This window comes from Eubalaena glacialis, unplaced genomic scaffold, assembly GCF_028564815.1.
Source record: "Eubalaena glacialis isolate mEubGla1 unplaced genomic scaffold, mEubGla1.1.hap2.+ XY H_3, whole genome shotgun sequence".
Taxonomy (NCBI): domain Eukaryota; kingdom Metazoa; phylum Chordata; class Mammalia; order Artiodactyla; family Balaenidae; genus Eubalaena; species Eubalaena glacialis.
Window position 1 is genome coordinate 779,120 of NW_026871157.1, and position 144,179 is coordinate 923,298.

Genomic DNA, 144,179 nt, shown 5'->3' on the forward strand with positions numbered 1-144,179 from the left:
GGAACTGGATTGGATCACATTCAGGATAGTAAGTTAGACAGAGAAAGACATGTCATAGGATATCACTTATCAGGGGGCTTTAAAACATGGTACAAATGAACTATACTTAACAAAACACAGACCAAGTCACAGATTTAGAAACGAAAGCATTTTTACCAAATGGAGAAAGTTGGGGGGAGGCATAAACTAGGAGGTTGGGATTAACATATGCACACTAATATGTATAAAACAGACTATCAGACAGGACTTAAGTTGAACTTAGGCAACTGTTCCCAACACTCTGGAATAACCTAAATGGAAACAGAATCAAAAAGAGAATAGATATATATACATATATAACGGAATCAAGAGGCTGTACAGCTAAAAACAGACCAGTCAGAATGGCCGTGGTCAAAATGTCTACAGTGAAAACATGCGGGAGAGGGCTTGGAGAAATCAGAATCCCTCTAAGCCGTTCGCAGGACTGCACATTGGAAACTGGCATTATGGAAAACAGTATGGACGTTCCCTAAATAAATACACCAAGAACTACCCAATGATTAGACAATGGCCCTCCTGGACGTATATGCGTAGAACACCATCCCTGCAAGTCACACAGGCATTTCTCATGTAAAACATTGGCAAGCAGAAGGAACTAGGATAATATATTTCAATTGCTGAAAGAGAAAAAAACAAAACAAAACTGTCAATTGAGAATTCTATATTCACCAAAATTTCCCTTTTAAAATGAACGAGAATTTAGACATTCCCAGATACACAAAAGCTGAGAGTGTTTATTTAATAGACCTTTCCTAAGAATTACTAAAGGAAAAATCTACAGGTTAAACTAAAATAATTCTATAGAGTAATTAAAATAATTCTAGAGAGTAATTAAAATAATTATTTAATTCTAGAGAGTAATTAAAAAATAATTTAAAATAATTCTAGAGAGCAATTAAAAATAATAATAATTCTAGAGAGTAAGAATGTAAATATCTCCGTTAAAGAAAAAATATGTGGGCAAATATTAAAGTCAGTATTTTGCATTTTTGGTTTCTAACCTCACTTTTTCTTTGTACAGGATTTAAAATGCAAATGTATATAAATAATTAGAAATCTTTGTCATTGGGCATAAAATGTAGAAAGATAGTTTTTGATATTGGTAAAATAAAGGAGGGTAAAAATAGTTGCATCATTGTATAGGGTAGAGATTTAGTACGGAATTTAAGTTAAATTGGTAACAATTTAAATTATATTATTATAGCTTTAGAATATTTGATGCAATCCCCATAATGATCATAACTACAATTTCTATAGAATGTACACAAAAGCAACTGAGAAGTTAACAATCTACTACAGAAATTTAACAAAACATAAAGAAATGTAGTAGAGAAAATAAAGGACAAAAACTACATGTATAAGAAACAAACAACAAAATATGTGGAGTACGTTCTCCCTTATCATTAATTTCTTTAAATGTAAATAGATTAAAGTCTGTAATCAAAGGAACATATTGGCAGAATAAAATTTGTTAAGAACACAATCTAACTATATGTTTCCCGTAAAGTGAGTCTTACCTAGAGCAAAAGACACAGATAGGTTGAAAATAAAGGGTTAGAAAAAAATTCATTTAATTACCAATCAAATACTTGGGGTGGTTATATTATTACCAGACAAAATATACTTTAAGTCTAAAACTATTACAAGCAACAAAAAAGGAAGATTTTATACATGTATATGTACCAAAGAACAAAAACCAATAGAGAAAAGAAGTATGCACGGAATTAAAGGAGAAATGGATAATTCTATAATAACAGTTGAAACCTTCAAAACACAACTTTGAAACAAACAAATAGAGATTAAGAAGGAAATATAGGACTTGGACAACACTATAAACCAATTGGACATAATAGATATTTATATTAAGTCTCTACCAACAAAAGCAAAATACACATTTTAAAAAGTGCACTTGTAAGATTCTCCATGAGGGAGCACATGTTAAGCCACCAAACAACTATTAATAAATTTTATAAGGCAAAAATTGTAAAATGTGTTTTCTCAGATTACAACAAACTAAAACTAGGCATCAATAATAGAAGGTAAGCTTGGAAACTTATAGATATGAGGAAATTGTATAATATACTCTAGCAACACATTAAAATATACAAGTGGAATTAGAACATACCTTAAGAAAATTTAAAATAAAATAAAATATTCCAAAATTGATGGGATATAGCAAAGGCAGATTGAAAAACAAAATTATAGCTGTAATTGCATACTTTAAAGAAGAAGAAACTCAAATCAATTACCCAATCTGCACATTAAGAAAATAGAAAGAGAGAGAAAACTGAACCCAATGTTAATGAAAAGAAGGATTCAATATAATTTAGAATGGAGATAAAAAACAGAGAGAACAGAAAATCAACATAAAAAATTAACAAAATCAAAAGTTGGCTCTTGCAGAAGATTGACTAAATTGACTAGCTTTAGCTAATTTAACTAATGAAAAAGAGAAGACACAAATTACTGTATCAGAAATGAAAGTTTGGAAATTACCCTTGATTTGATTAAAAAAATAACCAATAATCAATTCTATGTGTACAAATTGGATAACCTAGATGGAATGGACAAGTTCCTAGAAACAAAATTGAGAAAAATGAGTCATGATAGTGTTACTGCCCAGGGTTCTTGACCTCCTTAATCAATAGATATTGATCAGAGGCCAGACAAGAAATTCAGGCAAGGCTTTATTGGGGCCTCTGCTGCAGCAGGGGAGAGTGAGAACAAGTAACGGGTGCTCTTGCTTGCTCGCTCCCTGAGAGGGGCAAGCTGGTTCTTTACATGGGGTGAGGCTAGGGGTGTGTCCAGGGGTAGGGACGGAGTTGTGGCTTAGGTGGTTTGCCCACCGCTTAGGTGGTGTTGTGTGCAAGCAGCACACTCATTACTCTGCTTTTGCTCCCCGACCCCCTGTTTTTGCTCCAGGCTCTTCAGAAGTGGCAGTTGAGGTGTTTTTTGGTCTCTGTATCTTTGGTCCAGAATTTATCCTAACTGCACATTCACGCAGTTATTTTTAGTCCCATAGAGTTTCTTTGTATTTTGTTGCTAAAGGAGAGGTGCGTCCAGATGCAAGCATTGCAGCAAAGGGTCCCAGGTCCCAGCCTGTCTCAGTAGAGCTAATAAATAATTTTCACATTTGAAAACTTAGCTTTAAACTACAGTAATGAAAACAATGTAGTACTGGTACAAAGACAAATATATAGAGGACCTGAGGAGAAAACCCCAACTCTTGTCTTGCTAAATTGATTTTCATCAGAGGTGAAATGTGCCAAGACCATTCAATTTGGATGTTTACCTTATACCATATACAAAATTTACTCCAATTGTTAAAAACCCTATACATGGAAGCCAGAACTGCAAATGCTTAGAAGTAAATATACAGGAAAAGCTTCATGGCATTGGATTTGCCAATGATTCCTTAGATATAACACAAAAAGTTCAGGTGACAAACAAAAGTTAGAATACATTAGACTTCGTTAAAATCTAAATCTTTTCTTCATCACAGGCTACTATCAGAAAGACGAATATATACTTTAAACATATCATGGCACTCCCTTCTACAAAGTTTCTGGAAAAAAAATAAGCTAATAGCCTTATGGAAGTTCTGTTGTTTTTTCCCTTCTGCCTTTAAAATTCTTTCTTTACTTTAATTTTGCCATTTTTATTGTATGTCCTGGTGTGAGTCTGTTTGTGTTCATCTTTTTGGGACTCCTTGTGATTCTTATTACTGGAAATCTGTTCCCTTGTTCAGTTTGTGAAGTTTTCAGTCATAATTTCATCAAATACATTTTCTACCCCTTTCTCTTTAAAAATTTTTTTTTTACTTTCGGCCGTGTTGGGCCTTCGTTGCTGCGCGCGGGCTTTCTCTAGTTGTGGCGAGCGGGGGCTACTCTTCGTTGCGGTGGCTTCCCTAATTGCAGAGCACGGGCTCTAGGTGCATGGGCTCAGTAGTTGTGGCACACGGGCCCTAGAGCACACAGGCTTCAGTAATTGCGGAGCATGGGCTCAGTAGTTGTGGCACATGGGCTTAGCTGCTCCGCAGCATGTGGGATCTTCCCGGACCAGGGATCAAACTGATGTCCCCTGCATTGGCAGGCAGATTCTCAACCACTGCGCCACCAGGGAAGTCCCTACCCCTTTCTCTTTTTTTTCACCTTTTGGAACTCTTAAAATGTGAAAGTTAGTATACTTGAAGTTGTTCCAGAGTTCCCTTAAACTGTCCTCATTTCTAAAAATTTGGTTTTCTCTTTATTGTTCTGATTGAGCGGTTTCCATTATTTTATCTTTCAGATAACTAATACATTCTTCCGTATCACCTAGTCTGCTATTAATTCCTTCTAGTGTACTTTTCATTTCAGTTATTGTATTCTTCACCTCTGACTGGTTCTTCTTTATATTTTCTAGTTTGTTGTTAACATTCTCACTGTGTTCATGTATTATCTTTCCAGTTCGATTATCATTGTCATTACTATTACTTTGAACTCTATCTGATATATTATTTATCTGTTTCATTAGATTTCTCTCCCAGATGTTTTTGTTGTTGTTATTTCATTTGAAACATATTCCTCCATCTTCTCATGTTGGTTAACTTTTTCTGTCCTTATGAAATTAGGTGCAACAGTTACCTATCCTGGTTTTGAAGTGATGTCTTTGTGCAGCGATGTTCCCTCACAGTAGCTTTAGTGGGAGAGCTGGATTGGAAGTGAGAATAGGTTATGTTTTTCCCTAGGGTTTGCTGGCAGTTACCACCTTGGTGGGAAATAGGGCTGGAGATGGACAGGGTAGAGTCAGAGCTAGGTATAAGCTAGGGTTTCTCTTATGCTCAGTGGGAGTCACTGCCCTACCACAAGTCCATCAGGCACCATAAAGGAGTTGGGTTTCTCCCTTGTGTGTGATGTCAGCTCCATCTTGGTTGGCACAGTGGCAGGAGACTGAGGGCTTGGGGTTGCACTTCTGTACTTGTTTCACTTTTCCCCCCAGTGTGCATATATTGATTAGAGGCTGCAGTGGGGCTAGAGATATTTGTGTCACACTATTGAAATTGTTTTCTTCTTCCAGCAATGTCTTTTCCATGGAGTTAGTTTTGCTCCTCCTTAATATGGGCAGGGATGTGCATGGTCATAATGGCTGCATCCACCCTTATCAGAGGCAAAGTCAGGTCTCAGCTGGCTCCATTTTCTCTAAGTGTGCACACTCTGGTTGACAATGGCAGCCTCTGTCTTAGTGGAGAGTAGTGCTGGGACAAGAGGGGATAGAGCAGGTTTGGTGTGGGCTGGGGTGAACTCTGGGCATGTCCTGGCAAGCCAGCCATAATCCCAGGCAGTTTTCAATCTCCTACCTTCATGCTGCGACTGGGAGTAAGCAAGAATGCCCTTGCGCTCTTGAGGAGTGGAGTCTTCGCTTCTTACAGCCTTCCAGTAGGCCCCACTGGGTTTCAGACCAGTAAGGGGACTCATCTTCCTAGTGTCTGACCCCAGAACTGGGATGCCTAATAAGTGGTTCAAACCCCTCACTCCCCAGGGATGATCCCTGAGCCTGTGACATCTTCCTCTTCTTCTGGGTCCCTTGGCAGGGGTGCAGGTCCTGACCAGATGGCTTTCTTTCCGTTTCTCTAAGACTGGATTTTGCTCTACAGCCTTGGTTATAGAAGAGGCTTAATGTCAGTCTTCAGGTTGTTTTCAGGGGGGATTATTTCACATTTAGAGAGAGAATATATATATATATATATATATATATATAATTTTTTTTTTCTTTTGGTCACACCACATGGCATGTTGGATCTTAGTTTCCCAACCAGGGATTGAACCCACACCCCCTGCAATGGAAGTACAGAGTCTTAACCACTGGACCACCAGGGAAGTCCCTACATTTAGGTATATTTTTGATGTGTTCATGGGGGGAGGTGAGCTCAGTGTCCTCCTACCCTGCTACCATAATCTCTCCTCTGGCTATTCCTTTTTTAAATGGGAGAAAAATACCAATACAAATGTTCATCAAGATTTGCAGAAATTCATACACTGCTGCATTGCTGGTGGAAACGTAAAGTTGTGCAGCTGCCGTGGAAAATAGTATACCATATAATCTAGCAACTCTACTTCTAGGTATGTACATAAAATATTTGAAAACACAGACTCAAATATATATTTGAACACCAGTGATTGAATCAGCTTTATTTGAAATGCCCACAACTTAGAAATGACCCAAACGTTCACCAACAGATGAATTGATATTGGGAAGACATAAAGATGGTAGAGGAAGAGGATGAGGACCTCACCTCTCTCAACAAACCCATCAAAAATACTTCACTACGAGGAATAATTCTAATGGAAAAGTAACTGGGCACTGATGAAGGACTCCTATACAACCAAGGCTATAAGAATGATACACATGTAATTGAGTAGAATGGGAAGAAAAACATCAGGTCAGGACTTATGCCACTGGGAAGGGACTAAGAAAAAGAGGGAGATCACATGGATGGATGCTTGCACTGGGGAGTGAGCAGGTTGAGCAACAGACTGTGAGTATCAGTCTTGGGGTTCTTTGTACAGGAGACAACCCCTTTTGGCTGCTTGGAAAACTGCTGGGACAGATAGAAACACTAGAGAAGCATAGACTACACTGCAGAAGTGTGCAGGTGCTGGCTTGCCCCTAGGCAAGGGAGAGAGAAGTCTGCACTAGAAGTCTGCTAGCACCGTATTACACTCCCTAGTCTGAGCCAAGTGAACACCCCGACCTTACTCACGCCATACCACAGCTTGGCACTGGATCTAGAGTGTCCAGGACCTGGGAAAAAACTCGACCTAGGGAATCAGAGGCTACCCGGAGACCTGAGGCATAGCCCAGGTGGGGTGGCATTAGCCATTGTTAGCACTTACTCTAGCTAAACCCAGAAAGAGCCAAGATTTCTGACTTCAGTGCAGCTGCCTGAATTCCCACAACTACCTCACTGCATGCCTTAGCACAAGCTGAGTGAACACTCTAGGCTCACCCGCTCTATGCCATAACCTAGCATTGGATGTGGGCCAGCTGCAACAGGGGGAAAATGTGACCATGGGCTGCATCTGAGCAGAGCCTTTGACAACTACACAGGCAGAGCATCAGACCTCTGTAAGTGCATGAGCCCCATTTGCTTCAGCACTCCCCTCCTTTGGGGTAAAAACCTCAGTGGTGGGGAGAAGGAAAAACACACACTTAAATGGAACACAGCCAGCTTGAGCCCAACCCTGATGACTTCTTCTTGAGTAAGTTGGGAGAAGACCTTGCTCCTGAAAAGGCCTGCCTCACACCCTGCATAGGCTCTAGCTCCTCTATTACTAGCCACACTCACTACCAGGGGGTGACAGCTTCCAGCACACCCTGAGAGAAGATGTGAATGGTGTCCACATCAAATCCAGCACTGCCCCTAAAGGCATGGGGCACATGCTATCTAAACAGGAACGCTCCAACAAAGGAAGACCACTTCAACACCAACATAGATACTTGTTTCACTTAAATTCATAGACACAGAGAAAGTTAAGTAAAATGAAAAGGCAGAGGAACTACTCTCAATAGAAACAGCAAGACAAAACCCATTAAAAAATGAAAGAGATATAAGCAATTTATAAGACAAAGAATTCAAAACATTGGTAGTAAAAATGCTAACTGAATTTGGGAAGAGGATGAACTAAACACAAATTATTTTAAAAAGGAAATAGAAACCATTAAAAAAAAGACCCAATCAAAAATATGTAATTCAATACCTGAGATTAAAAACACACTAGAAGGAATAAATAGCAGACTAAATGACACAGAAAAATGCATACATGATCTGGAAGATAGAATAATGGGTATCACCCCATCAGAACAGAAGACAGAAAGACAATTTTTAAAAAAATACATTAGATCTATGGGATAATATAAAATATGTCAACTTACCCAAAATAGGGTTTCCAGAAGGAGAAGAGTTGGAGAAGATGATAAAAAATGTATTTGAACAAATTACGGAATACTTCCCAAACCTAAAGAAGGAAACAGATATCCAGCTACAGGAAGCACAGAGGGTCCAAAACAAGATGAGCATGAACAGATCCACACAAAGACATATAATTGAAATGGCAAAAATTAAAGAAAAATGCAATGAGAAAATTAAAGTGTCATATACACAGGGAATCTCCACAAGGCGATTAGCTGATTTCTCTGCAGAAACCTTGCAGGCCAGAAGAGAGCAGTATAATATACTCAAATTGCTGAAAGGAAAACCGGCAACCCAGGACTTTACCCAAAAAGATCATTATTTAGAATAGAAGGAGATATTTAAAAATGTTCAGGCAAGCAAAAATTAAAAGAATTCAGCTATGCCAAACCTACCCTAAAAGAAATGTTGAAGTATCTTCTCTAAATGATAAAGAAATCACAATGTATACGGAAGGGAAAATCACACAAGAAAGGCAAATATATAAAATAATTTTAAATGATTTAAATAAGCCAATGCGGAGATTAAAAGACAAAATAATTATAAAAGCAAATACAACTACAGGAAAGAGTAAAGGGATAATAATTAACATGTAAAATATGACATAAAAACACAAAATATGGGGAAGGGAGAAAATATAGATCTTTCAGAATGTGTTTAAACTTAAATGACTATCAATTTAAGTCAAGTAGATATAATTATGGGTCTGCATATATAGACCACGAGGCACCATGAATTAAAAACCTATGATAGATACACAAAATAAGAAGAAAAGAATCCAAGCATACTACAAAAGAAAATTATTAAACGACAAAAGGAAAAACAAAAAGAAGAAATGAACAAAGAAGAATGACAAAACACTGCCAAACAAGGAATAAAATTGTAATAAGTATATAGCTATTGATAATTACTTTAAATGTCAATGGACTAAATGCTCCCATCAAAAGACACAGGGGGGATAGGGCAAGATGGCGGAAGAGTAAGACGCGGAGATCACCTTCCTTCCCACAGATACATTAGAAATACATCTACACGTGGAACTGCTCCTACAGAACACCCACTGAACAATGGCAGAAGACGTCAGACCTCCCAAAAGGCAAGAAAATCCCCACGTACTTGGGCAGGGCAAAAGAAAAAAGAAATAACAGAGACAAAAGAATAGGGACGGGACCTGCACCAGTGGGAGGGAGCCGTGAAGGAGGAAAGGTTTCCACACACTAGGAAGCCCCTTTGTGGGCGGAGACTGTGGGAGGCAGAGGGGGGAAGCTTTGGAGCCACGGAGGAGAGCGCAGCCACAGGGGTGCGGAGGGCAAAGCGGAGAGATTCCCGCACAGAGGCTCGGCGCTGAGCAGCACTCACCAGCCCGAGAGACTTGTCTGCTCCCCCGCCGGGGCGGGCAGGGGCTGCGAGCTGAGGCTCGGGCTTCAGTTGGATCCCAGAGAGAGGACTGGGGTTGGCGGCGTGAACACAGCCTGAAGGGGTTAGCGCACCACAGCTAGCCGGTTGGGAGTCCGGGAAAAAGTCTGCAGCTGCCGAAGAGGCAAGAGACTTTTTCTTGCCTCTTTGTTTCATGGCGCGTAAGGAGAGGGGATTCAGAGCGCCGCCTAAACGAGCTCCAGAGACGGCCGCAAGCCGCGGCTGTCAGCGCGGACCCCAGATACGGGCATGAGACGCTAAGGCTGCTGCTGCAGCCACCAAAAAGCCTGTGTGCGAGCACAGGTCACTCTCCACACCGCCCCTCCTGGGAGCCAGTGCAGCCCGCCATGGCCAGGCTCCCGTGATCCGGGGACAACTTCCCCGGGATAACGCACGGCGCGTCTCAGGCTGCTGCAACGTCACGCCGGCCTCTGCCGCCGCAGGCTCGCCCCGCATCCGTATCCTTCCCTCCCACCCCCACCCCCCGCCCGAGTGAACCAGAGCCCCCGAAGGAGCTGCTCCTTTAACCCCGTTCTGTCTGGGCGGGGAACAGACGCCCTCAGGCGACCTACACGCAGAGGCGGCTCCAAATCCAAAGCTGAACCCCGGGAGCTGTGCGAACAAAGAAGAGAAAGGGAAATCTCTCCCAGCAGCCTCAGAAGCAGCGGATTAAAACTCCACAAACAACTTGATGTGCCTGCATCTGTTGAATACCTGAATAGACAACGAATCATCCCAAATTCAGAAGGTGGACTTTGGGAGCAGGATATATTAATTTTTCCCCTTTTCCTTTTTTTGTGAGTGTATATGTGTATGCTTCTGGGTGAGATTTTGTCTGTATAGCTTTGCTTTATAATAACTTTATTTTATTTCATTTTATTTTATCCTCTTTCTTTCTTTCTTTCTTTCTTTCTATTTTTTCTCCCTTTTACTCTGAGCCGTGTGGATGAAAGGCTCTTGGTGCTCCAGCCAGGCATCAGGGCTGTGCCTCTGAGGTGGGAGAGCCAACTTCAGGAGACTGGTCAACAAGAGACCTCCCAGCTCCACGTAATACCAAACGGCAAAAATCTTTCAGAGATCTCCATCTCAACATCAAGACCCAGCTTCACTCAACGACCAGCAAGCTACAGTGCTGGACACCCTATGCCAAACAACTAGCAAGACAGGAACACAGCCCCATCCATTAGCAGAGAGGCTGCCTAAAATCATAATAAGGCCACAGACACCCCAAAACACACCACTAGACGTGGACGTGCCCACCAGAAAGACAAGATCCAGCCTCATCCATCAGAACACAGGCACTAGTTCCCTCCACCAGGAAGCCTACACAACCCACTGAACCAACCTTAGCCACTGGGGACAGATACCAAAAACAACGGGAACTACGAACCTGCAGCCTGTGAAAAGGAGACCCCAAACACAGTAAGATAAGCAAAATGAGAAGACAGAAAAACACACAGCAGATGAAGGAGCAGGGTCAAAACACACCAAGCCTAACAAATGAAGAGGAAATAGGTAGTCTACCTGAAAAAGAATTCAGAATAATGATGGTAAGGATGATCCAAAATCTTGGAAATAGAATAGACAAAATGCAAGAAACATTTAACAAGGATGTAGAAGAACTAAAGAGGAATCAAGCAACGATGAAAAACACAATAAATGAAATTAAAAATACTCTAGATGGGATCAATAGCAGAATAACTGAGGCAGAAGAACGGATAAGTGACCTGGAAGATAAAATGGTGGAAATAACTACTGCAGAGCAGAATAAAGAAAAAAGAATGAAAAGAACTGAGGACAGTCTCAGAGACCTCTGGGACAACATTAAACGCACCAACATTCGAATTATAGGGGTCCCAGAAGAAGAAGAGAAAAAGAAAGGGACTGAGAAAATATTTGAAGAGATTATAGTTGAAAACTTCCCTAATATGGGAAAGGAAATAGTTAATCAAGTCCTGGAAGCACAGAGAGTCCCATACAGGATAAATCCAAGGAGAAACACGCCAAGACACATATTAATCAAACTATCCAAAATTAAATATAAAGAAAACATATTGAAAGCAGCAAGGGAAAAACAACAAATAACACACAAGGGAATCCCCATAAGGTTAACAGCTGATCTTTCAACAGAAACGCTGCAAGCCAGAAGGGAGTGGCAGGATATACTTAAAGTGATGAAGGAGAAAAACCTACAACCAAGATTACTCTACCCAGCAAGGATCTCATTCAGATTTGATGGAGAAATTAAAACCTTTACAGACAAGCAAAAGCTGAGAGAGTTCAGCACCACCAAACCAGCTTTACAACAAATGCTAAAGGAACTTCTCTAGGCAAGAAACACAAGAGAAGGAAAACACCTACAATAACAAACCCAAAACATTTAAGAAAAAGGGAATAGGAACATACATATCGATAATTATCTTAAATGTAAATGGATTAAATGCTCCCACCAAAAGACACAGACTGGCTGAATGGATACAAAAACAAGACCCATATATATGCTGTCAACAAGAGACCCACTTCAGACCTAGAGACACATACAGACTGAAAGTGAGGGGATGGAAAAAGATATTCCATGCAAATGGAAATCAAAAGAAAGCTGGAGTAGCAATTCTCATATCAGACAAAATAGACTTTAAAATAAAGACTATTACAAGAGACAAAGAAGGACACTATATAATGATCAAGGGATCGATCCAAGAGGAAGGTATAACAATTGTAAATATTTATGCACCCAACATAGGAGCACCTCAATACATAAGGCAAATATTAAGAGCCATAAAAGGGGAAATCGACAGCAACACAATCATAGTAGGGGACTTTAACACCCCACTTTCACCAATGGACAGATCATCCAAAATGAAAATAAATAAGGAAACACAAGCTTTAAATGATACATTAAACAAGATGGACTTAATTGATATTTATAGGACATTCCACCCAAAAACAACAGACTACACATTTTTCTCAAGTGCTCATGGAACATTCTCCAGGATAGATCATATCTTGGGTCACAAATCAAGCCTTGGTAAATTTAAGAAACTTGAAATCGTATCAAGTATCTTTTCCGACCACAACGCTATGAGACTAGATATCAATTACAGGAAAAGATCTGTAAAAAAATACAAACACATGGAGGCTACACAATACACTACTTAATCACGAAGTGATCACTGAAGAAATCAAAGGGGAAATCAAAAAATACCTATAAACAAATGACAATGGAGACACGACGACCCAAAACCTATGGGATGCAGCAAAAGCAGTACTAAGAGGGAAGTTTATAGCAATACAAGCCTACCTGAAGAAACAAGAAACATCTCGAATAAACAACCTAACCTTGCACCTAAAGCAATTAGAGAAAGAAGAACAAAAAAACCCCAAAGCTAGCAGAAAGAAAGAAATCATAAAGATCAGATCAGAAATAAATGAAAAAGAAATGAAGGAAACAATGGCAAAAATCAATGGAACTAAAAGCTGGTTCTTTGAGAAGATAAACAAAATTGATAAACCATTAGCCAGACTCATCAAGAGAAAAAGGGAGAAGACTCAAATCAATAGAATTAGAAATGAAAAAGGAGAAGTAACCACTGACACTGCAGAAATACAAACGATCATGAGAGATTACTACAAGCAACTCTATGCCAATAAAATGGACAACCTGGAAGAAATGGACAGATTCTTAGAAATGCACAACCTGCCGAGACTGAACCAGGAAGAAATAGAAAATATGAACAGACCAATCACAAGCACTGAAATTGAAACTGTGATTTAAAATCTTCCAACACACAAAAACCCAGGACCAGATGGCGTCACAGGCGAATTCTATCAAACATTTAGAGAAGAGCTAACACCTATGCTTCTCAAACTCTTCCAAAATGTTGCAGAGGGAGGAACACTCCCAAACTCATTCTACGAGGTCACCATCACCCTGACACCAAAACCAGACAAAGATGTCACAAAGAAAGAAAACTACAGGCCAATATCACTGATGAACATAGATGCAAAAATCCTCAACAAAATACTAGCAAACAGAATCCAGCAGCACATTAAAAGGATCATACACCATGATCAAGTGGGGTTTATTCCAGGAATGCAAGGATTCTTCAATATACGCAAATCAATCAACGTGATACATCATATTAACAAATTGAAGGAGAAAAACCATATGATCATCTCAATAGATGCAGAGAAAGCTTTTGACAAAATTCAACACCCATTTATGATAAAAGCCCTGCAGAAAGTAGGCATAGAGGGAACTTTCCTCAACATAATAAAGGCCATATATGACAAACCCACAGCCAACTTTGTCCTCAATGGTGAAAAACTGAAACCATTTCCACTAAGATCAGGAACAAGACAAGGTTGCCCACTCTCACCACTATTATTCAACATAGTTTTGGAAGTGTTAGCCACAGCAATCAGAGAAGAAAAATAAATAAAAGGAATCCAAATCGGAAAAGAAGAAGTAAAGCTGTCACTGTTTGCAGATGAACACTCCCGTTTACCACTGCAACAAAAAGAATAAAATATCTAGGAATAAACCTACCTAAGGAGACAAAAGACCTGTATGCAGAAAATTATAAGACACTGATGAAAGAAATTAAAAATGATACAAATAGATGGAGAGATATACCACGTTCTTGGATTGGAAGAATCAACATTGTGAAAATGACTCTACTACCCAAAGCAATGTACAGATTCAATGCAACCCCTATCAAACTACCACTGGAATTTTTCACAGAACTAGAACAAAAAATTTCACAATTTGTATGGAAACACAAAAGACCCCGAATAGCCAAAGCAATCTTGAGAACGAAAAATGGAGCTGGAGGAATCAGGCTCCCTGACTTCAGACTATATTACAAAGCTACAGTAATCAAGACAGTTTGGTACTGGCACAAAAACAGAAATATAGATCCATGGAACAGGATAGAAAGCCCAGAGATAAACCCACGCACATATGGTCACCTTATCTTTGATAAAGGAGGCAAGCATATACAGTGGAGAAAAGACAGCCTCTTCAATAAGTGGTGCTGGGAAACTTGGACACGTACATGTAAAAGTATGAAATTAGAACACTCCCTGACACCATACACAAAAATAAACTCAAAATGGATTAAAGACCTAAGTGTAAGGCCAGACACTATCAAACTCTTAGAGGAAAACATAGGCAGAACACTCTATGACATAAATCACAGCAAGATTCTTTTTGACCCAGCTCCTAGAGAAATGGAAATAAAAACACAAATAAACAAATGGGACCTAATGAAACTTAAAAGCTTTTGCATAGCAAAGGAAACCGTAAACAAGACCAAAAGACAACCCTCAGAATGGGAGAAAATATTTGCAAGTGAAGCAACTGACAAAGGATTCATCTCCAAGATTTACAAGCAGCTCATGCAGCTCAATAACAAAAAAACGAACAACCCAATCCAAAAATGGGCAGAAGACCTCAATAGACATTTCTCCAAAGAAGATATACAGATTGCCAACAGACACATGAAAGAATGCTCAACATCATTAATCATTAGAGAAATGCAAATCAAAACTACAATGAGGTATCATCTCACACCGGTCAGAATGACCATCATCAAAAAATCTAGAAACAATAAATGCTGGAGAGGGTGTGGAGAAAAGGGAACACTCTTGCACTGTTGTTGGGAATGTAAATTGATACAGCCACTATGGAGAACAGTATGGAGGTTCCTTAAAAAACTACAAATAGAACTACCATATGACCCAACAATCCCACTACTGGGCATATACCCTGAGAAAACCATAGTTCAAAAAGAGTCATGTACCAAAATGTTCATTGCAGCTCTATTTACAATAGCCAGGACATGGAAGCAACCTATGTGTCCATCATCGGATGAATGGATATAGAAGATATGGCACATATGTACAATGGACTATTACTCAGCCATATAAAGAAATGAAATGGAGGTATTTGTAATGAGGTGGATGGAGTTAGAGTCTGTCATACAGAGTGAAGTAAGTCAGAAAGAGAAAAACAAATAAGTATGCTAACACATATATATGTAATCTAAGGAAAAAAAAAAAAGGTCATGGATAACCTAGTGGCAAGACGGGAATAAAGACACAGACCTACTAGAGAATGGACTTGAGGATATGGGGAGGGGGAGGGGTGAGATGTGACAGGGTGAGAGAGTGTCATGGACATAAATACACTACCAAATGTAAAATAGCTAGCTAGTGGGAAGCAGCCGCATAGCACAGGGAGATCAGCTCGGTGCTTTGTGACCACCTAGAGGGGTGGGATGGGGAGGGTGGGAGGGAGGGAGATGCAAGAGGGAAGAGATATGGGAACATATGTATATGTATAACTGATTCACTTTGTTATAAAGCAGAAACTAACACACCATTGTACAGCAATTATACTCCAATAAAGATGTTAAAAAAAAAAAGTCACAGGGATGCTGATTGTATCAGAAAACAAAAAACAAAAACAAAAAAAATCAGCCTTTCAAAATACTGCCTACAAGAGACTCACCTCACTTCTAAAGACACACACAGACTGAAAGTGAAGGGATGAAGAAAGATATTTTATGCAAATGGAAATTACAAGAAAGTAGGATACAATACTCATATCACATAAAATAGACTTTAAAATAAAGGCTATATCAAAACACAAAGAAGGGCATTATATAACAATAAAAGGACCAATACAAGAAGAGGATGTTATACTCATTACCATATATGCACCCAATTCAGGTGTACCTAAATATATAAAGCCAATACCAACAGAAATAAAAGGAGAAATTGAGAATAATACAACAATAGTAGGAGACTATAACACCCCAGTGACACCAATGGACACATTATCCAGACAGAAAATCAATAAGCAACAGTGATCAATAGACCAGTTGGATTTAATAGACATCTGCAGGATGTTACAACTCCAAAACAGCAGAACACAGCAGATCTTTCTCTGGGATAGATCAAATACCAGGACACAAAACAAACCTCAACAAATTTAAGAGGTAGCAATTATATCAAGCTTTCTTTCCTGAAATCCCAAGGGTGTGAAACTAGAAATCAACTGCACAGAGAAAAATGAGAAAGAACAAACATACAGATACTGAACAACATGCTAGTAAAAAAACAATGGTTCAACGATGAAAGCAAAGAGGAAATCAGAAAATACAAGACAAACCAAAATGGAAACACCACCTTCCAAATTCTACGGAAGGCAGCAAAAACAATAGTAAGACGGAAATTTATAGCAATTCAGACCTTCCTCAAAAAACAAACAGAAAATCTCGGATAAACAACTGAAATTACCACCTAAAGAAATGGAAAAAGAACAAAGCCCAAAGTCAGGAGGAGGAAGGAAAACTAAAGATCAGAGAGGAACTAAATAAAACAGAGATATAAATAAATAAATAAGAGGAAAAAATCAATGAAACCAAGAGCTGATTTTTATGAACAGATAAACCAAATTGATAAGTGCTGAGCCAGGCTCACCAAGGGGAAAACAGAGAGGACCCAAATAAAGAAAATAAGAAACGAAAGAGAGGTAACAAATGATACCACAGAAACACAAAAAGTAATAAGGGAATACTATGAACAGTTATATGCCAACAAATTGGACAACTCTGAAGAAATGAATAGATTTCTAGAAACATATAGTCTGTTATGATGGGTCAAGGAGAAGCAGACAATTTGAACAGACTGATAACTACAAGCGAAATTGAATTTGTAATAAAAACAATACCATCAAACAAAAGTCCAAGACCAGACAACTTCACAAGGGAATTCTACCAAACATGTAAAGAAAAACTCATATCTATTCTTCTCAAAGTATTCCAAGAAATTGAAGAGGAGAGAACACTCCCAAATTCATTCTACATGGCCACCGTTACCCTGATGTAAAAGTCACAAAAAGATACTACCAAAAAAAAAAAAAAAAAAAAAAAAGACAGGCAAATATCTTTGATGAATAACAGTACTCTTCAATACAGAAGAATGAAAAGATATCCCTTGTTCTTGGACTGGAAGAAATTGTAGAGATAATTTTTTGGATTAGTCACCTAAGGTAAAAGAAAGAAAAGCAAAAGTAAACAAATGGGGTCTAATTAAACTTAAAACTCTTGCACAGCAAAGGAAATCACCCATGAAATGAAAAGATTGATTCGGCCAACAAGGGTTTGTATATCCAAAATATACATACAGCTCATACAACTCCGTATCTAACAACCCAATCAAAAAATGGGCAGAAGACCCGAATAGACATTTTTCTAAAGAAGACACGCAGATGGATTACAGGCACAAGAAAAGATGCTCAACATTGTCAATTATTAGAGAAATGCAAATCCAGGTGAGATATCACCTTACACCTGTGAGAATGGCTATAATCAAAATGCTTACAAATATCAAATGTTGGAGAGGATCGGGAGAAAGGGAAACACTTGTGCGCTGTTGGCGGGAAAATAAATTGTTGCAGCCACTATGGAAAACGGTATCACAGGTACAGAAGACAAACTTATGGCTACCAAAGTGGAGAAGGAAAGGCGGAGGGACAATTTAGGAATATTGGATTAACAGGTACAAAATACTATGTACAAAATAGATAAGCAACAGGGATATACTATACAGCACAAGGAATTACAGCCATTATGTTGTAATAACCTGTAATGGAGTACAATCTGCAAAAAATACTGAATCACTATGCTGTACACCTGAAACTAATGTATTATTATAAATCAACTATACTTTAATTTTTAAAAATGTGTATACATCTCCCCATGGCTGTTTCACTAATTTTGCATTCATTCCTTAAAGTTACATGCTCTAACTAAAGTCTAGTTAATACAGAAATCTATGTGTTAGGGAAAGTCCATCATATGTGTTTGGTATGATACCAAAGTCACACACAAAAAGTTAGGCAATATAATTTTCAATTTTTTAGCAACATTTTTTTCTTAATGAAGGAATTTTTTTTTTGGTAAATATATCTTGAATAGTATCCCTACTTAGTATTTGGCATGTAATTTGGGTTTCTGCCAAACTATATTAAGGAACTTTAAAAATCATAGTGAAGAGATTGGCAAAGAAAATTTGAGCTGGTAATTGAGGTCCCATTGGACACTTTATAGCTTTTAGACTAAATAAGTTTTTATTATTTGATTGTTTTCTAAATTCCTATTTATGATATTATGTAATTGTCACATAATTTTCTTGATTACAGTATTCACTCTCAACATATTATTTAGTAGTTTCTACAATATTATTTGGTTACTTATACTTCAGTACACATTGTTACCAAGCCATCTATCTTGCATTATTATTTACATACTGTAGCAAACATTCTTTTGGTCTTTATCAATGACTTTACTTCTGAGAGCTAACTTTTAAAAAATAATATGAAAGTAAAATGAGCAAGAAAAAATATTATTCGACTTGCCTATGAGGAATTTGCTCAAACAGATCTCTTGTCATGTTCTAGTTAGTCATTTGCATCAAGAACTTTATTCCCTGCCAGAACCTGTATTTATTCTAATTAGAGTTCAAAACCAAGACTGTTTAGAACACTGAAAAAGTGAGCCCCATGTAACCAGAAAGTATTGGAGAGAACACAGAGAGGGAGGAGGCTTATTTATAAACTTTATATTTATCACCAAGGTGTACATGTTTTGATCTGACTCTAAATAACGTATAATATACTTTAAGAACTGAGTAAATGAATAGACTATTCCCTAATTCTCAGGTTTCCAACTAAATTCTATACATTGACACAGACTCTGAAAACAGAAATGACATTTAAACCATTTCCTGAGGAAAGAAAGTGACATCAGAGAAAATGATGGAATAGAAAGTGTCAGGAATCCATCTCTACAATTGTACTGGCAGAAACTCTCTGAAGTAAATATTTTGGAACTTGAGTTTATTTGAATGTTTGCAATTTCCAGGTGACAGTTTGGCTAGATAATTATGGTTAATATTGATCATTTTTAGCTGTTAGTATAGTGGCAGCTACCCATCTTTTACCCCCAACCTCTTGATAAGATGCAAACTAAAGATTCTGGAACCACTTGCTGTTACCAGGGTGGGAAATAAGGACTTTGTCCTTGAAATATAAGGGTTGTGTTCTGATTGTGAGTTGCTCTTCTGATGACTGAAGTGTGGATATGGAGGATGGCCATCACTGTTTCAACACCCATGGGACAAAGTAGCTTCCAGGCGACTTAAAGGGGTCACATTATCTTGAACATTAAAAACAACCACATACATTAGAAAGTTTAGAAAGATGCTACATTGATCAGGGAAAGACAAGAGCATAAGCAAAAATTCTGACAAGACCTAATAAAAATTTCACCTCAGATTAATCATAAGTATGGAGACACTGTACAAAAAAATTTTTTAAAAACCTAGAAAGGGAGAGAATCTGGTTTAAGAGTCATAGTTATGAGATTTAAATGTTCAGTTTTCAATAGCAAGAAACCTGAAAGACACACATAGAAGCAGGAAAAGATTACCCATTCAAAGGAAAAAATTAATTGACAGAAAACCGACTTGAAAAAGCCAAGCTATAAAACTTACTACACAAAAACTAAAACAACTTAAAACTTTAGCAAGCCATATTCAAGAACACATGGAAAGGATTATACATCATGACCAAGTGGAATTTATCTCTGGGATTCAAGAATGCTTCACTTATGCAAATCAATATATGTAATGCGTCACATCAATAAAATTAAAGACGAAAGTCACAAGATCATCTCAATAGATGCAGAAAAAGCATTTGTCAATATGCAACATTCTTTCAAGGTTAACAACCCTCAACATATTGGGAATAGAAGGTATGTACCTCAATGTAAAGAGAGCCACATATAACATACCCACAGATAACCTTATATTCAAAGGTTAATGAGAAAAAAATGAAAGCTTTTCCTTTAAGATCAAGAACAAGACAAGAGGGCTTCCCTGGTGGCACAGTGGTTAAGAATCTGCCTGCCAGTGCAGGGGAAGTGGGGTCAAGCCCTGGTCGGGGAAGATCCCACATGCCGCGGAGCAACTAAGCCCGTGTGCCACAACTACTCAGCCTGTGAGCCTGTGCTCTAGAGCCTGCAAGCCTCAACTCCTGAAGCCCGCGTGCCTAGAGCCTGTGCTGTGCAGCAAGAGAAGCCACCGCAATGAGAAGCCCGTGCACCACAACGAAGAGTAGCCCCTGCTCGCCGCAACTAGAGAAAGCCTGTGCGCAGCAACAAAGACCCAACGCAGCCAAAAAATATATTTTTTTAGAACAGAAGAATACAAATTAAAAAAAAAAAAAAAAAGAACAAGACAAGAATGACCACTCTCACCATTCTTATTCAAAATTGTACTGGAGGTATTAGAGTAATAAGGCATGAGAAAGAAATAAAAGGCATCCAAGTTGGAAAAAAAGAAGTAAAATATTACTATTGCAGACGAAAAAATTTGGTATACAGAAAACTTCAAATACTCAACAAAAAACCTATTGGGAGTGAAGTAAGTCAGAAAGAGAAAAACAAATACCGTGTGCTAACACATATATATGGACTCTAAGAAAGAAAAAAAAAACGTTCTGATGAACCTAGGGGCAGGACAGGAATAAAGACACAGACATAGAGAATGGACTTGAGGACATGGGGAGGGGGAAGGGTAAGCTGGGACGAAGTGAGAGAGTAACATTGACATATATACACCACCCAATGTGAAATAGCTAGTGGGAAGCAACTGCATAGCATAGGGAGATCAGCTCGGTGCTTTGTGACCACCTAGAGGGGGTGGGATAGGGAGAGGTGGGAGGGAGGGAGATGCAAGAGGGAAGAGATATGGGAACATATGTATATGTATAACTGATTCACTTTGTTATAAAGCAGAAACTAACACAACATTGTAAAGCAGTTTTACTCCAATAAAGATGTTTAAAAAAACCAAACCTGTTGGAACTTAATGATTTCAATTAAGTTGAAGGATATAAATTTCACATGAGAAATCAGTTTGCATTTTATACACTAACGATGAAATGTCTGAATAAGAAATAAAGCAACCTATTGCATTATAGTAGCACAAAACAATAAAATGTTTAGACATAAATTTAATAAAGAAACTATAAGACCTGTACAGTGAAAACTAAAGACATTGTTGAAAGTAATCATAGAAGACACAATAAAAAGATATGCTGTGTTCATGAATTAGAAGAATTAATATTGTTAAAATGTCCATTCCACCGAAAGCCAATCATAGATTGAAAGGACTCTGCACCAAAATAACAAAGGCATTCTTCAAAAAATAAGAAAAAAATCCTAAAATTTGTATGGAACCACTAAAGACCCCAAATGGCAAAAACAATTGTGATGAAAAAGACAAAGCCAGAAGTATCACACTTTCTGATTTCAAACTACTACAGTAATAAAAACAGTATGGTACTGCCATAAAAATAGAGCGATAAACCAATGGAACAGACTCAAGAGTCCAGAATTAATCCCCTGAATATATGGTCAGTTAATATGCAACAAGGGAGCCAATAACCCATGAGAAAAAGACTGTGTCTTTAACAATATTGAAAAACTGGATAAACACATGCAGAACAATACAATTAGACCCCTATCCTACATCGCTCACAAATATTAACATAAAATGTATTAAAGACTTATATTTAAGACCTGACACCGTAAAACTCCTTAAAGAAACTCTATGAAAGAAGTTCCTTGACACTGATCTTAGCAATGATTATTTGGATGTGACACCAAATGGAAATACAAAACAAGCAAAAATCAAGAAATGGGACTATATTAAACTTAAAAACTGCACAACAAAAGAAACAATTAAAAATGGAATGCAATCTACTGATGGGAGGAAATTTTTTGCAAGCCATATATCAAATGAGGTGTCATTTTATCCAAAGTAGATTAAAAACAACAACAACTCAGCTTAATGACAGCAACAACAACAACCGCATTAAAAAATGGGCAGAGGAATAGAGAACAAATGTATGGACACCAAGGGGAGAAAGTGGCGGGGGGTTGGGGTGGTGGTGGTGGGATGAATTGGGCAATTGGGATTGACACACATACACTAATACGTATAAAATAGATAACTAATAAGAACCTGCTGTATAAAAAAATAAATAAAATTCAAAAAACAATAATAAAATAAAAATAAAAATAGAGGATGTATGTCAATCCTAATCTCCCAAATGACGTATAAACACTAGTATGTATAAAATAGATAACTAATGAGAACCTGCTGTGTAGCACAGGGAACTCCACTTCACTGTACAGTAGAAACTAACACAACATCGTAAAACAACTATACCCCAATTTAAAAAAAAGTACTTCTGCAGGATAGGATCTGGGTCCCAAGGCATAACAATTCAAAATTTTAAAGCTATCTCCAAAATTCCTCCTCAAAAGGTTATACTCATTTACAAATGTACAGATATCATTTGATCCAGCAATTTTACTCTTAGGAATTTATGCTGCAGATATAGTCACAGCTATGTGATACAACTTACACACAGTGTTTTTTACTGTACAGTTATAATCAACTTATATATCCATCAGTTATGTCACATCTATACAATGGAATACTACAAAGCCATAAAAAAGAACGAGAAAGCTCTCTGTGTGTTTGTGTGAAAATTAAATTGCAGAGCATTGTGTATTTGCTTGTAAATGCATAAAATAATCTTGTAAAAATTCATAGACGATTCATCAAATTAATTGCCTGTAAAAGATAAACTGTTGGCAGCGAACTGGGTGGGAACTTTTATTATATAGTCTTTTGACCCACGTGAATATACTACCTATTCAAAAGTTAAATAAAAAATATAAAAATTGAAATAAAAATAAAAATGTGCAGGGAAAATAAACAAACATTTTTTCCAAAGGAGCTATACAAATGGCCAATAGGTGCATGAAAAGATGTCCAGGATCACAAATAATCGGAAAAATGCAAATCAAAACCACAATGAGATACCACGTCACACCTCTCAGAATGGCTATCAGAGAGAAGACATGAGCTAACAAGCATTGGTCAGGATGTGAAAAAATGGGAAAATGGGAAAAACTGGGCACTGTTGTTTGCAGCACAGATTTGTTCCGTCAGTATGGGAAACAATATGTAAGTTCCTCAAAAACTTAAAAATATACCTACCATATGATCCAGAAATTCCATTTCTGAATATATACTCAAAGGACTCATCAACAGATGAGTGGAAAAATATTATATATAATACATATCAGAATCATGTGGCATGAGTCATTCCTTTTTCTCTCCCCTTTGATTTACAACTAATTACACATCCATAACTGAAAAAGAGTACATCTGCACAACATACCAGGACACCCAAGAGACCTGTGTTTCTTAAAGTCTGTGGATTAATCCTCAGAGGTAGCTGTGAAGTGAGGGGAATGGTGGCAGAGCTGACAGTGGCTGAGACAGTGGCAGCAGAGAGGTGAAAACAGGTCCAGCAGCAGGCCAGCACCGTCATTCTTTCCGGCAGAGGAAGTGGAGAGTGTAGGTGTTGAATGTGGGTCACCCAGCTGCACATATCACAGCTGGAGGGACCTGCTGCTCTCCTTGAGAAGGAACTGTGATAACTTGGGGGTGGGAAAGGAAAGGGAAGTAAGCAGACAAAGGAAACAAAGTTAAAGTGTTTCCTGCTGTCAGCTCAGGGATTCTCCTAAAAGGACCACCTGCAGACCTCTGGAAGTCCCGCACTTGAGGATCCCCCTACAAAGCCTTGGGCACACCCAAAGTCCCATGTTCTAAGCACACACCTCCCCCAACTATGATGCCACCCCTTTTTTCTCCACCATGTGCGTACGTGTGTGTGTGTGTGTGTGTGTGTGTGTGTGTGTGTGAACAACAGAGAGACAGATATCAGTCAGTGGCGAATCAGCTCTGATAAGAGAAACCAAAAACTTGTGCTATAACACCACCTTCTGGAAAAGAAAAGGAAAAATCCTAATTACCAATCTGTTGGTAAAATAAAATTAAACAAAACTTTGCTTAAGTAAGAACGGTGTTCACCACCTCAAATGCAAATGTGGCAGTGACACATTGCATCCAAAAATACAAAGAATTACAATATATTGTAGCACAAAATGATGGTTTTCCAGCAACCAAACCCAAAGACACAGAATATTGTGATCTAACTGATAAAGAAAGCAAAAGACCTGTTAGGAAAAAAATTCAGTGAGCTACAACAAAACTCAGAAAGACAACACAGTGGTATCAGAAATAAAAATGATGAACAGAAGGAGTACTTTAACAAGCCCATTGAAATTGTAAAAAAGGACTGACCAAATTCTGGAGCTGCAGAACTCAATGAATGAGATGGAGAATGCATTACATAGCATAGGAAATGGAGCATATCAGATAGAAAAGAGAGAATAAGTGAGAGAGGATATAAATATAGAAATAATTCAGGTGGAAGAGGAAAGGGAACTAAGTTTTTTTAAAATTGAGGAAAGCCTCGAAAACTATCAGACTCCATTAGGAGAGCCAACATAATATTAGTGGGTATACCAGAAGAAGAAGAGAGGAAAAAAGGAGGAGAGAGTTTATTTAAAGAAATAATAGCCAAGAACTCCCCAAACCTAGGGAAGAAACTGGGTATAAAAGTCCACAATGCTAATAGAAACTTTATCATCTCTATGAAAACAAACGTTCTCCAAGATGCATAGTATGAAAACTGTCAAAAGTCGATCATAAAAATAAGACAGATTTTTCAGCAGAAACTCTACAGGCCAGGAGAGGGTGGAATGAGATATTCAAAATATTAAAAGATAAAAATGCCAGCCAAGAATATTTTATTTGGCAAAGTTATCCTTCAGACCTAAAAAAAAAAAAAAAAAAAAAAGCTGAGGAAATTTACCATCACTAGAGAGGCCTTACAAGAAATGTTGAAAAGAGTTGTTCGAGCTGAACCAAAAAGACAGAATTAGAAAACAGTAAATCTTTTTAAGAGTAGTAAATTTTTTATGTATCAGTAACTATTCTAAATGTTAATAGATTGAACTCACCATTCAAAAGAGTGCTGATAAAAACAACAACAACAAAAACAAGATCCAACTATATGCTGCCTAAAGGAGACTTATTTCAGCTCTAAAGACACATAAACAACAACAACAACAAAACATACAAAAAAACAACAAGAACAAAAACAAGATGCAACTATATGCTGCCTAAAGGAGACTTATTTCAGCTCTAAAGACACTTACAGGCTCAAAAGTGGAAGACTGGAAGATGATATTCCAACCAAATGAAAACCAAAAGAAGGTGGTGTAGCCACACTTATATCAGAAAAATAGACTTCAAGCCATCTTTGGCTTGAGGGTAGCAAGAGACAAAAAAGATTATCATATAATAATAAAGGTGTTAGTACTACAAGAAGACATAAAAACTGTAAAGATATACACTCCCAGCACCTGAGCACTAAAATATACTAAGCAAATAACAACAGATCTGAAGGGAGAAATAGGCAACAATACAATACTTGTAGAAAACACAATACACCACTATCAACAATAGACAATCCAGACAGTAAATCAATAAGAAAACATTGGAACTGAACCACGCTTAGAACAAACAAACTTAATAGACGTTTTAAGAACAATCTATCCAACAGCAGCTGAATATACAGTCTTCTCAAGTACACATGTAACATTCTCCAGGATAGATTATATAAGAGGCCACAAAACAAAAACCTGAAATTTTTAAAAGATTGAAATCATACCAATTATCTTTTCTGACCAATATGTTATGAAACTAGAAGTTGACAAAGAGGAAAGTGAGAATATCTTAAAATATGGGGACACCAAACAGCACATTACTAAAGAACCATAAGGCGAAGAAGAAATCAAAAGGGGAATAAAAATGTAACTCAAAACAAATAAAAATGCAAATACAGCATATCGAATAGTGTGGGTTGCAGTTAAGGCAGTTCTAAGAGAAAAATTTATAGCAACAATATATACCATATATTAAGAAAATAGAAAGATCTTAAAATCTTAAATGAACAATTTAAGTTTACACCTCAGGGAACTAGAAAAAAAAGAGAACAAGTTAAGCCCAAAATTAGCAGAGGGAAGGAAATAAATGAAATAAAGATCAGAAAAATCAGTAGAAAGGATCAACAAAACTAATAGCTTTTTCTTTGAAAATATAAACAAAATGGACAATTCTTTATTTAGAGAAGAAAAAAGAGAGATTCAATTAAATAAAATTAGAAATAAAAGAGAAGACATCACAACTAATGCTACACAAATACATAGAATCATAAGACTACTATAAACAATTATATGCAAATAAATTACATAACCTAGAAGAAATAGATGTATTTCTAGAAACACACAACCTACAAAGACTGAGTCCAGAAGAAATAGAAAATCCGAACAAAGCAGTAATGAATAAAGAGTTCGAGTCAGTAATCAAAAACCTACCAGCAGGTAAAACTCCAGGACCAGATGTCTTCACTAGAGAATTCTACCACACACTTAAAGAAGAGTTTCACCAATTCTCACACTTTTCTGAAACATCAAAGAGGAGGGAATACTTCCAAATTCATCTTACGAAGCCAGCATTCCTTTCATACAAAAACCAGGTAAGAATACCACAAAAAGAAACTTATAGATCAATATTCCTCATAAATATAGATGCAAAATTTCTCAGCAGAATATAAGCAAACTGAATTCAAGAACACATTAAAAGAATTATACACCATGACCAAATGAGATTTATCCGTAGGATGCAAAGACAGTTCAACATACATAAATCAATACATGTAATGCATCATACGAATAAAATGAAAGCTAAAAATCACATGATCATCTTAACAGAGGCAGAAAAGCATTTGACAAAATACAATATTCTTTCATGATAAAACCCTTGCTAGATGGGGAATAGAAGAAATATACTTCGATATAAGAAAGGCCTTTTGGAATGAACCCACATTTAGCATTATGCTAAATAGAGGAAAACTGAAAATGTTTCTTCTAAGATCAGAAACAAGGCAAGGCTGCCCATTTTCACCACTCCCATTTATTTATTTACTTATTTATTTAATTTATTTGGCTGTGTTGGGTCTTTGTTGCTGCAGGCGGCCTTTTTCTAGTTGCAGCGAGCGGGTGCTGCTCTTTGTTGCGTGGGTGTGCTTCTCATTGCTGGGTAGCATGGGCTCCAGGCGTGCAGGCTTCAGTAGTTGTGGCTCGCAGGCTCTAAAGCACAGGCGCAGTAGGTGTGGTGCATAGGCTTAGTTGCTCCATGGCATGTGGGATCTTCCCGGACCAGGGCCTGAACCTGTGTTCCCTGTATTGCCAGGCGGATTCTTAACCACTGCACCACCAGGGAAGTCCCTCACCCCTCCTATTTATAGAGTACTGTAGGTTCTAGCTAGAGCAGTTAGGCAAAACAAAGAAATAAAATGCATCCAAATTGGAAGAAAGGAAGTGAAGTTGTCAATTTTTGCTGGTGACATAATCCTATGTATAGAAAATCCCAGTCAGTCAAAAAATTGTTGACATTAATCAACAATTTTAGTAAAGTTGCTGGATCCAAAATCAACATACAGAAATCATTGCAATGGTGAAGAATAGCAAAAAGAAATTAAATAAACTAACCAATTCACAATAGCATCAAAACAGTAAAATACTGAGGAATAAATTTTTTTTAACAGCAGGAAATATAATTTAATCACATCATACCATGTTACACTATGTAACATTCTATATTTTGCCTGTTGATATGTAACATAGTTAAGTTTATTACAAGCATTATTTCCTAAGACTTATGGTATAAGTGCTTCTTTCCAAGTATTACCACTTATTTAGTGTTTATCTGTATGTTAACATTAAGTAAATCAGTGATAAATGTATATAATGCAATATATGCATTGTGCCATTTCTCCCTAGAAAACCAAAACAACTATAAAATCTAAAACAAGGCTATCAACATCACAGATACATGTCTTGAGTAGGTTAACAGCATTTCCCCCTTAACATGAAGGTATTTTCATCAAAAATGCTTCATCATTTTTAGGCTATCATTACTTTAGCAGCAGCTGGTCTTCAGGACGAGTAGATCAGAAGCTTCAAGTGCTAAAGACACTGAATTACTCTGGGAAACATCCTTCCACACGACTAATGAAAAGAAGTGAACTGCTGGTGTCACCTTAACATAAAATTGTGCATTTTCCCTTTCAATGTGTGATTTAGTTCATTTATATGATGACAACAAAGTTTTGAAGTTCTCACGGCACACCAGTGAGATGGACTGATTTGTCAAGAAACCTCTTATTTGTTTTAATATTTACATTATAACAATACAATAACTAGAAAAAGGTCAGTTCCTTGGTGGCTTTTAACCACATCAATTTAAATATCTGTTTTTCAAAATAATGATGCAATTAAATCTATGCTTCTGCAACAATAGTGCGATACAGTATCCTTTCCTAGATAAGGGAGCTGAGGTTTATTCAAGTAGATGCTTTAAATGAGGCAGATTGTTGCCAATTACTTATCAATCTTGCATGTTTGACATAAAATATATTATGAAAAAACTTAGGAACTGAAATATCTGCACAAGAAAATCTACCAAACTTTTCTGAAAGAAATTGAAGACACAAACAAATGATAACATCTCATGTTTATAAATTGGAAGAATTAATATCCTTAACATGACCATATTCCCCAAAGCCATGTACAGATTCAAATCCCATCAAAACACCAAAGACATTCTTCACAGAAATAACAGAAACAATTCTAAAATTTGTGTGGAAACACAAGTAACCCCAAATAGCCAAAGCAATTCTGAGGAAAAAGAACAAAGCTAGAGGTATCACATTTCCAATTTCAAACTATACTGCAAAGCCATAAATACAGAATGGTACTGCCAGAAAAATAGACATATCGACCAAGGGAACAGAATAAAATGCTCAGTATTAAATACCAGTATATACAATCAATTAATATTTGACAACAGAGCCAAGAATACCCAATTCAGAATAGATAATCTCTTCAACAAATGGTTCCTTGATTAAGAGAAAAGAAAGATCTCAAGTAAAGCACGTCCTTGACTAAACGACCTCAAGGGACTGAAAAAAGAACAAACTCTGCCCAAAGTTAGCAGAAGGAAGAATATAAAGATTAGATCAGAAGTAAATGATATAGGGACTGGAAAGACAGTAGAAGAAAATCCAAAAAAATTGTGTTTTTCTTTTAAAATAAATAAAGGTGATGAATATTAGGTAGACTAACCAAAAAGAAAAATTAACAGGGATTTAAAGAAACAAAATTATAAATGAAAGGAGAACCGTTACAACTATACCAGAGAAATAGAAAGTATCATGAGTGATACCACTGAAAACTATCATGTGAAAATAAATTGAACAACTTAGAAAAAAAAATTAGAAACATACAACCAACCAAAACTGAATTGTAATGAAATGGAAAATCTGAATAGAAAATTATGGAATCAGGAGATGGAATCATTAAAAATAAATTTCCCAATAAGGAAAGATCTAGGACCAGATGGCTTCATGGATGAATTCTGCCAAACTCTGAAAGCATAATTACTGCCAATACTTCTCAATTTTTTTGAAAGAAGTAAAGAGGAGGAAACACTTCCAAACTGATTTTTGAGCAAGCATTACCCTGAAAGCATAGTCTGATATTGCACTACAAGAAAAGAAAATTACAAGAAAATGTTTCTGATAAACATAGATGCAAATATTGTCAACAAAATACTAGGTTATGGAATTTAACAGCACATAGAATGGATCAAACATATCAAGTGAGACATAATAAGATGTAAGGATGGTTTATCACACGGAAATCAATAAACATGATACACCACATTAACAAAAGAGTAAAATCACATGATTATCTCAATAGACTCAGAAAAGCACTTGACAAATTTTAATAATCTGTCATAATAAAAATACTCAACAAATTAGGTATAGAAGAAATGTACTTCAATGTAATAAACTTCCTATATGACAACACACAGCTATCATAATAATTGTGAAAAGCTGAGAGTTTTTGGGGGGTTTTTTCTCTAAAATCAGGGAAAAACAAGGGTACCCCTGTTTACCAATTGTCTTCAAGATGATATTGGAAGTCCCAGCTAGATCCATTGATTAGAGAGAAAGAAAGAAAGAAAGAGAGAGAGAGAGAGAGAGAGAGAGAGAGAGAGAGAAACAAGGAAGGAAGGATGGAAGGAAGGAAGGAAGGAAGGAAGGAAGGAAGGAAGGAAGGGAGAAAGAAAGAAACGTAGAAAAAAAGGAAGGAAAGGAAGGAAGGAAGAAAGGGAGGGAGGAAGGAAATAAGGAAGGGAGGGAGGAAGGAAGGGGAGGAGGGAGGGGTGAGTAAGGGAGAAAGGAAGGAAGAGAGAGAGAAAGATAGAGGGAAAGGATGGAAGGAAAGAAAGAAAAGAAAGGAAGGAAAGGAAGAAAGAAAGAGAAGGAAAAAGACAGAAAGAGAAACAAAGAAAAATAAATACAAACAGAAAAACAAAAGTGAAGAAAGAAAAGGCAAACAAATTTTTAAAAACGTAGTCTCTGTCTGCAGATGATGTAATCTTATATATAGAAAATATTAAACACTCCACCAAAAAGCTGTTAGAATTAATAAATTAATTCAGTAAAGTTGCAGTGTACAAAAATCAGTTACGTTTCTATACATTAATGACGAAGTATTCAAAATAGAAGTTAAACAATCCCATTTATGATATTATCAAAAACAATGAAATAATTAATAATAAATTTAACCAATGAGGTAAAAGTTCTGTAAACTGAAAACTATAAGACATGGATGAAAGAGATTGGAGAAGTACAAATAAATGGAAAGATATCCTTATTCTTGGTTTGGAAGAATTAATGTGAAAGTGTTCATAGTACTCAAAGTCATGTATAGATTTAAAGCAATCTTTATCAAAATTCCAATGGCATTTTTTTCCCCAGTGAAGTAGAACAGTTGTGGCTCAAAGCAATGGATTAAAAAAAAAAAAAAAAAAGCCACAGCATTTTTGGAAAAAAAAAAAGTAAGGAACGAAGAAGGGGGAATCACTCTTCCTGACTTCAGACTATATTGAAAGCTAATGTAAAAAAAAAAAAAAATCTATCTATCTATCTATCTATCTATCTATATATATATATGGTACTGGTATATCAATAGACTCATACCTCAGTGGAATATTATAGGGAGCCCAGAAAAAACCCACATATATATGGTCAACTGATACCTGTCAAAGGTGCTGAGAATACACAGTGGGGGCAATGAGAGTCTCTTCAATAACTGGTGTTGGGAAAACTGGCTATCTAAACATGCAAAAGAATGAAACTGGCTTTTTAGACCAATCACGCAAATCAACTCAAGACTGATTAGTGATTTAAATGTGAGACTTGAAACTGTGAAACTCCTAGAAGAAAACATAGTAAAAACTCCTTGATATCGGCCTTGGCAATGTCTTTTTGAATATACTATCAAAAGCACAGGCAACAAAAATCCCAAGTGGGACTGTATCAAACTAAAAATCTTCTGTATGTAAAGGTTGTGATCAGGCAATCAGTGAAAAGGCAACCTATGAAATGAGAGAAATATTTAGAAACCCTATATCTGATAAGTTAATATCCAAAAAACATACAAAGAGTGGGAGAAAAGACTGACTACAAATAGGCCTAAAGAGTGTTTTTGTGCTGATAGAAATATACTACTTAAAGATGGTAAAAGTTTCATTACTCTGTAAGATTACTAAATAATATAGAATTGTTTTCTTATAATATGTGAATTTTATGTTATAACACATTAATAAACATGTTTTTAAATGGGCCTTCCTGAAGACAATAGAGAAACAAAGCAGTGGATAGTTGAAGAAGGAGATGGCAGTCACAATCACAATGGCTTCTCTTCCACCATGCAATCTGCTCAGCAACTGCCCTCACTCTCCTATTCTAGTTTAGCAACAGGAGTCCCAGTAGTGTCCAACCCCAGCACTGACTCTAGACCAGCTGCCTCAAAACAAACATTGATGGCAGTTGCCCATCATAACCACTAAAAACATCCTCAGCTTTATGTCCTATGATTAAATTAGCTAGCTCTACCTCATCTGTGAAAGAATGAACTTGGTCTGCCAGAGAATGTTGAATCAGGAATTTGTGTAAATAGAGAGGTATAATATATTTCAGTAACAATTTAAAGCACAACTTGCAAGAAGAGAATCAGAAACAAACAAAAAAACTATTAATTACCTGCTCATGAAGACATCTTTACTGCTAGTGAAACAAGATTTTCAGTATTAAATATGAGTTTCCTAAAGTATGTGGATTCGAATCTCTGTTGCTTCATCTCAGAAAATGTTACTGATGAAATTATGGTGAGCTGAGAAATGTCAGTTCTACCAGATTCTCCCAATGAGCTCATGAAGGACTTAAAGAGTTAGGGGTATTTTCTCCATGGCAATGGAATATTTTGATGAGAAAATTGTTTTAATTCTTCAGAAAAAATTACCATAATCGAATTAGTCTGGAATACTCATGGTTTTTCCTCCAGTTTCAGAACATTCTGCAGCCCTAACAATAATTCAGTGTTCTCCAAGCAAAGCCCTTAAACACAAGAGGTTATCAAACTCTAACAGCACATTAAATAAGTAATGCTGATGCGGCTGTTCTCAGGTGTGAAATTTTGGAGCTTTATGTAAACCCAAATGAAAGAACAGCAAAAGCAGCTTCAAGACCAACACTAGAGCCTGCTAAAACAAATGCAGTACATAGGTGAACAGTATGCATGGGTAGGGCAGAGGGAACATGAACTGTAAGTGATGGACTATACAGTAGAAATTTCCTCAGGGTGTGGGCAGAATGAGGAGCCGCCTCAGAATTTTGTTCTAAAAATGTAGCAAAGCCACAGATTCTTTTAGAAAATCTAAGTGCCTTCGGAATGAAATATAAATTGAATGTGATCCTAGCTGTAGAAGAGATAGCTTAGTAGCGTAAGTAATTATAGGCATATGAGAATTATGTGAGCAACATGGTGTCCCATAGGCTTTTAGACATTCAGAACACAAACTGGAATTTTCACAGTTGGAATATGCTTACCCCTTCTCCTGGTTGGATTATTACATAGAATCTTTTTATTTTGTGATAAATTTTTGATAATCATACTAGGTCTGTCATGTTTTGAAGAATAAATATTTTTGTGCTGTCAACAAAGTACACTAGTTTGTTTCTGCATATATGTACCTACACATGTATTTTAAACAAACCCAGACTTGACAGACTAGACCTTGAGTTTAATACTATACACATGAAAGAGAAAAACTCCTTTTCAAACAGACACTACATTGCTTTTGGAAAAAAGTAAACTTTTTGTTTAAATGAGCTTTGTCTGGAATGTATGAAAAGTGGTTGATGCTTTTGTGAAGTTATGAGTAACTAAAAGGGCACTTCTGTACTATTTATGGTAAAAAAATCCTTTACAGTATTGACTATATATTTTTATAACCTATTGACAGACAACGTAGCCAGTCATTATATACATGTTTTCAGTTCTCTTCTGAGGCCACGCCTTACAGTGCATGGGTGGATGCATGCATTGCCTGCTCAATCCATTTATGTTCTTGCTTTGGTATCGATCTTGTATTAGATGTTGCTTCACTTTTTTTTTTTTTAAACATCTTTATGGAGTATAACTGCTTTACAATGATGTATTAGTTGCTGCTGTATAACAAAGTGAATCAGCCATACATGTACATATATCCCCATATCCCCTCCCTCTTGCATCTCCCTCCCACCCTCCCTAGCCCACTCCTCTAGGTGGTCACAAAGCACCAAGCTGATCTCCCTGTGCTACACCGCTGCTTCCCACTAGCTATCTATTTTACATTTGGTAGTGTATATATGTCCATGACACTCTCTCACTTCATCCAAGCTCTCCCTTCCCCCTCCCCGTGTCCTCAAGTCCATTCTCTACGCCTGCGTCTTTATTCCTGTCCTGCCCCTAGGTTCTTCATAACCACTTTGCTTTTCTTCTTTAGATTCCATTTGTATGTGTTAGCATACGGTATTTGTTTTTCTCTTTCTGACTAACTTCACTCTGTATGACAGACTGTAAGTCCATCCACCTCACTACAAATAACTCAATTTCGTTTCTTTTTATGGCTGGGTAATATTCCATTGTATATATGTGCCACATCTTCTTTATCCATTCATCCGATGATGGACACTTAGGTTACTTCCATGTCCTGGCTATTGTAAACAGAGCTGCAATGAACATTGCGGTACATGACTCTTTTTGAATTATGGTTTTTCAGGCTATATGTCCAGTAGTGGGATTGCTGGGTCGTATGGTACTTCTATTTTTAGTTTTTAAAAAACCACTATACTGTTCTCCATAGCGGCTATATCAATTTACATTCCTACCAACAGTGCAAGAGTGTTCCCTTTTCTCCACACCCTGTCCAGCATTTGTTGTTTGTAGATATTTTAATGATGGCCATTCTGACTGGTGTGAGGGGATAGCTCATTGCAGTTTTGATTTGCACTGCTCTAATGATTAGTGATGTTGAGCATCCTTTCATGTGTTTGTTGGCAATCTGTATAATTCTTTGGAGAAATGTGTATTTAGGTATTCTGCCCATTTTTGGATTGGGTTGTTTGTTCTTTTGATATTGAGCTGCATGAGCTGCCTGTATATTTAGGAGATTAATCCTTTGTCAGTTGCTTCATTTGCAAATATTTTCTCCCATTCTGAGGGTTGCCTTTTCATCTTGTTTATGTTTTCCTTTGCGGCGCAAAAGCTTTTAAGTTTCATTAGGTCCCATTTGTTTATTTTGTTTTATTTCCATTTCTCTAGGAGGTGGGTCAAAAGGAGGATCTTGCTGTGATTTATGTCATAGAGTGTTCTGCCTATGTTTTCCTCTAAGAGTTTTATAGTGTCTGGCCTTACAATTAGGTCTTTAATCCATTTTGAGTTTATTTTTGTATATGGTGTTAGGGAGCGTTCTAATTTCATTCTTTTACATGTAGCTGTCCAGTTTTCCCAGCACCACTTATTGAAGAGGCTGTCTTTTCTCCATTGTATATTCTTGCCTCCTTTATCACAAATAAGGTGACCATATATGCGTGGGTTTATCTCTGGGCTTTCTATCCTGTTCCATTGATCTTTATTTCTGTTTTTGTGCCAGTACCACACTGTCTGGATTACTGTAGCTTTGTAGTATAGTCTGAAGTCTGGGAGCCTGATTCCTCAAGCTTCGTTTTTCTTTCTCAAGATTGCTTTGGCTATTCGGGGTATTTTGTGTTTCCATACAAATTGTGCAATTTTTTGTTCTAGTTGACATATGAAAAATGTCATTGGTAGTTTTCTAGGAATTGCACTGAATCTGCAGATTGTTTTGGGTAGTATAGTCATTTTGACAATGTTGATTTTTCCAATCCAAGAACATGATACACCTATCTGTTTGTATCATCTTTAATTTCTTTCATCAGTGTCTTGTAGTTTTCTGCCTACAGGTCTTTTGTCTCCTTAGGTAGATTTATTCCTAGGTATTTTATTCTTTTTGTTGCAATGGTAAATGAGAGTGTTTCCTTAATTTCTGTTTCAGATTTTTCACCATTAGTGTATAGGAATGCAAGAGATTTCTGTGCATTAATTTTGTATCCTGCTACTTTACCAAATTCATTGATTAATTCTAGAAGTTTTCTGGTAGCATCTTTAGGATTCTCTATGGATAGTATCATGTCATCTGCAAACAGTGACAGCTTTACTTCTTTTCTGATTTGGATTCCTTTTTCTTCCGTGATGGCTCTGGCTAAAACTTCCAAAACTATGTGAATAATAGTGGTGAGAGTGGACAACCTTGTCTTGTTCCTGATCTTAGAGGAAATGGTTTTGGCTTTTCACCATTGAGAAGGATGTTGGCTGTGGGTTTGTCATATATGGCCTTTATTATGTTGAGGTAAGTTCCCTCTATACCTACTTTCTGGAGCGTTTTTATCATAAATAGGTGTTGAATTTTGTCAAAAGCATTTTCTGCATCTACTGAGATGATCATATGGTTTTTCTCCTTCAGTTTGTTAATATGGTTTATCACATTGATTGATTTGGGTATATTGAAGAATCCTTGCATTCCAGTGATAAATCCCACTTGATCATGGGGTATGATCTTTTTAATGTGCTGTTGGATTCTGTTTGCTAGTATTTTGTTGAGGATTTTTGCATGTATGTTCATCAGTGATATTGGCCTGTAGTTTTTTTTCTTTGTGACATCTTTGTCTGGTTTTGGTATCAGGGTGATGGTGGCTTCGTAGAATGAGCTGGGGAGTGCTATATTTTGGAAGAGTTTGAGAAGCGTAGGTGTTAGGTCTTCTGTCAATGTTTGATAGAATTCACCTGTGAAGCCATCTGGTCCTGGGCTTTTGTTTGTTGGAAGATGATTTTTAATTACAGTTTCAATTTCAGTGCTTGTGATTGGTCCCTTTATATTTTCTACTTCTTCCTGTTTCAGTCTCGGAAGGTCGTGCTTTTCTAAGAATTTGTCCATTTCTTCCAGGTTGTCCATTTTATTAGCATATGGTTCCTTGCAGTAATCTCTCATGATTCTTTGTTCTTCTGCAGTGTCAGTTGTTACTTCTCCCTTTTCATTTCTAATTCTATTCATTTAGTCTTCTCCCTTTTTTTCTTGTTGAGTCTGGCTAATGGTTTATCAATTTTCTTTATCTTCTCAAAGAACCAGCTTTTAGTTTTATTGATCTTTGCTATTGTTTCATTCATTTCTTTTTCATTTATTTCTGATCTGATCTTTATGATTTCTTTCCTTCTGCTAACTTTGGGGGTTTTTTGTTCTTTCTCTAATTGGTTTAGGAACATCTGAGATGTTTCTTATTTTTGAGGTAAGATTGACTTGCTGTAAACTTCCCTCTTAGAACTGCTTTTGCTGCATCTCATAAGTTTTGGGTCGTCGTGTTTTCATTGTCATTTGTTTCTATGTATTTTTTGATTTCCTCTTTGATTTAGTCAGTGATCTCTTGGTTATTTAGTAGTGTATTGTTTAGTCTCCATGTATTTGTACTTTTTACAATTTTTTACCTGTAATTGGTATCTAGTCTCATAGCGTTGTGGTCGGAAAAGATACTTGATATGATTTCAAGTTTCTTAAATTTACCAAGGCTTGATTTGTGACCCAAATATGATCTATCCTGGAGAATATTCCATGAGCACTTGAGAAGAAAGTGTATTCTGTTGTTTTTGAATGGAATGTCCTATAAATATCAATTAAGTCCATCTTGTTTAATGTATCATTTAAAGTTTGTGTTTCCTTATTTATTTTCATTTTGCATGATCTGTCCCTTGGTGAAAGTGGGGTGTTAAAGTCCCCTACTCTGGTTGTGTTACTGTTGATTTCCCCTTTTATGGCTCGTAGCATTTGCCTTATGTATTGAGGTTTTCCTATGTTGGGTGCATAAATATTTACAGTTGTTATATCTTCTTCTTGGATTGATCCGTTGATCATTATGTAGTGTCTTTTTTTGTCTCTTGTAATAGTCTTTATTTTAACGTCTATTTTGTCTGATATAAGAATTGTACATATATAAATTTTTTTTAACTGGACAATACATGTGGTCAAACGTACGGTTGTTCAGAGAAACCAGATGCCTCAAGTAAGTGATTTTAGTGTTTTTCTATGTATGGGAAGATGCTGGAATCTGGGATCAATAAAATTCTTCCTTAAATATGCATGTTAACTCTTGAGAAGCCCATAGATCCAAAGCACAGAATTCTTCATCTTGTTTTTCCCATCCTGAATTCCCCACAGGGTCCACTCTTGGTGGACATTTGCGGTGGATTTTGACTTAACCCTTTGTGTAACTGGATGATGAGTGACTCTTTGGTGGTTAAAGCAGATGTACAATATTTGTTTGACAGGCTATGAGACAAGCTGTCTTAGTTAGCATAAAGTTCAAGCAAAATCATGTGTAAGCTAGAATGTTTCCTCATACTTCAATAGGGGAAAATTTCTTCCATCACCTTGAAAAAGCATATTGAACATTTTATTTCTGAAGAGAAACTTCTTAACATTAACTTTAAACTTTATTCTACATCTTTGAACCAAAGTTTTGGTTTTGTTTACATTTCTATTTTCAGTTGTACCTAGAAAAACATGTCCTATACTGTCCAATCTTATAAGTCCTCACCTTACCAAATTTTAAATTGTGTACAGTAGTTATTTATATTTTTGTGACTTTCAATTATCACTCTCCTAGTTCTATTTTAATATATAAATTATGTAGTTATTATTTGACTAAGTATTTAAAATAACCCTTGCCTTATGCTTCAGTTATTCAAAGTAAATTTAGATGTAAAAATAGAATATATTTCTGGGGGGAATCTGACATCTTCATAAAACCTAAGGTTTTGGTGTTATTTTAGGGAAATATAAACACAATGCTTCCACATTTTACATTCATCCAATGTGACATGATTATACATCTTTTTGACTAACTTTACCAAATGAAACATTTTCTTATTTATTTTTAATATTGTCCTTCGATTTTGATCAATTGTATATCAACCCGTGACGCTCCATTTTCAACACAGTATTTTTTAATGAAAAACCATGATGTAGTATCCAAGTTCACAGTTTGTTGGGGAGATAATTTTATAGCATTAACAAAAAATGAGTTTTCCTGCGTGTTTTTTTTTTTTTTTTTAGAATTTTTTAGGATTCTATCTATTTTAGGATTTAAAAAAATTGACTTTTAGGATTTAAAATTTTAAAAATTTAAAAATTGACTTTTAGGATTTAAAAGAATTGAGATGAATCTTTATGTATTTATAGTGTTTTTAAGTGTACCTTTACAGTTTTTTTAGTGGTTTGGATATTATCATACATGTGTGACATCACAATCTACTGGTATCAGCATTTATCACTTCAAAAGAAATGCTTAATTTGCATTTACATCCTTTATATTTCCTACTTTTAAATACTAAAATTCTGAGTATCAGATAGTGTTACAATTTTTGTTTCAACCATCAAATATTATCATAAAACTTATGGGGAAGAAAACATTGTATGTAGCCACATTGCTGCACTTTTTGTTTTCTCCTTCATTTGTGATACTCCAAAATTCCTTCTGTTAGCATTTCCTTTCTTTCAACCCATGAAAAATATTTTGCCACTTCTTTCTTACATCCATTAGTTCAGATTATAAATTCACTGTTGCTGAGTTGTTCCCTTATGATAACACATCATTTCTCTCTGGCTGCTTTCAAGATGTATTTTTTATCTTTAATTTTCAAAAGTCTAACTACAATATGTCTTGGTGTTGATTTCTCTGAATTTATCCCATCTGTGGTTCACTCATCTCCTTCAGTCTTTTTTTTTTTTTTAATTTATTTGTTTATCTATCTATCTATCTATTTATCTATTTTTGGCTGCTTTGGGTCTTTGTTGCTGCGTGTAGGCTTTTCTCTAGTTGCGGCGAGCGGGGGCAACTCCTTGATACAGTGCACGGGCTTCTCATTGCTGTGGCCTCTCCCATTGCGGAGCACAGGCTCTAGGCACGCAGGCTTCAGTAGCTGTGGCTCACGGGTTCTAGAGCGCAGGCTCACCAGTTGTGGTGCACGAGCCCAGTTGGTCCGTGGCACGTGGGATCCTCCCAGACCAGGGCTCAAACCCGTGTCCCCTGCATTGGCAGGCGGATGCCCAACCAGTACACCACCAGGAAAGCCCTCCTTCAGTCTTTACATTTGTGTGTCTTGTCAAATTTGGGAAGATATTTGATATGGTTTCTGCCAGTAATCTTTCCCTACCTCCCTCTTTCTCCTTTCTTTTTTAGATTGTAATGATACAAAAATTGCCCTTTTTGGTTATTTCTCTCATGTTCCTAAGATTCCGGTCATTTTTTTTTCCAGGATATTTTCTCTCTATTGGTTAGACTACCTGAATTTTATTCTTTTGTTCCCAAGCTTGCTAACCCTATCCTGTTATCTTTTACTATTGAGTTCATTGTACAAATTTTATTATTTTGGTTATTGTATTGATTTTTTTGTGTTCTATAATTTTCACTTGTTCTTTTTATAATTTCTCTTTCTTTGTCAAGATTTTTCTATTTTTTACTTGTTTTATACAATTTGTAATCGCTATTAAAATATTTTCATGATGGTTTCTTTAAAAATCTTGTCATGTAATTTCAACTCAGTGCTGGTATCAGTTAATTACCTTTTCTGATTTCAGTTGTAATTTTCTTATTTTTGATATGATAGTTGATTTCTTATTTTATTCTGGATATTTTATCAATTATGTTAGGAGTCTTTGGGTCTTTAAATCTTTTTGTTTTAGCAGGCAATGACCCTGTTTATGTATAACACATATGGCTTGGGCTACTTTGTCAGTTGCAGTTTCAATTGCCATTTGACATTCAGACTCTTTGTTCTGTTTCGTTTACCTAATGCAGCTGAGATTCCACTGATTCTCAGAAGTTCCGCTCAAGAATGTAGTCAGATGTGTGTTGATGAGAGAGAAGTGTGCCCCTGTTGGTTCTACTTGAATGATGCAATTTCTTTGACAGAGCAGCATATCTTAGTTGAAAAAGGGATACTCAGTTCTGGTTAAAGATAGTGCCCCCTTGATTTATTTCTGGCATGGCTTTCAACTGATATCTCTTGACAGCAGTGTTTTGTTTACATGGAGTTTTCTTTTCTCGTGTGTGAATGTGTGTCTTTCTTTGTCTTTTTTAATTATTATTATTATTTTGTATGTTATTGGAGTATAATTGTTTTAAAATGGTGTGTTAGTTTCTGCATTATAACAAAGTGAATCAGCTATACATATACATATATCCCCATATCCCCTCCCTCTCGCGTCTCCCTCCCACCCTCCCTATCCCACCCTTCTAGGTGGTCACAAAGCATCGAGCTGATCTCCCTGTGCTGTGCGGCTGCTTCCCTCTAGCTATCTATTTTACATTTGGTAGTGTATATATGTCCATGCCAGTCTCTCACTTTGTCCCAGCTTACCCTTCCCCTTCCCCGTGTCCTCAAGTCCATTCTCTGAATCTGCGTCTTTATTCCTGTCCTGCCCCTAGGTTCATCAGTGTCATTTTTTTAGATTCCATATATGTGCTGGCATTCACGTTTGACTCAGGGAAGAAATGATTTGCCTTCTGCTGTTGAATAGGGTCAGGAAAAGTTGGATCTGGTTGGCCTTCCTCTATTAGGTGAAACATTCAAGATGCTCTGCTGCTATAATGTTCCTCCTTTGATCTACCCTGGCATTAACTTCAGGGTACATGATTATGTTTAATGGCAAAAAGCAAGAGGAAACAGATACATGCCATTTTGCCCTGCAATGTAAACATTTAAACAAATTTTATCCCCACTAAATGTAGGACTTACTGGGAAAATGACTGATTCCAAGATAGGGCAAAGGAAGTAAAAAATGAACATGAAGTATTTTTCAGATATTCTAGAATACACTTCCGGAAAGTAAGAAACTGACATTTTGAAAGGATATGGACAACAGCATGTAAGGGTTTCCACTCACCAAATCTGGGGAGATTAGTATATTAAATAATTGTAAATTGTAATAGATCCTAATCCATTCAGTAAAAAAAAATCCATGAACCCATGTTCAAGAAATGCTAATTTATTAATTAATTATGTAGAAGAAAAAAGCACTTTCCTTCAGTAGAGTGCCAACTATTAATTTTTGCAATCATCGTATGCCCTTGATTCGCTGCCTTTAGGTTTCAATTTCATAACTTTGTGGCATTACAGGCTTACGTTTTGGTTTATTTATATGGCCCTCCTCAGTCTAGTGACTTCCTTGTTGAATTAATTTAACAATGGACAATGGAATTTTTGGCCTCAATTACAGTTCTTAGATCAAATTGTTGAAAAAAAACTACTCTCTTCTCAAACTTTGGTTTACCCCGTGACATACTTTGATTTGCCTGGTTTGGGGCTTTTCCCTCCTCTTGGAACAATCATTTTGGACATTGGAATGAAGCTTTATAACTGGTCCAGTCTAGGTCACAAGCCCATTCTTGATCCTGAGGCTAAGGGCATGGGTCATGTATGCAGAAGAAGGTAAGAAGGGTTGAGCAGACAAAAATAAGAGCCACTAGAAATTTTGTCTATGTTCCTCAGTTTGCCCACTTGAAAAGTATATTTGTATTTGGGAATGCCATGAGTTGAGATTCTCTCCTGACAATATACTAAAAGTGACTATACCAGGTAGATCTTAGTTGTACCATTGCAGGAATGGGTTGGGTGCTGGTGGTGGTCAACTGAATTGCAAAGGAGGAAAGAATCATCAAAGAAAGCTGCAGTTTGTGGGTGATAGTTTGATAAGAAACAAGACATTTATATTGTTTCGGAGTAAATACCCATAAGTTAATTACTAGTTACCAAGGAAAAACAGTAATTTTCACGGAGAATTCTAGCAGACACCATTTTAATTGAGGGATCAAAGTTAACAAAAAGATGATGCGAACATCATGTGCTTTCAGTTGTCCTGAGGACACATCTCTTCTGTAATATTCTTGTGAAGAATGAGTTCCTGATTATAATCAAGAGAAAATACTAGAAACCTAAAATGAGGGACTTTCTGCAAAATAAACGTCCTGTGCTCTTGACAAAAGTTAAGGTCATAAAATATAAGGAAAAACTGATAAATGATTATAGAGAAGGCGACTAGGAATATGATAATTAAATGCTTTGCATAATTTTAGATTGCTTTCTGGATAAGAAAAATTCACTTTTTTCATATAAAAGACATCATTGGGATAATTGCAGAACCTTGAATAAGTTCTGATATCACAAAGGAGTATTGTGACAATGTTGTTTCCTAATTTTGATGATACTTGTTGTTAGGGATTGAATGTTTGTCTGCCCTTCTCTGAGGTTTGTATGTTGAAGCCTTAACACCTTAATCCTCAGTGTGTCTGCTTCTGGATACCACAGAGGTCTGGTATGAACTTACCTTAGTGTTTTATTGTTGTTGTTCTTGTTTGTTGTTTTTTAAGTCTTGCCAAATAGAGTCTTTTGTATTAAAAAAAATTCAAGGACATAGTTAAGGCTGAATGATACCATAAGAATGGGACTCTAATTTGATAGAAATAGCATCCTTTTAAAAAAAGAGCTAGCACTCCCCACCATCCCTGTCTTAGTCTGACTCTCTCTGTTGATACTTAATATAAGTGAAATTTTACAGAATTTGTCTTTTTGTGACTGGGTCATTTTATTTTGCATAATGTCCTCAAGACTTATACATATTGTGGCATATCTCAGATTTTTTTTTTCCTTTTTAAAACTGAATATTTCTTCATATGCATATAACAGATTCTATTTATCCATCTATTGGTGAACACTTTTTGATTATGATAAAAAGCACATAATATTTATTATTTTAACCATTTTTAGATGTACAGTTTGATACTGTTAAATATGTTTACTTTATTGTGAAACAGATCTCAAGAACTTTCTTCTTGCAAATCTGAAATCTCACGCTCATTACACAACAGCCTATTTCCCTTTTCTTCTCACCTCCTGGTAACCATTAATCTGCTGCTCTGATTTTGTAAATTTTACTGCCTTAGCTACTTCATATAGGTGAATCATACAGTTTTGTCTTTTGTGATGCTTATTTCACTTTGTATAACGTCCACAGGGCCAATTCCTGTTGTAACATTACACATGATTTCCTTCTTTTTGTTTGTCTGTATAATATTCCATTGTATGTATTTACTATATGTTGTTCATTCATTTATCAATTGATATTTGGATTGCTCCCACCTTTTGGTCATTGTGAATAATGGTGCTGTGTTTGGGGGCATACAAATATCTATTCGAGACTCTGATTTTAATTCTTTTGGTTGTGTACTGAGAGGTGGTATTGCTAGATCATATGAAATTTGTAAGTTTAATTTTAAGAACTACCATAGTGTTTTCCATTGTGGCTATACCATTTTACATTTCCAATCAATAGTGCACAAGTGTTCCAATTTCTCCACATGATTGCCAACACTTTTATTTTCTCTTGTAACTCTTTTAAAATAACGATCTTAATGGGTATGAGATCATTTTTCATTGTGGGTTTTTTAAATATTTATTAATTTATTTGGTTGCGCCAGGTCTTAGTTGTGGCAGGCGGGCTCCTTTAGTTGCATCTTGCGGGCTCCTTAGTTGAAGCTTGCGAACTCCTAGTTGCGGCACGCATGTGGGATCTCCTTGCCTGACCAGGGATCGAACCCAGGCCCCCTGCATTGGGAGCGTGGAGTCTTAACCACTGCGCCACCAGAGAAGTCCCCTCATTGTGTTTTTTTGTGTTAATTTTCCTAGTAATTATTGGTGTTGAGCATCTTTTCACATACATCTTCTTTGAAGAAATGTCCATTTAAATCATGTGTCCATTTTTGAATTGGGTTGCTTGTTTTTGTTGAGTTAGGAGTTCTTTATATATTCCAGAAATTGAATCCTTATTAGATATATGATTGGGAAATACTTTCTTCAGTTCCTTAGTCTGCCTTGTTGACTATGTTCTTTGGTGCACAGAAGTTTTATATTTTGATGTAGTTTCTTTATTTTTGCTTTTGTTGCATGTGTTTTTGGTGTCACACACAAAAAAATTATTGCTGGTGTCATAAAAGCTTTTCCACTATGTTTTCCTCGGAGAGTCTTATAGTTTTAGGTATGATGTTTAGGTCTTTATACATTTTGAGTTAATTCATCCAACTTCATTCTTTCAAATGTGGATATCCAGTTTTCCCAACACCACTTGTTGCAAACACTGTCCTTTCCCTATTGAATGGTCGTTTGACCATATATATGACGATTTATTAAGGAGGATTCGTTTCTGAATTCTGTATTATATTCCTTTTGTCTGTATGTCTGTCTTTATGCCAGTACCACATTGTCTTGATTACTGTAAGTTTATAATAATTTTTAAAAACAGGAAATGTAAGACTTCCAAATTTATTCTTTTTAAATGATTATTTTGCAATTGAGAGTCCCTTGACATTTTATATAAATGTAGGATTTTTTTTTCAAGACACCTTTGGGATTTTGAGAGGGGTTGCATAAATTTGTCAATTGCTTCAGGTAGTAGTGGCATCATAATTACAGTAAGTCTTCCGATTCATGAATACAAGGAAACGTTTTATTTATTTGTGTCTTCTTTAATTAATTTAACAGTGTTCTATAGTTTTAAATGTATGTTTTCACTTCTTTGATTCAACTTACAACTAAGAATAATATTCCTTTTATGCTCTTGTAAATGGAATTATTTTCTTAATCTTTCTTAGAATTCTGTATTTTTAGTGTATAGAAATGCAACTGATTTTCAATGTTAGTTTGCAATTTTGCTGAGTTTTCTATTTGGTTTAACAGTTTTTCTGCAGAACTTTTTAGATTTTCTACAAATAAATTTTGTAATCTATTAACAGAAATATTTTCATTTTATTTAACCAATTTAGATATTTTTTGTTTAGTTTCATTGCATTATTGCTCCAGCTCAGACTTCCAGAGCTATGTTGAATAGAAGTGGCAAAAGAGGACATTTTTGTTATGCTTCTAAGGCAAGCTGTGGGAATTCACATATGGCTTTAGTTATGTTATGGCAGCTTCCTTTTACTTCTGTTTGTTTAGTTTTTTTAAAAAATATATATTTTCCCTATTTTATTATGTATTTCTCATGTTGAAGTTCTTATTTGGATGGTAGAGGGATAAGGGATATGTTCGGGGCTTGTAAGTTTTTGATAGTTGCATTACCAAAGACCTACCTTTCTCAATAGAAGAGACTTGAAACTTAAATGTTCTATGGGCAGAAAGTAGACTAAGCTGCATATCCTTCAGTGAAATCATTCCCTCAGTGTCCTTTGTAGTATTGAAGGAAGGTGCCAGTTATCCTTACCTCCGGATATTCATGCCTTTGTATAGTCCCTTTCCACACTGCAGCAGAATTTTTCCATGTTACCAACAGAAAGCAGCAGAAATTATTATGTGTGGTGTCTGAGGCGAGGCTATAAGAAACATCCTACTTCAGCCTTGGTCTTTTAGACTTCTTACTCTGGAGGAAGAAAACTATTTTATCATACAGACACTGGAGAAACTTGAGAAGAGATCTGCATGGGCAGAAAGTAAGCCCTGTCACACACACACACACACACACACACACACACACACACAAAGTAACAATTTTCCAATCATGTGTGTAAGCTACTGTGCAAGAAAATCCTCCAGGCTTTAAGCCTTCAGACCTGCAGTGAAAGCTGACACCTCTAGGTTTTACCCCAGAGTTTTTTCAGCTCTCTTACCTATCTCAGTTTTTTCCTCCCATAGCCTGAGACTATGTGGGTGCTCAGATCACTGAGTGGCCAGCTCTTATACGGGTCCCCAGTGCAGCAAGTTTTTAATTAAAATGAGTGGGTTTCCCTATGGGGATGGCTGCATGATATAGGGTCTTGTCTCCAAATCTCCCACAAGTTTCCCAGTTGCCTGAGAAAGCCAGGAGGAGAGGTCCCTTCATCAGAGCTGAAAGTTTCATGAGATATCTTCACTTCTATTCCAACAAACTCTATTAAAAAAGCCAATTCAAGGGAAAAATGACAGGCCCTTCTCCCACCTAATTACCTACTCCAGTCTCTACTTGGTGTCTTTCAGCTGAGCAAACTCTTCCCAGTCTTTCAGCTGAGGATAACCCAGATACCTCTTCTTGAAATTAAGTTTCAGGGATAACCTACTCCTCCAGAGAGTGGTTTAACACCACCTGAAAAAACTCAGGATTGTCAACCAATAATCAGGAGACCCAAGGATCAGTAGAGGATCACCCAAATTTGTCTGGACTCTCTGATGAGGCTGATGGGCAGAAGAGGATTCTGTTGTTGGAACCAAGGCTCTGGATCCTCCTAGAGTTCAGGTAAAGGAGAGAAATCTGCTCTGGGTCCCTTTTTTAGTCACCAAAACTGTCAAGTTAAAAAAAAAAAAAAAAAGCAAACCTAATAGTTGAGAATTATGTTTTATTTGGTGGACTTACTGAGGACTATAGCCTGGGATAAAGCATCTCAGACAGCTCTGAGGTATGGCTCCAAAGAGGTAAGTGAGGAACCGGGATATATAGCAGTTTTTGCTGAAAAACAAAAACAAAAACAGAAAAACACCCAAAAACATGTAGTCAAACACGTAAAAAACAGACATCTCAAGTTAATAATTTTCATGCCTTTCTAGCTATGGGAAAATGCATGTCTGGGCTTGATCTCAGAGATGCAGCAGTGACCAGTGGCTTGAAGTGAGATCTTAGTTCCCTGCCCAGGAATTGAACCTGGGTATCCTTGATGAAAACCAGGAATCGTAGCCATTAGAACACCAAGGACTAGAGGCTAGAAGCAAATTTTCCCTGGCTCTTGCCTCCACTTGAAAGCAAGAATGTTATAAGGAGGCAAAAACTCTAAAGACAGGTGCAAAAAGTTTATTATTAGGGGCACAGCACAAAAAGTGGGAGAGCACCCGGAGAAGCAGTTTGTGTTTATTTAAGACTGAAGCAAGGCAGAGATACAGCCCCTCCTTTTCACCTCCAAGGAGCCTTTCTGGGCATGTGCAGTGTCTCCCTTGCCCCAAGGAGAGAATGTGCATGTGCAGTGTGCAGTGTCTCCCTTGCCCCAAGGATGAGAAATATGTGGCCTCTTGATCTATTACTCAAACAGGGTTTAGCCCCTCTGTCCCTGCTGTAACTGTTATCTTAAAGTGTCCACAGGAAACAAAGTCCAGCTATTTACCCTGTTTCTGTTGTTATTTCCATCTCACAGTGCAAACAGGAGGCTGGTTGAATATCTAGCCTAGAACCCACCTGCATCCTTCCTCAGAAAATGCAAACAGGAGGCTAGTTTTAAGTGTTCTGTCTGAAGCCCATCTTCTTCTCACCCCAAGATATGTAAGCAGGAAGCTGGTTGTAATGCCTAGCCTGGAGCCCATCTACCTCCTGCCTCAGGCTCACTGAAATTATTCCTTTGAATTTTCAATTCCACTGAATTAGTCCTTTCAAGTTATTCCTTAACAATGTAGGGCCAGTATTCTGTCTTTCTCCATCTTGAGTCCCCTCAGGTTGCATCATTGGGGCGGTTGCAGTGGCTGATAACTTTATGGCTGAAACATCCTTCATCTACTGAAATGTCAGGTGACATTCTTTGTCCACAACTGCAACAAAAGAGAACCTCTAGGGAAGGCTATATTATCCAGATCAGCCTTCAGAATTTGTGAGAAATAAGGACTCTTAATAAAACCCTGAGGCATGGTAGGCAGATAGGTTAGGGTGTCACCAAAGAGAATCAGGCATGCCTTTCTTGATGTAAGAGAAGGCATTTTAGGCCTAAGTCATTTTGTGATCTAAGCCTGAACCCAATACTTGTCCTTACAGAAGAATAGGTCTCATCAGTTAATGATTTTAAGGGAACAAAAGAATGTAAAAACAAACAGGTACTACCAGGGCAGAGAGATAAAACTTAACCACACCAGAGACAAAGTATCAGTTGTACAGGCTCCCCTTTCTATTTCAAAGGTAAAGATTAGCCTGAAGCGGATTCTTGAGCTGCAGGATCCTCTAGGGCTCAATCACCAGACTAACTGGAACCTAAGGAATGATGAAGTTCAACTTTGTTGACCCTCCTGACTTCAGTCAACTTGGACTCTGTCGACCCAATTCTATGCTGAATTTTCCTCTGCTCAAGCCCAAAGAACTTACTTCCAGTGAGAATGAATGTTAGTAAAAAGAAGGTTGGGAACCATGAAGCCGAATCTGGCCTCTGTACCCCGACACCAAATTAAATCTCAGGGACAGAGTTTGGGTGAAGCAGAACAGAAGAGCTTTATTGCTTTGCCAGGCAAAGGGGGTCACAGTGGGCTCATGCCCTCAAAACTGCATGTCCCACCCTGGAGGGGGTAGTGAGGAGTTTTATAGCAATGGTTCACAGAGGGTGTGATCAGCTCGTGGACATTCTTCTGATTGGCTGGTGGGGAGGTAAGTGGCAGTCAGAGCCATCAACCTTATGGTTCCAACCGGTCTGGGGTCTGTGTGCTTGTGGGCAGCATACAGTTAACTTCTCCCACCTGGTGGGGGTTTCAGCATCTGCAAAACAGCTCAAATATGTTGTTATGTGTATCCCTTGAGGGGAACCAGGACCCTGCCCCAAGGCAGCACTGTTGTTCCTTGACTGTTCCTCCTTTGTCTCTGCATCCCCTCCCTTCCCTAATTAGCAACTGTTTGAACTGCTCCTTGGAACACAAGAAAGATCATGGAGGCTGAATGAAGCCTAATTCCTGTAATCAAGAAATGGGGGACACAGAAAGGCCTTTGTGCCCAGGTACCCCACAGGGCCCCATAGTATCAACCACAGGGTGTCAAGGGATAACAATGTTATTCATTGCTCCGAGGTCCTAAAAATCCTCCATTCTTGGCCCTTAGGTTTTCTTACTGATAAAAGAGAGTGTTACAGGAGCTATTACAAGAGATAATAAGATCCTGAGTCTTGTAGTCTTCTGTAATGGGCTTTATGTTTTGAAGGACCTCTTTATTAACTCTTTTCTGGGAAGAGGTATTGAGGGGTTTATTTGAATCTTTTTGGAAAGTTTGCTGTAAATTTTGCCAACATCAGTGGAAGATTTTTGCCTGTAGGACAGGTGGTAGCTGATTCAATAGTGACAAATGATCAGTGTTTCCAAAAGCAACTTTAACACTGTCAGAGATGTAACAAATAAAAGATGTCAAAGGGTCACTTAATTCACCTGGCTGATAACTTTGATGACTACTGTCAATTCTAGAATTATTTTCTGTTTTGGAGAGGAGAAATTCCAGCATGATGCTTCTCTAAGTAAAGTCTCTGCCTAATACATGAAAAGGGGTGGAGGAACCAGCGAGAAAAGGGTGTGTGTCTCTCAAAGCGCCCGAACAAAAGGGCATAGGTTCAGAGACAGGAACCTCGTGAGGCTCATTAGAGATCTAACTCTTTGAAACGTTTCAGTACACCAAGGCAGGGGCTCTTGGTAGTGGAGGGGTAAAGCACCAAGAGTGTGGCTCCAGTGTCAATTAGAGCTGGAAGCAGAGAAATGTTTTCCCAAGCTGCTTAACAGGGAGGAGTGGGAAGAGCCCCTGTAGTTCCTCAGAGCTCCATCACTGAGAACTGGGATTGATTTACGGACGCAGGCAACAGTAAGTGGCAGCTTGCAGCAGGATCTCAGTCCCCAGACCAGGAGTCCTAACCACAGGGGCCAGCGGCTAGGGCCTGGATCCCTAGTTGTTGCCTGCCTACTCGAGAATGAATTCAGGTGAGAAGGCAGAAGGTAAAGAGGAAAGTAAAAATTTATTGGAAAAGCAAAGTACTTGCGGAAAGATGCATGGGCAAACTCAGAGAGAGAGTCGCGCCTTTGGGAAATTCTTAAATTCTTTATAAAAGGGCAGTTCTTCCAGGTCTTTGTCTTCCTTCTTGCCAGTCGTCGTTTTGTCCCCCCACCCCTACCCCAGCCCTGGCTGATTTGTCTCAGGACCTTTCCCCTAGGTGTGCACGCACCTCTCAGCCAAGACGGACCCCGACGCGCAGGCATCTGGGAGAAGCAAGAGTCACCGCAGCCTGGAGTTGTTCCCTGACTTTTGACTCCCAAGGAGTCTTTCTGCACATGTGTAGTGTCTCCCTTGCCCCAAGGAGGGGGGACGCAGAGATCCCTTGACTTTTACTCAAACAAGGTTTTGCCCCTCTCTGTTCCTGCCATGACTGTTATCTTAAGGCATCCGCAAAAGACAAAGCCTGACTGTTTACCCTGTTTCTGTAGTTACTTCCATTCTGGAGAGCAAACAGGAGGCTGATTGTAAATGCCTAAACTGGAGCCCACCTATCTCCTGCCTCAGGAGGACACGAAAGGCTGGTTACAGGGTCAAGGTGCCTCCTGAAATGCTTAAATTAACCACCTCTTTTTCAATCTCTTGCCTCTTTGCAAAAATAGTAGAAACTAGGGGGACTTTTGTTTCATTTAGGATACTTCATTTGCTGGAGTTGAAGATGAAGAATTTCAGCAGTGTTGCTTTTAGGTGACTTACCTAGAAGGTGAGAGAGCTGGTTTACCAGATTAACTAAATCTGCGTGGACATAGTTTCCCATTCCAACCTAGTCCTTTTTACTACAAGGGGAAAACAATTCTCATTCAGTCCGTTATTAAACATAGAGTTTAAATCTACCCAGATGGAATCAATATCTGAAGGAAGAACAGAATTTTCTTTAAAAGAAAAGTCTGAAGTTGATTGTAATATTCATAAACAGGTTTTTCAGATTTTGTGTGCAAGCCTGAATATTGTTCCAATCAACAGGCTTTAGAAAAGCCCTAGGAATTTCTCCATTAAGTTGCCTGAGCCTGATCCTATACTAAGTTTGTGAGCTGGTCTCAGGTTATAATTCTAGAGACCGTTCCGATTTTTTTCATTTAGCAGATTTCATCCAATGCTAGATCTGGCCTGCCCTGATAACAACATGAACAACTAATAAAAAGTTCAGTTTAACTTAATTTCCTTAAAACTGAATTGGACTACAGTGGCTCTAAAATTTCCAGAACTAAAGTGGAGTGCTTGTTTTGATTGGTGTTTTGAAGCTTCTGAACATTATCAGAAGTCCAAAATTTCCTCTCTGCAAAATGAGATTTTTAAGATTAACTGAGGCAAGCAAATGATAAAGACAGATAAGATGGTTTCCAAAGCCTCACTGTCCTCTTCCTTGGCTTCTTTGTCTCAGGCTCTGCCTCCGTGCCATCTTCCTCCTTTTCTTGTACCTATGCCTCCCCTATACTCTCAAATCCTCTATACTAATTCTCTCACCAAACTTCCTTTCTCCCTGAAACTCTCCCCACCCCCTTTTCCTCTGTACCCATTGGAACTTGTCCCTTTAAAATTAAGCCTTCTAAGGATCCAGAAGCTAAACCCTTAATTTCTTATTCTCCCTGGACGAAAGCTGAACTGCAAGCCATAGTCAAAGATTTTCCTAACATAACCAAAGACTCTCATAGATTTGTTAACGAAATTAACATATTCATTCAAACTTATCAACCTGGTTTCTCTGACTTACATCAGCTGATCATATGCTGTGAAGACCAGGCCCAGCATCAGACAAAAACCGCTAATTGGGAAAGTCCTCAAAGGTCTCTACAATTACAACTGGGAGATGAGCCCACTAACTTATTATATGATCAGGTGCAGGCAGTCACCAGGCAACTTCATGGAGAAATTCCTAGGGATTTTCCAAAGCCTGTTGGTTGGAACAAAATTCAGCGTTGCACAGAAAATTTGATAAACCTGTTTATGAATATTACAATCAACTTTAGATTTATTTTTTAAAGAAAATTCTGTTTTTCCTTCAGATATTGATTCCACCTGGGTAGCTTTAAACTCAAGTTTTTTAATGGGCAGAAGTGGAATTTTCCCTTCTTTTCCTAAGTGAAACCAAAAACAGTCCTAGTTTTAGCTATTTTTGCAAAGAGGCAGAGATTGATAAAGAGATTGTTAATTTAGGCATTTCAGGCACCTTGACCCAGCAACCAGGCTTTCACATCCTCCCAGTTCTCAATGATGGAGCTCTGAGGAACTACAGGGGCTCTTCCCACTCCTGCTTCTTAAGCAGCTTGGGGAAGCAGTTCTCCACACTCAGGATGAAGCCGCTTCCAGCCCTAACTGACACTGGAGCCACACGCTTGGTGCTCTACCCCTCTACTACCCAGAGCCCCTGCCTTGGAGCACTGAAATGTTTCAGAGTTAGATCTCTAACGAACCTCAAGAGGTCCTGTCTCTGAACCTATACCCTTTTTTTCAGGCCCTTTGAGAAATACATACCCTTTTCTCACTGGTTTTTCCACCCTTTTCATGTATTAGGCAGAGACTTCTTACAGAAGCATCACTCTGGAATTTGTTTCTCTGAAAAGGAAGACAGGTAACATAAAAGTTAACAGTCAAGAAATTTTCTGGAAAAGGCAATTATTACAGAGTAGCAGAAGTGTATTCAAGAGCAGGAGACAGCTCGGGTGATTTCCGAGTAGGATAACGTCGTGGGCCTACTCTATACTTGATTCCTCCTCTTTTCAGCGCAGGGCCTGGCGCTCGAATGCCTCACCTTTTCCTACTGGAACCGCCCACAGTGTGTCTCACTTTCTCCAGCAGCGGGAAGTCAGTAGCTGTGGGCTACGCCTGCGCAGTAGGGGGGGCGGCGGGGAGAGGTCGAGCTCGGGGGATGGGGAAGCCGTGAAGCCTCCTGCGCAGCCATTTGCTTGCCAGTAAGCGTGGCTGCCTGCGGATCTCGCTTGAGCTGTGTGTTCGCAGTCTGCAACTACTAGTTTCTTTCGGCACCTCGGAGGATTACCTAGCAGCGCCACCGACACCGGAACCCAGTTGGAAACGCTGAGGTCGCAGTTACCGCAATGCCCAAGAATAAAGGTAACGCCTTGGGTTCCGAGAACCATGGTTCTGCTCGGCTCGGTGTCGTCGGCAGTGACTCGCGGCGGTGGTAGTTCTTCCTTCTCGTGCTTGGCTGGTGTCTCTGAGCGGGACTTCGTTGTCGGGACAGGCGCTGGGAAGCTACTCCTATCTCCCTCCCACTTTGCTCACGTTGCTATACAACCGACGCCATTATTCTAAGGGCCTCTAGACGGAGAGTGTAAAATTTGTTCCTGGTTCACAGCAGGCTAACCAGCGGCGCGTCACGAACCTGGAGAGCCTCTCCTGGGCCGCCTGGCCTCTCCGGCGTTGGGCCCTTCCCAGGACTGACCAGGAACAGTTTTTAACCAGTGATTCTTGCTTTTGTGACCATTAAATCTTCGTGCGTATTTTCTTTGTGGACTGTTGGTGAAGACATTGCTTCTGTGTAAACACTAGGTGAAAGCTTGTTACGTATTTAGGTTCATCTCTGCCTGTTTACTTTCCCCCTTCCGTCACAAACTTGAACATTCTTGTTTACAAGGTATGTTACACATTTACAAAAGTTTTCAGCCTTCTTTTCTCATGACATAGATTCTGGTAGTAAATATTTCTACCCACCTTTATTCTGAGGCAAACCGTTCACGAATTATCAGATTTGACAATAACGTTGCTTGGAACTTCCAGAATGGGAGTCCTAACCTAAGTAAAGCAGAGCCCTCGGACAGTCACTCCTTAAAGAAGTTCTCCTTTTTAGAGACCTGAGTTCTGTCATTTTTAATCTCTTTACAGTGCCTCCTAGGGAACTATAAGGGCAAAGAGGGCAGCATAGCACCACATTTCACAGTCCACAAGAAGTCTCCCTTCATTATTCATTCTTGACACCCATATCTACTTGTGTCTCCTTTCTACTTAACCGCTTGCTCCACCGATTCTACTTCATTTTCTCTTTGTAGCTGTCACCACTTACTTTGCCTTGAGATACTTGGTCACAGTTCTTTGCTTGCCCTGTTGAGTTCACTGCTCTCTGCGGCCCGCAAACCAGCTCACAGATTCTTTTTCTAGCAAGTGTTTTCCTGCTAATTATTCACTGCAGCAGTAAGGTTGTCTTTCTAACCGTATGTTCGGTAAATTAGATAAGGCTTATACTAGCTTTTTCCTTATATATGTAATTCATGATTATCTCACAAGTAACAGTACATTTCAATAAATACCTTGTTTCCACCTGAATTTCTAGTAATGAAGTTTCAGCCTCCCTCACTAGATTGTATATTCTAAAGGGAATAATACCTGTTTTATGAATCTTGGATTACTACAACTTGGCACTTATTATATGTCCAATAAATTTTTGTTAATGTTGTCTTCCTATGCTTCACTCTATCCTTAGGAACTGAGATACTAAGTTCCTTCCTTCTGTAGGACTTTTAAACTAACTGATGCCTAAGTAAGATCACATCAGAGAATATCTCCAAATCACATCTGATTTTTTTTAGAAATTTTTATTAGAGTATAGTTGATTTACAACATCTGATTTAAGGAAGAGATCTGTGAAATTTGCCTAAACTTAGTTTTAGAAAGAAAGATGAACTATCTTTCAATATCAATATTGATATTGAAATATTCAATATCTGTATTGAATACAATACATTGTCGTATTTTCAATTCTTTCAAAAGACAATTTTAAATGGATTTTATTACTTGATAGTAAAATAAGGGGGTTTTAAGGTATGGGTAATAAATACAGACTAAACTCCTGGAAATTATACTTCTGAATTTAAGAATTACAACATACCTTCAGTTAAAGCCATCTGTGTACCTCTCTGAAATCGCCTTTCTTTCTCTCATTCTGGAGATAATCATCCTGAATTTGATGTTTCAATCTGTGTATGTAAAACCAATCTGTTATTTTCTCGGTTACTTAGTTGAAACCTGTTGTTAGGACTCCTGAATTTTTGAGGTGAAGTTTAGTAATGTAGAAATAAAACTCTGTAGATATTTTTCTTCATTTGAAAATTCAAAAGCCCTGTGAATATAGTGTCAGTGAAGGTTACCCAAGTAAGGATATAAAATTACTTTGGACCATATGTTGAATAACTTTTGCTTTACTCATGCGGCTTGTTTTCTTTAGAAATCTTAGAAATCCATTCTTAAATCAGGGGGAAAAAAAAAAAACCGCATCCTCTGACCCACTTAAGAAAAACATTTGGGGTAAGATGCTCCTACCCTTTAAAGACATCACTTTTTTCTTTTTTTAAAAAAAAATTATTTTATTATATCTTATTTCTGACTGCGTTGGGTCTTCATGGCCGCACGCGGGCTTTCTCTAGTTGCAGCGAGTGGGGGCTACTCTTCATTGTGGTGCGCGGGCTTCTCGCTGTGGTGGCTTCTCTTGTTGCGGAGCATGGGCTCTAGGCGCATGGGTTCGGTAGTTGCAGCCCGCAGGCTCAGTAGTTGCAGCCCGCAGGCCCTAGAGTCTGCGGGCTTCAGTAGTTGTGGCGTGTGGGCTCAGTAGTTGTGGCTCGCAGGCTCTAGAGCGCAGGCTGAGTAGTTGTGGCGCGCAGGCTTAGTTGCTCTGTGGCATGTGGGATCTTCCCGGACCAGGGATCGAACCTGTGAACCCTGCACTGGCAGGCGGATTCTTAACCACTGCACCACCAGGGAGGTCCTTCTTCTTTTTTTTTTTTTTTAATACTTCCAGGAAATCTACATTTTATTGAAGTATTATGCCAAACAAAGGACATATGATTTTTAAATTTTCGTTCATTTAGAAATACAGGAACTACTCTTGGTTTATTTGAAAAACTGGCAAACTGTGATATATGACTAAGTAAGCAAAGCAGGTATTATTATCCTTGTCCTAACGGAGCTTCCAGTGTCTTTTGAAGTTCTGGCATGTTTTATATCTTGAAATAAACACTTTTTTCCCTTTTGAGGAAGTTAGTTATGATGTGTCCTTAATGTGTAGGATAGTGAGTCCAGATAAGTCAGGGAATTGTGAAGACCACCTACCTTTTAGTATAGCACAGCAATGTGAGGCTGCCCCAGGAGGTAGAGGGTGCATTCAAGAAGATAGGTGTCAGTTTTTACAGTGGCAGATGCACATTTTAAATTCTGTTCGGGATTTTTGTTTCAAACTCTTCCCATGGGTCCCTTATTACTATCTGTCACAGCCTTTCTCCCATCTATTGGAAATGGGTGCTCTTGCGTAGGTTTTGGAATGGTAATAAAATACTATGAAGAAGTAGCCTAATTCCTTGATTATGTAGTAGAAAGTTTCACAAGGAAATAAAGTTAATGTTACAGTCAAATACATTAAATTTTAGTGAAAGCAAAAATTCAAAAGTACAGTTAAGTATGATTTTAAATCTTTAGCATGGTATGGTTGTAGCAGAGGACTAGATAACAGTCTTTCTTTGCTGATGGTAGTATAAATGAATATACTTCAGCAGAAGTCTTAAGGAGGTGGATACATAACTTTTATCCTGGAAATTCTGCTTCTTTAAATTTATCCTATGGCGCTTGTTTGTAGGATAATCTCAACTCAGCCTTATTAAATAACAGTAAAACATTAGAAGTAACCAAAATAAGGAATTAAGTTTACTCTGTTAAAATGTTCATCTTAGTCTATTGTTCAATTGACATGAAAAGTCATGCAAAACACATTATTGAGTGGGATTAAAATAAATTGTAGAAGAGACTATACGGAATCCAATTTTAATTTGAAAGCATGGACAATAAAATGTTAATAGTTATCCCTGGTAATGGGATTTTTGTTCTCTATACTTCCGTATAAGAAGTAGTTTTATATGAGAAAAATCCAAATCTAAACGTCAAAGTAAGGTATGTGCTTGATAATATGTTTATCCGGTAAGGGATTTAAAAGAAAACCTTTGACAAATTGTAGCTATTGGGTAACCAAATTAGGTTAAATTTTTAAAATCTTACATAGAGTTCTGTTAATATTGTCCTGCTCTTTAAATGATAATTTTTTTTTACTTTTCTGTTTTTATAAAGTTTAAAGTCTTATTTTAGCTTGTTTCAAGTTTAGTTTGTAAGATATTATATAGATAATTACACTTAATTTTTTATTCACTTTTTAAATCAATTAGGTAAAGGAGGTAAAAACAGGCGCAGGGGTAAGAATGAGAATGAATCTGAAAAAAGAGAGTTAGTGTTTAAAGAAGATGGCCAAGGTAAGAATTTTGAAGTTATTAATGTCTTTTTTTGATAATGTGAATTTCAGTCTTTAACCTAAAATGGATCTTAGTCACAATCCTGAACAGTTGCCTTTCTTCATTTATAATACCCCATACTTCTTCAGAATTTGTCCATTGAATAGCCCATTGGATACTATTTCTGATAGAGGATTAATTGGTGGCATTTCTGTAAACATAGTTTTCTTTGTTCTATGTGGAAAAGCGTGATATAAGTGAGAGTGAATTTCAGGATTTAGAGCAGAGTAAGGCTGGCTGCCAACACTGAAAATTTCCTACTCTAGTGTAATAGTGGGTAATGTTATACATTATTCAGTAGAGTATGACCAATACATCCCAAGACTATCAGACCCTCACTACTCCAGTGCCACTAGCACACGATCATAAAATTTAATAAAACAACTGATAATTGTTGACTGACTTTTTAAGTAAGTGCAGACTAAAATTTAAAATGAGTAAAATAAATTGACTGAAGCACTTACTTTTTTCCTTTTAAAAAAAAAGTTAAGCCTACAGAAAAGTTGGAATATGAGTACACCAAGCTCCCACCTATTCTTTACCTAGATTCACTAGTTTTTAAAGTTTTCTTTGTGTATTTATTTTCTCTTTGTATATGTACATGAAAATTTTTACTAACCTTTTTAACTTTCTTATAAGCAGATATAGTTATATACAGTTACAGACTTTAGCCCTAAATACTTCAGCATATATCTCCTAAGAACAAGGGCTTTCTCCTGCATAACTACAGTAGAATGGTCACTAGAAATTTAACCTTAGGATTATACTGTTATTTAGTAAGTACTGTTTTTCATGGTAGCCACTAGCCATGTGTGGCTATTGAAATGAATTGAAATTAAATTTTGAGCTATCAATGAACATATTGTTCAATTCAGATATATAATTTTCCCTCAATGGAAAAATTCTGCTGGATATTGCTGACCCAGTGTATAATCTACATTCACATTTCTCCATTTGTTTTAGTAATTTCCAGCACTTTATAAAAAAACTGTGTAGTTATTCATGCCGTACTGCAAGCCACTAGAAAATCAGCATCTTTATTAATTATATGAAACATGTTGTCTGGCCAAAGATAATCAGTTACTTAGCCTTCATAGTGTCTCCTTACATTAGAAGTTTGTTTTCAGGGCCAGTTTTTAAATTCTTTTCTCTCTCATTTTCTCCCATGTCGAAGAAGTGCTGAGTAGTAAAGCTAGGTTCATTGGCCTGTGGTAAAAGGGACTCAACTTACCAGCCCCACAGTGTAGATCTCATTTACCTCTCAGTGTAATTATAAATTAGTCCAGGGTCTCTGTGATGTTAGTCCTTAGGAAAAAATTTAGTAGTGTGAAGGTTTTATATTAATTACCTGTTTCTTTCTCCTTACTCCCATGCCTGCTTTTGTCATTTAAATCTAGAAGAGATTGCCACATACTGGCTAATGCTTATATCAGCGTTTTCAAGTGGCAGTAGAATCAGGTGGCCTCTTGAGGATACTCTTAGAAATACTTTTTTTAAACATTTGCATTTTATCTTGGAACATTATTTTTGCTTTTTTAAGACCTTTACAGTAATCACCAAGGTATTCTCAAGCAAAAGTTTATTAATAATTAACCTACTGTTTATTATGATTAAAGTTTCTGAGGGAAAGGAGAACCAAGATTTGGCTGTTATTCAAATGTGAGAGGTTTATAAGTCAGCATTACAGTGTGTAATGTGGAATGAGCCACTTTGATGTCTAAAGGTAGAGCATGCAGTCATGAGGACCAAGCCTGAACTGATTTACTCAAAATGAGTAGATAATTAAAATATTCCTAATAACGGAGATAACTTGTCATGGAAATGGCATTTGTGATCTTGGATAAATTACTTGACTTCTGTAGGTTTTTATTTGCTCTAAAAATGAGAGGGTAAAGTATATAAGCATAGCTGGAAGAGGCTATAGAAATGGTTCAACAGATGAGGTGTGCTCTCATTTTCTTGGATAAGATTATTGTATGTCTCTTTCAGACAGCTCTCACATGGTAGAATACTTAAAATTTTCGCTGAACAAGCCTTTCTTCTTTCTTTGTAAAAAAATTACGGTTTGATCCAAAGTTAGTAAAAGTGAAGTTACCAACTTAATATCAATTGTTACATTTTAAGAAAAATTAAACAGTATTTTACAGTTTTTTCTTCTGTTTCTTTTCCTCCCTAAGAATATGCTCAGGTAATCAAAATGTTGGGAAATGGAAGATTGGAAGCAATGTGTTTTGATGGTGTGAAGAGGTTATGTCATATAAGAGGAAAATTGAGAAAAAAGGTAGGTATGGAGATTTATTTTACTTTAATACAAAATTTGCCTTTTAAAAAATTGGCTCTGCTTTAGGTAATATATGGGCCAAGCGACTCATTTTTGTGAGTTCCCGAAGACTTCAAAAATAATGATTTATATGGCAATCTAAATACATAAAATTATAGAAGATCCGTGATAACTTTCAAAATAGAGGATTATATTTACAAAGAATTATTTGCTTCACCTATGTTGGATTTATGCCAGAAATGTATACTATTGAGGAAACAATTCGACAGATTCAGTCTATAAAACAAATGATGTAGACTCTTAAAAAAATGTTATGCCATGAAAGAAAGAAAAAAAGCTGGAGAATTGTTTTAAGATTAAAGGAGACTAAAGTAATTGCTAATTAAATATAGTATATGTTCCTTGGTTAAGATTTTGGTTTGGGGGAAACAGCTGTACACGATATTAGGAAAATTTGGAACATGTTATATCATAGTTTTTAGTAGTTCAGGCGGATTTATTGACCACATTGTTTAAAAGTTCCTTCAACTCTAATTTTTTTATTTAAAAAATATATTTGGTCGGTTAAGTCATTCTTTTCCAATTGATGGTGGGATTTGGTCCTGTATTTATGTAGATTAGTGAGTGGATGGCTGTATTTGTGTAGATGACTGATTTTCATATATGTTAAATAATTAAATATCTCAGGAGTGATTGGTGATTGAAAGTCTTTCATTTACCTGACAAATAATTATGTTTTTGTAATTTTTAAACTCTCAGGTAGTTGAAATAAAATAATTATGTATTTTTAACATCCTAAAATAGAAAATTTGACACAAACTGTATACTATAGCTTTTTCTTAATACGCTGTAACTGTAACTAGAGTCTGTCTCACACACGCATGTGTACACACACACCCACAGTATACTATATTCTATAGTTTTTCCGTATTTCCTAGTAAATACATTTTCCACACTGGGTGAATAGTACATATTTTTTGTAGGAAGAATGGTTTAACATAGCACTCTGTTATTCGTTTTTATTTTAAATATAATATACAGTAAATTTTCTTTTATAGGTTTGGATAAATACCTCAGACATTATATTGGTTGGTCTTCGAGACTATCAGGTAACAATCACATTTAAATTTGTAGTGCCCTTGTATTTAGTAAGTCATTAATATTTAGAAGATGCAATAAAAGCATATTTAAGCAGTCCTAGCCAATTATGACTTCTCACCATTCTGTTGTCAAAATTTATTAAGGTCCAATTGTATTCAAGACTATAGGATATACCTTGTTTGGAATAATTCCCATGACTGATTAATGATACATGTGTTTTGTGGGAAGACTGGTTAGTATTGTTTTTATTTTAAATATCACGTGCAGTAAATACTCTCTTATAATTTTGGATAAACACCACAGACCATCATTCTGTCCTCATTCATTTATTTTTATTATTATTATTTTTTTAAATATTTATATTTTACTTGGCTGCGTCGGGTCTTAGTTGTGGCAGGCGGGATCTTTGTTGCCACGTGGGGGATCTTCGTTGTGGCATGCAGGATCTTTTTTAGTTGCGGCATGCGAACTCTTAGTTGTGCCACGTGGGATCTAGTTCCCTGACCAGGGGTCGAACCTGGCCGCCTGCATTGGGAGCACAAGAGTCTTAGCCACTGCACCACCAGGGAAGTCCTGTGTCCTCTTTCATTTAATGTCCAGTTGTATTTTAGGCATTGTGCTAGGTATTCAGGGGTTATGGTTCCCAAATGTCAGTCAGTGAAATATTTATTGGTGCAGGCTGATTTTTTCACTGTTCTGTAGTGAAATGAGAAGATACGCACGTTTTATATGGTGTTTTTCACATAGCTAAATTATCCATTTTCCTTTCCTTTTTTTTTTGTTTCTTGCCTGTGCTGCAGCTTTCAGGCTTTTTAATTCCCTGACGAGGGATTGAACCCATGCTACTGCAGTGAAAGTGCTGAGTACTAACCACTGCACCACCAGGGAACTCCCCTCCATTTTGCTTGTTAAATATATTTTTTTTAATTACCTTTTGTGAAATAAGAACAGTAGTATATGATGGTGGTTTTTATTAGTGTTCTTACTCGTCAAAACAAAAATTTAGCAATTTTATGTCAGGGTCCCAATTATTATTTTATTTTAAAATTTAAAGGTCTCAAATCCAAGTTTGGTAAACCACTATTCTGGATGATGCAGCTGAATAAGTCAAACCTTCCAATCTCCAAAAGGGTTTTTACAGTTGTATAGTAGAAAGATAAGACGTGCACTCAGTAGTTACAGTACAAACTGTTTTTTAAGTGTATGTTATAAATTTGAGATGAACGCTTAGAAAAGAACATGATAGTTGCCCTCTATGGTGTCAGCCTTTAGACTATATATGCATTGTGAGTCTGAAATCCATCTGATTTCTATCGCATCCATCATCTGTGTTTAATTACGTTGTGAGTGAAATGATTGCTGTCTCTATTCTATTATCAGGTCAAGTTTTTCATAGATATCTGTTGGGTCTAACTCGTTTGTAAAGTTTCAGTCTTCTCCTTCCTTGTTGATTTTTTACATGATTGTTCTATTTGTGATTGAAAGAGGCATTTTGAGGTCAGTTAACATACTTTTCATCGCCATAATTTTTATTTTTTTAAATAATCTGTATCTTGATTTTCTCTAGTTAGTGAAATATTCTGACAAAGTTTTTTTGACATGGTTTCTTTTAGTTCTTTAAGTATATTTATAGTAACTGATGTAAAGTCTTTGTTAAGTAAAACTTCTGGGTTTTCTCAGCAACAGTTGGTAATGACTTCTTTTCTTGTGTGTGACCGATAATTTTTTTGTTGAAAACTAGAAAGTGCAAATATAATGTGGCAAGACTGGAAATCAGATTTCTTCTCCCAGGGTTTGTTCTTGCTGTTGTTTGCTGTTGTTTTCTGAAACAAATTCTGTGTGGTCTGTATGTTTTTCTTGTGTGTGGTCATTGAATGCTTGGTTATCTTAGCAAACAGCCCATGTTTGAGATTTCATTAAAACCAGTAAGCCCCCCAGCTTTTGCATATGGAGTCTGTGCATGTTGGGGCATACCTTTTAACACTCAGCCAGGCAGTAATACTCTCTTAGTCTTAATTTCATGCTTGTGCAGAATTGCAGGGTCACTCAGAGCTGGGAGATTAGGACCTTTCCAGATCCTTGATGAGTTTACGCACAGCCCAGATTCCACATATTGAGTGAGATCATACAGTATTTGTCTTTCTCTGTCTGACTTATTTCTCTTAGCATACTGCCCTCCAGGTTCATCCATGTTGTTGCAAATGGCAGGATTTATATATGTTGGATATTAATCCCTTTTTGGTCATATCATTTGCAAATATTTTCTCCTATCTAGTAGGTTGTCTTTTAATTTCATTGATGATTTCCTCTGCTGTGCAAAAGCTTTTTAGAGTGATGTAGTTCCACTTGTCGGTTTTTGCTTTTGTTGCTTATGCCTTTGGTGTCATATCCAAAAAAACAATTGCCAAGATAAACATCAAGTACCTTTTCTCTGTTCTCTTTTAGTAGTTTTATGGCTTCCGGTCTTGTGTTTAAGTCTTTGATCTATTTCAAGTTAATTTCAGGCAGTTTTTGGTGTAAGAAAGGGGTCCAGTTTCATGTAAGTATTCAGTTTTCCCAATCCTGTTTATTGAAGAGTGTCTTTTCCACGCTGTGTTGTCTTGGTTCCCTTGTTAAGAATTAGTTGACCATTTTTGCAAAATTTTATTTCTCGGTTCTCAATTCTCTTCCATTAGTCAACAGGACTGTTTTAATGCCAATACCTTACTGTTTTGACAACTGTATTTTGAAATCAGGAAGTGCAATGCCTCCAGCTTTGTACTTTCTCAAGACTGCTTTGGCTATTTGGAGTGTTTGTGGTTCCATATAACTTTATCTGTCTGTGAAAAAAAAAACCACTGAAATTTTTATAGGAATTATGTTGAATCTCTAAATTACTTTGGGTAATATGGACACTTTAATAGTATTAATTATTTCAGTTCAAGAACATGGGATACATTTCCGTTTATTTGTTTCTTTCATCAGTATCTTATAGTTTTCAGTGTATAGATCTTTTACCTCCTTGGTTAAATTTATTTCTGAGTATTTGTGTTTGATGCTATTGTAAATGAGATTGTTTTCTTGATTTCTTTTTTAGGTAGTTCATTGCTAGTTTATACAGACATAACTGATTTTTGTGTTGACTTGATAACCTGAAACTTTACTGAATTTGCTTCTTGTATCTATTTTTATGAAGTGGATCATACGTTGATAGTCTTTTCCTTTTTAATATTCTATAATAAAAACTTGTAATCTGTCCATAAAAATGTATCATTTTCATGTCCATTTTCTTGGTTTAACTTTATATAAACCCCAAAAGTGGAGAGAATAGTTATTGATTCCCAGTTTAATTCTCTGTTTTGTGGACAGTGAAACCACAATTCTTAAGGGATTAATATTCTAACATTAATGTGATAGCTACAAACAGCTCTTCTGATTCTTAATCTTTTGTGAATAATTACATATCCTTGCTACTCACAGTAATCTAAAGATAATAGCAGGATCACCACCATCTGGAAGCAAGTTAACAGGTTGTTAGCCCAATCTCCTATCTACTGAGTCAATATCAGAATTTTAACACAATCCCTGTATGTTTTGTGTGCACATTACAGTTTGAGAAGTGTTGGTTTATATTACATTGCAGTTGCATCACTGTGATGATTTCAGTTGCCTTTCTTTAGGTCTTTTCTAGGTTAATTGTCAGCATTCAAACTCATTTTTTCTTCTGTAAATGACTCAGATTCTTTAAAATGGAGAAATGTGAACATTTTAGGGCAGTAGTTCTCAGGGATATTTGCGTCAGAAACACCCAAAAGAGCTTTTTAAATACAGATTTTTGGACTTTACCTCAGGTCTGTCAATTTTCAGGAGATACGGTTATCTTTTTAAAGTGCCACAAACAATTCTAATAGGTAAGCTACCCTAAGAACCACTGATTATAGAAAGGCTTATTAATTTTCTTGGGTAATAATACCACTTGCAGTTTGAATTACAGCGTGGCCAAGGACCACATTGCATCTTTTTCTCTTTTTCTACTTTTTCTTTCCTTCCCCCCTTTATTTTCCTTTTTTCTCTTTATTAAAGTGAATTTTATAAGTAATTTTTCTGGGCTGTTCATTATTTGAATGCAAACTTCTTGCCAAGGGTTTTTTTTAAAGAAGATAGAAGGAGGGTGAAGAAAAGCAGAGAATTTGTAACAGAACAGTGAGCTTTTTCTTAGTGTGTTTAATTAGAAAGTAATTTATGAGACAACTGATGATATTTTGGCATAACCTGTTTTGTTGGTTACTTGTTATTCTCCAAGGATAACAAAGCTGATGTAATTTTAAAGTACAATGCAGATGAAGCTAGAAGTCTGAAGGCTTATGGTGAGCTTCCAGAACATGGTAATTAATGTTAAAGTTATTACATTTCCCTGTCTTACAGTGATATTAGCTTGTTAGTGTTTAGGTGAAGCAGTTTTGACAGAATTCTGTCTCTTTTACATATTTTTTGCATATGTGCTTAAATTAGCTTTAAGTATGTATATCCTTTAAAATATTAATAATTTAGTAATAAATTGAATTCTCTTCCTAATAAATGTTCTTCTGGTGGGGAGTGTAAAAGTTTATAAACTCTGGACTTGTGTATAATATCTGTTAAAGGTGTACATTAGATACAGTGTTTTAAACTGTTCTTAAGAGATGATCTGTCTTCAGCTAAATGAGGGTAACAGTTATGGTACTTGTATTGATTTTTATAGAAAACAATGTTCAGTTTAACTTAGCATAGTACTATCCCAGAGAGTTTTGTGGGGTTTGTGTGTTTTTAACAGATACTCCTTTTATTTCTTAAAGGCAAAAGTGTTGCATTCTTACTGTAGTAAACTTGAAAAGATTAAAGTAAATTTCTAATAACATAAAAGAGACAATATAGTAAGCTCACATTTTTAACTTGGAAGCTATTTTATTTGATTTACTTTACTCCATTGCATTTTATTATAAAATTATGAGATTTTTGAGTAAGCATGAAAATTCTGATGAAATTATTGGCCTTTTAAGAAATACTAAGATATCTGGAAATCAGATCAATACTTTCTTACTTTTGTTGCTTAGGAATAAGCATGATTTGAAAGTTTTTCTGACTGATTTGGTAAGTCTATCCAGTGGTTACGTTCATTTGGTTAGTTATCCAATGGTTGGTGAAGTGGATGTTCTTATCTTAGGAGAAGTTTATACGTGCCAAGGGTAAGTTGTTAACATGCGTACAAGCCCTTTTTGAAAGATACTTCAGAAATATAATAACTACTAAGTTAGTGTAATTAGAGCCAGCCTGCCTTACGTATATTTTTTTGAACAAGATAAAATTATAGTGCGTATACTCTTCACTGTAATGACTTTGCAGTGAACTTCTGGAGGTTTCAGTGTGAATTTGCTTTGTGTGATGAGTTGTTTGTAGGAAGATTAGGAAGATTTTTCTTGGAATGAAATGGTTGAATTGAAGATTACTTATAAGAGTCTTCTTGTATAGTTCAGTGTTTTAGTATTCTTTATTGTTTCAGTATTATTTGTTTTAGTAGGCAATCCACCTAGTAACATCTTGATTTTATATATATGAGTATATTGTTACTGTGTTTTTAGCAAAAATTAATGAAACAGATACCTTTGGTGCTGGAGATGATGACGAAATCCAGTTTGATGACATTGGAGATGATGATGAAGACATTGATGATGTAAGTAGTGGATGAACCTTGTGGTTTTTTGATTGTTTTGTTTATGAAGGTAGTCAGATCTTTACTTTTGATCTCAGAATGTTGAACACTTAAATTGAATATATTTTGAGACTTATCCATAAATACGAATATTCATTAGTATTCAGAAACCCTCTAGTCAGACTTTTTTAAACTTTGAGAAACCTTGTAATTCTTGAAACCCTTCTTTCTTTGAAAAGCTCAGTTAGCTCTGACAGTGGGTACTCCATAATGATAACTTACTAGGTAAGAATGTCTACAGTGATAGCTATTAAGAAGTTTAGCAGACAGCTTAAAAAATATGCCATCTCCCAAATAAAATGTTTGTATGTTAAAAGAAGAAAATCATGTTTAAGCCAACTTGCTGAAGCATTGAAATTACAATATTCTCCAAAGCCGTAAAACGGAGGCATGTTGCCTGTGTATTTAGAGGTTACATTATTTTATTTGTCATATATCACTGTTGGCCAAACTCTTGGTTTGGAGTTTGTGGAAAAAGGTTGTTTTTCTTAGTAATAAAACAGTGAGAATAAGAGTGTTAAATGCCTAACTGTTCTACTGTTACTATATTTATGTTAACTTCATCCTGATTTTCTTGAAATTTTATGTTAAGTAATTGGGATGGTGGTGTGGCTTACCACCATCGAGCTTACCTCCAGTCAAGCTTATTAGGCCTTTTTTTTTTTTTGGTACCTCTGTATTAAAAGTATAGTTTAGAAACAAAAAGTCCAAAAATATTAATTAGTGTTTTATTGGATGTGAAGGTGGAATTTTAGAATACCTAGAGCATTTGTTCCTGACGAAGATTGTGCAGCACAATTAACCAAGCTTTTCAAGAAGAAAAGATTCACAGTCTTTCAATCACCAACATCATTATTAAGAGCATTTTCAGACACTCAGAGAAATTGAGAGAATTTTAAATTGAAGTGAACAATCACCCAGAAATAGGAAATGAAAAAGGATTAGAAAAATATTGTTCTAATGTTTTTAAATATTTTTTACTTTTTCTGTTACACTTTTGCTATCAGAAGGTCCAAAAGTTTGACGTAACTATTTCAGTTTGCATTATTTATTTATGATGCTTCTGTCATTGTCTATTATATGTTTGGGATTATAAATTATGTAAATGCTAAAATGAGCATCTCAAGTCTGCTAAATTGTGGCTGAAAAAAAAATCAGTCAGCTGTATTTTCGACAAGTGAAGTCCCAGTTTTATGAATCAGAGTTACAAATCGGAAATTCTATAAACTGATCATATAAGAAGAAAGAATCCAGTAATTGAACAAATTCTGTTTAATGACATCTTTGTAGCATAGGTGGTCTCTAATGCTGACAACAGATTTCTTAGAAATGCTGTTCTCTCTATTTAACTAACATTTTGTTCAGTTTTGCCAGAGAGTTCTTGAGGCTCAATTAATATTTTGACAGTAGAACTAACAATTATTTTCCCTGGCAAGAATGTAAAATGCAGCAGTTGTGTAGTATATTAACAGAGACTTGAACGTTTTGACAGCTGAGCTGGGGTTGAAGGCTAGGAATATAAGCAGAGTGAATGCTTGAATACCCAGCCACAGAATTAAGTCTTCCCTCAGAAGAAAAAGAAAACACCTTTCTGGATCTATGCCAACACTTTCTTTGGTGCTGTGTCTAAGCAGCCTTGTTGGGAAAGAAACTAAAGACAATGGTGATTAAAAGAATTTGTGTTATTTTGAATATTTTGGTTAGGTTTATGTTTATTACCTCTCAGTCCTACTTTTTCCAGAGTCATTTTGCCAGGTGATATACTTGTTTCAATCCTATGATTAAGTTGACTCAGAGAAGAATTTGGTTTAGTACCACACTTCTGTCGTTCTTAAGGGAATTTTACTTCCCCATGTCTGTTCCCAGTTCCAAAACAAAAAGTCTCTGATCACTAGCATGAAAGGAAAGAATGAGATGCTAAACTTTATTAAGAATAGGCTGCATAACATCTAATGTTCTCATAGAGATTTACTGACAACAGACAGGAATTGAGAAAAAATCTGGTTGGTGTACAGAATTTTTGTTCAAGGATTTATTTTCCGGACAGTCTAAGGGGGTCCTATATGCAGTATTATAAGAATTATTTTTTCCATTGACCTGATGTTCTTTTCACTTAACAGATCTAAATTGAACTCAAAGTTTCTGAGGATTGTTCTACAGTTTGAATTTTGGTCATCACCTGTTAAGAAGAATAAAACTTCATTCAGCATGAATGTAGTTTAAGGCACACTGATTTGTTTTCATTGTTTTAAAGTATTTATTATATTTGTATAAAAAGCTGATGAAGCTGAATTATATTCAGTAAAATGTTAACACTTTGTTCTTTTAATGTGATGGAACTTAGGGGTAGAAGATCACCATATCTGCTGTTAAAACAGTGGGAAGAAAGAAAGAAGAAAAGAGATGCCTTCCCCACTGTGATTACTTTACTTCCAGTTAATGGGTGTTTTGAATAAATTGCCTTATCATCGTAGACTGTGATAAGCCCTAGTTCCAACTAGTCTGTTTACAGAGTCTTTCTGTATGTTCCAGTTACCTAGATGGTCTCCTGAGATTTTTGATAAAATTTAAGGAAAGAAGAAATCTGCATTTGAAGTCAAGAAAAGGGGCTATTTTCAGATATATGTAGCCATGTGTATTTTTATACTAATTTTGGTAACTTGTATATTCTTTTCATCATTTTATGTTGCCACCATCATAATAAAAGCATTTCCAAAATGCAGTTTTTAGAATACGGGTTTGAGTAGTAATTTTGAATTTGTAAGATTAGTAGTTGAAAAAATTCTATGCTAGGTAATACTCAATTTCCTTAACGTTGAAAGTTTTGATGTATTTGTTGACAGTGTTTTTACTCAAGTAAGACAACTTTTAATGGTAAAATAAGTAGATTATTCTGTACGATACAAAATAGATTGTATATGTTGTTTCATTGTCAAAAGTCATACATTGTAACCCATAGTTTTGAGTTTTATGAAAAATTAAATTACAATGTATAAATGAAAATCTAATTTCATAAAAAATTCTATAAACTAAGTCTTTCTTAAACTATCCCTTAGCTGAGATAAGGGAAAAGAAGGAACCACAGCTAAGAAATACAATAAAATGTTGCATTGAGTATATTTCGGCCTTACTTTGTGTTACTGGTGTATTTTTATGTGTGTTCCAATTTTTTTGTGTTTATATTTTACTAGGAGTTTAGGTCATAACCTTTTTTTAACGTTTTGTTTTGAAGTTATCAACTATAGTAAGATGAAATTAAGGGCAAGGCTAGTTAAACAGCCTCAGTTCAATTTTATACAACTTTAGTAAGAAAAGATTCATCAGGTAATTTGTGAAACATTATATTTTGTCTGAGAATTTTTCAGCAGTGAAAATTAATATACAGGGAATACACCTTTACCTGGTTTCAGTAATATAAATATAACTAAGGGGGATAAACCTTCATATGGTTCCATCTCACTTTGCTCTAATTTTACTTCCCAAGTGTGAAAACTCTAGGTTCAAAATCTGAGGCCAGAATGTGTACATAATTAAATGTAAGAAGAAGAGAAGTTTCACAGATGTGGTTTGTGGTTCTTAATCTGTGAGTTCCTGAACACTTACCTAGGTGATGAATGTGTTTGAGACTAAGGACTAGTTGTTGATACTCTTAAGAAACAAGCTTGAGAAGGTGACTTAGTGGTTGTCTTCATGGGCAGTCAACTAGTCTTTTATACATAAAGGTATATTAGGTTTACATATCTTCAACATTTTGCCAAAAGTACCAGAATCTGCATATGTGATACAGTTCATGGTAGGTGGAGACCCTACTTAAAAAACTTTTCTGTTGACTTCCTCAAATAAATATGGTTTGCCCCAAGATTTACTCTACTCCCAGTTTGTGGTTGCTAGTTGTTGTGGTCTGATTATGTCCTTTGGAAATTTGTATATTGAAATCCCAACCCCTAAAGACGATGGTGTTGCCAAGTGGGGCCTTCAGGAGGTCATCAGGCACCAAGGAGGAACTCTTATAAATGTGGTCACTGCTCTTTAGGAAGGAAACCTCCTAGGGTTCTTCTGCCATGAGAAGACAGAGCAAGAACTCAGCAGTGTGCAAGTCAAAGGAGGACCTTCACCAGAACTCTAACCATACCAGCACCCTGATCCTAGACTTCCAATGTCCAGAATTATGAGAAATTTCTGTTGTTTATAAGCCACCCAATCTGTACTATTTTGTTATAGCAGTCTGAGTGAAGTAAGATACTGGTAACATACTTTTTTCTTGCTATTTAGTACCAGTGTTTCATCTTGAGTTGGATCAAAGATGTAGCTTATGTGCAGTTTCCCATGGAAGAATTATTTTGATACACGTCATTAGAAGTTTTATAGATTCGTTGTTTTGATAATATTTCAAAAGAATGAAAGGAAGAAAAAGAAACGTGTTACATTCTTTGATAACCACAATACAATCACATAAACTGTGTCTAGAAAGGAAATCAAAATGTTTGAAAGCCAAGAAAAGTAACCTTTATAGTCAGTCGTCCATATTCGTGGGTTCTGCATCCATGAATTGAACTGTGGATCTAAAATATTAAAATAAGAATTCCAGAAAGTTCCAAAAAGCCAAGCTTGAATTTGCTACACAATGGCAACTATATATACACTATTATTATTCTATTTACAACTGCATAGTATTTACATTGTATTAGGTATTGTAAGTAATCTAGAGACTCTATGCCACTTTATGTAAGGGATTTTATGTTCTTAGATTCTGACAACTGTAGGGGGGTCCTGGAATCAATCTTCAGGAGATACCAAGGAACAGCTGACTACAGTGATTTGGTACTGATTAACTTTTTGTATAGTAAATTTGGTAGGGTTGCATTTTCATGCATTGTTTATCGTACTTATAGGACATATGTATATACAGTACAAATGTGTTATTAAGGTGGTTAATAAGTGCATAAGCTTTTGTGTAAGAAGGCTGGCAACATTTAATTAGTTGGCTATCGTTGCTTTGAGCCTTAAGGAGCTTATAAACTATGCATTGTGGACAGTCTTGTATTTTATTAAGGAATGACCATTGATTTTCTTGCCATATATTGGTATCATAACTAAAAATATACTTGCTTACAAAACTTGTGATTGGTTTAGCTTAATTCTAGCTATGTTGAGTAAGTGTTCCTTCATTAGGTATATGCTGTCAGTATTCACAAATGAGTAAACACATGTTTGGAATAAAACACATTTATTGTTGATACTTCTATTTGTATTTTATACAGGTTTTAATCACATTTAGCATTAGCTTTTGGTTGACGTAAAATAACAAAATGAAAGAAGTTTTTTTTTTTTTCCTTTTTTATTATTGTGGTAAAATGCACATAAAATTTTTACCATCACCACCATTTAAAAATATACAGTCCAGGGGTATCAAATATATCCACCTTGTTGAGCAGCTATCACCACCATCCATGCCCTTAACACTTTCCATCTTGTAAAACTGCAACTCTGTACTCACCAAACAGTAATACCATTCTCCCCTCCCAACCCGACCCCCTAGCAACCACCATTATACTTCTATCTGTGATTCTGTATACTCCAAATGCTTCATGCAGGTAAAATGATATCCTCAAGTTTTATCCATGTAATAGTATATGTCAGAATTTCTTTTTAAGGGTCTATCATATTCCGTTCTACGTAAATGCCACATTTTGCTTATCTGTTCATCCATCAAAGGGTGCATAGCTTATGCCCACATTTTAGCTGTTGTGAATAATACTACCATTAACATGGGTATACAAATGGGTGTCTTTGAAACTCTGTTTTCAATTCTTTTGGATATATAACCAAAATGAGTTGCTGGAACTTAAAAGTAATTTTGCTTTTAATTTTTTTGAGGAACCACTCTGTTTTTCACGCGGGCTATACCGTTTTAAATTCCCACCAACGATGCACAAAGTTTCCAATGTCTCCACATCTTCCCCAACGCTTGCTGATTTTTGGTGTGAGTAGCGTGTGGTGTGTGTGTGTCTTTTTAAATAAATATATTAGTCATGCTAATATGTGTGAGGTGGTATTATAGTTTTGATTTGTATTTCCCTAAGGATTAGTGATGGTGAGCATCTTTTCATATGCTTATTGACCATGTGTGTATCTTCTTTGAAATGTCTATGGAGTTCCTTTGCTTATTTTTGAATTGGGTTGTTTTTCATTGCTAAGTTTTAGGAGTTCTCTGTATATTCTGGATATTAACCTCTTATCAGATATATGCTTTCCAAATGTTTTCTTCCTTTCTGTGGATTACACTCTTATTCTGTTAATAATGTTTTCTAATGCACAAATTTTAAAATATTCATGAAGCATGATTTGTCTATTTTTGCCTTTACCTATGCTATTGGTGTCATACCCAAGAAATCATTTCCAAATCCAGTGTTGTGAAACTTCTTCCATGTTTTCTTGTAAGTGTTTTAGGTCTTAGATTTAAGTCCTAGATCCATTTTAATTCAATTTTTGTGTGTGGTGTTGGGTAAGGGTGTAACTTCATTCTTTTGAATGTGGATATCCAGTTCTTCACCATTTATTGGAAAGACTGTTCGTTTCCTCATTGAATGATCTTGATACCCTTGTCAAAAATTGTTTGACCATTTTGCAAAGGATTATTTCTGGGCTCTATTCTCTTCTTCTGGTATATATAACTCTCTTTATGCCAGCACCACACTGTTTATAGTAGCTATGTAGTAAGTTTTGAAATCAGAAAGTGTGAATCCTCTAGTTTTGGGGTTTTTTTTTTTCGTTCTGTTTTAGGATGGCTTCAGCTTTTCAAGGTCCTTTGAGATTCTATGTGAATTTTAGGATTTTTTTTCTGTTTCTGCAGATAAATTTTTTGGGAGTTTTATACTGATTGCTGTGAATCTACAGATGACTTTGGGTAGTAGTTGACATCTAAAAGATACTGTCTTCCAGTCCATGAACATGGGGTGTATTTTGATTTATTTTTGTCTTAACTTCTTTCAGCAGTGTTTTGTAGTTTTAACTGTGTGAGTCTTTTACTTCTTTAATTACTGAGTTTTTAAAAAAATGCTATTATAAATCGAATTGTTTTTGTAATTTCTTTTTCAGATTGTTCACTGTGCATAGGAATGCAACTGATACCTCTGTGTTGACTTGTATCTTGCTACCTTGCTGAATTCATTTGTTAGTTCTAACATTTGTGTGTGTTTGTGGAATCTTTAGGGTTTTCTACATATAAGATCGTGTCATCTGCAAAGAGGTAGTTTTACTTTTTCCTTTCCAATTTGGATACCTTTTATTTTGTTTGTTACTAAATTCTCTGACAAGAACTTCCAGTACTAGGTTGAACTAAGTGGTGGAAGTGGGTGTCCATGCCTTGTTCCTGATCTTAGAGGGAAGTTTTTTAGTCTTTTACCGTTGAGTATGATTGATGTATACTGTAGGTTTTACATCTATGGCTTTTATTATATTGAGGCAGTGTCATTCTATTCCTATTTTCTTGTGTGAAAAGGTGTTGAATTTTGTCAAATGCTTTTTCAGCATCAATTTGATCATGTGTTTTTTACCCTTTATTCTGTTGATGCGGTGTATTACGTTAATTTATTTTTGTATATTTAACCATCCTTGCATTCCATGTCTAAATTCCATTTGGTCATGGGGCATAATCCTTTTAAAATGCTGCTGCATTTGTTTTGCTAGTATGTTGTTGAGAATTTTGTCATTAACATTCATAAGGAATAGTTTTCTATAGTTTTCTTGTGTCTTTGTTTGGCTTTGGTATCAGGGTGATGCTGGTCTTATAGAGTAGGGTAGGAAGTGGTCCCCACACTTCGTTTTCGGGGGTGGGTGTTGAGAAGAATTGATGTTTTTAACCTTTAAGTGTTTGGTAGAATTCGCCAGTGAAGTTATCAGGTTTTCTTTTTTGGGAGTTTGGTTTTTTTTGTTTGTTTGTTTGTTTTTTACTGAATCAATCACCTTACTAGATAAAGTTCTGTTCAGATTTTCTACTTTTTGTTAGTTATTCTTAATATGTTTCTTGTTTTTAGGAACTTGTTCATTTCACCTAGGTTACGCAATTTGTTGGCATACAGTTGTTCATAGTACTCTCACAATCTTTTTTTTCGAAACCCTATGGAGTCAATAATCATGTTCCCACTTTCACTTCTGATTTTAGGAATTTGAGTCTCATATCTTTCTCTCTCTCTCTTTTGTCTGTATAACTAAAGTTTGCTCAATTTTATTGATCTTTTGGAAAAACCACATTTTCTCTATTGTTTTTCTATTCTTATTTTATCTGTGTTCTAATCTTTATTTTCTTGTTTCTTCCTAGCTTCTTTTTTTTTTTTCTAGTTTCTTAAGTTTTAAAGTTAGATTGTTGATTTGAGATCTTTCTTGTTTATTAGTGTAAGCATTTGTAGTTATGTATTTCCCTCTTTTCACTGCTGTCTTTGTGTCACAACTTTTGGCATGTTGTGTTTTTATATTTATTTGTTTTCAAGTATCTTAACTTTCTTGTTCTTTGATCCTTTGGTTTTTTAAAATTTGCTTTTAGAATTTCTGCAATTTTGATATGTTGGTCTGTGTAATATATGCACATTTTATATTATACACTGACCATTCTTTTGTTTACATCTTTTATTCTTACAATTTGACGTACATAGTATAGTATATATTTGTACATTTGTGTCAAGACAATATTGAAAATAGTTGCTACCAATCTCATCTAGTTCAACTCAAGATGAATATGAAGATGGAGTTCTTTCTGCTGCTTGAATGTATTACATAAAATGGCTTTGAGGGATATACAACTGTGTTATATGCTTAGGAATAGCTTATAGCTTTAATATTAATAGCTCTGGCCTGTTATTCTCTGGTTCTTAGTAAGTCCTTTTACTATAGTTAATGACAACTAATTAGCACCAATTTAATAGGATGTTTTCTTTCATATTCTATTTGGGATAATATAACAAAGTCAAATGCAAACTAATTGCAGTTAGAAAATAAAATATAAAATAACTGCTTCCACTGAGTACATTTTATTGAAGTGTAGTTGATTTATAATATTATATTAGATTTAGGTATTCAACGTAGTGACTCAATGTTTTTATAGATTAATCTCCATTTAAAGTTATTACAAAATGATAGCTATATTTCCCTGTGTTGTACAATATATCCTTGTTGCTGATTTATTTTAAACGCAGTAGTTGGTGTCTCTTAACCTCATACCCCATTTTGCCCCTCCCCTCCTCCCACTAGTAACCATTAGTTTGCACTCTGTGAGTCTGTTTGTTTTATTTTATGTATTCATTAGTTTTATTTTTTAGATTAGATTTCACATATAAGTGATAATACAGATTAATTGTCTTTGTTTGACTTATTTCACTAAGCATAATACTGTGTAGGTCCACCCGAGTTGCTGCAAATGGCATTATTTCATTTTTTTTTTATGGCTGAGTAATATTCCATTGTATGTATGTACCACATCTTCTTTATCTGTTCATCTGTCGTTAAATACTTAGGTTGTTTCCATGTCTTAGCTATTGTGAACAGTGCTGCAATGAACATTGGGGTGTGTGTATCCTTTTGAAACATGTTTTTCTCTGGATACATGCCCAGGAGTAGGATTGCTGGATCATATGGTAGCTCTGTTTGAAACTCTTTTTAAAAAGTGTTGAAGAACTTTCCCACTTAAGAAAATTTGGGGGTTTAATAAACCCTAAAATTGTCAGTTAAGTAAAAAGAATATTCTAAAAACTTTTGTTTTTCCTTGATTCCAGAAATTTTATCTTTTCCAAGTTTAGCCATGCAAGTCAGTTGGGCACATCTCCTCTTATTTGCCATGTGAGTTCTCGTCTAACCCAACACATTTTTACCTCCCTTTCCTGCTACAACCGATGCCCACATAAACACACAACAGTCACTAGGCTAATGCCTATTGTGCAGCCATTTAGGACTCTGCTTGGTCCATAAACTCCAATAGCCATGGTATATGTTGGTGGCCAGTGCCTTAATTCAGAAGTCAGATTCGAGCAGGACCAGAGACAAATCCTGATGGCTGGCTTGTGTTTATTCAAGGGTGTGCTGCTATGGGAATCCCCAGTGGAAAGCATGTATTTTTTAGTGATGTGATATAATGGATAGAGTATAATAGATACATTAGTGATGTGCTATTTCCTAAAGGTAAACATTTCTAGGAGACTTTGCCTATTTAAGTGTTTGCGGGGGTTTTGATAATATGAGTTGTTAGTTGTTAGCGTTTGGAATTGTTTTTACCTTTAGGACACATAATGCCCAAGAATTTGTATATATGGAAGCTAACAGCCCAGCCTCTGTCTTGAGGGTGTTGCAAAAGTGAGTGAAGGTGTTGGACCACTGCCTTCTCCATGAGTCCCTTTAAGAGAATATCGTCTGCATAGTACCACAGGTGTATATGTGAAGGAGCAGTGAATTATGGTTCTGTTGGCAGATGTTATGTGCCACAACCAGACTGTTACATAACTTATTGTAAAGCAAATGAACACATGCCTTCAAATGTGAAGGTTAACTGTGGCTATGAGGACTTGGAGATAGGAATTGAATAAAACATATTGACCAGATCTGTGACTACAAGGTAATCATGCAGAATTCTCTGGATGTCTTCAGTATTCTCAGATAATATTGGATTCTGGTGCTTTAGTTGGTGGAACCACTGTAAATTGTGATGGTTTACTGAAGGTGTCATTCACATGTATTTTTAGCATAGGTCAAATACGGCAACTGAAAGGGAGGGTAGTAGGAATTAGAACATCCTCAGGAATCAGCTCTTTAATGAGAGTGGGCCCAAATTGCCATAGTACTTTGCTTCAGAAGAGATTGCAAAGTGTTGACACAGTTTCGTATTTGATCGCACCATGAGAACTGAGGATTTTATTTTGCTCCAGTGAAGAACTTGGCTGATAATAGAGTTCTGTGCATAAAATGGAAAGAAACGGACCATCACACATGGCAACTTAGTAAGTTTAATTGTCCCAGTGGTTAAATGTAGGGCTAATTTAGATTCCTTTAATGGTGCATTCAAGTATGCCTGTAGTAAATTGGGTGTGTGTCCCATGTTTTATGAAGAGAGCACGATGCGTGGGAATAACTATAACTTGGATGCCCATGTCTAAAAGACCAATAAAGTATTCATCATTAGTTGGCTCCAATGAAGCACCAAATTTGTGTCTGAGTGATTGGCCCTAGGTGGTAGGACATACACTGGAAAGCCACCATTTTCCTAGGGGAAGTTTAGGTCATCACTAGCAGTAAGTCAGGATAAGGGATACTGGGCTGGGGTTCTCCTGTTGCAGGAACACCTCATACCCTTGTGGTGGCTGAGGCCATGGCCCAAGGGAGCTGTAACTGTGGACTGAGTTGAAATTTATATAGCACCTTGTTTAATTGTTAGACCTTCAAAGCTGGCAGGCCAGAAATTACATTGTTAGGCAGTTTCAGGCTTCTCTCAGTTACTACATGAGCTTTGGTTTATTGCCCCAGGAGAGAGGCCAAGAATTCTTTGGGCCACCTCAAGATTGGCATTTTGAAGAATTAATGAGGGGGAAGGTGGTAAGTGTGTACTTCAGAGTCTGATCAGGATCTCCTTCATGGTGAGCATACTCCAAATCTTCCTGGAAAATGTGAAAGGATGCAATATGGGAGAGTAGAACAGCACCGTAATTAGTTGGGGCACCCTGGAGAAACAATCCTTACTCTGTGTTGAGAGGTCTGTGTTAGGCTTTGAAATAGCTTCAGAGTCTTCAGGATGTCCTGCGCACAGGCATCCTGGAGAGTCTTCTAGGGAGCATCTCTTTCAGTGGTAATAACAATAATAGTAGGATGGACCATCTTCCATGACATAAAAGCTGAATGCAAAATAATTGAAGGTTAGAGGCTCTACCTTGTAATGCTCTGACACTCTTCTCTGTCTCCTCAATTTCACCTTCCTCCTGGGGTTTGGCTCTGCTTTTACAGGGTCAACCCACGTGAGCAGGATACACTTTTGTCTTGCGTAAGCATTGACAGAGGAAACTTCATGACTCCCTTAGTAAGGTGCACATTTTAGGGTTTCAGGTTAGACTGGCTGTTAGTCTCACTTCATGATCTGAGAGCCATGATTCAGGCTACATGGTAAAGAAGAGTACAGACTCATTTCCAATTGTCTTTTTAAACAAAATCCCAGATAATGAAGTCTCAAGATGGGTGAAATTCCTCATCTCTGTATCTCTGGCCTGTCCTCAACAGTTTTTACACATGAAAAATATATCAGATTAACTAGTAGTCTTCTGTGGCTCTGCTCACAGCTGGCTGCTTCACTTTAGATTGTCCCAATCAACCTAAGAGAGATTTGGCTCAACATCAGGAGAGTCAAGATACCCTCTGTTTTGGTAATGTCTTTGATCCCCTTAGATTTTAGCAAAAGATCCCTGGCACTCTAATATGCAGCAGCAGTAAATTCCAGACACATTGGCTTGAATTTTTTGCACTCCTCAGGGAGTTTATAACTTGAGCACATGCTTTTGGAGGAACTAATTTTAGGAGAAGGCCTCCGACTCCTTTTCTCTCCATGAGTTTTTGTGCCTCTAGTCTCCATGGATGGAATCCCACATGTCACACCAGACCAGGGGATAGGGCACATTGAAACAGGCAAATCAACAACATAACAGATGGCAGCTATGACACCATTGTCCCTGCTGGTGTGTCATTGCTAGTCTGTGAGGGGAGTGTCCTTATACTAATTCTGTTTGGGAGTCCTAAACAACCCAGAGGATACTCTCCCACCATTTCTGGACCAGTCTATAAATTGTCTCCGTACTTTTACAAAGATAAATCATCAAAGGTTGTCTGAGTAAAGTGATGCATGGTCTAGATAGTGCTGTGTGGTTGGCTGATTAAGCCTGTCATAAGACACTTGGAGAGAAGTACCACCCCACTCCCTTTTGGGTATCAGTAACAAGATGAAGTGTCTCAGAATTTTGTCCACCCTGATCTCAAAGTTACCAGTAACAAGATGGGTTGTCTCAGAGGAACACATGGGGAAAACCCTAATTAAAAGTTTCACGATTTTGAGTGAGAAGGTGAGGCAACAGCTGTACAAACAACAAACTGAAGCAGTGGTCAAAGCACAAAAATGGCAGCAAACAGTGGTGCCTGTGCAAGTGGCATCTGCTGTCTGGCAAAACCCACATATAAAGCAAGAGCAGTGTAGCGGCATCTCTTCTCGGTCTAGGGCCACTCCTTCAAGTTCACTATGCCAGTTGCTTTCATCATAGTTTAATTTTGATTAAGATATAGGGAGCCCAAACATAGATCAAGGAGAAATCTTGATTTGATCTATGTTCTCTTGAAATCTTAGAAGTTTCCCACACACAGCTCCCCGGGGAAAACAGTATACCATGCAGAACAATGTGGGAAAACACCGGGGTCAGTCATGACGCAGAAGGAGAGAAAGAGAGAGAGAGAGGGAAAAACTATGGGCGAGCACTCTGCTATGATTTCCACAGGAAAGAGGAGGCAAAGCAAGAAAAGATGCTCTGGATTATTTAGCACTCTTTAAAAGTAGTGCTCCTGTGAACTCATACTTGAATAATAGTGTGGGGAAGACCAGGTGAACATCTCATGTCCCTAATAAAGTTGACAGCCATCTTTAAATGTTAAAGCATGATAAAGCATCAATTTACAGAAACCATACAAGCATAATTAATATAATTACAATCATTGTTTAATTTGATTTTTTTATCGAGTACTAAGTGTTCTTTATATTTTCTAGACACTAGTCCTTTGTCAGATATGTGGTCTGCAAATATTTTCTCTCAGCTTGTAATTTGTCTTTACCTCTTCATATAGTCCTTTGCAGAGCAAAAGTTCATTTGGATGAGGTCCAATTTTTTCTTAATGAATCATTTGGTGTCAAGTCAAGAATTCTTTTCATAGCTCTTGTTGGCAAAGATTTTTCTTCCCATTTTATTTTCTAGAAGTGTATAGTTTTACATTTAATTATGTGATCTACTTTGAGCTAATTTTTAGTAAGATGTGAGATTTGGAGGGACAATCATTTTCCCTATGGACACCCAACTGCTCTAGCACTATCTGCTGAAGACTTAACTCCATTCAAGTGGAAGTGGTTTTGCAATACTGTAAAAAAAAAAAAATCATTTAAGTATTTTTTGGAGTTATTTCTATTTATTCTTTTAAAATTTATTATTATTTGAAAGGACATTATTAGTGCAGAGTGATGGAGATTCATGAAAGGAATTATTGGCATAGAGACTGTGGCATGAGAAATTTCAGAGGCCTCTCCAAGGGTGCAGCAACAATAGTATGATGGCACTCTTGGCATGCAGGAGAAGGCAATTCTGAATTGTCGCAGAAAACCAGCTCCGGAATTATACACGTCAGTGTTTGATAAAGGAATTTTTCCTCCTGGATGTTCCAAACTCTTTCCATTTATTCTGGAGGCACTGGACATGTCTGAGGCACCCTGGGCTGAGATCAAGCCTTACAAAACAATGGTCATAACCACCACAAGGACCACTTTTAGAATTAGGAGCAACAGGATGTGCACTTGGTGAGACTAAAGAAACTCTTTGGATCTGTGTGGAGCAGCATGGATGGAACTATATCCTCTATTTTTAATAAAGTTATATCATAAGACTTAATATCAAAAGTATAGTTCCTTTCACTTTATTAATCATTTCAAGATTATCTTAGCCATTCTAAGGCCTATGGATTTCTGCATAAATATTATTTTATTCTAGTTTTTATTGCAGTAAAAATACTTAACTAAATCAACCTCAACAAAATTTTAAGTATACAATGTCATATTGTTACTATAGACACAATGCTGTGCAGCAAATCTCTAGAATTTGTGCATCTTACATAACTGACAACTGGTATAGCTGAATAGCAGCTCTGCATTTTCCATTCTTCCAGTCCAAGAAAACCACCATTTTACTCTGTTTCTATGACTTAGACTATAGATACCTCGTATAAGCACAATCATGCAATATTAGTCCTTCTGTGACTGGCTTATTTCACTAGCCACAGTAATGCATGTCATCACATAAATATGAAACATAAATTTCTTCTGTTTGAAGGCTAAATATAATGTTCAATTATGTGTATGTAACACATCCATTCAACCACTGATGGACATTTAGGTTGTTTTTATATCTTGGCTGTTGTGAATAATGCTGCAATAAACATGGGAGTACATATATCTCTTCAGGATTCTGATTTCAACTCCTTGGGACATATATCCAGATGTGGGATTGCTGGATCATATGATAGTTGTATTTTTCATTTTTGAGAATCCCCATACTGTTTTTCATAATGCTGCACCTTTTTACATTCCCACCAACAGTGTCCCTGGCTTACAGTTTCTCTATATCCTCACCAACAATTGTTTTTCTTCTATTCACAATAACTGTCTGACAACTGTGAGGTGATATATCATTGTAGTTACAATTTGCATTTCCCTCTTTAGTGATGTTGAGCACTTTTTCATGTCTCCGTTGACCATCTGTATGTTTTCTTTGGTAAAATGTCCATTCACATAATTTTCCCATTTTAAAATCTGGGTTATTTTTGTTTTTTGCTATTGAGTTCCTTACATATTTTGTATATTAATCCCTTATTAGATATGTGTTTTGAAAATATTTCTAATATTTGAAAATATTAGATATGTGTTTTGAGAAATATTTGCCTTTTTATATTGCTGTGTCTTTCGCTATGCAGAACTTTTTTAGTTTGATGTTTTCTCTTTTATCTCGTTTTAATTTGTTGCCGGTACCTTGGGTGTTATATCCAAGAAGTCATTACCAAGTCCAATGTTTAATGCTTTTTTCCTATATTTTCTTGTAAGAGTTTACTTAAAGTTTCATTTTTCACTGCTTAATTCATTTCAAGTTAATTTTTGTGATTGTGTGTCATATGTATTTGTATGTAAGTTTTGTGATTGTATGTATATATATTATTGTGTATACGTATGACATACAATCACAAAAATTAACTTGAAATGAATATATATATCATTGAATTATATATATATCATTGAATTATATATATGTATGTATATAAAATTCTCTACATTTTATCTCTCTCAAAAAAAAAAAAAAGAGAGAGATGGAGACAATACTCGAAACTAAGAAGAAAACAGAAAAGAGGTACTACATCTCCTATATATTTTTTAACTTGAAGTACAGTAGTGTTAGTTTCTGGTGTAGAGCAAAGTGATTCAGATATATATATCAGATTATTTTCCATTATAGGTTATTACAAAAAAGTTTTTTTTTTTAACTGATGAAATTCTTTATTTCACTTTTGGGTTTTTCTACTCACCCTGATTATTCTGTGTAAGGTGGAAACTAGAACTGTTTAAGAGATAAACACAAATCTAGTATATCAATAACTGGGTTTTTTCTTTTTGACTGTAGTATTGAATGTAATTTCCCTGTGCTATACAGTAAATCTTTGTTGTTTATCTATTTTATGCATGGTGCTGGTATCTGTTAATCTCATACTCCTAATATATTCCTCTTCCACCCGCCCTGACCTTTCCTCTTTGGTAACCATAACTTTGTTTTTTGTGTCTATGGGATTGTTTCTGTTTTGTAAATAAATTCATTGGTATTACTTTTTAGATTACACATATAAGTGATATTATATGATATTTGTCTTTGTCAGACTTGCTTCACTTAGCATGACAATCTCTATGTTCATCCATGTTGCTGCAAATGACATTATTTCATTCTTTTTAATGGCTGAGTAGTATTTCATTATATATAATATATATTATGTATTATATATCACATCTTCTTAAACCAATTATCTGTTGATGGGCACTTGGGTTGTTTTCATGTCTTGGCTATTGTAAATAGTGCTGGTATGAACATAGGGGTGCGTGTACCTTTTTGAATTAGAGTTTTTATCTTTTCCAGATATATACCCAGGAGTGGATTGCTGAATTATATGGTAGCTCTCGTTTTAGTTTTTTAAGTAACCTCCATACTGTTCTCCATAGTGGCTACACCAGTTTACATTACCACCAACAGTGTAGGAGGGTTCCCTTTTCTCCACACCCTCTCCAGCATTTGTTGTTTGTAGATTTTCTCATGGTACCCATTCTAACCAGTGTGAGGTGATACCTCATTGCAGTTTTGATTTCTTTAATAATTGTCATTGTTGACAATTGTGTGGCCATCTGTATGACTTCTTCAGAGAAATGTCTATTTAGGTTTTCTGTGCATGTTTTGATTGTGTTGTTTTTTTTTTTTTGATACTGAGTTGAATGAGCTATTTGTGTATTTTGGAAATTAATCCTTTGTTAATTGCATTGTTTGCAAATATTTTCTCCCATTCCATAGGTTGTCTTTTCATTTTGTTGATGGTTTCCTTTGCAGTGCAAGTTTTTAAGTTTGATTAGGTGCCATTTGTTTGCTTTTGCATTTGTTTCTTTTGCCTTGGGAGACTAATCTCAGATAATATTGCTACAATTTATGTCCAAGAATGTTTTGCCTTTGTTCTCGTCTAAGACTTTTATGGTGTTATGCATTATATTTAGTTCTTTAAAATACTTTGAGTTTATTTTTGTATGCAGTGTGTTCTAACTTCATTGATTTACATGCAGCTTTCCAGATTTTTCAACACCACTTGCTGAAGAGACTGTCTCATCTCCATTGCATATATTCCCTCCTTGGTCAAGGATTAATTGACCATAGGTGTATGAGTTTATTTGTGGGCTCCCTATTCTGTTCCACTGATCTATATTTTTGTTTTTGTGCCAATACCATGCCGTTTTGATTAATGTAGCTTTGTAGTATTGTCTGAGGTCTGGGAGGGTTATGCCTCTAGCTTTATTCTTTTTCCTCAGGATTGCTTTGGCAAATCTGGATCTTTTGTGGTTCTATGTAAATTTTAGGATTATTTGTTCTAGTTCTGTGAAAAGAGTAATGGGTAATTTGATAGGGATCACATTAAATCTGTAGGTTGCTTTGGGTAATGTGTCCATTTTAACAATATTAGTTCTTCCAATCCAACACCATGAGATATCTTTCCATTTCTTTGAATCATCTTCAATTTCCCTTAACAATGTTTTACAGTTCTCAATATCTAGGTCTTTCACCTCCTTGGTTACGTTTATTCTTAGGTATTTTTTTTTTATGCAATTTGAAATGGGATTGCTTTTTTACTTTCTCTTTCTGATATTTCATTGTTAGTGGAAAGAAATGCAACTTATTTCTGTATATTAATTTTTTATCCTGCTACCTTGGTGAATTATTTTATTAGTTTTTGTGTGAGTCTTTAGGGTTTTCTATAAAGGGTATCATGCTACCTGCATGTAATGACGGTTTTATCTCTTTCCTTCCAATCTGGATTTTACTTATTTATTTTTATTTTCTTTCTTTTCTTTTCTTTCTTTTCTTTCTTTTTTTTTTCTTGCCTGATTGCTGTGGCTAAGTCTTCCAATGCTATGTTGAACAGAAGTGGTAAGAGTGGGCATCCTGGTCTTGTTCCAGAATTCAGCAAGAAGGATGTCATTTCTCACTGTTGAGTATTATGTTGGCTCTGGGTTTGTCATAAATGACTTTTATTGGGTTGAGATATGGTCCCTGAATGGATGTTCGAATTTATCAAATGTTTTTTCTGCATATATTGTGATGATCATGTGGTTTATTTTTTTCTTTTGTTGATGTGGTGTATTACACTGATTAATTTGCATATGTTGAGCCATCCTTGTGACCCTGGAATCAATCCAACTTGATCATGGTGCATAATCCTTTTTATGTATTGTTGGATTCAGTGTGCTAATATTTTGTTGAGGCTTTTGCATCTATGTTTATCAGAGATATTGGCCTGTAATTTTCTCTTTATGCAGCATCTTTGTCTGGTCTTCCTATCAGGGTGATGGTGGTTTCATAGAGTGACTTTGGGAGTGTTTCTTTGTCTTCAGTCTTTTGGAATAGTCTGAGAAAGTTAGTTAGGACTTCTTTGTATGTTTGGTAGAATTCCCCAGTATAGCCATCCCATGCTGGACTTTGCAGGGAGTTTTTCCTCACACATTCTAGTTCACTTCTAGTGATTGATCTGTTCAAATGATCTGTTTCATCTTGACTCAATTTTGGCAGGCTGTGTGTTTCTAGAAACTTGTCCATTTCTTCTAGGTTGTCCAATTTGTTGGCATGTAATTGTTTGTAGTGTTTTTTCTTTCTTTCTTTTCTTTTCTTCCTTTCTTTCTTCCTTCCTTTCCTTCTTTCTTTCTTTCTTTCTTTCTTTCTTTCTTTCTTTCTTTCTTTCTTTCTTTCTTTCTTTCTTTCTTTCTTTCTTTCTTTCTTTCTTTCTTTCTTTCTTTCTTTCTTTCTTTCTTTCTTTCTTTCTTTCTTTCTTTCTTTCTTTCTTTCTTTCCTTTCTTTGTTGTTTTATTTGTTATTTTATTTGGGTCTTCTCTCTTTTCTTCTTGGTGAGCCTGGCGAGAAGTTTCACAAAAAAATTTTTTTTATCCTTTCAAATATCAGCTCTTGGTTTTAGTGAACTTTTCTAGTTTTATCTCTATTTTATTTCCTCTCTGATATTTATTACTTCCTTCCTTCTGCTGACTGGGGGTTTTGTTTTTTCTTCTTTTTCTAATTCTTTTAGGTAACAGGTTAGGTTGTTTATCTGAGAGTTTTCTTGTTTGTTGAGGAAGTCCTGTGTTGCTATTCCCTCTTAGAATGGTTTTGCTGTATCCCATAGATTTTCTAAGGTTGTGTTTTCATTGTCATTTGTCTCAAGGTATTTTCTGTTTTCCTCTTTGATTTAAGCATTGACCCACTGGTTTTTCAGTAGCATGTTGTTTAGTCTCCATGTAATCTTTTTTTCTTTCTTGTTTTTCTTTCTATGGTTGATTTCTAGTTTCATAGCACTGTGGTCAGAAAAGATGCTTAAAATAATTTGTAACCTCTTAAATTTGTTGAGGCTTGTTTTGTGTCCTGGTATTTGATTAATCCTAGAGAATGTTCTATGCATGCTTGAAAAGAATGTGTATTCTTGTTTTGGATGTAGTGTCCTGCACATATCAATTAAGTCCAGCTATGCTACTGTGTTATCTAGGATCTCTGTTACCTTATTAATTTTCCATCTAGAAGGTCTGTCCGTTGATATCAGTGGGGAGTTAAGTCTCCTACAATTATTGTATTCCTGTCCATTTCTCACTTTTTTTCTGTTAGCATTTTTTATGTATTTAGATGCTCCTATATTGGGTGCATATATGTTAACAAGCATCATATCCTCTTCTTGTATTTATCCCATTGTCATCATATAGTGTCCTTCTTTGTCTTTCATTATGGACTTTGATTTAGAGTCTATTTTGTCTGATAAGAGTATCACTACCCTCACTTTCTTGTCACAACCATTTACATGAAATATTTTTTTCATCCCCTTTCATCTGTATCTTTCACCCTAAAGTGAGTCTCTTGTAGGCAGCATGTTGTAAATTCTTTTTTTCTTTTTTCTTTCTTTCTTATTTTTTTTAAGAAGAATCCAATTTGCCACTCTATGTCTTTTGATCAAAGCATTTAGTCCATTGACATTGAAAGTAATTATTGATAAATATGTATTTATTACCATTTTAAACCTTTTTCCAGTTGATTTTGTAGCTCTTTGTTCCTTTCTGCTTTTGTTTTTCTTTTTGTGGTTTAATGCTTTTCTTTTGTAATATTCTTGAGTTCCTTTCTTTTTTGTTTTTTGTGAATCTATTGTATGCTTTTTGATTTGAGGTTACCCTGGTTTTTAACTATGTTAACCCATAACTGTATCTTCTTGCTTTAGACTGATAGCCACATAAGCTCAAATACATTCTAAAGGAGTACATTTTTTAACTCCCTTTCCCCACATTTTGTGATTTTGATGTGCTCGTCTACATCTTCATGTTTATTCTTTTGTTGTTAATTGTAATTATAATCACATGGACAATTTTTTGTTTGTTTTTTCACTCTATGAACTGACTTATTTAAGTGATCAATCCTTTTGTAGTTTTGCCTTTCCTATTGTGTTATTCCCTTTTCTATAGATTCTTGCTTCTTTCTACTTACAGAAGACTTTTCAATATTCTGTTCCTGTCGAGAAATCAGCTGATAGCCTTGGGGGGGTTCACTTGTAACTGACTCTTTGCTTTTCTCTTGCTGCTTTTAGGAACCTCTCTTTATCTTTAACTTTTGCCATTTTATTTATGGTGTGTCTTGGTGTGGGTCTGTTTAAGTTCATCTTATTTGGGACACTGTGCTTTTCATACGTGGATATCTGTTTCCTTCTTTAAGTTTGAGAAGTTTTCAGCTTACAACTTCTTCAAGTACATTTTCAATCCCCTTTTCACTTCCTTCTGCACTAGAACCCCTATTATGTGTAGGTTGTATGCTTTATATTATCCCGTGTTCTTGTATATTGATTTCTTTCTTTCTTTTCTTTTCATTTTTTTCACTTGTCTTTCTGTCTGCTGTTCTGATTGGGTAAATTCCCATTATTCTATCTTCAAGACCACTTATTTTTTCTTCTGCATTATTTAGTCTGCTATTCATTACTTTTAGCTCAATTTTTATCTTGGCAGTTGAGTTGTCTACCCTTTATTGTTTCCACTTTATAATTTCTACTTTCTTGTTACAGTAATCTGCATTTCTATTGATGATCTTCCTTAATTACTTTAGCATTTTTATTATCTCCTTTTTTAACTCAGGGTCTAGTAGACTAGAGAGGTCTGTTTTACTGTTTTCTTTCTTTCAGGGGATTTCTCTTGTTCTTTTAACTGTTAGCTGTTCCTCTGCTTTTCTATTTTACTTTATTTTCTCTGTCTCTATGAACTTAGGAGAAACAGTTATCTACCATAGTCTTGAAAGGCTGTTTTTATGTCAAAGTGTCCCTGTGTGAGTCTAATATTTTCAGTGCAAGGGATGTTTTTGGTAAGGATACTTACCACGTCTTTTCTTGGAGCATGCTGGCAATTCTCCTTTTGCTAGGGGTGTGCTTAGTGTTGTGGTGAACAGAGCCTGAACTAGATGTTGGACAGGGCTTCCTCTTTGCTCAGTGGCTGTCACAGGACAGGGATGGGTTCTGCTCCCCATTTGTTGGAGTAGAAGCCATTTAAATAAGTAATAATTGGCCATTTAAATATCTTTTTGGAAAATTTTCTATTCAGGTTCTTTCCCCATTTTAAAATAGCATTACTACTTTTTGCTATTAAGTTGTATGAATTCTTAATATTTTGAATATTAATCCCTATCAGATATAGGATTTGCAAATATTTTCTCCCATTCCATATATTGCATTTTCATGTTGTGTATAGTTTCCTTTGCTGTGCCAAAGACTTTTTTGTGTGATGTAACCCTACTTGTTTTTTATTTTGTTGCCTCTCATTTTGGTGTCATATCAAAAAAAAATCATTGCTTAGACATGTCAAGGAAATTTTAGCCTATGTTTTCTTCTAGGAGTTTTATGGTTTTAGGTTTTCCATTTAAGACTTTAATTGGTTTTTAGTTTATTTCTGAATGGAGTAATATAGAGGTCTAGGCTCATTATCTTATATTTGACTATCCAATTTTACCAGCACTATATTTCTCCATTAAGTATTCTTGACTCCTTTGTCAAATCTTACTTGACAGAATTTACATGTGTTTATTGGGGACCCTAATTATGCTTCATTGGCCTATGTATATTTATGCCAATATCATACTGTGTTGATTATTATACCTTTGTACTATAGTTTGAAAACAGGAATTTTGATGCCTCCATCTTTGTTCTTCTTTTTCAGGATGGCTTTGGTTATTCAGAGACCTATGCAGTTCCATAAAAATTTAAAGATTCTTTTTACATTAATAAAAACTGCCAGTGCAATCTTGATAGGAATTGCAAAGGATATATAGATGACATTGGGTAATATGAACATTTTAATAATATTAATTCTTACAATCTATAAACGCAAGTTATGTTTCCATTTATTTGTGTCTTCTTTAGTTACTTTTATCAAAGTGTAGTAGTTTTCAATATAGAGACTTACATTCTTGGTTAAATTTATTTCCAAGTGTTTTATTGTTTATGATACTAGGGTAAATGGATTAAGATTTTTTTCAGATAATTTATTGATAGTGGATAGATCCACTACTGATTTTTGTATATAGCTTTTGTATTTAGCAAATGTACTGAATCCGTTCATTAGATCTAACAGTTTTTGGTGGACTCTAAGATTTTTATATATCTAAAATTATGTTATATGCAGATAGAGACAATTTTACTTCACTGCTTGCAATTCTAACCCCCATTTTCTACTGTTCAACACAAACTGCTGAATTCCATTTGCTAGTATTATATTGAAATTTTTTGCAACTATATTCATTGAGAATATTAGTCTGTAGCTGTCTTTTCTTTTAGTGCCATTATATGGCTTTGATATCAATGTAATGCTGGCCTCACATTTTGTTTGAGAGTATCCTCTTCTGTTCAGATTTTTGGAAAAGTTTGCAAACAATTGGTATTAATTCTTTAAATGTTTGGTGAATTCACTGATGAAGCCTTCTGGCCCTGAGTTCTTTTGTTGTAGTTGAAAGATTTTTGATTATTGATACAATCTCCTTATTTGCTATTGGTCAGCTAGGATTTCCTCTTTCTTCCTCATTCAATCTTGGCTGGTTGTATGTTTCTGAGAATTTATCAATTTTGTATCAGTTGTCCAGTTCGTTGGCATATAGTTGATCCTAATAGTTTCTTATGATTCTCTATATTTCCGTAGTATCAGCTGTAATGTCTCCACTTTTATTTATTACTTTGTTGACTTAGGTCCTCTCTTTTTTCTTTGGTAAGTCTAGGTAAAGTTTTGCCAATTTTATTTATCTTTTCAAAGAACCGATTCTTAGTTTTGTTAATCTTTTCTATTATATTTCTGTTTTTAAAGTTCTGCTCTAGTCTTTATTATTTCTTTTTCTGCTACTTTGCCCTCAGTTTGTTCTTCTTTTTCTAGTTCCTTTAGGTATCATGTTAGGTTGTTTATTTAAGAAACTTCTATTTTCTTGATATATGCCTTTTTAGCTATAAGCATTTCTCTTAGAACTGTTTTTGCTGCATTCCATAAATTTTTATATATTGTTTCTATTTTTGTTTGTCTCAAGGTACTTTTTATTTCTGTAACTTTTTTCTTTGATCCATTGGTTTTTCAGGAGAATGTTTAATATTCCGTATTTCTAAGCTTTCCAGTTTTCCTTCTTTTATTGATTTGTAGTTTTATATCATTATGGTCAGAGAAGCTACTTGGCATGATTTCAGTTCTTGAATATGCTAAAACTTGTGTTGTGCCCTAACATATGATCTATCCTGGAAATGTTATGAGCTTGATAAAAATGTGTATTCTGCTGCTGTTGGATAGAATTTTCTGCACATATCTGTTATGTTCATTCGATCCATAGAGTTGTTGAAATCTGCTACTCTTTTTTTTTTTTTTTAATTATTTATTTATTTATGGCTGTGTTAGGTCTTCATTTCTGTGCGAGGGCTTTCTCTAGTTGTGGCAAGCGGGGGCCACTCTTCATCGCGGTGTGTGGGCCTCTCACTATCGCGGCCTCTCTTGTTGCGGAGCACAGGCTCCAGACGCGCAGGCTCAGTAATTGCGGCTCATGGGCCCTGCTGCTCTGTGGCATGTGGGATCTTCCCAGACCAGGGCTCGAACCTGTGTCCCCTGCATTGGCAGGCAGATTATCAACCACTGCACCACCAGGGAAGCCCTCTGCTACTCCTTTATGATTCTCTGTCTGGATAGTGTATACATTGTTGAAAGTCAAGTATTAACCTTACTTACTATTATTATATTGCTGTTTGTTTCTCCTCTTAGTTCTGTCTGCATTTGCTTCATATATTTAGGCATTCCTAGGATGAGTGCATAAATATTTTCAATTGTTTCATGTTTTTGATTAATTGACCCCTTAATATTATATATAAGCCTTCTTTGTCTCTCTGTTCCATTTTTAGTTTAACATCTATTTCATAATGTAAGTATGTTATATTAAAATATAATAAAATATGTTATTTTATGATATAAGTGTGTTACTCCTGTTTAGGTTTCATTGTTGTTAAAATTTGCTTGCATACTTTTGGAACGTGGCTTTTAATCCACTCAGCCATTGCAGGTCTTCAGAGATTTTAATTCATTTTTGATTAAAGTAATTACTGATAGGCAAGTTGCATAGTGGTAGGTACTATTTGCCATTTTGTTAATTGTTTTCTGACTCTTTTGTAGATCCAGTCCTTGCTTTTTATTCTGTTGTCTTCATTTGTGATTTGGTGACTTTTTGTGTCATTATGCTCTTTACCATGTTTTTTTGTGTAACTCTAATGGGGTTTTTCATAGTGCTTACCACAGGGCTTAAAATAAAAAAATCTTAAATTTTCTAAAGAGTATTTCTAAACTTTACACTTTTATGTCTGTTTCCCTTTACATTTTAGATTAATGATGTTACAATTTACATAATTTTTATATTGTGTATCCAATAACAGAGTGTTGTAGTTATGGTGATTTTTAATGTGTGATTTTTTTTCTTTCAGGTAAACCTGTTAGAGAATTACACACCACCATTATTATGTTAGAAAATCCAATTTTGACTGTATGTTTACTATTACCAGTGAGTTTTACATTACCTTCAGATTTTTTTTACAATTTTAATTAGTATACTCTTACACTGACTAAAAGAACTCTCTAAGGCAGGTCTAGTGATAATGAATTTCCTCAGCTTTTGATAATTTGGGAAAGCCTTTATCTCTCCTTTATGTTTGAAGAGTAGCTTTGCCAGGTATAGTATTCTTGGTTGACAGTTGTTTTTTTTTTTTCCCTCTTAATATTTAAATATATTATCCCATTTTCTCCTGGCCAGAAAAGTTTCTATTGAGATATCCACTGATAGTGTTGGGCAAGTTCCCTTGTATGTACCATTACCATGGTGCTTTTGTCTTTTGCTTTTAAAATTATTTCTTTGTCTTTGACTTTTGACATTTTAATTATATTACATTTTTATATAGCCCTATTCATGTTTAACCTACCTGGAATCCTTTGGGACTCATAGATCTGAATGTCCACTTTTCTCCCCACACTGAGAAGTTTCCGATAATTACTGCTTTAAATATATTTTCTCTCTCTCTCTTTCTCTTCTGTCTGTGGAATCCCCCAAATAGAGATACTGTTTCTTTTGATTTGGTTCCATAACTCCCATACGTTTTATTCATTTTTTTAATTCCTTTTCCCCCCCTTTTTGCTCCTCTGGCTGGATAAATTTAAATGTCCTGTCTTCCAGATCGTTGATTCTTTCTTTTGCAAAACTAATTTTACTATTGTAGAAGTCTATTGAATTCTTCGGTTCAGTCATCTTATTCTTTAGCTCTAGGATTCTGTTTGGTTTTTAAATATTTTCTCGTAAGTTATTGTCCTCATTTTTTCATGCATTATTTTCCTAATTTTATTTAGTTGTGTATCAACTAAATAGACAACTATTTAGTTTTCTTGTAGTTCACTAAACTTCCTTAAGTGAATTATTCTGAATTCTTTGTCTGAAAGTTCATAGATCTCCATTTCTTTATGATCAGTTACTGGAGTTTATTAGTTTCTTCTGATGACATAACTTACCTAGAGTTTTTTTTTTTTTTTTTTTTTGTGATCCTTGATTCCTTATATTGATATCTGCACATTTGAGTAATGAGGCTCCTCTTCTATACTTTACAGGTTATTTTTGGCAGACATAGTTCTTCACCAGTTAGCTAAGTTTGGGTTTCTGGGAGTCTCTGCTTGGGTATGTGCCACCTGTTATTATGGTCTATGGGGCATGACAACTCTTTCAGCTCTGCTAACAAAGATCAGCATTGTGCAACTGGCTGAGAAGAGTTGGATAGGACTGCTGGTAGTCTCCCTACCCAAGTGAGGTTGTTAGGATAGGCCACATATTTTCCTGGATTCTCTGATCAGGCTTACTAGATAGTTAGGACTGAGTACTCTATTCAGTAGTTGATGGGGTATGAATTAGCTTCCATACTCTAGTAGGGCAGCAAGATGGTTCCCAGGACCTGTACAGCTTGTTGTATGGGGACCAGCATGTATGGCCAGAATGTGAACTAAATTCCCTCATTGGATGAGGCCATAAGTTTTGCAGGTGGGGAAGCTGCAGGCTCTGTTCCCGTTTTGAGTGCCACTGCCTGAAGGGCTGTTGAATGGGCTATGCAGATTCCCAAGTAAGGTTTCCTGGCTGGACATGTTTAAGGCTATGTTCAGTGAAAAGCATGGATACAAATGAGATTCCTTACCTAGGTACAGCAGGAGAAGCAGCTCTAATGCCAGTAAATTCATTTGTGTATTGCCTTAAATCAAGCAGACTTTCACCCCAAGTTCCTTAACTGAACAGAGACACTGGCTTTGCTCTGCAAACTGTTGGCTCCACCCACCCACCCCTTGGCTCAAGAGCCACTGAGCTACAGCAGGAGTTGTCTTCAGCCCTTCTGGTCATATGGTGTGGGAAAGCATTCTCCACAGCGGGTGGGCAATGTCTTATCTCACTTGCCTGTGTGGGAGGTGGAGAGTCTACTTCAGACAACTCTCAATTTTTCCAATAGACTTTCTAGCTGGGAGGGGCCAGGAGCTACACTCAGCCTTGGCTATGAATTAACCTCACTGATTGTGTATAGCACAGAAATGCTCCAGGACCAGTACAGGCTTTGCTCTGTAGTCTAATAGGTACGCCCTGTCAAGTCTAGGCATGAGTGCTGCTGAGCCATATGGCTTCCAGGAGTTGTTGGCAGCCCTTCTGGTCAGATGGTGAGAGAAGACACTGTCCACAGCAGGTGGGGATGTGATTCAGTTTCCTGCTTTGGTAAGGGAAAACTGGGCTCTAAGACTGGCATCCTTTGAGGATCCAAAGCAGGCACATCTGCATCCCAACTCACCGTGTTCCCTGTCAGAGTGCTTATTTAACCTGGTCTGTAAATAAGCAAAGCTGCTGGTTAGGATTATATTATATTTGGGCTTTGCAGATATGGACTCAGTCTGCCAAGATCTCTTTGCTGGTCGTTGCAAGCCCCTCCTCCCTACTTTGTCACAGTCAGATTTCCAGTGGTTGAGCCATGCAAATTTCCCTGCAATCCTCATGGTGCAAGATCAGAGTAGGAGTTCCTGCAAAGCAACTTACAATGCTGGGGAGAGGGGTTTGTCACCCTAGGTTCTCTTTCCTCACTGAAGAAACCAGGGGTCCAGGGGAGACCTCTCCTTGTGGTGCCACACTGAGCTGGAGGAAGGGCAATGCAGTTAACATGTAGTCATTTCTCTTACCTTCTAATGCAAGTCTGTCTTGGCCTTTGTGAGGAATGGGGTGCTTCAGTATCACCCCAATATTTAGGATTCTCTCAGTGGTGTCTCGTATTGAATAGCTACTTGTTGTTGTTCTTCTTGAGAGAGGGAGTGAAACAAACTTTGTCACCATATTGGTGATGTCAGAATCTTCTGAAGGTTTTTGATATTAATTCAATCTTTTTACTTACTGTACTCTATCTCTAATTCATAGGTCTAAGATTTCTTATTCCTTTCTTCATCAGTTTTTGTAGTTTCTGTGTTTCTAGAAGTATGTCCATTTTATCCCATTTATATAATTCATAGGAGTATAACTGCTCATGGTAGTCTCTTGTAAATTTTTTTTATTTCTGCATGGTAGATGGTAATGCCCCCAACCTTTATTTCTGATTTTTGTAATTTGAGTCTTCTCTTTCTTTTCCTTAGTCAGCCCAGATAAAAGTTTTTGTACTCTTTTAATGGTTTGAAAGAACCAACTTTTGAGTCATGGATTTTTTTTTCCCCCCCTGATTCCTAGTTTCATTCCATTGTAGTCATGGAATATGCTTTCTATGATTTCAAACTTTAAAACATCACTGGGTCTTTTGGGGAGACTTACATATGAGTTCGTCTATGATGTGAATGTTCCATGTGTACTAGAGTAGTATGTGTATTCTGCTGTTGTTACATACTGACGTATTGGTATGTGTGTGTATATATGATATATGTATACATAATTATCTGTTAAGTCTAGTTTGTGTGTTGTGTTGTTCAAGTCCCCTGTCTGCTTTTAGATATCTCTAGTTCTATCCATAATAGAAAATGGAGTATTGAAGCCCTCAACTATGATTATAGAACATCCCCCTTTTTGTCACTATTTGCATCATAGATTCAGGTGCATATATGTTTATCATTGTTAACTCCTGTTAATGGCTTGACTCTTTTATCAATACAAATATTCTTTTCTCTTGTAAGCATCTTTAACCAAATTCTATTTTCTCTGATATCAATAGAACAACCCCAGCTCACTTTTGCTTTCCATTTGCATTGTATCTTTGCATCATAATGGAGAATACCTTTTGCATTTAGAGTGAATTTCTTGATGACAATGCATAACTGAATCATGTTTTCTTTGTCTTTTCTTTTCTCTTTTAAAAATACATTCTGCCATTATCTGCCTTTTGATTGGTGCCAACTATAAATTGTCACTTGCCTTCTGGCACTACAAGGATTAGGTCACTGGCCACTGCAGTTGCTGACCTACAACACCCCCTGAAAGGAGTTCAGGGTGGAGATCAGGAATGAGGCACTCTGTGCTCTGGGAGAAACTGGCAGAACAGGCCTTCAGAGAGTTAAATATTTTCAGGAGAATATTTTTATGAACCCAAGTTCTTGCATCTCCTTATATCTAGAAAAGAACTAAAATTATTTTTATGTTGAAACTTTATTACAAAATTATAAAGCAGAGCTCTGAAACAAAACAAAACAAAAAAAGCAGATTTGAGTTTGCTCTAACACGCAAGAAAGTCTGAGAAATTCTTAATGTAAGTCACTTGAAATAACACATTCACATCCAAAGCCAAGCAGAAAACCACTGCTTCCACCCAAAACTTTCCCTTTGGTCATGAACTAAACTTAACGATGGCACAAAGTCAGGCCTCAAGAGAAGAAGCAGAGATGCTCCATGTACCATCTCTTGTGCAGAGGCTGGAATTTCCCAGCAGTTTGAAGGCCAGATGTTTTCTTGACTCTCAAGGTCAGGTCAGGAGACTGATAGCTTTCAACCCCTTCACTTAAAGAAGCAACTGTTAATGACTTCAGGTTTTTTCAACAGCATTTGTGTTTCATTTCTCACCAAAAATAAGTTTACCTGTTCAAATTCTGCCCTAAGGAGGATCACTATTGGTTTGGTAAGCTAGCAAATTTTTGGTCTGAAGAAACAATGAATTTTAGGTAATGTAGCAAGAGACTTTAGCAAAGGTCAGTTAAAGCACAGAAACGAATCCAGATGTGATGGGGAAGAAGAGAGCCATTTCTACCAGGGTAAAAATGGCTGATGGGTGAAACAGAGGCACACAGGGGGATTGACAGGCTACAGGAGGAAGCGTGAAACTGTCTAAGTTCTCAGAGGAAGGGAGGAAGATATGGTCCAAATTCTGGAAAGTCCTCTCTCCATCAGTTACCATCAGCACCCCAAGATCATTGAAACAGGGACTTGCTTGTGAGATCTGTACCAGTTCCCACGGGCCTCCAGCTCTGCCAGCCACAAAGTGTATCTCTGAAGCAAGACTGGTATGCCCAGAGGTGAAACAGCATCTTTGCTTGCCCTGGTCTTGGGAACACTGCAAATTTTCTTGTTAGTCTGCCCCTCTGCAAGCTGGCCAACTATGGACTCAGACACCTAGAGCTATGTCCCTATAAGGCACTCAAGAAGCTGGTACAAGCCCTCGGGATAGAAGACGTGTGCGGCTCAGATCGCATACTGCCAGCAGATGGGACACTTTTCACGTGCTTGCCACACTTGGTGCAGGTGACCATGTGGCTGCACTCCAGCAGAACACAGTTGATGGGTGAGTCCATGTAGATATGACACAGGTTGTCCTCCAGGCTGGATGGCACTGCTCCCCTGTTTTGGTCTTCAGCATCACACACCAGGTGCTGGAGTCCCTTCTGATCCTTGCCCAGCTGTATCACGCGCTCCATCAGCTCTCACTTCTCACAGCAGCCCTGTATGAGCCAGTACCTCTTTGAGCTGCCACACAGTTAGACCTTCAATGTCCTCCAGGTTAGTCAAGTGATACCGAGAGGTCTTCTGGCCTCGGATGAAGCTGTTCTCTGCATCAACAGTCTGGGTCTCATCCGCAGCAGGCGCTCTGGCTGTGCTCTCCAGGTTCCTCGTGGTCCTGGAGACACATGTCCATTCCCCTGCTGCCGATCCCCAGCCTGGGCTGGCGTGAAGAAGGGAGGCTGGGTAAGGTAGGAGGTACTGTGGTGGTGTGACTCTGGGTCAGGAAGTCCCACTGCTTGGGGAAGTCTGGGGACAAGGTCGGGGTGTGAGTCCAGACCTCCTGGGAGCTTACAGGCTGCTGGCCAAGAACACCAGTTCCTCCTTCTCCTGGCACATTTCAGTAGAGATGTCATGGAAGCTGAGGTAGTCCCTCAGCTCCTTTACCTTCATCTTCATGAGCTCCTCTCACTGAAAGGCTGTGGCTCAGAAGCATTGACAGGAGAAGGCAGGGCCGTTCCCCACTTGGCTGGAACAGGTCAAGCAGAAATTTTTCTTGCAGTCCAAACAGGTCTGCTTCTTGGCCATGCCTATGTAGTGGGCCCCACAGGCCTTGCAGCTTGGTTCTGAGCCCATGGGGGAAGGGAAGGAGCTGTACCCAGGGTTGGAATAGGCCTGTGTCATGGCTCTCTGGGGCGGTGGGTTTTCCTCAGGCTGTCCATTCAGGCAGAACCAGTTGCATCAGGTTTCCCACATGATAAAATCTGCCCCTGGCCGCCTGCCCAGCCCATACCTGGCAGAGGATGGCAGTGTCCTGATCCAGGCCATGGACGACTCAGGTAGGGGCGCTGCAGGCTCCACTGGGTCAGCATCTCCAAGGGTGAGGCGGTGGGGGGGATTGTCACGACATCCTCACAAGTGGGCCCAGGAAGTTGGCCAGCACTAAAATTATTAAGAGTGACGTCTGCTCCTTGGGAGTAGCAGCAAGCTTCTGCCAAAATCTGTACTTACTACACATACCCTCCTTCACTAAAATCAAAGAGAATACTGATCTTCCCCTCTATTTCTTTGAAGCAGTTTCTCAGAGGTTTCTCCTCATTTTGCGCCAAATAAAACTTAACTCACAACTCTCATGTGCATTTTTTTTAGTCAACATTGGAGAGTTCAGTTCATGTAAATTTAAAGTAAATACTGATAAGTAATTTACTGGTATGTCTTATACCTTTTTAGTTTCTCAATTCCTCCAAAACTAGTGTCTTGTCTTATGTGATTAAATGATGTTTTTCCTAGTATGCCTTTTTGATTTCCACTCTTACCTTCCTGCATATCTAATTTTTTCTTTGATAATTACCCGGGTGATTATAATCAACATCCTAAATTTATAACAATTGTACTTGAGTTAATACCATTTAGAAAGAAAAGTATTGCCTCCAGCAGCCAGGCACAGGGAACAATAGATGGGAAAACTAATCACAGCCCTCCAAACCTGGGAAGTAAGAGGTTGGAAAAGGAAAGTCAGGAATCCGGAGTGGGGGGAGGGAGAGGAGATTTTAAAGTTGGGGAATTGGAAGGCCATATGGGACTCATATGCATGAACACATGCTCAGAAAGTAACTAAGAGGACCCTAAGCTCTGACTTCTGGAATAGGAAATGGAATGACATACTTAAGATTATTTAAATATCAAAGTCATCTTGAAAAAATAAACAAACAGTGTCAACCCAGAACTCTGTATTCAGGAATATATTTTTAAGAATGAAAGAAATTAAGACAATTAATTTAGACAAGACAAGAAATTAAAACTGAAGAAATCCATCAATAGTAGACCTGACCTACAGGAAATGCTGAGAGGGCGTAGTCCAGGCTGACATGAAAGAACATGAGATAGCAGTTGAAAGCATACAAAGAAATGAAGAGTCATTGTGAAGGTCACTACATAGGTTAAATATAAAAGCCAGTAATACTGCATTTTTTGTTAACACAAAAGATACACGCATAAAACGATTCTTGTAAATCTTTGCTAATTGGTAATGTATAAGCGTGTTATTTGTGCCAATCACAACTTAAGTGGCAGTACAGAACTATAAGGGAGCATAGTGTTGGTATAGTATTAAACTAAGGTTTTCTGTTTCTTCTGGTTCAGTCCTGGAAGGTTGTACCTTTCCAAGAATTTGTCCGTTCTTCCTGGTTATCCATTTTATTGGCATATAGTTCTTGTAGCAGTCCCTTATGATCCTTTGTGTTTCTGGGGTGTGAGTTGTAAATTATCCTTTTCATTTCTAACTTTATTGATTTGAGTCCTCTCCCTTTTTTTCTTGATAGGTCTGGCTGAAGTTTTATCAATTTTGTTTTTCTTGAAGAACCAGCTTTAATTTCATTGATCTTTTCTGTTGTTTTCTTTGTTTCTATTTCATTTATTTCTGCTCTGATATTTATGATTTCTTTCTTCCTACAAACTTTGGGTTTTGTTTGTTCTTTCTGTAGTTGCTTTAGGTGTAAGGTTAGGTTGTTTACTAGAGATTTTTCTTGTTTCTTGAGGTAAGATTTTATTGCTATAAACTTCCCTCTTAGAACTTCTTTTGCTGCATCCCTAGGTTTTGGGTCGTCGTGTTTTTGTTGCCATTTGCTTCTAGGTATTTTTTTATTTCCTCTTTGATTTCTTCAGTTATCTCTTGGTTATATAGTAGCATATTGTTTAGCCTCCATGTGTTTGTGTTTTTTACAGTTATTTTCCCTGTAACTGGTATCAAATCTCATAGCATTGTAGTCAGAAAAGATGCTTGATATGATTTCAATTTTCATACATTTACCAAGGCTTGATTTGTGATCAAAGATGTAACATATCCTGGAAGATGTTCCATGTGCACTTGACAAGAAAGTGTATTCTGCTGTTTTTGGATGGACTGTCCTATAAATATCAATTAAGTCTATCTGGTTTAATGTATCACTTAAGCTGTGTTTCCTTATTAATTTTCTGTCTGGATGATCTGTCCATTGGTGTAAGTGGGGTGTTAAAGTCCCCTGGTATTATTGTGTTACTGTCAATTTCCCTTTTTATGGCTGTTAGCATTTGCCTTATGTATTGAGGAGCTCATATGTCGAGTGCATAAATACTTATAATTGTTATATAGTCTTCTTGGATTGATCCCTTGATCATTATGTAGTGTCCTTCCTTATTTCTTATAACAGTCTTTATTTTAAAGTTTATTTTTTCTGATATGAGTATTGCTACTCCAGCTTTCTTTTGATTTGCATTTTCATGGAATATATTTTTCCATGCCCTCACTTTCAGTCTGTGTGTGTCCCTAGGTCTGAAGTTGGTCTCTTTTAGCCTGCATATCTATGGATCTCGTTTTTTGATCCATTCAGCCAGTCTGTGTCTTTTGGTTGGAGCATTTAATCCATTTACATTTAAGGTAGTTATTGATATATATATGTTCCTATTGCCATTTTCTTAATTGTTTTGGGTTTGTTTTTGAAGGTCTTTTTCTTCCCTTTTGTTTCCCACCTAGAGACATTCCTTTAGCATTGGTTGTAAACCCGGTTTGGTGGTGCTGAATTCTCTTATCTTTTGCTTGTCTGTAATGCTTTTGATTTCTCTGTCAAATCTGAATGAGATTCTTGCTGGGTAGAATAATCTTGGTTGTAGGTTTTTCCCTTTCATCACTTTAAATATATTCGGACACTCTCTTCTGGCCTGCAGAGTTTCTGCTGGAAAATTAGCTAATAAGTTGTGGGGATTCCCTTGTATTTTTTTTGTTGTTTTTCCCTTGCTGCTTTTAATATTTTTTCTTTGAATTTAATTTTTGTTAGTTTGATTATGAGTCTCAGAGTGTTTCTCCTTGGGTTTATCCTGTATGGGACTCTCTGCATTTCCTGGACTTGGGTGGCTATTTACTTTCCATATTAGAGAAATTTTCTACTATAATCTCTTCAAATATATTCTCAGACCCATTCTTTTCTTTTCTTCTGGGATCCCTGTAATTCAAATATGGTGCATTTAATGTTGTCTCTGAGGCCTCTGAGACTGTCCTCATTTCTTTACATTCTTTCTTCTTTATTCTGCTCTGCAGCAGTTATTTCCACCATTCTATCTTCCAGCTCACTTATCCGTTCTTCTGCCTCAGTTATTCTGCTATTGATTCCTTCTAGTGTGTTTTTCAATTCAGTTATTGCATTGTTTATCTCTGTTTGTTTGTTCTTTAGTTCTTCTAGGTCCTTGTTAAACATTTCTTGTACTTTCTCGATCCATGCCTCCATTCTCCTTCTGAGATTTTGCATCATCTTTACTATCATTACTCTGAATTCTTTTCAGGTGGATTGCCTATTTCCTCTTGATTTTTTTGGTCTTGTAGGTTTTTACCTTGCTCCTTTGTTTGTAACATATTTCTCTGTCACCTCATTTTTGTTGTTGTGTGGGGCTGTGTTCCTGTCTTGCTGGTTGTTTGGCCTGAGACATCCAGTACTGGAGTTTGCAGGCAGTTGGGTGCAGTTGGGTCTTAGTGCCAAGATGAGGATCTCTGGGAGAGCTCACACTGATAAATATTCCCTGGGGCCTGAAGTTCTCTGTTAGTCCAGTAGCTTGGACTCAGGGCTCCCACCACAGGAGATCAGGCCCGACCTCTGGCCTGAGGACCAAGACCCTGCAAGCCACATGGCATGGCAACAAAAAAAACAAAACAAAGAAACAAAACCAAAAAACAGACAGCAAACAAAAAGGAGCAGAATGATAGAAAAGAATAAAAAATAATATAAAACTAGAAAAATTAAAATATGACAAGAAAAGAAAACATAACAACAGCAAAAAATTACTTTTAATTAAAAAAAATAGAAATTTCTTGGTGCTTCTGCTATCAGTGTCCTTCTCCCCACAGTGAGTTACATCCAACCCCTGCCTGCCCCGGAGGGCCTCCAAGACCTCTAGGTAGGTCTCTGCACCCACTGTGTCAGCTTGAACTCTGTGCATGTTCCTCTCACCAGCATTTGCTCCTGAATCTGGCCCAGAACACACATGCCTGCACAAGCCCGGCTGGGGTGAACACGTCAGTGGGCATGTCTATCAGAACTGGTGCAACTGGAGGAGGCTTTGGAGGGGAGCAGTGCTCAGCCTGACTGGACCATCGTGGCCAGAGGAGGCCTTCATGGGGGTGGGGCTTAGGCCAGGACCTGTGTGGCTGCAGGAGGCTTTGTCAGGGGTGGCGGGTGGGCCACTGAGACCCTCGTGGCCCTCAGAGACCTTGGCAGGAGGGAGGCCCAGGCCCAGGACCTGCTCAGCTAGTGGAGATCCTGTTGGGGTGGTGTGCAGGTCACCGGGACCTGCGTATCCCATGGACGGGGGCGGTGCTTAGGCCTGCCAGGGCCCATGGGGCCAGAGGAGGCCTTATCAGGGGCAGCAGGTGGGCCACCAGGAGTCATGCAGCCCACGGAGGCCTGGGGGGTGGTACTCAGGTTCACTGAGACCCATGTGGCTGGAGGAGGCCCCGGCGGGGGTGGGACTCAAGTCCGGGACTCTCACAGACAGAGGAGTCTTTAGTGGGGACGGGGCTTAGACCTGGGACCCTAGCAGGCTCATGGGGCTTGAGGGGTGGGTGAGCCTTCTCATTGTGCACCCCCACCACTGCCAAAGGAGGCCTGACTGGTGGGCAGGGACTGGTGTTGCAATGGCAGCCCTGCCCTTTGCACACCACTCAACAATGGCACCCCACTTCCCTGGTGGTCTGGTCCTCATCCACCAAAATTCCTAGCCATGGAGCCCTCCCCGCCCACCGCCCACAGCTCTCCCCTCCCCGGGTCCACCTTCCAAACCCCACTGGCTGGCACCCAGTCCTCCTCCCCACCAAAAGACACACAACCCAGGCTGGGGTGCCCAGGGCTGCCACACGGACCATGTGCACAGGCCCTACTCCATCCTGCTCTGCCACAGAACAAACTAATGGTGACCCGTGGGGAGAGGAGAGGGGCAATTAAGGGTAGGGGCATTAAGAGGTACAAATTATTATGTATAAAATAAGCTACAAGGATATATTGTACAACATGGGGAATATATTTTATGATGACTATAAATGGAGTATAAACTTTAAAAATTATGAATCACTATACTGTACACCTGTAACCTACGTATTATTGCACACCAGCTATACCTCAATTAAAAAATAAAAAAATAAAGATTTCAAAGTAATGGCTTTCTTGAGAAAGATACTCTGGGTTGTAGAAAGTACAAGTACATCCCAAAGGGACAGAGGAATGCTTCAGAATTGTAAATAAACCCTTTCAATAAATACTCTAAGAAACAGAGGCTGAGGGCCAATCTCAGGTGTTGGCTAGAACAAATAGTAAGTTCTTTCGATAGCCTTGAGCTTTTCCAGATAGGAACTTAAAAAGGGGCTAAATTTTCCCAGGGATTAGCCTCAGACTAATAGAAGCCATATTAAAGATTGATCAAGTCTCTTAGTGCAGGGCTTTAAATAGAATGTTCATGAGGACAGATTTTACAGTTCTTATCTCTAAATAAATGTCTCCCCTCCCCTCTGTTCTCCAGACCTGCCTATGGTGTGCCATACTTTGCTTGTCCCAAATTGCAATTCTCTGCTATTCTGTTTATTCTGAATAAACCCATTTTGCTGGTAAAATAACTGGCTTTGTTTTTACGGTCAACATTGTATGATGATCAGAAGTGGGATCCCAAGAAGAAAAACCCTGAGGAATTAGAGGCCTCCAGTCCTTTGTGCTCTCTGCTTCCATGAGTCATCTTTTTCCTTTCAGTTCACTGTCTCCTCTTGGATTTGAGCTCCCTCCTCTTGCTTGAGCTTTCTGACTTTATCCAGGATCTATTTGAAGGCTTTTTCCTTTCTGGAGAGTACCCATTTCTTTCTTTGAAGCGCTTTTTGTATAATGGAATCCCAAACTGCTGAATTGGGTCTCTGTTGGGTCCTCCTTCTGGGAACCTGGTAGCTTTCTTTAAAAGCAAGGGTCTCTCCTCATGTACAATTTTAACTATTTGGATCAACTCAACCAAAAGGAATTTAGAACTCCAGTGACCATTAAGGAAACATTTTGATCTCCCCAAACTTGCTTTTCTTAGAACCAAATTAGAAGACTGCAGCTCTAAAATAAAACAAGCTGAACGGGATGGCTATTTCAATGGGTGTCTTGAGGCTTCCAAGCATATTCAGAAATCTAAAATTGCCTCTTTATAAAATATTATTTCTAAATCAACCAAGTTGAATAAAATACTGAAAGAAGACCAAAAAAAAAAAAAAAAAAAAAAAAACCCTTCCGAGGCTGCTTTATATTCTCTCCTGTCCTCTTGGGCTCCATAACTTTCCTTTTTTTCCCAAGTCACTCCCTACCCATTATAAAACCTGCTCCTTTAAAATTAGACCCTCTAAGGATCCTAATGCTAAGTTCCTAATTTCCTATGTTCCCTACAGTAAGGGAACAAACTACAAACCATGGACAAAGATTTTCCTAGAGTTACTGAAGGTCCTCATAGATTTGCCAAGAAATTTAATATAGTGATCAAGATACACCAACCAGGTTTCTGGGATTTAGACCAGATAGGTCACATGCTTAGCGGCAAAGGCCAAGCCCAACACTGTTTGAAAACAGCTAATTTGGATAATCCTGAAAAGATCTCTAGAATTGCAAATGAAACTAACCCCCTGCTTTCTTAAATGACTAGCCTTGAGCAATCACTAATTGACTTCACCTCGCAATCCCAGGTCTTTCTCAAAAGCTATTAATTAAAGTAAATTCAAGCTTGTACTCAGGAACCCAGTGAGCTCTTTCGTGATGACTATAATGGCTCCAAATTTTTTTAAGGAAAATCCTGGCCTTCCTATGGATGTTGAATCGACACAGGTAGCATTCAACTCCATGTGGTCTGAACTGGGCTTTTTCTCTTCTAACTAAAAGAACAAGGATGGAATGGGAGACAATGTTCACTCCAGATTTAGCTAATATAGCAAATCAGCTCACCCTCAACCTAGAGGATTCAACCAAAAGGAAGACTACTAAAATCCTCAATTTTCAACTCCAACAAATGGAGGTCCCGAAACAAAATCAAACCCCTCCTTGTCTCTGATATTGCTGCAAAAAGCCAGGACACTGGAAGAAAAACTGTTACAAACTTAAGCGTCCAGGTGCTTTTACCCTTTTACTAGCCATTCCAAATGCCCCCCTAACTCTCAATTCCAGGACTCCAAGAAACTATAGGGACTTTTCAAATTATTATACAGCACCCTGCCTTGGCGTACTAAAATGGTTTAAAGAGTGGGATCTCTAATAAGCCTCAACAGGTTTTGCCTCTGAACCTATTCCCTTTTGTTTAGGCCCTTTGAGAGATACGCACCCTTTTCTCCTTAATTCCTCTACCTCTATCCATTTATTGTGACAAGATTTTTTTTTTAGAGAAATATCATGCTGGAATTTCTGTCTCCCTAAAAGGGCAAACAATTCTAGAATTTGAGAGCAGCAGCCAAAATAGCCAACAAGGTGAATCAAATGATCCTTCATCTTTTATTTGCTCCATCTTTAATGTCAGTACGGTTAATTTTAAGGATACTAACCGTTTGCCCTATTGGATCAGCTGCAAGTCATCAAGCCCATAACAAAAAACTTTAAGACTCAGGGCCTTATAATCCTCTGCATTGGTCCCTGCAAACTCCTATTTTGCCTATAAGTACCCACACTTGCTCAGTCTTGCATTTTAGTCAAGGGCAGACAGTAAGTATGCATTTGGAGTAGATCACCAAAGAGCGAGACTTCTTCACTTCCAACGGGGACACAATTTAAAAGGGTCTTTATGTCCAGGAATTATTTGGTGCCATACTTCTGCCAGCTGCTTTGGCTATTTTCAAGTTCCCTGGGCATTCCAAAATTGATTCCATGGACACTAAAGGAAACCACTTCACTGATATTTCTGAAAATCAATAACCAAAAGGTACAGAAAGATGTTCCCCCAATTGATAATCTAGAAAAACTGACTAGAGATGTCCAAAATTGGCCATAGGGGGAAAAAAAGTGATATTGGAAATCTAATAATTGTTGATTCAATAAAAGAAAGAACTCTGAGTTGGGCCAAAAAATAATCCAATCCTGTCAGAGACTCTAAAATTCCTATTACCAGCTATTGTACACACAATAGAATCACTGATCTACTGATAAAATGATAACATGAATGAACCAATACTAGTGGGGAAATATTAACAAGGCTGCAAAGAATGTCTACTTTGCTTGCCCCAGCTACACAAAATATAATTCAGGAAAACCTATCCACACTGCTCCTGGACATTTTAAATTGCCCAATGGACTACTGAGTTTTGGCAGATGGATTTTATTCAGCTTCCTCTGTCTCATGGATATAAATATACCTTGGTAATAGTTTGTACGTTTTCTCACTGCACTGAAGCCTTCCCTTGTAGACAAGGTACAGCTACTTCTGTGGCTAAAATCCTACTAGAAAAGATCATGCCTATCTGGGACCTCCCTGCCCCCTGCCAAAACTGCATTGTGGCCAAGGAATTTTCATCACCATCAAGGGCATTGATGAGACTGGCCAGTTTTACAACACTTTCACTGTGCTAACCATCCTTAATCCTCTATCTAAATAACTTAGTACCAACATCACTAAGACTCAACTGGCAAAATCTATAACGACCCTTCATGTACCCTGGCCAAAAACACTGCCATTACTCCTTCTCTACCCCTTTTGGAGCCCATAAACTGTCACCCTTTGGTCCACAACTAATAAAAGGAGATATACTTCAACATTGCAAAGGCCTAATTGCTTCCATTGAGAATAACCATGCTTTAGTAGAGCAATCTCTCTACAGCACACTCCTGGGAGATGAAGACCTTAAACACACCTTGCAGCCCATAGATTTCATCTATTAGGAAAGACACCTCCAGAAAAACTCCCTTTAACCCCATTGGAAAGACCCATATCAGGCACTTGTAACCAACCCATGTGCCACCAAACTCCAAAAAAATAGACTCTAGGATCCATGTATCACATGAAAAGAGAGCACCAAACCCTGACTGAACCTGCACACCAACTGATTACCTGAAAAAGATCTCCAGGAATTGAAGCAGATGACAGGCAAAGGAGACAGCTTCCCCAAGATGATTGGACCAGGCCGGTATTCCTTTTTCTTCCAGTTGCTTCTTACCTTATTTCCAAAAGGGAGAAACCTTTTTGACTGTTGCATCTGTTATGAGAAACTCTGATCTGTTCATGATGTTGCAGTTCCCTTGGTCCTACCTATAACCAATTTCTCTTTGACCCCAAATGCCACTGTCGATTATACCCACAAGCTTATTGTTATTACCCAGTGGGTCAGGCTGTTACAGCCAGGTGTCAACTTTTCTTCAACCATAACTGTATGAGTTCATCTAAAACACCTCCACCTTTGCCAGCTGTCACCTGCAATCAATGGTCCTTTGACCTCTTTAGCTGATTGCCTTCAGATTCGGGCTCCTGGCTTAAGACTATTATATAAATTGGGGTCATTATTCTGCTCCTCATATTATTCTGTATAATCATTTTTAAATGACTGCTGTTAACCCAATCCAAAAATGGGCAGAAGACCTAAATAGACATTTCTCCAAAGATGATATACAGATTACCAACAAACACATGAAAGAACGCTCAACATCATTAATCATTAGAGAAATGTAAATCAAAACTACAGTGAGATATCCTCTCACACCAGTCAGAATGGTCATCATCAAAAAATCTACAAACAATAAATGCTAGAGAGGGTGTGGAGAAAAGGGAACCCTCTTGCACTGTTGGTGGGAATATTAATTGATAGAGCCACTATGGAGAACAGTATGGAGGTTCCTTAAAAAACTAAAAATAGAACTACCATATGACCCAGCAATACTACTACTGGGCATATATCCTGAGAAAACCATAATTCAAAAAGAGTCATGTACCAAAATGTTCATTGCAGCTCTATTTACAATAGCCAGGACATGGAAGCAACCTAAGTGTCCATCAACAGATGAATGGATAAAGAAGATGTGGCACATATATACAATGGAATATTACTCAGCCATAAAAAGGAACGAAACTGAGTTATTTGTAGTGAGGTGGATGGACCTAGAGACTGGCATACAGAGTGAAGTAAGCCAGAAAGAGAAAAACAAATACCGTATGCTAACACATATATATGGGATATAAAAAAAAGAAAAGAAAAGAAAAGAAAAAAAAATGGTCAGAAAAACCTAGGGGCAAGACAGGAATAAAGATGCAGACCTACTAGAGAATGGACTTGAGGATACGGGGAGGGGGAAGGGTAAGCTGGGACAAAGTGCGAGAGTGGCATGGACGTATATACACTACCAAACGTAAAATAGATAGCTAGTGGGAAGCAGCCGCATAGCACAGGGAGATCAGCTCGGTGCTTTGTGGCCACCTAGAGGGGTGGGATAGGGAGGGTGGGAGGGAGGGAGATGCAAGAGGGAAGAGATATGGGGATATATGTATATGTATAACTGATACACTTTGTTATAAAGCAGAAACTAACATACCATTGTAAAGCAAATGTACTCTAATAAAGATGTTAAAAAAAAAAAAAGAATAAATGACTGTTGTTAAATCTCAGCAGAAGTGATGCACCTAATGGAGTGATTTTAGCTCAGTGCTTCGAGATGATCTTCAACACTCACAACCTTGATAAGGTATAGACCTAATAAGGGAAAGGCCTGAAACTTTTCCCTTTTTCCCATCCTTGTTACTCAAGTGTGACCTCAACAGTTTCCAACATGTGTGCTTTTCATCCATAGTGGGACATGACATCCTGGAAAAATCCTTCCTGGTGCTTAGGGACAAAACACAATTCCACTAAAATTGTATAACATGACTCTTGATTGGCAATGCTTTCAAGGAAAGATCCTGATCAAAAGGGGAAAATGAATAAAGGAAAATTCATTTTAAAATGGAGTCGGGAAGCCCAGAAGTGGAAGCTCTCATGCATATATTGCTCACTGCAGCTTACATACCCTAACAGGAAGAAGAAGGATTTCCTTCTGACTCATCAACAAGCTGCCCACTGGAGTGACAGCCGTGTCTTGATGGTGTGAGATGTTCCTTTTGTCTCTCCCCTTCAATCTACAACGAGAAAAACATCCACAACTCAACAAAGGTGCCTCTGCTCAACACATCAGGATGCTGGAGGATTCCACACATAGGTATATCTAAAGGAGAGTGGACTATAACACACAGAAGAGACAACACCAGGGGGAGGGTGCCAGAAATCCCAACCCCCCAACCACAGAGGCACCCACAATAATGGCAGAGCCTGAGAACCTGACAACAACAGATGCGGCAGAGGCACCCACAAACTTGGTGGCCCAGAACTACCATCCCCCAGCCCCATGCCCATCCCCCTACCAGTGGCAGAGCCTGTGACTCAGCAGAAGAGCTCACCATCCTGGTGCCTCAGCTGTAATGCCAGTGACACCAGAAGCAGCAAGGCACCAACAACCCTGGAGGTACAAGTGGTGATAATGAGGGTGCTAGGTGACACCTCTGATATTGTATTGGAGGATGGAGGGTGGAAAGTACCAAGGCAGCTCAGGTAAGAGGAACCAAAGACTTGTGCTATAGTGCCACACATTGGGAAACAAAAGAAAGGGCTCTAATATCTAACATATTGAATTGTTAGAATTCTTTTAAAAACTTTACCCAAAAAGAAATGAAGTGTTCACTACTTCAAATGTGCCAGCAGAGAAACAACTCATCAAGCACCCTGAAGAACCACAATAATGCTGTACCAGGAGAAGAAAATAACAATTCTCCAGATACTTAAAGTCATGGGATATTACAATCTAACTGAAGAGAATTCAAAATAGCTGTCATGAACTCCAGGAGCTACAAGAAAACTCAAAAAGGTAGTTCAATGAGCTCAAGAATAAAATTAATGAATAGAAGGAATACTTTATCAAAGAGACTGAAACTATAAAAAAGAACCAAACAGAAATTCTGGAGCTGCAGAACTCAATAAATGAGATAAAGAATGCTTAGAAAACATTGAAAACAGAGCAGACCATATGGAAGAGGGAATCAGCCTCAAAAATATAAGTCTAGAAATTACACAACTAGAAGAAAAAAGAGAAGATATTTTTAAAATGAGGAAACCTGGAGAGAACTATCTGACTCTTAACATTAGGCAACATTAGGGTAATCAGTGTCCCAGGAGAACAGAGGGAGAAGGGAGCAGAGAATTTATGTAATAAAGAAATAATAGCTGAGAACTTCCCAAACCTGCGGAAGGAACTAAATATACAAGTCCATGAAACTAAGAGGACACTGAATTACCTCAGAGCAAAACAGAAACAAACAAACAAAAAAACCTTCCCAAGACATGTTATATTAAAAGTCAAATGTCAAAAGTCAATGATAAAGAAATAGTTTTGAAGGCAGCCAGGGAAAACGATGGCAACCCACAAAGGAAAACCCATTGAAGTATCAGCAGATTTCTCAGCAGAAACTCTAAAGGCCAAGAAGAGAGAGGAATGACATTCTCAAAAGGCAGAAGGATAAAAACTGTCACTCAAGAATACTCTATCCAGCAAAGTTATCATTCAGATACGAAGGGGAAATAATGGCCTTCCCAGAAAAAACACACAAGCTGGAGGACTTCATCAACACTAGACTTGCCTTACAAGAGATGTTGAAATAAGCTCTTCTACCAGAAACAAAAAAGCAAATGTACACAAAATGTTGAGTGAGGTGATAAATACACAGAGTCAGAAAATTGTAATTCTGTGTGAGAAAACATTTTTAAACACTTTATAATATCATGAAAGTTAAAGGGGGGAAAGGCAGCAAAAAATAACTATAGTTACTTCAATTTGGTAACAAACTCGCAACATAAAAAGGGATAATTTGAGACAACAAAAACATGTAGGGATAAGAGGAGAAGGATGCAACCCCTTTAGGTAAATGGAGATAAGAGGCTATCAGCAGGAAAAAACTATCCTATCTCTGAGACATTTGTTTTTATAACAGACATCTTAGTTTACTTTTATTTTATAGTCTTTTCTGTGCACATTTTATTTAATATAATTAGTAAAATGCTGCAAATACAATTTTTATAGCACTTATTTGCTTAGTATTATATTGTAAGCATTTTTCCATGTCATTAAAACATCCTTGAATTTTTAATGGCTGAATAATATTTCACTGTTTTGATGTGTCATAATTTGTTTAACCATTCTAGCAAAGCATTTTATGTAGTTTGCAATTTAAAAAAATACTTTTAGGTAAAATTCACATAACATTATAAAATTAACCATTTTAAAGTGAACATTTCAGTGGCATGTAGTATATTCACAATGTTGTACCACCATCCCTCTATATAGTTCCAAAACATTCCTATCATCCCAAAAGGAAACATTGTACCCACTAAGCAGTTACTCCCATTCCTCCCTCCTCCCAGCCCTTGGCAACCACCAACCTGCTTTTTGCATCTATGGATTAATTTATTCTGGATATTTCATATAAATGGAATCACACACATGTGACCTTATGTGACTGGCTTCTTTCCCTCAATGTAATGTCTTCAAAGTTCATCCGCATTGTAGCATGTGTCAGTATTTAAACCCTTTTTATGGCTGAATAATATTTCATTGTTAACGTACACTACAAGTTGTTTATCCATTCATCTGTAGATGGAAATTCAGGTTTCCACCTTTTGACTATTTGTAAATAGTGCTGCTATGAGCATGTGCAGACATATATTTGAGCACTTGTTTTCTATTCCCTTGGGTATATACTTAGGAGTAAAAGTTCTGGGTCATATAGTAATTCCATGCTTACCTTTGAGGAATCACCAAATTTTGTTCCACTATTTTACATTCCTATCAGCAAGGTACAAGTGTTCCAATTCTTCCACATTGTTGCCAACACTTACTCTTTTCTTTAAAAAAAATAACTATTATTATAGCCATCCTAGTGGATGTAGGAAGCAAGAATTTTTTTTTTAAGGAATATAGTTGGTTTTATGAGACATTTTATACAAACTTCGTGGTAACCGCAAGACATAAACCTAGAACAAAACACAAAACATAAAAAAGAAAGCTGAGAACAACATCATAGAAAACCACCAGACCGAAATGGCAGACAGAAACACAAGGAAAAAGAAACAATGGAGATATACAACAAGTAGAAAACAAAAGATGTAACTGTGGTACTAAAAGTCCTCATCTATCAAAGAGTATTGAAGTCATTAATAAAAGATACAGAGTTGTTGAATGGATTAAAAATCAAGACCCAACTATATGCTGCCTCTAGGAGACTCACTAAGTCTAATGGCAAAGATAGGCTCGAAGTGAAGGAAAGGTAGATGATACTCCAAATATCAGACAAAATACATGTAAAGTCAAAAAAATAATAACAACAGGAGACAAAATGGGTGCTACGTAAAGACAAAGGAGACAATTCATCAAGAAGACATAACAACAACAACAAAAATACATAACAGTTACAAACACATATGCACTTGATATGGGAGCATCAAAATATATAAAGCAATTATTAACAGACCTAAAAGGAGAAACTGACAGCAACACAATAGTAGTAGGGAACTTTAACACCCCACTTACATAAATGGGTAGATCTAGATCATGCAGACAGAAAGTCAACAAAACAACAACAACAAAACCAGTGGTCCTAAATGAAACATTAGACAGGTGGATTTCAAAATTCATGCCAAACATTCTGTCCAAATACAGCAGAATACACATTATTCTCAGGTGAACATGGAACTTTCTCAAGGAGAGACTCCATGTTGGGAGAAAAAACAAGTCTCAGTAAAAAGTGTCGATAAAGACAAATCATATCAAGCATCTATTCCAGTCACAATGATATGAAACTAGAAATCAACCACAAGAACAAAAATGGAAATATATGGATAATAAACAACATGTTACTGAATAACTATTGGGTCAACAAAGTATTCAAGGGAGAAATCAAAAAATACTTAAAGACAAATCAAAATGAAAATATGCCATAGAAAAATGTGTGTGATACAGCAAAAATAGTACTAAGAGGAAAGTTTATAGCAATAGAGACCTACTTCAATAAACAAGAAAAATCTCAAATAAACAATCTAAACTTACATCTCAAGCAATTACTTAAACTCCTGGGAAAAACTGAAGAGGAGGGAACACTTCCTAACTCACTTTATGAGGTCAGCATCACCCTAACAACAAAACAAAGACAACACACACACACACAAAATTACAGGCCAATGTCTCTGATGAACATAGATACAAACCCTCAATAAAATATTTGTGAATCAATTACAAGAATACATTAGAAGGATTATACATCATGATCAAGTGGGATTTATTCCAGAGATGTAAGGATGGTTCAATATGCACAAATCAATCGAGATACACCTCATTTTAAAAAATGATTGATTGGGGCAGAGTCAAGATGGCAGAGTAGGAGGACGTGGAGTTCGTGTCTCCTTACAAGTACAGCAGGGGTGTACTGGAATAGTTTTCTCAGAGTGACAGCTGGGTGCCAGTGGGGAACCTCAGATGCGTAATGGGACAGGAGGGGTCCCCACACAACTGGGTGGGGTTTGGTAAGGAAGCAGTGGGGGAAGATGGGTAGAAATGGGATGGGACCCGTGCCCCTGGGTGGGGCTTGGGGAGAGAAGAGGTTCCCATTCTCAGGGGGCTCACTCATGGAGGGGGTATAAGTGGGGACAGAGGGGGGCCTTCAGGGGTTTGGGGGTCGGAGGGGAGCACGGTGACTTTGGGGGTGGGGCACCATTATTGAGTGGCATGCAAGGGGTGGGGCCGCCATTGCGGCACCATTCCCCACCCTCCAGCCCGGCCTCTTTGGACAGTGATGGGGGTGTACACCTGAGAAGGCTCACCCACCCCTCAAGCCCTAGTGAGCCTGCTGGGGTCCTAGGCCTGAGCCCAGCCCCTGCCATGGCCTCCTCTAGCCATGCAGGTCCCGGCAGACCCGAGTACCGCTCCCCACAAAGCATCCGCAGGGTTCATGGTCCCAGTGACTCACACGCCACCCCAACAGGGCTTCCTCTGGCAGAGCAGTTCTTAAGCCTGGGCCCCACCCCTGCCAAAGCCTCTGAGGGCCACCTAGGTACTGGGCCTGAGCCCTGCCCCCGCTAAAGCCTCCACAGGCTGCATGGATCCCAAGCCTGAGCTCTGCCCCTGCAAATGTGTCCTCTGGCTGCATGGTCCCAGTGGACCCAAGCACCACCCCCCCAAGCCTCTGTGGGACACATGGGTCCTGGTGGTCCAGGTACTGCCCCCAACAATTTCTCCTCTGGCTGCATGGGTCCAGGTGGTCCAAGTGTTGTCCCACTTCAAAGCCCCCTCCATCTGTGTTGGCCCCTGTGGACATGGCTGTGGAAGCCTGAGCCCCAGCCAGACCTATGTGGGTATGTGGGTCGCAGGCCAGCTCAGGAGCAGACACTGGTAAATGAACACATGCAGAGGTGGGGCTGACACAGTGGATCCAGAGACCTACCTAGAGGTCTTGAGGCCCTCCTGGGGAGGTGGGTGTTGGATGTAGTTCACCATGGGAGCAAGGACACTGACAGGAAGTACCAAGGAATTTCTATTTTTTAATTTTTTATTTATTAAAAATGTTTTTCTTTCTTTTTTTTTTCTGTTGTGTTTTGTTTTGTGGTTGTTTTCATTTTTATTTTTTCTAATATATTTTCTAATTTTGTTTTATTTTTTATTCTTTGTTATTTTTCTCCTCTTTTTTGTTTGTTGGGTCTTTGTTCCCAGGCTGGGTTTGGGCCTGAGCCCCTGTGGTGGAAGCACTGAGTCCAAGATGCTGGCTAACAGAGAACTTCAGGCCCCAGGGAATATTAGTTAGTGTGAGCTCTCCCAGAGGTCCTCATCTCAGCACTAAGACCCAACTCCACCCAACTGTCTACAAACTCCAGTGATGGATGCCTCAGGCCAAACAACCAGCAAGACAGGAACACAGCCCCACACATCAACATAAATGAGATGACAGAGAAATATGTTACAAAACCTGTAAGACCAAATAAATGAAGAGGAAATAGGAAATCTACCTGAAAAAGAATTCAGAGTAATGATAGTATAGATGATCCAACATCTCGGCAACGGAATGGAGGCATGGCTCAAGAAAATACAAGAAATGTTTAACAAGGACCTAGTAGAATTAAAGAACAGACAAACAGAGATGAACAATACAATAACTGAAATAAAAAATACACTAGAAGGAATCAATAGCAGAATAACTGAGGCAGAAGAATGAATAAGTGAGCTGGAAGATAGAATGGTAAAAATAACTGCCACAGAACAGAATAAAGAAAAAAGAATGAAAAGAAATGAGGACAGTCTCAGAGACCTCTAGGACAACACTTAATGCACCACATCTGAATTATAGGTGTCCCAGAAGAAGAAGAGAAAGAAGAAGGGTCTGAAAAAATATTTGATCATATGGTTTTTATTCTTCAGTTTGTTGATGTGGTATATCATACTGATTGATTTGCAAATACTGAAGAATCCTTGCATTCCTGGGTTAAATCCCACTTGATCATGGTGCATGATCCTTTTAATGTGTTGTTGGATTTGGTTTGCTAGTATTTTTTTAAAGGTTGTTGCATCTATGTTCATCAGGGATATTGGACTGTAATTTTCTTTTTTAGTGATATCTATGTCTGGTTTTGGTATCAGGGCGATGGTGGCCTTGTAGAAAGTATTCCTTCCTCTGCAATTTTTTGGAAGAGTTTGAGAAGGATGGGTGTTAGCTCTTCTCTAAATGTTCGATAGAATTTTCCTGTGAAGCCGTCTGGTCCGGGACTTTTGTTTGTTGGAAGATTTTTAATTGCAGTTTCAATTTCCATACTTGTGATTGGTCTGTTCATATTTTCTATTTCTTCCTGGTCCAGCCTTGGAAGGTTGTACATTTCAAAAAATTTGTCCATTTCTTCTAGTTCATTTTTTGGGCATATAGTTGCTTGTAATATTTGGTTATGATCCCTTGTATTTCTGTTGTGTCCATTGTAACATTTCCTTTCTCATTTCTAATGTTATTGATGTGAATCCTCTCCCTTTTTTTCTTGATGAGTCTAGCTAAAAGTTTGTCCACATTGTTTATCTTCTCAAAGAACCAGCTTTTAGTTTCATTGCTCTTTGTTATGTTTTCTTTGTCTCTATTTCATTTTTTTCTGCTCTGATCTTTATGATTTCCTTCCTACTACTAACTTTAGGTTTTATTTGTTGTTCTTTTGCTAGTTGCTTTAGCAAATTTGCTTTAGCAAATTTAGGTTGCTTATTTGAGATTTTTCTTCTTTCCAGGGGTAAGATTGTATTGTTATAAAATTCCCTCATAGAACTGCTTTTACTACATCCCATAGGTTCTGGATCATTGTGGTTGTTTTTTTTTTTTTTTGAGGTATGCCTGTATTTTATTTTGATAGTTTAAAATTTTAATTTATACTCCCCATTTTATTTTTCACCAGTCTTTCTTGCATCTCAGACTATCCTGCTGGGATAATATTTCTTGTTCCATCTTTTAGGAGCTCCTTTAGCTCAAGCCTCGGCAATAAATTAACTTTATGTTCATATGTAAATCTCTTCATCTCCCTTTTCTTTTTTTTTTCACGCACACACACTGTATTTTATTTTTACAAGAGATAAATAGACTGACACCATGCATTGTACATGGATGACCACAACAAAAGCAACAATGATTGCAATTACCAAACATGAAACACACTCATACTATGTCATAATATTGAATATTCAGTCCAGTAATCCTCCACTGTAACAGCTCCTTTACTTTGCAGTGAAAATTGATTTGTATATTCTTTGCCTCTGAGTCCTTGTGGAATTTTTTTTTAAATTCAAACAGAAAGTCACAAAAATTATACTCATCCTAATCAGTTCACTCAGTCCCATGTAATTAATTTTTTTTATCTTGATTTTTTGTTAGCACTTTTATGAGTTCATCAGTTTTTCATTAGAGTTCTGAAAATGCTTATTCATTCAGTTCAGCAGTACAGTCAGTTACCTGTACTTGTCAGAGTCTTTTCCATGAATTTCTTGAAGATAAAACCCTTTTATAGGAACATATTTGCAAAAGCATCAGAGCACACCCAGAACTGTCTGTAAACGACAAAAGACTTAAAAATGACCATGGTTAAAGATTTGATGAAAGTTCATAATAATGCAGTTGACAAAATTAGTTATTTCTGAGATATACATTTTAAAGTAATAACTAGGATTATGACTTATAACATTATACCAGAACATACAAGAATTTTAGAAATTTCATGTAATGTCTGAAATATTTATATTAACATATTTCCATACAAATAACCCAATGAAAGTTTAGTATTAGTTGTTTTGTTTGTTTGTTTGTTTATACTGCAGGTTCTTATTAGTCATCAATTTTATACACATCAGTGTATACATGTCAATGCCAATCGCCCAATTCAGCACACCACCATCCCTACCCCACCGCAGTTTTCCCCCCTTGGTGTCCATATGTCTGTTCTCTACATCTGTTTCTCAACTTCTGCCCTGCAAACCGTCTCATTTGTACCATTTTTCTAGGTTCCACATACATGCGTTAATATACGATATTTGTTTTTCTCTTTCTGACTTACTTCACTCTGTATGACAGTCTCTAGATCCCTCCACGTCTCAACAAATGACTCAATTTCGTTCCTCTTTATGGCTGAGTAATATTCCATTGTATATATGTACCACAACTTCTTTATTCACTCGTTTGTTGATGGGCATTTAGGTTGCTCCCATGACCTGGTTATTGTAAATAGTGTGACAATGAACATTCGGGTGCATGTGTCTTTTTGAATTATGGTTTTCTCTGGGTATATGCCCAGTAGTGGGATTACTGGGTCATATGGTAATTCTATTTTTATTTTTTTAAGGAACCTCCATACTGTTCTCCATAGTGGCTGTATCAATTTACATTCCCACCAACAGTGCAAGAGAGTTCCCTTTTCTCCACACCCTCTCCAGCATTTGTTGTTTGTAGATTTTCTGATGATGCCCATTCTAAGTGGTGTGAGGTGATACCTCATTGTACTTTTGATTTGCATTTCTCTAATAATTAGTGATGTTGAGCATCTTTTCATGTGCTTCGTGGCCGTCTGTATGTCTTCTTTGGAGAAATGTCTATTTAGGTCTTCTGCCCATTTTTGGATTCGTGTGTTTTTTCTTTAATATTGAGCTGAATGAGCTGTTTATATATTTTGGAGATGAATCCTTTGTCTGTTGATTCGTTTGCAAATATTTTCTCCCATTCTGATGGTTGTCTTTTCGACTTGTTTAAGGTTTCCTTTGCTGTGCAAAAGCTTTGAAGTTTCATTAGGTCCCATTTGTTTATTTTTGTTTTTATTTCCATTACTGTAGGAGGTGGATCAAAAAAGATCTTGCTGTGATTTATGTCAAAGAGTGTTCTTCCTATGTTTTCCTCTAAGAGTTTTATAGTGTCCAGTCTTACATTTAGGTCTCTAATCCATTTTGAGTTTATTTTTGTGTATAGTGTTAGGGAGTATTCTAATTTCATCCTTTTACATGTAGCTGTCCAGTTTTCCCAGCACCACTTATTGAAGAGACTGTCTTTTCTCCATTGTATATCTTTGCCTCCTTTGTCATAGATTAGTTGACCATAGGTGTGTGGGTTTATCTCTGGGCTTTCTATCTTGTTCCATTGATCTATGTTTCTGTTTTTGTGCCAGTACTATATTGTCTTGATTAGTGTAGCTTTGTAGTATAGTCTGAAGTCAGGGAGTCTGATTCCTCCAGCTCCGTTTTTTTCCCTCAAGACTGCTTTGGCTATTCGGGGTCTTTTGTGTTTCCATACACATTTTAAGATGATTTGTTCTAGTTCTGTAAAAAATGCCATTGGTAATTTGATAGGGATTGCATTGAATCTGTAGATTGCTTTGGGTAGTATAGTCATTTTCACAATGTTGATTCTTCCAATCCAAGAACATGGGATATCTCTCCATCTGTTGGTATCATCTTTAATTTCTTTCATCAGTGTCCTATAGTATTCTGCATACAGGTCTTTTGTCTCCCTAGGTAGGTTTTAGGTGTTTTATTCTTTTTGTTGCAATGGTAAATGGGAGTGTTTCCATAATTTCTCTTTCAGATTTTTCATCATTAGTGTATAGGAATGCAAGAGATTTCTGTGCATTAATTTTGTATCCTGTAACTTTACCAAATTCATTAATTAGCTCTAGCAGTTTTCTGGTGGCAGTTTTAGGATTCTCTATGTATAGTATCATGTCATCTGCAAACAGTGACAGTTTTACTTCTTCTTTTCCAATTTGTATTCCTTTTATTTCTTTTTCTTCTCTGATTGCCGTGGCTCGGACTTCCAGAACTATGTTGAATAATAGCGGTGAGAGTGGACAACCTTGTCTCGTTCCTGATCTTAGAGGAAATGCTTTCAGTTTTTCACCATTGAGAATGATGTTTGCTGTGGGTTTGTCATATATGGCCTTTATTATGTTGAGGTAGGTTCCCTCTATGCCTACTTTTTGGAGAGCTTTTATCATAAATGGGTGTTGAATTTTGTCAAAATTTTTTCTGCATCTATTGAGATGATCATATGGCTTTTATTCTTCCATTTGTTAATATGGTGTATCACATTGATTGATTTGCATATATTGAAGAAACCTTGCATCCCTGGGATAAATCCCACTTGATCGTGGTGTATGATCCTTTTAATGTGTTGTTGGATTCTGTTTGCTAGTATTTTGTTGAGGATTTTTGCATCTATATTCATCAGTGATATTGGTCTGTAATTTTCTTTTTTTGTAGTGTCTTTGTGTGGTTTTGGTATCAGGGTGATGGTGGCCTCATAGAATGAGTTTGGGAGTGTTCCTTCCTCTGCAATTTTTTGGAAGAATTTGAGAAGGATGGGTGTTAGCTCTTCTCTAAATGTTTGATAGAATTCACCTGTGAAGCCATCTGGTCCTGGAGTTTTGTTTGTTGGAAGATTTTTAATCACAGTTTCAATTTCATTACTTGTGATTGGTCTGTTCATATTTTCTATTTCTTCCTGGTTCGGTCGTGGAAGGTTATACCTTTCTAAGAATTTGTCTATTTCTTCCAGCTTGTCCATTTTATTGGCACAGAGTTGCTTGTAGTAGTCTCTTAGGATGCTTTGTATTTCTGCATTGTCTCTTGTAACTTCTCCTTCTTCATTTCTGATTTTATTGATTTGAGTCCTCTCCCTCTTTTTCTTGATGAGTCTGGCTAATGGCTTATCAATTTTGTTTATCTTCTCAAAGAACCAGCTTTTAGTTTTATTGATCTTTGCTATTGTTTTCTTTGTTTCTATTTCATTTATTTCTGCTCTGATCTTTATGATTTCTTTCCTTCTGCTAACTTTGGGTTTTGTTTTTTCTTCTTTCTCTAGTTTCTTTAGGTGTAAGGTTAGATTGTTTACTTGAGATTTTTCTTGTTTCTTTAGGTAGGCTTGTATAGCTATAAACTTCCCTCTTAGAACTGCTTTTGCTGCATCCCATAGGTTTTGGGTCATCGTGTTTTCATTGTCATTTGTCTCTAGGTATTTTTTGATTTCCTCTTTGATTTCTTCAGTGATCTCTTGGTTATTTAGTAACGTATTGTTTAGCCTCCAAGTGTTTGTGTTTTTTACGTTTTTTTCCCTGTAATTCATTTCTAATCTCATAGCATTGTGGTCAGAAAAGATGCTTGATATGATTTCAATTTTCCTAAATTTACTGAGGCTTGATTTGTGACCCAAGATGTGATCTATCCTGGAGAATGTTCCATGCACACTTGAGAAGAACATGTAATCTGCTGTTTTTGCATGGAATGTCCTGTAAATATCAATTAAATCTATCTGGTCTATTGTGTCATTTAAAGGTTCTGTTTCCTTATTTATTTTCATTTTGGATGATCTGTCCATTAGTGTAAGTGAGGTGTTAAAGTCCCCCACTATTATTGTGTTACTGTCGATTTCCTCTTTTATAGCTGTTAGCAGTTGCCTTATGTATTGAGGTGCTCGTATGTTGGGTGCATATGTATTTACAATTGTTATATCTTCTTCTTGGATTGATCCCTTGATCATTATGTAGTGTCCTTCCTTGTCTCTTGTAACATTCTTTATTTTAAAGTCTATTTTATCTGATATGAGTATAGCTACTCCAGCTTTCTTTTGATTTCCATTTGTATGGAATATCTTTTTCCATCCCCTCACTTTCAGTCTGTATGTGTCCCTAGGTCTAAAGTGGGTCTCTTGTAGACAGCATATATATGGGTCTTGTTTTTGTATCCATTCAGCAAGCCTGTGTCTTTTGGCTGGAGCATTTAATCCATTCACGTTTAAGGTAATTATCGATATGTATGTTCCTATGACCATTTTCTTAATTGTTTGGGGCTTGTTTTTTAGGTCCTTTTCTTCTCTTGTGTTTCCCACTTAGAGAAGTTCCTTTAGCATTTGTTGTAGAGCTGGTTTGGTGGTGCTGAATCCTCTTAGCTTTTGCTTGTCTGTAAAGCTTTTGATTTCTCCATCAAATCTAAATGAGATCCTTGCCGGGTAGAGTAATCTTGGTTGTAGGTTCTTCCCTTTCATCACTTTAAATATATCATGCCACTCCCTTCTGGCTTGTAGAGTTTCTGCTGAGAAATCAGCTGTTAACCTTATGGGAGTTCCCTTGTATGTTATTTGTCATTTTTCCCTTGCTGCTTTCAATAATTTTTCTTTGTCTTTAATTTTTGCCAATTTGATTACTATGTGTCTCGGTGTGTTTCTCCTTGGGTTTCTCCTGTATGGGACTCTCTGCGCTTCCTGGACTTGGGTGGCTATTTCTTTTCCCATGTTAGGGAAGTTTTCGACTATAATCTCTTCAAATATTTTATCTGGTCCTTTCTCTCTCTCTTCTCCTTCTGGGGCCCCTATAATGCTAATGTTGCATTTAATGTTGTCCCAGAGGTCTCTTAGGCTGTCTTAATTTCTTTTCATTCTTTCTTCTTTAGTCTGTTCCACAGCAGTGAATTCCACCATTCTGTCTTCCAGGTCACTTATCCGTTCTTCTGCCTCAGTTATTCTGCTATTGATTCCTTCTAGTGTAGTTTTTATTTCAGTTATTGTATTGGTCATCTCTGTTTGTTTGTTCTTTAATTCTTCTAGGTCTTTGTTAATCATTTCTTGCATCTTCTCAATCTTTGCCTGCATTCTTATTCCAAGGTCCTGGATCATCTTCACTATCATTATTCTGAATTCTTTTTCTGGAAGGTTGCCTATCTCCACTTCATTTAGTTGTTTTTCTGGGGTTTTTTCTTGTTCTTTCATCTGGTATATAGCCCTCTGCCTTTTCATCTTGTCTATCTTTCTGTAAATGTGGATTTTGTTCCACAGGCTGCAGGATTGTAGTTTTTCTTGCTTCTGCCGTCTGCCCTCTGGTGGTTGAGGCTATCTAAGAGGCTTGATGGGAGGCTCTGGTGGTGGGTAGAGCTGACTGTTCCTGTGGCAGTCAGAGCTCCATAAAACTTTAATCCACTTGACTGTTGATGGGTGGGGCTGGGTTCCCTCCCTGTTGGTTGTTTGGCCTGAGGCAACACAACACTGGAGCCTACCTGGGCTCTTTGGTGCGGCTAATGGCAGACTCTGGGAGGCCTCACGCCAAGGAGTACTTCCCAGAACCTCCGCTGCCAGTGTCCTTGTCCCCACGGTGAAACAGAGCCAGACCCCGCCTCTGCAGGAGACCCCTCAACACTAGCAGGTAGGTCTGGTTCAGTCTCCCCCAGGGTCACTGCTCCTTCCCCTGGGTCCCGATGCACACACTATTTTGTGTACGCCCTCCAAGAGTGGGGTCTCTGTTTTCCCCAGTCCTGTCGAAGTCCTGCAATCAATTCCCACTAGGCTTCAAAGTCTGATTCTCTATGAATTCCTCCTCCCGTTGCCGGACCCCCAAGTTGAGGAGCCTGACGTGGGGCTCAGAACCTTCACTCCAGTGGGTGGACTTCTGTGGTATAAGTGATCGCCAGTCAGTGAGTCAGCCACCCAGCAGTTATGGGATTTGATTTTACTCTGATTGCACCCCTCCTACCATCTCACTGTGGCTTCTCCTCTGTCCTTGGACGTGGGATATCCTCCTTGGTGAAGTCCAGTGTCTTCCTGTCAATGATTGTCCAGCAGCCAGTAGTGATTCTGGTGCTCTCACAAGAGGGAGTGAGAGCACGTCCTTCTACTCTGCCATCTTGGTTAATCCCTCAAATAGATCATTGTGTTTTTTTTGCCATTTTTCTCTAGGTATTTTTTCATTTCCTCTTTGATTTCATCAGTGATCCACTTTTTGTTTAGTAACATATTGTTTAGTTTCCATGTGTTTGTGTTTTTTACAGTTTTTTCCTGTAATTAATTTCTAATCTCATAGTGTTATGGTTAGAAAAGATGCTTGATATAATTTCAATTTTCTTAAATTTACTGAGGCTTGATTTGTGACCCAAGATGTGATCTATCCTGGAGAATGTTCAATGTGCACTTGAGAAAAAAAGGTATTCTGCCACTTTCAGATGGAAGGTACTATAGATATTTAATTAAGTCTATCTGGTCTAATGTGTCACTTAAGGCTTGTGTTTCTTTATTAATTTTCTGCTTGGATGACCTGTCCATTTGTGTAAGTGGAGTGTTAAAGTCCACCACTATTACAGTGTTACTGTTGATTTCCCTTATTATGACTGTTAGTATTTGCCTTATGTATTGAGGTGTTCCTATGTTGGGTGCATAAATATTTACAATTGTTATATCTTCTTCTTGGATTGATCCCTTGATCATTATGTAGTGTGCTTACTTATCTCTTGTAAAAGTCTTTATTTTAAAGTCTATTTTGTCTGACATGAAAATTGCCACTCCAGCTTTCCTTTGATTTCCATTTGCATGGAACATATTTTTCCATCCCCTCACTTTTAGTCTGTATGTGTTCCTAGGTCTGAAGTATTTCTCTTGTAGACAGCATATATACGGCTCTTGTTTTTGTATCTATTCAGCAATTCTATGTCTTTTGGTGGGAGAATTTAATCCACTTACATTCAAGGCAATTATCGATACGTATGTTCCTATTTCCATTTTCTGAATTGTTTTGGGTTTATATTTGTAGGTCTTTTTTCTTCCCTTTTTCTTTTGTTATCTTTTCTTGTGGTTTGAGCACCATCTTTAGCATTGTGTTTGGGTTACTTTTTCTTTTGTGTGTGTCTGTAGTTTTGGGGTTTGCTCTTCCTTTGAAATTTTGATATAGCAGTTTACATTTGTACAAGATTGTTTTAAGTTGCTGTTCTCTTTCCTGCTTAGAGAAGTTCCTTTAACATTTGTTGTAAAGCTGGTTTTGCGGTGTTGAGTTCTCTTAGTTTTTGCTTTTCTATAAAGTTTTTGATTTCTCTTTCAAATCTGAATGAGAATCTTGCTGGGTAGAGTATTCTTGGTTGTAGTTTTTTCCCTTGCATCACTTGAAATATGTAGTGCCACTCCCTTCTGGCCTGCAGAGTTTCTGGTGAAAAATCAGCTGGTAACCTTATGGGGATTCCCATGTATGTTATTTGTTGCTTTTCCCTTGTTGTTTTTAATATTTTTTCTTTGTCCTTAATATTTGTCAGTTTGATTAATATGTATCTTGGTATGTTCCTCCTTGGGTTTATCCTGTCAGTATTCTCTGAGTTTCCTGGACTTGAGTGAGTGTTTCCTTTTTCATGTTAGAGAATTTTTCAGCTATAATATGTTCAAACATTTTCTCAGAACTTTTTCCTTTTTCTTCTTTTTCTGGGACTCCTATAATTCAAATGTTGGGGCATTTAATATTACCCCAGAGGTCTCTGAAACTGTCCTCATTTCCCCCCCCCCCCCTTTTTTTTCCTTTATTCTGTTCTGTGGCAGTGATTTCCACCACTCACTTATTTGTCTTTCAGCTCACTTACTTGTTCTTCTGCCTCAGTTATTCTGCTACTGATTCCTTCTAGTGTATTTTTCATTTCAGTTATTGTATTGTTTTTCTCTGTTTTTTCTTTAAATCTTCTAGCTACTTGTTAAACATTTATTGTATTTTTTTGATCTGTGCCTCCATTCTTTCTCTGAGATTTTGGATTATTTTTACTATCACTACTCTGAATTCTTTTTCAGTAGATTGACTCTCTCCTCTCTGCCTTACCACAGGAGCCAGTAAAACAGAAGCTTTACTCATTCTGACTTTTGTGAGTGTGCATGCATGCATATTTGTGCTCTTTTACCCATTAGCAGCAAACAGGTACTCTGGAAGTTGTTGATTTGTGGATGGGCTTGAGTTGCCAGGGCAGAAGAACTCAGTTTTGCTTTGTCTTTTTAAAGAGAAGTGCTCAGTCAGCCTAATTTTCCCTTGGTGTGCCTGTGGCTTTCTTGAGTTTTCATCATCATATTTGCAAAGTATATAGGGAGTCCTTTGATTTTTACTTTTGTGTATGAACTCTCTGTTTCTCTAAGGTTTTCACTTGGTTAGGTAAGTAGTTCTGACCAGGGAGCTAGGTTGCTTTCATTTCTGTGTTTATCTGGGTGCCCTGTAAATTGAAAAATGAGCATGATTTTCATTATAATGGTGGTAGACAAAAGCCTTGGGTCGGATGGAGGTAACACTCCTTGAAGAGAATGGTCAGATGGGTGTGCCAACCATAAACCTTGATATGGGGGTCAGTGCCCTCTCATCAAATTGACTACCCAGGTTATGCCAGGCTGAGTTAATAAGGCCTGAGCTCCACAAGTGATACCTTCATGTGTTGGTGGGTTGTATTAAGTAGGGTCACATCGTGTAGCACCTTGCACAGTGGTGGAAATAACACTAGCTGACCTTTACTTCTTTACCAGTGCTTTATGATCACTTACCTTGTTCTGCCCTCTTATCAGATCTATTTGGTATAGAAGTGTGCTGTAATTATTCCCATTTCACAGATGACACAAGATTCCACATCTTCTAAGCTGAGGGACAGTATTTATACCCAGCACACATATACTGGAGAAAGCCCAAGCTCTGGTTACTTTGCTTAATATGTCACTCTTTCTCACCTCCAATGAAGGTCACAAGCAACACTGTAAGGAAGCTGGTGAACCTCACTCAGTCCTGAGAGCCTAAAGATAAAGGGAGGAGTGGAATATTTGGAAAGGAAATGGAGTGGATTAAAGGAATAGTCCCTGAAACCCATTTACTGTGCCCCTTTAGGAGGTTTTCTGGTCATCTGGCTCCCTTCGCCCTTTTATTTTCACATTTACCAAAACCTTGTCCTCACCTAAAACTCCTGAGGATTGAGTCTTTTGTTTAAGGGATGTGACATTTACAGTGTGACATTCTAAATTCCTATTGTCTTTTCATCCCAGTAAAGTTGAAAAGAAAACCCACCTTTGTCACTTTTAAGTGATGAATCCCTGTGGGCAACCTGAGTTACATGGAATCAACACTGTTCAACCAAATGGCTTATGTTTATTTGAGTTAAGATTGTGTACCCTTATGAAGCTTCTAAAAATCTCTTCTGGAACATAGTAGGTGTTGGATAACCATGGGACCAATGAGGCATGTACTTGATATGAGGCATTTTATTTATTTATTTTTAATAAATTTATTTATTAAAATTTATTTATTTTATTTGTTTATTTTTGGCTGTGTTGGGTCTTCATTGCAGTGAACGGGCTTCTCATTGTGGTGCACGGGTTTCTCATTACAGTGGCTTCTCTTTTTGTGGAGCACGGGCTCTAGTAGTGCATGCTTCAATAGTTGTGGCACGTGGGTTCAGTAGTTGTGGCTCACGGCTCTAGAGTGCAGTCTCAGTAGTTGTGGTGCATGGGTTTAGTTGCTCCGTGGCATGTGGGATCTTCCTGGACCAGAGCTTGAACCCATGTCCCCTGCACCCGCAGGTGGATTCTTAACCATTGCGCCAGCAGGGAAGTCCCTATATGAAACATTTAAACAGCTTGCCCTGGTAGAGGTTATTTGAGTTTCACCAGAGTGTCACACACATATCAGTGAGGAAAAATAGAAAGTAGCTAATGGAGTTATGCTGCTTAAAATACAGTTGAGAGAAAAGGGGATTGTATGCAGAAAGTGTCTAACTGGTTGCAGACAGCTGCTTTACCTAACCTGGTCATGAGGGCATCATGTTCTTGCAGTGGCAGAGTTAAATTTGTTGCTGGGGCTCTTTGTAGCTGTCCTCCCAGAGTTGAAGGACAAGAGCATATCAGTCAGAAATAATAAGTCTTGGAGTAGGCAGGTTGATAGGCAGGTTGATGTGTGGCTCTCTTATATGTGTCAAACAAAAAAGTTTTAAACTTGTGGTTAGTTCCGCTGAGTGCTCTTCCAGCAGCTGCCACAAGATTCTGAAACAAAGATTTCCTGTGGGCCAACTTTCCCAGGAGACTAAATTAGTAACTCAGTGTGGCAGGTTATCAGCTCTGAGACTAGTTAACACAGTTTTTCCCAGAACCACTTCCTCTCTGCCTAAGAAAATGCTGAAAATAGATGGTGTTGGCCTGCACCTTGCAGGCCTGCAAGTCCTGTGCTTGTGCAGCTTTAAGACCAAAGAAAGACCCTGGGGTCAGCAACATAGACATCAATAGTTTACTGGATTGGGGGGGGCGCTTACATGTCTGAAGCAAGGTCCTGGAGCAACACCCAATCATGTGCAGCTCACAGTGGGCAGGACTCCCTGGGGTAGGGGGAAGGTTATAAGTTATAGGGGGAATTGACACCAGGTTGGCTCATTAGTTACCAGGGAAACTAGTAGAGGCACACACCCCTCACTGCCCCTTTGATAAGCTATCCTGGTGAAGATGTTCTGATCTAAAACTACAACAATCACTAGCTGGGGCAGGGGCAGGTATGTAGGACAAAGTCAATCATGCAAGTAGGGTGTAGGTGAAGCAGGCACCAGTCCAGCAGGGGATGTACAGAGAGCAAGAGGACAGCCATCTTGGGGGGACCTGACAATACACCCACTTGCCCATCACATGCACAGCAGTAAGGAAGTTTCATAGCATGTTCAGGGCCAAGCACAGGCAAATGGAGGGACTAATGATGTTGGGGGCTCTGATTTTGAGCTCTATTCATTTGGAATTACTGGGCTGATTGTGATATCTAAAAGATACTCAAAAGACAAGGGGAACCAAGGGACATCCCCCTGGAAACTTGGAAAATAAAACACAAGTTTACAACCTAAATCATCTAGGAAACCAGTCAAAGCAAAAGCTGCTATTGTCAGAGGAACACCTTTATTTTTATTGTGGTATAACACACTTAGAATAAAATTTATCATCTTAATAATTTCTAGGTGTACATTCAGTGTTATTAAATGTAATCTTGAGCAACCATCACTACAATCCATCTTCATAACTCTTCTCATCTTATGAAATGTTATATCCATTGAAAAATAGCTTGTCATTCTTTATTTCCCTTCCTCTGTGCCCCTAGCAGCCACCATTCTACTTACTGTCTCAATGATTTGACTCAGTATTCACATAAGTGGAATCATACAGTATTTGTCTTTTAGTGACAGCTTATTTCACTTAGCTTAATCCTCAAGTTTCACCCAGGTTGTGTGTGTCAGAAATTCCCATGAGAAAGATACCAGGGTGATCAGAAGATAGACCTTTATGGCTTTTATTTAGGTTTCCAAGGTAAGGACAGATGAGATTTGACTTACACAGTGGTCCCTATTTTCCTGACACCTGGCCCTGCATGATTATGGCAGAGAAATATTGCTTCCTGGGGTGCAGGAGCCAGACACAGGAGGTATGGCTCTGGGCTGGTTAGTTTGCATATCAAAGTGCGCTCTCTGGTGAGTCTGTTGCTCTCCTGAAGAATTGGCTAGACTGGAAGGAGCAGTCTCTCCACTGCCAGAAGAGTTTTATTTTCTTTTTTTTTTCTTTTTAGGATGTCAGAACATCAGAATGTGCTGAAATTTTAAAAACTACTTGCAATACAGAAGTATTTTAATTTTTTTCTAGTTTATTTTTGTGTATCATCTATAACTATTTTCTTTGTGGTTACTGTGAGAATTACATTTAACATCCTAGAGCTGCTCCTTTACAGCTCTTTCCCCAACTTTTTCAGTTGATGATGTCACAAAAATACATATTTATTCATATGTGTTCAAAACCATAAACTAATAATTAGTTTTAAAGCTGCATGTGTCTTAAATTATATAGAAAATGAAATGTGGAGTTATAAACCAAAATTACAATAATAATAAAATAAAAGTTATAATAATGCAAATTACAATAGTAATGGCTTTCATTTAACCTCCTTGACATCAGTTTTGGTAAAGCTTTTTTGGATCTGACAAGAAAAACAGAAATAAACAAGTGGAAGAACATCAAAATTAAGAGCTTCTGCACAACAAAAGAAACAATTGAAAAAATAAAAAGGTAGCCTACCAAATCAGAGAAAATATTTGTAAATCATATATCTGATGAGGGGTTAATATCCAAAATATATAAATAACCCATACACTCAATAGAAAACAAAAGGACACCACCCAAAAAATCCAATTAAAAAATGGGCAGAAGATTTAAATAGACATTTTTCCAAGGAAGTCATACAGGTGGCCAAAGGCACATGAAAAGGTGCTCAACACCACTAATCATCAGGGAAATGCAAATTAGAACTACAATGAGCTATCACATAACACTTGTTAAGATAACTATCATCAAAAAGACATAACTGTTGGCAAAGAAATAACTGTTGGCAAAGATGCAGAAAAAAGGGAACACGTGCATTATTGGTGTTATTGTAAATTGTTACAGCTATTGTGGTAAATGTTATAGAGGTTCTTCAAAAGATTAAAAATAGAACTATCACATGATCCAGGAATTTCACTTCTGAGTATGAAATCACTGACTTGAAAAAATTTCTGCAGTACCATGTTCATTGCAGTGCCTTCAACAGAACACAGTTCAAAATCATTACATCAGACAGATTCTGATGCATAGCTGTTGTCTAGGTAGGGAGATAGATTCCTGATGCTTCCTACCCTGCCTTCTTCTCAGAAGTCCCTCTCCTAAAGAAATCCCTTAAGAGGAAAACTATGAACTTAGTTCAGGTAAAACGTTGGAGAATCAGATCTGTGGTCATGGTGAAGTCACTGAGAATACAATGGTAAAGAAATGTAGGTTGGAATCCAGGATTCCAATTCCCATCTGGGACAGATAGATGATTGCTATGCTCAAATCTCTGGAGGTCACTCTGTCATTTTCCTGGGAATACTATTCAGTTGCATGGTCAAAAGTCCTGGGTAAACTCGGAGGTTGGGTCTGCTTTCTTCATGGTATTTGAAATACTGTGATTCCTGATAACCACATCCTACTAAAAAATAATGACAAAATAAGAAATTTCCTAACTTTGAAAGTAATTCCTATTATTTGAATTATAAATACATATTAATAGTAGCAATGTGGTTAAAGCAAAATTTTACATATACTTATTTTACATTGTTATTTTAAATTTATTTATTTGTTGTAAATTTTAACACAAATTTTACATAAATTTACCATCAGGCACTTCTCCCAATGTTTGTTATTATATAACAACCCTGTGACAGAGGTCTAATGGTGAGAGCATGTTCTGATGAGTATCTTTAGGCCCAGTGAAGCTAAAGTATTTCCTAGGACACAGAGCTGGTAAAAAAGATTAACACAATTAGAACTCAGACTATTTAGCTCCAAAGAAATTTTTACCATCATTTCATATGAACTAATGGTGTTTTTTCCCCTACTTCAAATATTCCTTATGTGCATTAACTTGTTAAAACAACTTTTTCATTTTCCATTTCCTCCAAGGTCTACTCCCCTACTCACCAACCCCCTTCCCCTGCCTAGTTTTATAGGGATAAAATTGACATACAGCACTGTATGAGTTTAAGGTATATAATATAATGATTTGATTTATATCTTGAATTACCACTATAGGTTTAGTGAACATCTGTCATCTTATATAGATACAACATTAAACAAATAGAAAATAATATTTTAAGACCTACTTTTTAAGAAAGTTCTTTTTTGTTGTGGTAAAATATGTATAATATAAAACTTATCATTTTAAGACTTTTTAAAAGTGTGCAATTCAGTGGCATTAATCACATTCACAATGTACTGCAACCATCACCAGTATATATTTCCAAGCTTATTCATCATCCCAAATGGAAACTTTTTTCCCTTAAGCAATAACTTTATCCTTAATTCCCCAGGCCTTAATAACATCTATTCTATTGTCTGTCTCTATGGATTTGCCCAGTCTAGATATTTCATATAAGTAGAATCATTATAATATTTGATATTTTGTGTCTGTTTCATTTTCACCTGGAATATTTTCAAAATTTACACATATTGTAGCATGCATCAGAACTTTCCTTTTATTACTGAAAAATATTCCATTTTTTGTATACACCACATTTTCTTTACCTATTCATCTGATGATAAACATTTCCCCCCCAAACTTTTGGGGTAATGCTGCTATGAACATTCCTGTACAAGTATCTGAGTCCCTGTTTTTAATACTTTTGTGTATGTACCTGGGCTGGAATTACATGTGGTAATTCTATGTTTATCTTTTTGAGGAACTAATGAATTGTTTTCCACAATGGCTGAACCCTTTTGTATTTCCATCACAACTTTTAAGGCTCCAATTTTTCCATATCTTTGTCAACCCTTGTTATTCTTTTATTTTTTTCATAATAGTCCTTCTATCAGGTGTGAAGTGGTATTTCAATTGTAGTAACTAGTTTTACATTACTCTCCTAACTAAAGATGTTGAAAATCTGTTCATATGCTTCTTGGTCACTTGTATATCTTCTTTGGAGAAATGTCTTTTCAAGTCCTTTTGTCCATTTTTTAGATATTTTTGTTGTTGTTGCTGCTGTAAGTTGTAGGATTTCATTATACATTCTGGATATTAAGCCTTTTCAAATATATGGTTTGTAAATATTTTATCCCACTCCAGGAGTTGTCTCTTTCTTTTCTTTATAATGTCCTTTAGGCATGCATCCCCCCAAATATTTAGTTTGATGAAGTCCAACTTAACCTATTTTTTTCCTTAGTTACTCTTGTTTGTAAAGTCATATCTAAAATCCATCCCTAAAAATGTCATGAAAGTTTTCTCTCTTTTCTTTAACAGTTTTATGGTTTGAGCTATTACATGGAAGTTGTTGAGCCAGTTTGAGTTAATTTTTATATATGGTATGAGGTAAAAATTCAACTTCATTTTCATGCAGAAAATATTTTCATTTGCTTGTGAAAATTCAATTGTCCTAAAACCATTTTTTGAAGAAAACATTACTTCCCTGTTAAATGGTCTTAGTAACCTGGTTGAAAAATCACCTGACCATAGTTGCATGGATTTATCTCTGAATTTTTGATACAATTCTATTGGTCAGTATGTTTATCCTTAGTCCAGTATCAGTGTTTGGATTGCTACAGCTTTGTTGTAAATTTTGGTATTGGAAAATGAAAGTCATCTAACATTTGTTCTACTTTTTGAAGATTGTTTTGATTATTCAAGCCCCTAGCAGTTCCATATGAATTGGGGAGTTAGCTTTTCTGCTTCTGCAAAAAAGGCTTTTGGGATATTGATAGGAACTGTACTGAGTATATATCAATATGTCAATTGGGGTAGTATTGTTATCTTAACAATGTTAAGTTTCCGAGGTATCTTTTCAAATATTTAAGCCTTCTTTACTTTCTTTGAGTAATATTTTGTAGTTTTCAGTATACAAGTCTTTCACCGTTGTGGCAAAATTTTTATATTTAGAAATATTAGATGTTATTGTAAGCAAAATTTCTCTCAATCTCTTTTTCAAATTGTTCATTGATGATGTATAGAAATACACTGATTTTCATGTTTTGAGCTTGAAGCATACGACTTTCCCGAATTTGTTTTTTAGCTCTAGTAGCTTTGTTGTGCATTCTCTAGGATTTTCTGTATATAGGATCTTGTCATCTGCAAAGAGAGAGTTTTATTTTTTTCCTTTCCAATCTGGATACCCTTGATTTATTTTTGTTCATTTGTTGTTCTGACTAGAGCTTCTAGTATAGTCATGAACAACAGTGATGAAAGCAGGCATCTTTGTCTTATTCCTGATATTAGGAAGGGAACTTTAATAGTTGAGTGTAATATTAGTTATCAGTTTTTCATCAATGCTCTTTCTCATATTGAGAAAGTTTCCATCTGTTTCTAGTGTTCTGAGTGTTTACCATGAAATGGTGTTGATTTTTTAAAATACTTTTTTTGTGTCAAGAGAAATGATTTTGTATTTCATCTATTGAAAACTGATGGTCCAATTTGGGTCTTTCCTGAATTGCCTGTCTTGAATAGACTCTTTTTACAATGCAGCAACCACCTTCAATAGAAAAGGTAAAACTAATCTATTGCAAAGAAACCCTAACCAACCAAGGAACAACAGTAACAAAAAAACAAAACCAAGAAATACCCCCCTCCCCCAACCCCCGAATAACAGTCCCAGGTTGAGAAGCTTCATGCATATCAGGCGAGGATCACAAAGCATATGCTGTTAGTATTGTCCTACTGTCCTCCTCTGATAGTAGGAAGTATGTTAAATACACAAAGCCCCTTTAGTGGATTCTTAGAACTCCTGGTATTGTAGTCTATAAACCCTTGCCTCTGAGTGATGGGCCTTCTCACCTTAGGGAGCTTGCTTTTCTCTGGACAGAAATTCAGTGAATGTGGAAAACTTAAGAGATTATCACCTCACCCCTTACTACCCCACACTTGGCCTCCTGAGCCAAAAAAAGCCAACTGAGAAGGGGTAAGTGCTGAGACCCAGCAGGTGATGCTTCCATCATGTCTCCCTGGCTTTCTGTGCATTAGAAATAGAAGCTATTATCTGCCCTAGCAAGTAAAGAAGCTGGTCAGTGCTCATCTCCATCAGCCCCTCAAGGAATGAAGCAAGGTATTTTGGTAACATTTTACTTTATATCTTTAAAATAGGAAAGCAAAAGAAAAAAACAGAAACAAAACAGTAGTGATGTAATCCAGGAAACCACAGAGTCACTTTGTTTCTTTCTAGGATCACCTGTTGCAAGTAATAGATCACTCCGTGTGAGAGGCAAGGTCCATTTTTATACCTAATTATGAGATTGAATTCCTAAACAGAAATTTGGTTAATAAGGAACAAATGATGTTGTAAATGGTCTAGGCTAAATAGAAAGGGATGAATGCTGCTGGCATAATAGCAAAGAAATTAACTCCTACTTCACATATCTTATAGGTGTACAAATGAAGGATACGTTAAATTTGTGGTGTAAACTGAAGTGAAAATAAAATAATCTGTATGAAACTAAAACTCGATAAAGTTTCTGCTTTTATCCTTTAACATTTCAATGTTTACATGTTCACTGCTTAAGTGAAATACAGTGTTTCATCAAATTTAAAAAAGGATTAGTTTTTCTAAGCTTTCTTGGCAAAGGTGTTTCAATTGTGAAACTGAAATGTTGACATTGTGCATATTCTCTGAAATAGTAAGAGGACTCAGTTGAGAATGTAACAAAAAAGGAAAAATGTGAAACAGGGAATTAATGTAACAAAAAAGGAAAAATGTGAGTTACAGGGAATTAATTCCAGATGTTTGAGAGATTAAATTGCTTGTCAGAAGACTTACGAAAAACATACGCAGAAATACAGTGTTCATGCAATGCTGCTTTATTTTAAATGATGACATATTAATGTATAAATATATGGCATCACCAAATATTAACTAATAACAACATTTAGCTACTTAAAATAATTAAAAGCATTACTTTTAAGTACAGTTAGTATAATATCACATAATGAATATGCATTAGAATATTTGAAGTATTATACGTGATCTGAAACATTGAACATTTATGCAAACTACAAACATGCATTCTATATTTTGAGTCATTTTGTTTTGTACAAAAACATATTACTATTTTGTATTTAAAAATTATTGTTTTTAAATAAAACACTAAGCTGCATTTCCTTTAATTACAACTCCCCTTATTGCTAGTTCTTCTGAAATCCTATTACATGCTAGGAGCCTATAATGATCTGGATTTCTCCTTTTGTGTGCTATTTCCCACAATTTGTTGTGAAAGGCCAGCCAGGCTGCACACAATCAAGACTCTCTAAGAGAGGACAGAGCTGAGGATGTTGTAGTCACTCCCTCCTCACCACCAGCCATTTCCATTTTTGGTATCCCAGAACTCTGTAGCTCACCACTTGAAGGCAACACATGACACGTAGGCCCACCTCCCAGTGACCTCACCACACTTACAACAGTTGCGTGAAGAAAGGTCATTCTAGGATGCTCTGCAGTTGGACTACAGGGCTGCACGATGCTGCAGTTAAGGTAAGGGTAGCAGGCGCGAACTCTGAGAAGCACTGATTTCTTTTTTTTTAAATTGGGGTATAGTTGCTTTACAACGTTGCGTTAGTTTCTGGTGTACAGCAAGGTGAATCATCTGTTCGTATACATCTATCCTCTGTTTTTAGGATTTCCTTCCCATTTACGTCATCACAGAGCCTTGAGTTCCCTGTACTGTACAGTAGGTTCTCATTAGTTAACTATTTTATACATAGTATCAGTAGTGTATATATGTCAATCCCAATATCCCAATTCCTCCCACCCTGCCTTTCCCACCCTCCCCCTACTTTCTTTCTCTTTCTTTCTTTCTTTCTTTCTTTCTTTCTTTCTTTCTTTCTTTCTTTCTTTCTTTCTTTCTTTTCTTTCTTTCTCTCTCTCTCTCTCTTTCTTTCTTCCTCCCCCCTCCCTTCCTTCCTTCCTTTTTTTCTCTCTTTTTCTTTCTTTCTTTCTCTCTCACTCTCTTTCTTTCTATCACTATAGTCATCCTTGTAAGTGTAAAATGGTACTTCATTGTGGTTTTGACTTCCATTTCCTAATGGCTAATGATGTTGAGCATATTTTCATGTACTTTTTGGCCAGTTATACATCTTATTTGGAGAAATATTTGTTAAAATCACTTGCTTATTTTTGAATTTTGTTGTTGTTGTTTTTGAGTTTTAGGAGTTCTTTATATATTCTGGGTGCATACAATTTGCAGATATTTTCTTCCATTTAATAGGTTGTCTTTTTGCTTTCTTGGTAGTGTCCTTTGATGCACAAATTTCTTTATTTTTTGATGAAGTCCTATTTTTTCTTTTATTGCTTGTGCATTTGGCATCTTATCCATGAACTGTTGCCAAATTTGGTGTCATGAAGTTGTTCTTTGTTTTCTTCTAGAATTTTATATTTTTAGCTCTTACAACTTGCTTTTTGATCCATTTTGAGTAAATTTTTATAGATGGTATAAGGTAAGAATCAAACTTCCTTCTTTTGCATATGGAAATCCAGTTTCCCAATTCCATTTTCTGAAAAGACTGTTCTTTCGCTATTGAATGGTTTTGTCTATTTTGTCGAAGATCACTTGCCCATATGTGTAAGGTTTTATTTCTGTTCTTATGCCACTGCTGTACTGTTTTAATTGGTTTAGGGGTGTATTATGTCTTTTTTAGGTTTTTTCAAGAACATTTTAGCTATTTATGGTTCTTTGCAATTCCAAATGAAACTGAGGATTGGCTTTTCCATTTCTGCAAAAAAGACTGTGAGAATTTTGATAGAGATTGAATCAAATCTGTAGATCGCCTTGACTACTGCTGACATTTTAACAATGTTAAGATTTCCTATTCATCGACAGGGGATACATTTCCATTTATTTAGGTCTTTAATTTCTTAAGCAATGTTTTGTAGTTTTCATTAGAAAAGTATTTCACCTCCTTGGTTAGATTTATTCCTAAGTATTTTGTCCTTTTACATGTTAATATAAATGCAACTGCTTTCCTTATTTTGCTTTTGGATTGTTCTTGTTGTTATAAAGAAACAAAACTAATTTTTCAGTATTAATTCTCTAACCTACAACTTTGTCAAATTCACTTACTAGATTTAGAAGTTTTCTTAGGGTTTCTTTGGGATTTTATATATATAGAATCATGTCATCTGTGAGTAGAGGTAGTTTTACATCATTCATTCCAATTTGCATACCTCTTATTTTATTTTCTTGTCTAATAGCTATAGCCAAATCTGCCAGTATTATGTTGGATAAAACACAGAAAAAAGGCATCTGATCTTGTCCTTGATCTTAGGGGGCAAGCTGTCAGTCTGTCACTATTGAATATGATGTTAGCTGTGGGGTTATCATAAATACTTCTATCATTTAAGGAACTTTTCCTCTGTTCCTGGTTTTCTAGTTATTTTGGTCATAAAAGTGTTTTTTTATTTTGTCAGATTTTTCTTTATCAATTAAAATGATCACGTGTTTTTCTTGTTGTTGAATCACCCTTATATTCCTGGATAATCACACTTCATCATGGTGAGTGATTATTAATATCCTGTTGGATTTGACTTGGTATGACTTTATTGAACATTTTAAATGTTTATATTAATAAGGAATGCTGGAGTCCAATTTTCTTTTCTTGTGATATCCTTATCTGGCTTTGATATCAGAGTAATACTGGCCTCATAGAAAGTGTTAGGAACTGTTACCTCTTCTTCAGGTTTTTGGAAGAATTTGGGTAGGATTCGTGTTAATTATTCTTTAAATATTGGGTATAATTCACAAGCAAAGCCCTTTGGTCTGGCTTTTCTTTGTTGGGAAGTTTTTTATTATTGATTCAATCTGTTTACTTGTTATCTGTCTGTTGAGATTTTTCTGTTTCTTTTATCTCAACAAACAGATAACAAGTAAACAGATTTCTGGTTCTCCTTGGAGTCAATTTAGGTAACTTGTGTTGGGAGGAATTTGTCCATAACTTCAAGGTTATCTAAGTTGTCATACCATTGTTTATAGTATTCTTTTATAATTCTTTTTATCCTTCTAAGGTCAATGGTAATGACCTTTCATTTCTGATTTTAGTTATTTAGGTCCTTTCTCCTTATTTCTTTGTCAATTTAGCTAAAGGTTTGTCAATTTGTTTTATTTTCTCCAAGAACCAGCTTAAGATTTCGTTTATCTTCTCTATTTTTAATTTTCTATTCACTCTTTTATCTCCATTCTTGTCTGTATTATTTTTTTCATTCTGCTAATTTTCGATTTAGTTTGCTCTTCCTTTTGTAGTTCCTTAAGGTGTAAAGTTAAGTTCCTTAAGTGGAAGATGAAATTTTTCATCCTTTTTAATGTTGGCATTTGTAGCTATAAATTCTCATTGGAGCAGTTCTTTCACTGCATCCCACTGGCTTCTGTGTGTAATATTTTGATTTTTATTTATTTCCTTAACCATTTTCTAATTTCCCTGTGATTTCATCTTTGACCCATTGGTTAGAGTGTGTTTAATTTTCATGTATTGTGAATCTTCCAGTTTTCTTCCTCTTTTTAGATTTCTAACTTTATCCTGTTCTGACCAGAGAGGATACCTTGTATAATACTTATTTTAAAAATAATCAGTTGAGACTGATTTTGCAGCCTAATATATAGTCTCTCCTGTAAAATAACCCATGCATACTTGAGAAGAATATGTATTCTGATTTCTTTAATGGAGTATTTTGTAGAAGTCTGTTAGGTCTGTTTGATTTATTGTGTTGTTCAAGTCTTCTCTTTCTTACTTATCTTCTGCCTGGTTGTTGTAACCATTATTGAAAATGGGATGTTGAACTTTCCAACTGTTATTTTAAAAATGTTTGTTTTTCCCTTTAATTCTGACAGTTTTTCCTTTATGTGTTTGGTGCACCTAATAACATGCATGTTTACAATTGTTATATTTACTTACTTGAACATTTTGTTCATATATAATGTCATCTTTGTCTCCTGTAGTCTTTATGAATTTAAAGTCTACTTTGACATGAGTTCAGCTGCCTAGCTCTATTTTTGGTTATTATTGGAATGAAATATATTTTTCCATCCTTTCACTTTCATCCTGTTTTTGTCTTTGAATTGGAACTTTTACAATGAATAATCTGCTAACCTCCCTCTTTTTTTTTAATAGAATTTAATCTATTTACATTTGAAGCAATTACTGATAAGGCACTAATTATTTTAATCATTTTGCTACTTGTTGTCTATATACCTTGTATCTCTTTTGTCTTACATTTCCTCCCTGTAGCCTTTTTTTTTTTTAATGGAATTATTATGATTCTCTTCTCATTTCCTTCTGTGTGTCTTCTATAGATATTTCCTTAGTAGTTACTGTGGTATTTTATTTATCACCCTAAAGTTACAATAATTTAATTTGAATTTATACCAGCTTAACTTCAACAACACAAAAAACTTGACTCTTATAAAACTTGCCTCCCCACTTTCTGTTCTTAATGCCATAGATTATGTTTTCATATTTTGTGAGCCATATAACATAGATTAATAAATGTTTTGTGCATATGGTTTTAAAATTATGTAGAAAATAACAATATACTAACTTTTATGATTGCCCTTTCTTTCTTTACTTTTACTTGAGATACTTATTTCTTTGTGTAGCTTTGATTTAATATATATCATCCTTTCATTTCAGCTGAAGGGATTCCTGTAGCATTTCTTGCAGGGAAGTCTAATGAGAGTGAACTCCTTCAGTTTTCTTTTCTGGAAATGTCTTAATTTAACCCTCATTTTAAAATGAGAGTTTTGTTGGATATCAAATTATTGGTTGATAGTTTTTGCTCTTTCTGCACGATCAATAGAATATATTATTCCCTTTTGACCGCGAAGGCCTCCAATGAGCAATTGGCTATAAATATCAGGTGGTATGTGGTGAGTTGCTTCTCTCTTGCTGCTTTTGAGATTCTCTTTGTTTTTGTCTTTGGAGAGTGTGATTATAATACAGTTCAAAGAGTCTCTTTTGTTTTACTTCACTTGTAGTTCTTTGAGCTTCTTGAATTTGTAAATTCATGTGTTTCCTCAATTTGTGATTTTTTTCCAGCGATTATTTCTTCAAATAATTTTTCTGCCCTTTTCTTTCTCTATTCTCCTTCTGTATTGCCCACAATGTATATGTTGATCTGCTTGTGGTGTCTCAAGTATCTCTTGGGCTCTGTTCTCTTTATTACTTTTTCCTTTTTGTTTCACAGTCTTGATAACTTCAATTGCCCTATCTTCAAGTTTACTGATTGTTTCTTCTTCTTGTTCTGGTCTGCTTTTGAACTCATCTGGTATATTTTTAATTTTAACTATTGTAGTTTATAGTGTCCAAATTTTGTGTTCCTTTTTATAATTTCTCTTTATTGATATTTCCATTTTGTCCATACATCATTTTTCCAGTGTCTGTTTGTGTCTTCCTTTAGCTTTTTGAGTATCTATAAAATAGTTGTTTAAGAGCTTAGTCTACTAAGTTATATGTTTGGCTTTTTCATATAAATTTTCTGCTGTTTATTTTGATGCTTTGAATAACCATTCAAATAACATGTTAGACTATTAAGTTTTGCAGGATTAGTGCCCAAGTTCCATGTTCACACCTCAGAGACTAGGGCAGTAATACACAATCAAAACACAAAGTCCTGGTATTTGGAAAACAAGGTCCTTATAGCCTGTTCTGTTTCTAGCAAATAATGCTCCAAATTCAGATTGCCATCCCATAGTTGCTTGTCATGGGGCTGAGGGTAAGGAGTGGGACAGCTCTAATTGACCAAAAGTTTCTGGAAGTTATCATACAAGCTCAGCCCTGAAGCTGAAGGCATTCAGATAACTTGCAGAGGTCCTAAAGTTTCACTTGAGACAGTTTCTGCCAGTAGTATTATTGTCCACATGCAGAGATGGATATTGGGCACTTCCTATTCTGCTATCTTTCCTGAAGTCACTCCTCCAGCATTCCTTTGGTTAGAGTTGTCATTATATATCATTATTCATCCCTTTATCTTTTAAAAATTAATGTGGTAGGGGCATCTGGGTCTGAAAGCCCCGGAAAACTTCTCCAGGTCTCTCTGAGTTTCTCTGGTCCAACATTTCACAAGGTTGCTGTAACTTCAAAGAACTATACCTGCCATATGGCTGACAGGGTCTTGGTGCTCCAGGCAAGGATCAGGCCTGAGCCTCTGAGGTGAAAGAAGCAAGTTCAGGACATTGGTCCACCAGAGACCTCACTGCTCCATGTAATATCAAACAGTGAAAGCTCTCCCAGAGATCTCAATCTCAATGCTAAGACCCAGCTCCACTCAATGACCAGCAAGCTACAGTGCCAGACACTCTACGGCAAACAACTAGCAAGACAGGAACACAACCCCACCCATTAGCAGAGAGGCTCCTAAAATCATAATAAGGTCACAAACACCCTGAAACACACCACCAGACGTGATCCTGACAATCAGAAAGACAAGATCCAGCCTCATCCACCAGAACACAGGCAACAGTCCCCTCAACCAGGAAGCCTACAAAACACACTGAACCAAACTTACCCACTGGGAACAGACACCAAAACCAATGGGAAATATGAACCTGAGGCCTGCAAAAAGGAGACCCCAAACAAAGTAAGTTAAGAAAAATGAGAAGACAAAGAAACACAAAGCAGATGAAGGAGCAAGGTAAAAAGCCACCAGCCCAAACAAATGAAGAGGAAATAGGCAGTCTATCTGAAAAAGAATTCAGAGTAATTATAGTAAAGATGATCCAAAATCTTGGAAATAGAATGGAGAAATCATCCTTTAACAAGGCCCTAGAAGAACTAAAGAGCAAACAAACAATGATGAACAACACAATAAATGAAATTAAAAATTCTCTAGAAGGAATCAATAGCAGAATAACTGAGGCAGAAGAATGGATAAGTGACCTGGAAGATAAAATAGTGGAAATAACTACCACAATGCAGAATAAAGAAAAAAGAATAAAAAGAATTGAGGACAGTCTCAGAGACCTCTGGGACAACATTAAATGCACCAACATTCAAATTATAGGGGTCCCAGAAGAAGAAGAGAAAAAGAAAGGAACTGAGAAAATATTTGAAGAGATTATAGTAGAAAACTTCCCTAATATGGGAAAGGAAATAATCAAGTCCAGGAGGCACACAGAGTCTCATACGGGATAAATCCAAGGAGAAACATGCAAAGACACATATTAATGAAACTATCAAAAATTATACACAAAGAAAACATATTAAAGGCAAGGAAAAACAACAAATAACATACAAGGGAATCCCCATAAGGTTAACAGCTGATCTTTCAGCAGAAACACTTCAAGCCAGAAGGGAGTTGCAGGACATATTTAAAGTGATGAAAGGGAAAAACTTACAACCAAGATTATTCTAACCAGCAAGAATTTCATTCACATTCGATGAAGAAATTAAAACCTTTACAGACAAGCAAAAGCTAAGAGCATTCAGCACCACCAAACCAGCTTTACAACAAATGCTAAAGGAATTTCTCTAGGCAGGAAACAAAAGAGAAGGAAAAGATCTACAATAACAAACCCAAAACAATTAAGAAAATAGTAATAGGAACATACATATCAATAACTACCTTAAATGTAAATGGATTAAATGCTCCAACCAAAAGACACAGACTGGCAGAATGGATACAAAAGCAAGACCCATATAAATGCTGTTTACAAGAGACCCACTTCAAACCTAAGGACACATACAAATGGAAAGTGAGCGGATGGAAAAAGGTATTCCATGCAAATGAAAATCAAAAGAAAGCTGGAGTAGTAATTCTCATATCAGACAAAATAGACTTTAAAATAAAAACTATTATAAGAGACAAAGAAAGACACTACATAATGATCAAAGGATCAATCCAAGAAGAAGAAAAAACAATTATAAATATATATGCACCCAACATAGAAGCACCTCAATACATAAGGCAAATGCTAACAGCCATAAAAGGGGAAATCGACAGTAACATAATCATAGTAGGGGACTTTGTAACACCTCACTTTCACCAATGGACAGATCATCCAAAATGAAAATAAATAAGGAAACACAAGCTTTAAATGCTACATTAAACAAGATGGACTTAATTGATATTTATAGGACATTCCATCCAAAAACAACAGA

General features: G+C 36.9%; 1 protein-coding gene, 1 long non-coding RNA gene and 2 pseudogenes across 3 annotated transcripts; 2 read left to right on the plus strand and 2 right to left on the minus strand.

The window, feature by feature from the left end:
- Positions 1-26,804: 26,804 nt before the first annotated feature.
- Positions 26,805-33,208, plus strand: LOC133083016 (F-box only protein 28-like; annotated as a pseudogene).
- A 16,016-nt stretch (positions 33,209-49,224) lies between these two features.
- LOC133083012 (uncharacterized) lies at positions 49,225-54,154 on the minus strand. Its single transcript, XR_009699105.1, has 2 exons — positions 53,526-54,154; positions 49,225-49,510 (listed from the first exon to the last, which is right to left on the minus strand). It is a non-coding gene; the product is annotated as an uncharacterized LOC133083012 (long non-coding RNA).
- Positions 53,628-70,285, plus strand: LOC133083011 (eukaryotic translation initiation factor 1A, X-chromosomal-like). Of its 2 annotated transcripts, XM_061179683.1 has the most exons (7): positions 53,628-53,845; positions 57,934-58,017; positions 60,234-60,337; positions 61,396-61,446; positions 65,721-65,802; positions 67,036-67,127; positions 69,287-69,373. In XM_061179683.1, the coding sequence occupies exons 1-7, from the start codon at positions 53,830-53,832 to the stop codon at positions 69,290-69,292; spliced, it is 435 nt and encodes a 144-aa protein (XP_061035666.1). In that variant the 5' UTR covers positions 53,628-53,829; the 3' UTR covers positions 69,293-69,373. The 2 variants fall into 2 exon arrangements, with proteins under 2 accessions (XP_061035666.1, XP_061035665.1); XM_061179682.1 differs by lacking the exon at positions 65,721-65,802 and having other exon boundaries at positions 69,287-70,285.
- A 27,603-nt stretch (positions 70,286-97,888) lies between these two features.
- LOC133083017 (E3 ubiquitin-protein ligase rififylin-like) lies at positions 97,889-98,962 on the minus strand (annotated as a pseudogene).
- Positions 98,963-144,179: the final 45,217 nt, after the last annotated feature.

Bases quoted from the DNA above. Each gene is read 5' to 3' on its own strand.
- LOC133083011 (XM_061179682.1), top strand. The intron at 58,018-60,233 runs GTAAGAATTTTG...TTCCTCCCTAAG, and splicing joins GTTTAAAGAAGATGGCCAAG to AATATGCTCAGGTAATCAAA. The intron at 61,447-67,035 runs GTAACAATCACA...CTGTGTTTTTAG, and splicing joins TTGGTCTTCGAGACTATCAG to CAAAAATTAATGAAACAGAT.